Below are 144179 nucleotides of genomic sequence, written 5' to 3' on the forward strand. Positions count from 1 at the left end.
TTCAGATAATAGTCTGTTTCTCTGTTTTTACCACCAAAGTGGATAACCTCACATTTATCCACATTATACTTCATCTGCCATGCATTTCCCCACTCACCTAACCTATCCAAGTCACTCTGCAGCCTCATAGCATCCTCCTCGCAGCTCACACTGCCACCCAACTTAGTGTCATCCGCAAACTTGGAGATACTACATTTAATCCCCTCATCTAAATCATAGGGCTCCTTGATGCCACACTTGGTCAAATGCTGCCTTGATGTCAAGGGCAGTCACTCTCACCTTACCTCTGGAATTCAGCTCTTTTATCCATGTTTGGACCAACGTTGTAATGAGGTCTGGAGCTGAATGGTCATGTAAAATTGGATCCGCTGGAAATATTAGTATAGTCTGTGGACCCTCTGTGAGTGTTGGTACAGTCTCAGGACCCTCTGTGAGTGTTGGTACAGTCTCAGGACTCTCTGTGGTGATCCAAAACTCGTCAGCCCGTGTCCTAACTCGCACCAAGTCCCACTCATCCATCACCCCTAGTGCTCGCTGTCCTACATTGGCTCCGGCTTAAGCAACGCCTCATGTTTCAAATTCTGATCCTTGTTTTCAAATCACTCCATGACCTCGCCCCCTCCCTATCTCTGTAATCTCCTTCAGTCCCACAATCCCCCCAAGTTATCTGCACTCCTCTAATTCTGGCCACTGATTTCCATCGCTCCATCAAGGGGCTGAACTGTGGAATTCTCTCACTGAACCAATCCTCTTTCCTACCTCTCTCTCCTCCTTTCAGGCACTCCTTAAAACCAGCTCTATGACCAAGGTCATCTGTCTAAAACCTACCTTCATGACCTGCTGTCAAATTTTGTTTTATAACACACCTATGAAGCGCCTTGGAATTGAATTACTATGTTAATGGCGCTATATAAATACAAGTTGTCAATATTAGTACCTCTGGATCTCTGGATCCTATGTCGATACTAATAATGTCTGTGGATCCCCTGTAAACATACCTACATTTTCTTTATCCTCTGTTAATATGCATACAGTCTCTGGATCCACTTTAAATATTAGTACGGTCTCGAATTCACCTGTAAACATCCGTACTGCCTCTAGCTCCTCTGTTAATATTGATTCTGTCTCCATATCACCACGAAATGTTATTACCTTTTCTTAGAATCAGAGAATCATAGAAATTTACAGCACGGAAGGAGGCCATTTCGGCCCATTGCGTCCGTGCCGATCGATAAAGAGCTACCCAGCCTAATCCTACTTTCCAGCTCTTGGTCCGTAGCCTGTATGTTACGGCACTTCAAGTGCACATCCAAGTAACCTTTAAATGTGGTGAGGGTTTCTGCCTCTACCACCCTTTCAGGTAGTGAGTTCCAGACCCCCACCACCCTCTGGGTGAAGAAATTTCCCCTCAGATTGCCTCTAAACCTCCCCCCATTTACTTTAACCCTCTATCCTCTTCATTGTTGACCGCTCTGCTAAGGGAAATAGGTCCTTCCCATCCACTCTATCCAGGCCCCTCATAATTTTATACACCTCAATCAGGTCTCCCCTCAGCCTCATCTGTTCCAAAGAAAACAAACACAGCCTATCCAATCTTTCCACATAGCTAAAATTCTCCAGTCCAGGCAACATCCTTGTAAATCTCCTCTGTACCCTCTCTAGTGCAATCACATCTTTCCTGTAATGTGGTGACCAGAACTGCACACAGTACTCCATCTGTGGCCTAACTAGTGTTTTATACAGTTCAAGCATAACCTCCCTGCTCTTGTATTCTATGCCTTGGCTAATAAAGGCAAGTATTCCGTATGCCGTCTTAACCACCTTATCTACCTGGCCTGCTACCTTCAGGAATCTGTGGACATGTACTCCAAGGTCCCTTTGTTCCTCTACACTTCTGTGTCCTACCATTTAATGTGTATTCCCTTGCCTTGTTAGCTCTCCCCAAATGCATTACCTCATACTTCTCCAGATTGAATTCTATTTGCCACTGTTCTGCCCACCTGACCAGTTCATTGATATCTTCCTGCAGCCTACAGCTTTCTTCTTCATTATTAATCACACAGCCGATTTTAATATCATCTGCAAACTTCTTAATTACAACCCCTACATTCAAGTCTAAATCATTGATATATACCACAAAAAGCAAAGGACCCAGCACTGAGCCCTGCGGGACCCCACTGGAAACAGCCTTCCAGTCACAAAAACACCCATCAACCATTACCCTTTGCTTCCTGCCTCTGAGCCAATTTTGGATCCAACTTGCCACTTTGCCCTGGATCCCATGGGCTTTTACTTTCATGACCATGTGGGACCTTATCAAAGCTTTGCTAAAAACTATATACATTACATCAAATGCAATACCCTCATCGACCCTCCTGGTTACCTCCTTAAAAAATTCAATCAAGTTAGTCAGACACGACCTTCCCTTAACAAATCCATGCTGACTGTCCTTGATTAATCCGTGTCTTTCGAAATTAATATTTATCCTGTCCCCCAGAATTTTTTCCATTAATTTTCCCACCAGCGAGGTTCTACTGACTGGCCTGTAATTACTCGGTCTATCCCTTTCTCCCTTTTTAAACAACGGTACAATGTTAGCAATCCTCCAGTCCTCTGGCACCACATCTGTACCCAGTGAGGATTGGCAAATGATGGTCAGAGCCTCTGCTATTTCCTCTTTTGCTTCTTAACAGCCTGGGGTACATTTAATCCGGGCCTGGGAATTTATCCACTTTCAAAGCTGCTAAACCCCTTAATACTTTCTCCCTCAAAATGTTTATTTCATCTAATATTTCACACTCTTCCTCCCTGATAGTAATGTCTGCATCATCCCTCTCTTTTGTGAAAATAGATGCAAATTATTCATTAATAACCATACCCACGTCTTCCACCTCTACACACAGGTTATCTTTATGGTCTCTAATAGGTCCTACTCTTTCTTTAGTTATCCTCTTGCTCTTAATGCATTTATAAAATATCTTTGGGTTTTCCTTGATTTTACTTGCCTAAATTTTGTTATGCTCTCTCTTTGCTTTGTTAGTCCCACCCTTTTTCTTTAAGGGAACATACTTGCTCTGAACCCTCAGGATCTCCTCCTTGAATGCCTCCCACTGCTCTGACACTGATTTACCTTCAAGTAGCTGTTTCCAGTCCACCTTGGCTAAATGAAAACTTAGCTTAGCAAAACTGGCTTTTCCCCAATTGAGAACTTTTATTCCTGGTTTATCTTTGTCCTCGTCTGTAATGACCCTAAATTTAACTGAATTATGATCACTAGCACCTAAATGCTCTCCCACTGATACCCCTTCCACCTGTCTAACTCCATCCCCTAAAACTAATTCCAGAACCGCCTCCTCCCTTGTTGGGCTTGCTACATACTGGGCCTGAAATCTCGGTTTCTTCTTCCCGCGGGCGTTCGACTAAAAATAGGAGAAAAGATGCGATTTTATTCGAACGCTCACCAAAGATCCAGGACTCGAGGGTTCCTCTTCTTACGCAATGGAGCGCGTTCACGTTGGGACGACCGCAGGAGTCACATGGGCCTACACACCCAATCACAGTAAAGTATTTTCACATTCATAGTAATAGGGTTTCGTAAGTCCGAAACTCCTATTACTATGAATGAGAAACACCCCCAAATATCCAAACACTACATAAAACATTAAAAAACACCTCACATAAATACATTATAGAAATGAAAGTTGATAGAAATGTTTTTGAAAAAAAAAATACTTGCCAATTTTTTTAAAAGTTTTAATTATGGTTTAAAATAAAATTACCTGAGTGGGCAGGATTTTTAACATAAATATAACATAAGAACATAAGAAGTAGGAGCAGGAATAGGCCATAAGGCCCCTCGAGCCTGCTCCGCCATTCAATAAGATCATGTAGACTCAGCTCCACGTCCCCGCCCGCTCCCCATAACCCCTCATCTCCCCATCGCTCAAGTAACTGTCTATTTCGGTCTTAAATTTATTCAATGTCCCAGCTTCCAAAGCACTCTGAGGCAGCGAATTCCATAGATCCACAACCCTCAGAGAGAAGAAATTTCTCCTCATCTCAGTTTTAAATGGGCAGCCCCTTATTCTAAGATTATGCCCTCTAGTTCTAGTCTCCCCCATCAGTGGAAACATTCTCTCTGCATCCACCTTGTCAAGCCCCCTCATAATCTTATACATTTCGATAAGATCCCTCTCATTCTTCTGAATTCCAATGAGTAGAGGCCCAACATACTCAACCTTTCCTCATAAGTCAACCCCCTCCTCCCCGGGATCAACCAAGTGAACCTTCTCTGAACTGCCTCCAAAGCAAGTATATCCTTTTGTAAATATGGAAACCAAAACTGCACGCAGTATTCCAGGTGTGGCCTCACCAATACCCTCTACAGCTGTAACAAGACTTCCCTGCTTTTATACTCCATCCCCTTTGCAATAAAGGCCAGGATTCCATTGGCCTTCCTGATCACTTGCTGTAGCTGCATACTATCCTTTTGTGTTTCATGCACAAGTACCCCCAGATCCCGCTGTACCGCAGCACTTTGCAATCTATCTCCATTTAAATAATAACTTGCTCTTTGATTTTTTTCTGCCAAAGTGCATGATCTCACACTTTCTAGCATTATACTCCATCTGCCAAATTTTTGCCCATTCACATAAGTGTCTATGTCCTCCTGCAGACTCTTTATGTCCTCCTCACACATTGCCCCTCCTCCCATCTTTGTATCATCAGCAAACTTGGCTACATTACACTCAGTCCCTTCTTCCAAGTCGTTAATATAGATTGTAAATAGTTGTGGTCCCAGCACTGATCCCTGCGACACCCCACTCGTTACTGATTGTCAACCAGAGAATGAACCATTTATCCCAGCTCTCTGTTTTCTGTTTGTCAGCCAATCCTCTATCCATGCTAATATATTACCCCCAACCCCGTGAACTTTTATCTTGTGCAGTAAACTTGTCAAATGCCTTCTGGAAGTCCAAATACACCACAACCAATGGTTCCCCTGTATCCACCCTGTTCGTTACATCTTCAAAGAATTCCAGCAAATTTGTCAAACATGACCTCCCCTTCATAAATCCATGCTGACTCTGCCTGACCGAATTTTGCTTTTCCAAATGTCCTGCTACTGCTTCAGTATTTTGTATTTTGAAATTTTATTTTTAGATGTTTTTCATATGTTTTTAAGCAGTTACACTGGTAAAAGTAGGATATGCGCCCACTTTTACCAGGTGTAAGAGTTATAAGGACATTTAGAAACATAGAAAACAGGTGCAGGAGTCGGCCATTCGGCCCTTCGAGCCTGCACCACCATTCAATGTGGTCATGGCTGATCATGTAACTTCAGTACTCCAGTATTTGTGAACAAGAGATGGGCAAATAGCCCAATCTCTGCCGTGGGAATGTCCTTGTTAAGCCAGAAACTCGACAGATAGGAAACGGCGGCTAACGGCGCAACTGCTTGGCGTGTCGAAAACCGGATTTTGCGATGCCTTCTTGGGTCCGTACTGGTTGGGATTTCAGGGCCACTGGCTAAAAATGTTCTTCTGAATGCATTTTAGGAATTCCGCACCCTCTATTCCCTTCACACTAATTTTATCCTGGTTAATATTAGGGTAGTTGAAAATCTCTACTATTACAGCTCTTTAGTTTTTGCACCTCTCAGCAATTTGCCGACATATTTGCACTTCTCTCTCCCTCTGACTGTTTGGGAGTCTATAGTACACTCCCAGCAGTGTGATCGCCCCTTTTTGTTTTTCAATTCAACCCATATGGCCTCAGTTGATGACCCCTCTAACGTATCATCCCTCCTCACAGCTGTAATTGTTTCTTTAATCAATACTGCGACCCCCACCCTCCTTTTTTGACCCTCTCTATCCCGTCTGAAAACCCTGTAACCAGGAATGTTGAGCTGCCATACCTGCCCTTCTTTCAGCCATATCTCAGTAATAGCTATAATATCGTACTCCCAAGTGTCTATCTGTGCCCTCAGCTCATCTGCCTTATTCCCTGTACTCCTTGCATTGAAGTATATACCATTTAGCACTGCCAGACTTTCTTGTTGTCTATTTTCCAGCCCTTGTTTCCTCTGTCTTCCAAATTCACTTTCTACTTTGCTGCTTTCCAATTCAAGCTTTGCATCTCTCCCAACTGAATCTATTCTCCGGTTCCCATCCCCCTGCTAAGAAAGTTTAAACCCTCCCCAATGGTACTAGTAACCTCTCCTCCCCCTCACTCCACCACAATGATATTGGTCCCGGCTCCGTTGAGGTGAAACCCGTCCGGCTTGTACAGGTCCCATTTCCCCCAGAAACAGTCAAAATGCCTCAGAAATAAAAGCCCTCCCTCCTGCACCATCTCTCCAGCCACGCATTCATCTGCTCTATCCTCCTATTTCTGTATTCTACTAGCTTGTGGCACCGGGAGTAACGCGGAGATTACTACCTTTGAGGTCCTACTTTTTAATCACTCTCCTAGCTCCCTAAAATCTACCTGCAGGACCTCATCCCTCTTCCTGCCTATGTCATTGGTCCCGATATGGACCACGACATCTGGCTGTTCAACCTCTCTCCCCAGAATGGGCTACAGACGTTTCTTTTCCACTCCTTAAATGTTAGCACTGTCTCCTATTGCCCCGTCACTATAAGTACTGTAATTGTCTGTAATTATTATTACATTAATATTGTTACATTTTCTGTCCCCTGTAAATATCAGTACATTCTCTTGGACCCTGTAAATATCAGTACATTCTCTGTGTTCCCTGTAAATATCAGTACATTCTCTGTGTCCCCAATAAATATCAGTACATTTTCTGTGTCCCCTATAAATATCAGTACATTCTCTGTGTCCCCTGTAAATATCAGTACATTCTCTGTGTCCCCAGTAAATATCAGTACATTCTCTGTGTCCCCTATAAATATCAGTACATTCTCTGTGTCCCCTGTAAATATCAGTACATTCTCTGTGTCCCCTATAAATATCAGTACATTCTCCGTCCCCTGTAAATATCAGTACTTTCTCTGTGTCCCCTGTAAATATCAGTACATTTTCAGTGACCCTATAAATATCAGTACATTCTCTGGAACCCTGCCAATATTTGTACGCTCTCTGGTTCCGGTGTTTGAACCGCCTCTCGTCCCGTTTGAATATTTGCCTCTCTCTGGATCTCTGTTCAACAGTGACACACCCCAAGGACATTGCAAATACAGTCTCATTCCCAGGGACCCTTTGTGAATTAAATCTCACTCCAAAAGACCCAGTAAATACATGTTGCCTCCAGGATATCCCCCTCCAGAGTTTTAGCTCGATATAAAGACTTGCCAGAAAGAGCAACAGTGAATAACAGAAACAGTAATTATAGCCATTATAGAATTTATAGCTGGATATAGGGACTTACCGGTGACACCCACAGCAGCGAGGAGTGGATAATAAATTACTTGTATACCCACAAGCGGATAATATATCCAATCCCTTATTTGTAGTAAATCATAATATACATGGAGAATCTGAAAAGCCCAGAACGGACTGCTATAATCTACTGCTCTCAGATTGTGGCCCATTGTTGTAACGTTGCAATCTTTTGCTCTCAGATTCCTATTTGTTCCTTCGCTCCCTGTACAGCTGTTGATCGGTATCAGTGCCACACGCGATGCTCCCACTGACACCGCATGTTGAAAATAATTGCTTATTTAAAGCAGGGAAACGCTCTGGTGACACAATTAGTTCCCATGGAGACTGGCATTAATTACAGGCACTGAACAAACAGATTCAGTTAACTACTTCAAACCCAACAATCTTTACATCACAAATATTACACAGATGTGCAATATATTGGGGCAAATATTGGGGTCGGAGGCTTCCCGCGGGCAGATGCCTCCGATCGAAATGGTTTTGTAAAAGTACGTGGTGGTCTCAGAGGAACGAACACTTGCGGTCCGAGGCCGAGATGCGCACCCAGCGCAGAGGCCCACACATCCCGGGATCGTAAGCGCTGGGTTCACGTGGACCTGGAAATGTAGTATTCTCATTCATAGTAATGGGAGTTCTGAGCTATCAATGAGAATATCCCTAAAATCAAAGATACCCACACGTAAATTAAAAGAGCACTTCACTTTTTTTTTAAAGTAATAGAACTTAAATTAATTTCAAAGTTTTATAACATAATTTACTTTTTGATACATTGGATGCATTGGTTGTAATTTACCAAAATTCCCTGGATTCTGAGGAGTTCTCAGCAGACTGGAAAACTGCAAATGTAATGCCCCTATTTAAAAAAGGAGGCAGACGAAAAACAGGAAACTATAGACCAGTTAGCCTAACATCTGTGGTTGGGAAAATGTTGGAGTCCATTATTAAAGAAGCAGTAGCAGGACATTTGAAAAATGGCAGACCAATTGAACAAATACTTTGGTTCTGTCTTCACTAAGGAAGACACAAATAACCTTCCGGAAATACTAGGGGACCGAGGGTCTAACGAGAAGGAGGAGCTGAAGGAAATCCTTATTAGTCAGGAAATTGTGTTAGTTAAATTGATCGGATTGAAGGCTGATAAATCCCCAGGGCCTGATAGTCTGCATCCCAGAGTACTTAAGGAAGTGTCCCTAGAAATAGTGGATGCATTGGTGGTCATTTTCCAACATTCTATCAAATCTAGATCAGTTCCTGTGAATTGGAGGGTAGCTAATGTAACCCCAAAAAGAAGGGAGAGAGAAAACAGGGAATTATAGACCGGTTAGCCTGACATCAGTAGTGGGAAAAATGTTGGAATCAATTATTAAAGATGTCATAGCAGCGCATTTGGAAAGCAGTGACAGGATCGGTCCAAGTCAGCATCGATTTGTGAAAGGGAAATCATGCTTGACCAATCTAAAATTTTTTGAGGATGTAACTAGTAGAATGGACAAGAGAGAACCAGTGGATGTGGTGTATTTGGACTTTCAAAAGGCTTTTGACAAGGTCCCACACAAGAGATTAGTGTGCAAAATTAAAGCACGTGGTATTGGGGGTAATGTATTGATGTGGATAGAGAACTGGTTGGCAGACAGGAAGCAAAGAGTAGGAATAAACGGGTCATTTTCAGAATGCCAGGCAGTGACTAGTGGGGTACCGCAAGGTTCAGTGCTGGGACCCCAGCTATTTACAATATACATTAATGATTTAGACAAAGGAATTGAATGTAATATCTCCAAATTTGCAGATGACACTAAGCTGTGAGGAGAATGCTAAGTGGCTGCAGGGTGACTTGGACAGGTTAGGTGAGTGGGCAAATGCATGGCAGATGCAGTATAATGTAGATAAATGTGAGGTTATCCACTTTGGTGGCAAAAACAGGAAGGCAGAATATTATCTGCATGGTGACAGATTAGGAAAAGGTGAGGTGCAACGAGACCTGGGTGTCATGGTACATCAGTCATTGAAAGTTGGCATGCAGGTACAGCAGGCGGAGAAAAAGGCAAATGGTTTGTTAGCCTTCACAGCGAGAGGAATTGAGTATAGGAGCAGGGAGGTCTTACTGCAGTTGTACAGGGCCTTGGTGAGGCCACACCTTGAATATTGTGTACAGTTTTGATCTCCTAATCTGAGGAAGGACATTCTTGATGTTGAGGGAGTGCTGTTGAGGTTCACCAGACTGATTCCCGGGATGGCAGGACTGACATATGAAGAAAGACTGGATCAACTAGGCTTATATTCACTGGAATTTAGAAGAATGAGAGTTGATTGCATAGAAACATATAAAATTCTGACGGGACTGGACAGGTTAGATGCAGGAAGAATGTTCCCAATGTTGGGGAAGTCCAGAACCAGGGGTCACAGTCTAAGGATAAGGGGTAAGCCATTTAGGACCGAGATGAGGAGAAACTTCTTCACTCAGAGAATTGTGAACCTGTGGTATTCTCTAGCACAGAAAGGTGTTGAGTCCAGTTTGTTAGATATATTGAAAAGGGAGTTAGATATGGCCCTTTATGGCTAAAGGGATCAAGGGGTATGGAGAGAAAGCAGGAGTGGGGTACTGAAGTTGCATGTTCAGCCATGAACTCATTGAATGGCGGTGCAGGCTCGAAGGGCCAAATGGTCTATTCCTGCACCTATTTTCTATGTTTTTATGTTTATTGATGGTAATTTTACCGATGGTGATTTTACCGATGGTGATTGTACCGATGGTGATTTTACTGATGGTGATTTTACCGATGATGATTTTATTGATGGTGATTGTACTGATGGTGATTTTACTGATGGTGATTTTACTTGTGGTGATTTTATCAATGGTGATTTTACCGATGGTGATTTTACTGATGGTGATTTTATTGATGGTGATTTTACCGATGCTGATTTTACTGATGGTGATTTTACTGATGGTGATTGTACCGATGGTGATTTTACTGATGGTGATTTTACCGATGATGATTTTAGTGATGGTGCTTTTACTGATGGTGATTGTACCGATGATGATTTTACCAATGGTGATTTTACCAATGGTGATTGTACCAATGGTGATTTTACCGATGGCGATTTTACCGATGGTGATTGTACCGATGGTGATTTTACTTGTGGTGATTTTACTGATGGTGATTGTACCAATAGTGATTTTACTGATGGTGATTTTACCGATGGTGATTGTACCGATGGTGATTTTACTGATGTTGACTTTACCGATGATGATTTTACTGATGGTGCTTTTACTGATGGTGATTGTACCGATGATGATTTTACCAATGGTGATTTTACCGATGGTGATTGTACCAATGGTGATTTTACCGATGGTGATTGTACCGATGGTGATTTTACCAATGGTGATTTTACCAATGGTGATTGTACCGATGGTGATTTTACCGATGATTTTACTGATGGTGATTTTACCGATGGTGATTTTACCGATGGTGATTTTTACCGATGGTGATTTTACCGATGGTGATTTTTACCGATGATGATTTTACTGATGGTGATTTTTACTGATGATTTTACCAATGGTGATTTTACTGATGGTGATTTTACCAGTAGTGATTTTACTGATGGTGATTTTACCGATGGTGATTTTTACCAATGATGATTTTACTGATGGTGATTGTACTGATGGCGATTTTACTTATGGTGATTTTACCGATGGTGATTTTACCGATGGTGATTTTTACCAATGGTGATTTTTCCGATGGTGATTTTACCGATGATGATTTTACTGACGGTGATTTTTACCGATGATGATTTTACTGATGGTGATTGTACCGATGATTTTACCAATGGTGATTGTACCAATGGTGATTTTACTGATGGTGATTTTACAGGTAATGTCTAAAACTGCTCATCCATCATATCCCAAAATGTTATGTTCAGTAAGAAATCTATCTAATTGGCATTTGAGTAAAGCAGTACTAACATAGAAACATAGAATTTACAGCGCAGAAGGAGGCCATTTTGGCCCACTGTGTCCACGCCAGCCAACAAAGAGCCACATGGCCCTCAGTCAGAAACCCTGAAGGTTACATATAAACCTATGAACAATGAACCATGGTGGAAAGATAAAGAGCATGCGGCCCAACCAGTCCACCCCACACAACTGCAATATCCCATGTATCACAACAGTTTATACTCCACCCCAACCGGAGCCACGTGATATCCTGGGAGAGGCAAAAAACAGATAAAAACACACGCCAAGTGGAGGAAAAAATCTGGGAAAATTCCTCTCCAACCTATCCAGGTGATCGAAACTAGTCCAGAAGACCACTCTGGCCGTATTAGATTCCATGATGTACTGTCTGCGCCAGCCAACAAGATGTTATCCAGTCTAATCTCACTTACCAGCTCTAGGTCCGTAACCCTGCAGGTTATGGCACTTTTGCCTCTCCCAGGAGATCACATGGCTCCGGTTGGAGTGGAGTGTAGAATGTTTCAGTATAAGGGGTGTCGCAGTTGTGAGAGGAGGACTGGTTGGGCTCAGTGCTCTTTGCCGTTCCGTCATTATTCATAGGTTTATATGTAACCTTTAGGGCTGCTGATCAAGGGTTGTGCGGCTCTTTGTCAGCCGGCGCGGACACGATGGGCCGGAAAGGTCTCTTTCTGCACTGTACATTTCTATGTTTCTATGTTTCAAGTGTACATCCAAGCACCTTTTACATGTGGTAAGGGTTTCTGCATCCACCACCCTTCCAGGCAGTGAGTTCCAGACCGCCACAACCCTCTGCATGAAGAAGCTTCCCCTCAAATCCCTTTTAAACCTTCTACCAACCACCTTAAACCTATGCTCCCTCATAATTGACCCCTCCACCAAGGGAAATAGATCCTTGCTATCCACTATGTCCAGGCCCCTCATAATGTTATACACCTCAATGAGGTCTCCCCCTCAGCCTCCTTTGTTCCAAGGAGAACAAACCCAACCTATCCAATCTGTCCCCATAGCTAAGGTTCTCCATTCCAGGCAGCATCCTAGTAAATCTCCTCTGCAATCTCTCTAGTGCAATCATGCCCTTCCTATAATATGGCGACCAGAACTGCACACAGTATTCCAGCTGAGCTTAACCAGTGTATTATACAATTTAAGTATAACCTCCCTGCTCTTGTATTTTATGCCTTGGCCAATAAAGGCAAGCACTCCGTATGCCTTCTTAATGAACTTATCCATCTGGCCTGCTACTTTCAGGGATCTGTGGACCAGCATTCCAAGGTCCCTTTGTTCATCTACACTTCTAAGTGGCCTCCCGTTTAATGTGTAAAACCTTTCCTTATTAGGCCTCCCCAAATGCATTACCTCATACTTCTCTGAATTAAATTCCATTTGCCACTGCTCTGCCCACCTGACCAGTAGATCGATATCCTCCTGCAGTCCATGACTTTCCTCGTCATTAACCACAATTTTAGTGTCATCTGCAAACTTTTTAATCATACCCCTATATTCAAATCTAGATCATTGATGTATACCACAAAAAGCAAGGGACTCAGTACTGAATCCTGCGGAACCCCACTTGAAACATCCTTCCAATCACAAAAATATCCATTAACCACTACCCTTTGCTTCCTACCTCTGAGACAATTTTGGATCCAACTTGCCACTTTGCCCTGGATCCCATGGACTTTTACCTTCGTGACCAGTCTGCCATGTGGGACCTTATCAATAGCTTTGCTAAAATCCATATACACTGCATCGTACGCACTACCCTCATTGACCCTCCTGGTTACCTCCTCGAAAAGTTCTATCAGGTTAGTCAAGCACGATCTTTCCTTAACAAATCCGCGCTGACGATCCCTGATTAATCCTTGTCTTTTTAAATGTAGATTTATCCTGTCCTTCAGGATTTTTTCCAATAATTTTCCCACCACTGAGGTTAGGCTGACAGGCCTGTAATTACTCAGCCTATCCCTTTCCCCCTTCTTAAACAAGGGTGCATTAGCAGTCCTCCAGTCCTCTGGCACCATACCTGAATCCAAAGAGGACAGGACAATGATGGTCAAGGCTTCTGCTATTTCCTCTTTTGCTTCGCTCAACAGCCTGGAATGCATTTCATCCAGGTATGGGGACTTATCCACGTTCTAAGCTGCAAACCCCCCATACCTCTTCTCTCACTATGTTTATTTCATCCAGAATTTCACACTCCTCCTAGATAGCTGTATCTACATTGCCTCTTTCCTTTGTGAAAACAGATGCAAAATATTCATTGAGAAGCATACTCACATCTTCCACCTCCATGCACAGATTACCCTCATGGTCTCTAATGGATCCTACCCTTTCTTTAGTTATCCTCTTGCTCTCAATATATTTATAGAACATCTTTGGGTTTTCCTTGATTTTATTTGCAAATAGTTTTTCATGCTCTCTCTTAGCATTCCTAATATCCTTTTTAATTTCACCTCTGTACTTTCCATATGCCTCCAGAGATTCTATAGTATTTAGCCATCGGTATATGACATATGATTCACTTTTTTTCTTTATCTTTCCCTGTAAGTCCCAAGACATCCAGGGGGCTCTAGAATTGTTACTCCCAGCCTTCTTCTTTAAGGGCACATGTTTGGCCTGAGCCCTCTGGATCTCCTCCTTGAATGCCTCCCACTGTTCCGACACTGATTTACCCACAAGTAGCTGTTTCCAGTCCACTATGGTCATATCACTTCTCAACTTAGCACAGTCAGCTTTTCCCCAATTTGGAACTTTTATTCCTGTTCTATCCTTATCCTTATCCAAAACTACCTTGAATCTGACTGAATTATAGTCACTGGCACCCAAGTGCTCTCCCAGTAATAAAACTTCAACCTGCCCAGCTTCATTCCTCAAAACTAAATCCAGAACTGCCCCGTGTTGGGCTTGTTACATACTGACTAAAAAAGCTCTCTAAAATGTATTTTATAAATTCTGCACCCTCTATATCCTTCACACTATAATTGTCCCAATCAATATTAGGATAGTAGAAATCCCCTACTATTACTGCCCTATGGTCTTTTGACCTTAACAGAAATTTGCTTACATATTTGTTCTTCTATCTCCCTCCCACTATTTGGGGGTCTATAATACATGCTCAGCAGTGTGATCACCCCTTTTTTTATTTTTCAGTTCGGCCCATATGGCCTCATTTGATGATCCCTCGAAAATGTCATCCCTCCTCACAGCTGTAATAGTTTCTTTAATCAATACTGAGACCCCCACGCCTTTTACCCACCTCTCTGTCCGTCTAAAAATCCTGTAACCAGGAACATTGAGCTGCCAAACCTGACCCTCTTTCAGCCATGTCTCTATCATGGCTATAATGTGATACTCCCAAGTGTCTACCTGTGCTCTCAGCTCATCTGCCTTATTTGCAATACTCCTTGCATTGAAGTATATATCATTTAGCACTCCCGAGGGAGCCTGCTACACAGATTAACCACTCAGGCAATCAAATACTGTTGAGATAGATTAAGTAGAATGAACAGCACAGAAACAATCCATTCAGCCAAACTGGCAAATACGATATTTATGCTCTACTCAAGCCTTCTCCCATGCCTCTTCATCTAACCCTACCCACATAACTTTGCATCCCATTCTCTCTCATGCATTTATTTCACTTCCCCTGAATGTATTTATGCAATATAATCGAAATGTAGGTAATAAAATGGTGAATATTTTAAGGGGGTGCAGGAAGAGAGAGACCAGGGAATGCAAGTTGACAAATATTTGAAGGACGATGTGAGAAGGCCTATAAAAAGCATATGGGATTCTTAGATTTATCAATGGAGGCAGAGAGTACAAGAGCAAGGAAGTTCTGCTCACCCTTTGTAAAACACTAGGTAAGCCACAGCCGGGCTCGTGTGTCCAATTATGGACATCACAATTTATGAAGGATTTCGAGGTCTTGGGGAGTATGTAGGTCATTGTCTAGAGTGGTACTGAGGAGGTGGGACTTCAGTTATGTGGAGAGTGGTGAAGTTGGGGTTGTACTCCTCAGAGCAATGACGATTAAGAGGAGATTTGATAGATACATTCAAATTTAAGAATGGTTTTGACAGAATAAATAATAAGAGATTGTTTCCAGTGATGAGGGAGGAGGTTGGGAACCAGAGGAAACAGATTTAACGTGATTGGAAAAATAATCACAGGCATCAAGAGGAAAACAAATAGGCAGCATATTGTTATGATCAGGAACACCCTGCCAGTTAGGCTGGTGAAAACAGATCAACAGCAAACTTCAGAAGGGAATGGAATCAATAGTTGGAAGTGAAACAAATTCAGGGCTTTGGGAAAGAGCACTTTTGTGGAATTAATTTATAGCTTTTGCAAAGGCATGATAGCCCGAAGACTTCATTCTATGCAGTATCATTTCGCAAGTCTATGATTCTAAGTTTCATTGTGAAAGCAAGTTCCACATTCTAAATACACTCCAGGTAAAGATGTCGGTGTGGAAAGTACTGCAGGTGTGGACAGTATTGTAAGTGTGGAAAGTACTGTAAGGAAACAGTACTACAAGTGTTGACAGTATTGTAGCTGTGGACAGTACAGTCAGTGTGAACAGTACTGTAAGTGTGAACAGTACTGTAAGTGTGGACAGTACTATAAGTGTGGGCAGTACTGTCGGTGTGGACATTATTGTAAGTGTGGACAGTCCTGTAGGTGTGGACAGTACTGTAAGTGTGGACTATACAGTAAGTGTGAACAGTACAGTAAGTGTGGACAGTACTGTAGGTGTGGACAGTACTGTAAGTGTGGACAGTACAGTAAGTGTGAACAGTACTGTAAGTGTGGACAGTACTGTCAGTGTGGACAGTATTGTAGCTGTGGACAGTACAGTAAGTGTGAACAGTACTGTAAGTGTGGACAGTACAGTAAGTGTGAACAGTACAGTAAGTGTGGACAGTACTGTAGGTGTGGACAGTACAGTAAGTGTGGACCATATTGTAAGTGTGGACAGTACTGTAAGTGTGCACATCACAGTCAGTGTGGACAGTCCGATAAGTGTGGACATTACTCTAGGTGTGGACAGTATTGTAGTTGTGGACAGAGCAGTAAATGTGGACAGTACTGTAAGTGTGGACAGTATTGTAAGTGTGGTCAGTACTGTAAGTGTGGACAGTATTGTAAGTGTGGACAGTTCTGTAAGTGTGGACAGTACTGTAAGTGTGGACAGTATTGTAAGTGTGGTCAGTACTGTAAGTGTGGACAGTATTGTAAGTGTGGTCAGTACTGTAAGTGTGGACAGTATTGTAAGTGTGGATAGTACTCTAAGTGTGGACAGTATTGTAAGTGTGGACAGTACTGTAGTTGTGGATAGAACAGTAAATGTGGACAGTACTGTAAGTGTGGACAGCACTGTAAGTGTGGACAGCATGGACAGTACTGTAAGTGTGGACAGTACAGTAAGTGTGAACAGTACAGTAAGTGTGGACAGTACTGTAAGTGTGGACAGTACTGTCGGTGTGGACAGTATTGTAGCTGTGGACAGTACAGTAAGTGTGGACAGTACAGTAAGTGTGAACAGTACAGTAAGTGTGGACAGTACTGTAAGTGTGGACAGTACAGTAAGTGTGAACAGTACAGTAAGTGTGGACAGTACTGTAGGTATGGACAGTACAGTAAGTGTGGACGGTATTGTAAGTGTGGACAGTACTGTAAGTCTGGACAGTCCGATAAGTGTCGACAGTACTCTAGGTGTGGACAGTATTGTAGTTGTGGACAGAGCAGTAAATGTGGACAGTCCTGTAAGTGTGGACAGTATTGTAAGTGTGGTCAGTACTGTAAGTGTGGACAGTATTGTAAGTGTGGACAGTCCTGTAAGTGTGGACAGTATTGTAAGTGTGGTCAGTACTGTAAGTGTGGACAGCACTGTAAGTGTGGACAGCATGGACAGTACTGTAGGTGTGGACAATACTGTTGGTGTGGACAGTACTGCAAGTGTGGACAGTACAATAAGTGTGGACAGAACGTTAGGTGTTGACAGAACTGTAATTGTGGACAGTACTCTAGTTTTGGACATTACTGTAGGTTTGAAATGTAGTGTAAGTGTGGACAGTACAGTAAGTGTGGACAGTACTGTAAGTGTGGACAGTACTGTCGGTGTGGACAGTATCGTAGCTGTGGACAGTACAGTAAGTGTGGACAGTACAGTAAGTGTGAACAGTACAGTAAGTGTGGACAGTACTGTAGGTGTGGACAGTACAGTAAGTGTGGACGATATTGTAAGTGTGGACAGTACTGTAAGTGTGCACATCACAGTCAGTGTGGACAGTCCAATAAGTGTGGACAGTACTCTAGGTGTGGACAGTATTGTAGTTGTGGACAGAGCAGTAAATGTGGACAGTACTGTAAGTGTGGACAGTATTGTAAGTGTGGTCAGTACTGTAAGTGTGGACAGTATTGTAAGTGTGGACAGTACTGTAGGTGTGGACAGTATTGTAAGTGTGGTCAGTACTGTAAGTGTGGACAGTATTGTAAGTCTGGATAGTTCTCGAAATGTGGACAGTATTGTAAGTGTGGACAGTACTGTAGTTGTGGATAGAACAGTAAATGTGGACAGTACTGTAAGTGTGGACAGCACTGTAAGTGTGGACAGTACAGTAAGTGTGAACAGTACAGTAAGTGTGGACAGTACTGTAAGTGTGGACAGTACTGTCGGTGTGGACAGTATTGTAGCTGTGGACAGTACAGTAAGTGTGGACAGTACAGTAAGTGTGAACAGTACAGTAAGTGTGGACAGTACTGTAGGTGTGGACAGTACAGTAAGTGTGGACGGTATTGTAAGTGTGGACAGTACTGTAAGTGTGGACAGTCCGATAAGTGTGGACAGTACTCTAGGTGTGGACAGTATTGTAGTTGTGGACAGAGCAGTAAATGTGGACAGTACTGTAAGTGTGGACAGTATTGTAAGTGTGGTCAGTACTGTAAGTGTGGACAGCACTGTAAGTGTGGACAGCATGGACAGTACTGTAGGTGTGGACAATACTGTTGGTGTGGACAGTACTGCAAGTGTGGACAGTACAATAAGTGTGGACAGAACGTTAGGTGTGGACAGAACTGTAATTGTGGACAGTACTCTAGTTTTGGACATTACTGTAGGTTTGAAATGTAGTGTAAGTGTGGACAGTACTCTCTGTGTGACATTACTGTAAGTGTGGACAGTCCTGTAGGTGTGGCCAGTACTGTAAGTGTTGACAGTACTGTCAGTGTGGACAGTACTCTAGGTGTGGACAGTATTTTAAGTGTGGACATTACTGTTGGTGTGGAGAGTACTCTAGGTGTGGACAGTACTGTAGTTGTGGACAGTACAGTAAGTGTGAACAGTACTGTAAGTGTGGACAGTACTGTCGGTGTGGACAGTATTGTAGCTGTGGACAGTACAGTAAGTGTGAACAGTACTGTAAGTGTGGACAGTACAGTAAGTGTGAACAGTACAGTAAGTGTGGACAGTACTGTAGGTGTGGACAGTACAGTAAGTGTGGATGATATTGTAAGTGTGGACAGTACTGTAAGTGTGCACATCACAGTCAGTGTGGACAGTCCGATAAGTGTGGACATTACTCTAGGTGTGGACAGTATTGTAGTTGTGGACAGAGCAGTAAATGTGGACAGTACTGTAAGTGTGGACAGTATTGTAAGTGTGGTCAGTACTGTAAGTGTGGACAGTATTGTAAGTGTGGACAGTCCTGTAAGTGTGGACAGTATTGTAAGTGTGGACAGTACTGTAAGTGTGGACAGTATTGTAAGTGTGGACAGTACTGTAGGTGTGGACAGTATTGTAAGTGTGGTCAGTACTGTAAGTGTGGACAGTATTGTAAGTGTGGATAGTACTCTAAGTGTGGACAGTATTGTAAGTGTGGACAGTACTGTAGTTGTGGATAGAACAGTAAATGTGGACAGTACTGTAAGTGTGGACAGCACTGTAAGTGTGGACAGCATGGACAGTACTGTAAGTGTGGACAGTACAGTAAGTGTGAACAGTACAGTAAGTGTGGACAGTACTGTAAGTGTGGACAGTACTGTCGGTGTGGACAGTATTGTAGCTGTGGACAGTACAGTAAGTGTGGACAGTACTGTAAGTGTGGACAGTACAGTAAGTGTGAACAGTACAGTAAGTGTGGACAGTACTGTAGGTGTGGACAGTACAGTAAGTGTGAACGGTATTGTAAGTGTGGACAGTACTGTAAGTGTGGACAGTCCGATAAGTGTGAACAGTACTCTAGGTGTGGACAGTATTGTAGTTGTGGACAGAGCAGTAAATGTGGACAGTACTGTAAGTGTGGACAGTATTGTAAGTGTGGTCAGTACTGTAAGTGTGGACAGTATTGTAAGTGTGGACAGTCCTGTAAGTGTGGACAGTATTGTAAGTGTGGTCAGTACTGTAAGTGTGGACAGCACTGTAAGTTTGGACAGCATGGACAGTACTGTAGGTGTGGACAATACTGTTGGTGTGGACAGTACTGCAAGTGTGGACAGTACAATAAGTGTGGACAGAACGTTAGGTGTTGACAGAACTGTAATTGTGGACAGTACTCTAGTTTTGGACATTACTGTAGGTTTGAAATGTAGTGTAAGTGTGGACAGTACAGTAAGTGTGAACAGTACAGTAAATGTGGACAGTACTGTAGGTGTGGACAGTACAGTAAGTGTGGACGATATTGTAAGTGTGGACAGTACTGTAAGTGTGCACATCACAGTCAGTGTGGACAGTCCGATAAGTGTGGACAGTACTCTAGGTGTGGACAGTATTGTAGTTGTGGACAGAACAGTAAATGTGGACAGTACTGTAAGTGTGGACAGTATTGTAAGTGTGGTCAGTACTGTAAGTGTGGACAGTATTGTAAGTGTGGACAGTCCTGTAAGTGTGGACAGTATTGTAAGTGTGGTCAGTACTGTAAGTGTGGACAGTATTGTAAGTGTGGACAGTACTGTAGGTGTGGACAGTATTGTAAGTGTGGTCAGTACTGTAAGTGTGGACAGTATTGTAAGTCTGGATAGTACTCTAAGTGTGGACAGTATTGTAAGTGTGGACAGTACTGTAGTTGTGGATAGAACAGTAAATGTGGACAGTACTGTAAGTGTGGACAGTACAGTAAGTGTGAACAGTACAGTAAGTGTGGACAGTACTGTAAGTGTGGACAGTACTGTCGGTGTGGACAGTATTGTAGCTGTGGACAGTACAGTAAGTGTGGACAGTACAGTAAGTGTGAACAGTACAGTAAGTGTGGACAGTACTGTAGGTGTGGACAGTACAGTAAGTGTGGACGGTATTGTAAGTGTGGACAGTACTGTAAGTGTGGACAGTCCGATAAGTGTGGACAGTACTCTAGGTGTGGACAGTATTGTAGTTGTGGACAGAGCAGTAAATGTGGACAGTACTGTAAGTGTGGACAGTATTGTAAGTGTGGTCAGTACTGTCAGTGTGGACAGTATTGTAAGTGTGGACAGTCCTGTAAGTGTGGACAGTATTGTAAGTGTGGTCAGTACTGTAAGTGTGGACAGCACTGTAAGTGTGGACAGCATGGACAGTACTGTAGGTGTGGAGAGTATTGTAAGTGTGGGCAGTACTGCAAGTGTGGACAGTACAATAAGGGTGGACAGAACGTTAGGTGTGGACAGAACTGTAATTGTGGACAGTACTCTAGTTTTGGACATTACTGTAGGTTTGAAATGTAGTGTAAGTGTGGACAGTACAGTAAGTGTGGACAGTACTGTAAGTGTGGACAGTACTGTCGGTGTGGACAGTATTGTAGCTGTGGACAGTACAGTAAGTGTGGACAGTACAGTAAGTGTGAACAGTACAGTAAGTGTGGACAGTACTGTAGGTGTGGACAGTACAGTAAGTGTGGACGATATTGTAAGTGTGGACAGTACTGTAAGTGTGCACATCACAGTCAGTGTGGACAGTCCAATAAGTGTGGACAGTACTCTAGGTGTGGACAGTATTGTAGTTGTGGACAGAGCAGTAAATGTGGACAGTACTGTAAGTGTGGACAGTATTGTAAGTGTGGTCAGTACTGTAAGTGTGGACAGTATTGTAAGTGTGGACAGTACTGTAGGTGTGGACAGTATTGTAAGTGTGGTCAGTACTGTAAGTGTGGACAGTATTGTAAGTCTGGATAGTTCTCGAAATGTGGACAGTATTGTAAGTGTGGACAGTACTGTAGTTGTGGATAGAACAGTAAATGTGGACAGTACTGTAAGTGTGGACAGCACTGTAAGTTTGGACAGTACAGTAAGTGTGAACAGTACAGTAAGTGTGGACAGTACTGTAAGTGTGGACAGTACTGTCGGTGTGGACAGTATTGTAGCTGTGGACAGTACAGTAAGTGTGGACAGTACAGTAAGTGTGAACAGTACAGTAAGTGTGGACAGTACTGTAGGTGTGGACAGTACAGTAAGTGTGGACGGTATTGTAAGTGTGGACAGTACTGTAAGTGTGGACAGTCCGATAAGTGTGGACAGTACTCTAGGTGTGGACAGTATTGTAGTTGTGGACAGAGCAGTAAATGTGGACAGTACTGTAAGTGTGGACAGTATTGTAAGTGTGGTCAGTACTGTAAGTGTGGACAGCACTGTAAGTGTGGACAGCATGGACAGTACTGTAGGTGTGGACAATACTGTTGGTGTGGACAGTACTGCAAGTGTGGACAGTACAATAAGTGTGGACAGAACGTTAGGTGTGGACAGAACTGTAATTGTGGACAGTACTCTAGTTTTGGACATTACTGTAGGTTTGAAATGTAGTGTAAGTGTGGACAGTACTCTCTGTGTGACATTAGTGTAAGTGTGGACAGTCCTGTAGGTGTGGCCAGTACTGTAAGTGTTGACAGTACTGTCAGTGTGGACAGTACTCTAGGTGTGGACAGTATTTTAAGTGTGGACATTACTGTTGGTGTGGAGAGTACTCTAGGTGTGGACAGTACTGTAGTTGTGGACAGTACAGTAAGTGTGAACAGTACTGTAAGTGTGGACAGTACTGTCGGTGTGGACAGTATTGTAGCTGTGGACAGTACAGTAAGTGTGAACAGTACTGTAAGTGTGGACAGTACAGTAAGTGTGAACAGTACAGTAAGTGTGGACAGTACTGTAGGTGTGGACAGTACAGTAAGTGTGGATGATATTGTAAGTGTGGACAGTACTGTAAGTGTGCACATCACAGTCAGTGTGGACAGTCCGATAAGTGTGGACATTACTCTAGGTGTGGACAGTATTGTAGTTGTGGACAGAGCAGTAAATGTGGACAGTACTGTAAGTGTGGACAGTATTGTAAGTGTGGTCAGTACTGTAAGTGTGGACAGTATTGTAAGTGTGGACAGTCCTGTAAGTGTGGACAGTATTGTAAGTGTGGACAGTACTGTAAGTGTGGACAGTATTGTAAGTGTGGACAGTACTGTAGGTGTGGACAGTATTGTAAGTGTGGTCAGTACTGTAAGTGTGGACAGTATTGTAAGTGTGGATAGTACTCTAAGTGTGGACAGTATTGTAAGTGTGGACAGTACTGTAGTTGTGGATAGAACAGTAAATGTGGACAGTACTGTAAGTGTGGACAGCACTGTAAGTGTGGACAGCATGGACAGTACTGTAAGTGTGGACAGTACAGTAAGTGTGAACAGTACAGTAAGTGTGGACAGTACTGTAAGTGTGGACAGTACTGTCGGTGTGGACAGTATTGTAGCTGTGGACAGTACAGTAAGTGTGGACAGTACTGTAAGTGTGGACAGTACAGTAAGTGTGAACAGTACAGTAAGTGTGGACAGTACTGTAGGTGTGGACAGTACAGTAAGTGTGAACGGTATTGTAAGTGTGGACAGTACTGTAAGTGTGGACAGTCCGATAAGTGTGGACAGTACTCTAGGTGTGGACAGTATTGTAGTTGTGGACAGAGCAGTAAATGTGGACAGTACTGTAAGTGTGGACAGTATTGTAAGTGTGGTCAGTACTGTAAGTGTGGACAGTATTGTAAGTGTGGACAGTCCTGTAAGTGTGGACAGTATTGTAAGTGTGGTCAGTACTGTAAGTGTGGACAGCACTGTAAGTTTGGACAGCATGGACAGTACTGTAGGTGTGGACAATACTGTTGGTGTGGACAGTACTGCAAGTGTGGACAGTACAATAAGTGTGGACAGAACGTTAGGTGTTGACAGAACTGTAATTGTGGACAGTACTCTAGTTTTGGACATTACTGTAGGTTTGAAATGTAGTGTAAGTGTGGACAGTACAGTAAGTGTGGACAGTACTGTAAGTGTGGACAGTACTCTAGGTGTGGACAGTATTGTAGTTGTGGACAGAACAGTAAATGTGGACAGTACTGTAAGTGTGGACAGTATTGTAAGTGTGGTCAGTACTGTAAGTGTGGACAGTATTGTAAGTGTGGACAGTCCTGTAAGTGTGGACAGTATTGTAAGTGTGAACAGTACAGTAAATGTGGACAGTACTGTAGGTGTGGACAGTACAGTAAGTGTGGACGATATTGTAAGTGTGGACAGTACTGTAAGTGTGCACATCACAGTCAGTGTGGACAGTCCGATAAGTGTGGACAGTACTCTAGGTGTGGACAGTATTGTAGTTGTGGACAGAACAGTAAATGTGGACAGTACTGTAAGTGTGGACAGTATTGTAAGTGTGGTCAGTACTGTAAGTGTGGACAGTATTGTAAGTGTGGACAGTCCTGTAAGTGTGGACAGTATTGTAAGTGTGGTCAGTACTGTAAGTGTGGACAGTATTGTAAGTGTGGACAGTACTGTAGGTGTGGACAGTATTGTAAGTGTGGTCAGTACTGTAAGTGTGGACAGTATTGTAAGTCTGGATAGTACTCTAAGTGTGGACAGTATTGTAAGTGTGGACAGTACTGTAGTTGTGGATAGAACAGTAAATGTGGACAGTACTGTAAGTGTGGACAGTACAGTAAGTGTGAACAGTACAGTAAGTGTGGACAGTACTGTAAGTGTGGACAGTACTGTCGGTGTGGACAGTATTGTAGCTGTGGACAGTACAGTAAGTGTGGACAGTACAGTAAGTGTGAACAGTACAGTAAGTGTGGACAGTACTGTAGGTGTGGACAGTACAGTAAGTGTGGACGGTATTGTAAGTGTGGACAGTACTGTAAGTGTGGACAGTCCGATAAGTGTGGACAGTACTCTAGGTGTGGACAGTATTGTAGTTGTGGACAGAGCAGTAAATGTGGACAGTACTGTAAGTGTGGACAGTATTGTAAGTGTGGTCAGTACTGTAAGTGTGGACAGTATTGTAAGTGTGGACAGTCCTGTAAGTGTGGACAGTATTGTAAGTGTGGTCAGTACTGTAAGTGTGGACAGCACTGTAAGTGTGGACAGCATGGACAGTACTGTAGGTGTGGAGAGTATTGTAAGTGTGGGCAGTACTGCAAGTGTGGACAGTACAATAAGGGTGGACAGAACGTTAGGTGTGGACAGAACTGTAATTGTGGACAGTACTCTAGTTTTGGACATTACTGTAGGTTTGAAATGTAGTGTAAGTGTGGACAGTACTCTCTGTGTGACATTACTGTAAGTGTGGACAGTCCTGTAGGTGTGGCCAGTACTGTAAGTGTTGACAGTACTGTCAGTGTGGACAGTACTCTAGGTGTGGACAGTATTTTAAGTGTGGACATTACTTTTGGTCTGGAGAGTACTCTAGGTGTGGACAGTACTGTAGTTGTGGACAGAACAGTAAGTGTGGACAGTACTGTAAGTGTGGACAGCACTGTAAGTGTGGACAATACACTCGCTGTGAACAGTACTTTAAATGTGGTCAGTACTCTAGTTGTGGACAGTACTGTAAATGTGGACAGTACATTAGTTGTGGGCAGTACTGTAAGTGTGGACAGTACAGTAAGTGTGTACAGTACTGCAGGTGTGGACAGCACTGTAGGTGTGGACAGTACTGTAAGTGTGGACAGTACTGTAGGTGTGGACAGTACTGTAAGTGTGGACGGTATTGTAAGTGTGGACAGTGCTGTAAGTGTGGACAGTACTGTAAGTGTGGATGGTATTGTAACTGTGGACAGTACTGTAAGTGTGCACATCACAGTCAGTGTGGACAGTCTGATAAGTGTGTTCAGTAGTGTAAGTGTGGATGGTATTGTAAGTGTGGACAATACTGCAAGTGTGCACATCACAGTCAGTGTGGACAGTCCTATAAGTGTGGACAGTACTGTAAGTTGGACAGTACACTAGGTGTGAACAGTACTGTAAATGTGGATCGTACTCTAGTTGTGCATGTTACTGTAAGTGTGGACAATACTGTAAGTGTGGACAGTACTGTAGATGTGGACAGTACACTAGGCGTGAACAGTACTGTAAATCTGGATATTACTTCAGTTGTGGACAGTACTGTATGTGTGGACAGTACTGTAAGTGTGGACAGTACTGTAGGTGTGACACAGTGCTGTAAGTGTGGACAGTACAGTAAGTGTGGTCAGTACTGTAGGTGTGGGCAGTACAGTAAGTGTGGACAGTACTGTAGGTGTAGACAGTACTGTAAGTGTGAACAGTATTGTAAGTATGGTCAGTACTGTAAGTGTGGACAGCACTGTAAGTGTGGACAGCATGGACAGTACTGTAGGTGTGGACAATACTGTTGGTGTGGACAGTACTGCAAGTGTGGACAGTACAATAAGTGTGGACAGAACGTTAGGTGTGGACAGAACTGTAATTGTGGACAGTACTCTAGTTTTGGACATTACTGTAGGTTTGAAATGTAGTGTAAGTGTGGACAGTACTCTCTGTGTGACATTACTGTAAGTGTGGACAGTCCTGTAGGTGTGGCCAGTACTGTAAGTGTTGACAGTACTGTAAGTGTGGACAGTACTCTAGGTGTGGACAGTATTGTAAGTGTGGACATTACTGTTGGTGTGGAGAGTACTCTAGGTGTGGACAGTACTGTAGTTGTGGACAGAACAGTAAGTGTGGACAGTACTGTAAGTGTGGACAGCACTGTAAGTGTGGACAGTACTGTAAGTGTGGACAATACACTCGCTGTGAACAGTACTTTAAATGTGGTCAGTACTCTAGTTGTGGACAGTACTGTAAGTGTGGACAGTACATTAGGTGTGGGCAGTACTGTAAGTGTGGACAGTACAGTAAGTGTGTACAGTACTGCAGGTGTGGACAGCACTGTAAGTGTGGACGGTACTGTAAGTGTGGACAGTACTGTAAGTGTGGACGGTATTGTAACTGTGGACAGTACTGTAAGTGTGCACATCACAGTCAGTGTGGACAGTCTGATAAGTGTGTACAGTAGTGTAAGTGTGGACGGTATTGTAAGTGTGGACAATATTGCAAGTGTGCACATCACAGTCAGTGTGGACAGTCCTATAAGTGTGGACAGTACTGTAAGTTGGACAGTACACTAGGTGTGAACAGTACTATAAATGTGGATCGTACTCTAGTTGTGCATGTTACTGTAAGTGTGGACAATACTGTAAGTGTGGACAGTACTGTAGATGTGGTCAGTACACTAGGTGTGAACAGTACTGTAAATGTGGATATTACTTCAGTTGTGGACAGTACTGTATGTGTGGACAGTACTGTAAGTGTGGACAGTACTGTAGGTGTGCACAGTGCTGTAAGTGTGGACAGTACCGTAAGTGTGGTCAGTACTGTAGGTGTGGACAGTACAGTAAGTGTGGACAGTACTGTAGGTGTAGACAGTACTGTAAGTGTGAACAGTCATGTAGGTGTGGACAGTGCTACAAGTGTGAACAGTACAATAAGTGTGAACATTTATTTGTGGAAAGTACTATAAGTGTGGACAGTACTGTAGGTCTCGACAGTACTGTAAGTGTGGACAGTACAGTAAGTGTGGTCAGTACATTAGGTGTGGACAGTAATGTAAGTGTGGACAGTACAGTAAGTGGGGTCAGTACTGTAGGTGTGGACAGTGCTGTAAGTGTGGACAGTACACTAAGTGTGGACAGTACATTAGGTGTGGACAGTAATGTAAGTGTGGACAGTACAGTAAGTGTGGTCAGTACTGTAGTACTGGACAGTACTGTAAGAGTGCACAGTACACTAGGTGTGAACAGTACTCTAAATGTGGATAGTACTCTAGTTGTGGACAGTACTGTATGTGTGGACAGTACTGTAGGTGTGCACAGTGCTGTAAGTGTGGACAATACATTAGGTGTGGACAGTACTGTAAGTGTGGAAAGTACAGTAAGTGTGGTCAGTACTGTAGGTGTGGACAGTACTGTAAGTGTGGAAAGTACAGTAAGTGTGGTCACTACTGTAGGTGTTGTCAGTACTGTAAGAGTGCACAGTACACTAGGTGTGAACAGTACTCTAAATATGGGTAGTACTCTAGTTGTGGACAGTACTGTATGTGTGGACAGTACTGTAAGTGTGGACAGTGCTGTAAGTGTGGACAGCACTGTAGGTGTGCACAGTGCTGTAAGTGTGGACAGTTCAGTAAGTGTGGACAGTACATTAGGTGTGGAGAGTACTGTAAGTGTGGACAGTGCTGTAAGTGTGGACAGTACAATAAGTGTGGACAGTACTGTAGGTGTGGACAGTACTGTAAGTGTGGACGGTATTGTAACTGTGGACAGTTCTGTAAGTGCGCACATCACAGTCAGTGTGGACAGTCTGATAAGTGTGTACAGTAGTGTAAGTGTGGATGGTATTGTAAGTGTGGACAATACTGCAAGTGTGCACATCACAGTCAGTGTGGCAGTCCTATAAGTGTGGACAGTACTATAAGTTGGACAGTACACTAGGTTTGAACAGTACTGTAAATGTGGATCGTACTCTAATTGTGCATGTTACTGTAAGTGTGGACAATACTGTAAGTGTGGACAGTACTGTAGGCATAGCAGTACTGTAGTTGTGGATGGTACTGTAAGTGTGGTCAGTACTGTAGATGTGGACAGTACTGTAAATGTGCACAGTACACTAGGTGTGAACAGTACTCTAAATGTGGATATTACTTCAGTTGTGGACAGTACTGTATGTGTGGACATTACTGTAAGTGTGGACAGTACTGTAGTTGTGGACAGTACAGTAAGAGTGCACAGTACACACTAGGTGTGAACAGTACTCTAAATGTGGATCGTACTCTAGTTGTGGACAGTACTGTATGTGTGGACAGTACTGTAGGTGTGCACAGTGCTGTAAGTGTGGTCAGTACTGTAGGTGTGGACAGTACTGTAAGAGTGGACAGTACAGTAAGTGTGGTCAGTACTGTAGGTGTGCACAGTGCTGTAAGTGTGGACAGTACACTAAGTGTGGACAGTACAGTAAGTGTGGTCAGTACTGTAGGTGTGCACAGTGCTGTAAGTGTGGACAGTACATTAGGTGTGGACAGTACTGTAAGTGTGGAAAGTACAGTAAGTGTGGTCAGTACTGTAGGTGTGGACAGTACTGTAAGAGTGCACAGTACACTAGGTGTGAACAGTACTCTAAATATGGATAGTAATCTAGGTGTGCACAGTGCTGTAAGTGTGGACAGTACATTAGGTGTGGACAGTACTGTAAGTGTGGACAGTACATTAGGTGTGGGCAGTACTGTAAGTGTGGACAGTGCTGTAAGTGTGGACAGTACACTCAGTGTGGACAGTACTGTAGGTGTGCACAGTACTGTAGGTGTGCACAGTGCTGTAAGTGTGGTCAGTACCTGTAAATGTGGACCATACGTTAGGTGTGGACAGTACTGTAAGTGTGGACAATATTTTAAGTGTGGACAGTACAGTAAGTGTGATCAGTACATTAGGTGTGGACAGTATTGTAAGTGTGGACAGTACAGTAAGAGTGGGAACAATACTGCAAGTGTGGACCGTATGTTAGGTGTGGACAGTACTGTAAGTGTGGATGGTCCTGTAGGTGTGGATGGTCCTGTAGGTGTGGACAGTCCTGTAAGAGTCGACAGTACTACAAGTGTGGACAGTACTGTCGGTGTGGAATGTAGTGTAAGTGTGGACAGTATTCTCTGTGTGGACAGTACTGTAAGTGTGGACAGTACTCTAGGTGTGGACAGTACTGTAAGTGTAGACAGTACTCTCTGAGTGGACAGTACTGTAGTTGTGGACAGAACAGTAAATGTGGACAGTACTCTCGGTGTGGACAGTACTGTAAGTGTGGATGGTACTGTAAGTGGGAGCAATACTGTAAGTGTGTTCACTACTGTAGGTGAGCACAGTACTGTAAGTGTGGACAGTTCTGTAGGTGTGGGCAGTACTGTAAGTGTGGACGGTATTGTAAGTGTGGACAATACTGCAAGTGTGCACATCACAGTCAGTTTGGACAGTCCTATAAGTGTGTACAGTACTGTAAGTGTGGACGGTATTGTAAGTGTGGACAATACTGCAAGTGTGCACATCACAGTCAGTGTGGACAGTCCTATAAGTGTGGACAGTACATTAGGTGTCGACAGTACTGTAAGCATGGACAGTGCTGTAGGTGTGGACAGTACTGTAAGTGTGGTCAGTGCATTAGGTGTGGACAGTATTGTAAGTGTGGACAGTACAGTAAGAGTGGAGACAATACTGCAAGTGTGGACCGTACGTTAGGTGTGGACAGTACTATAAGTGTGGACAGTACTGTAGGTGTGGACTGTACTGTAAGTGTGGACATTACTATAAGTGTGGACAGAACCGTAGGTGTGGACAGCACTGTAGGTGTGGACAATGCTGCAAGTGTGGACAGCGTGGAAGGTACCGTAGATGTGGACAGTACTGTAAGTCTGGACGGTACTGTAAGTGTGGACAGTACATTAAGTGTGGACAGTACTGTAGGTGTGGACAGTATTCTAAGTGTGGACAGTACTGTAGGTGTGGACAGCATTGGAAGAGTCGACAGTGCTACAAGTGTGTACAGTACATTAGGTGTGGACAGTACTGTAAGTGTGGACAGTCCTGTAGGTGTGGACAGAACTGTAAGTGTGGACAGTATTAGAAACATAGAATCATAGAAAATAGGTGCAGGAGTAGGCCATTCGGCACTTCGAGCCTGCACCGCCATTCAATGAGTTCATGGCTGAACATGCAACTTCAGTACCCCATTCCTGCTTTCTCGCCATACCCCTTGATCCCCCTAGTAGTAAGGACGACATCTAACTCCTTTTTGAATATATTTAGTGAATTGGCCTCAACAACTTCATGTGGTAGAGAATTCCACAGGTTTACTACTCTCTGGGTGAAGAAGTTTCTCCTCATCTCGGTCCTAAATGGCTTACCCCTTATCCTTAGACTGTGACCCCTGGTTCTGGACTTCCCCAACAGTGGGAACATTCTTCCCGCATCTAACCTGTCTAAACCCGTCAGAATTTTAATTGTTTCTATGAGATCTCCTCTCATTCTTCTGAACTCCAATGAATACAAGCCCAGTTGATCCAGTCTTTCTTGATATGTCAGTCCTGCCATCCCGGTAATCAGTCTGGTGAACCTTTGCTGCACTCCCTCAATAGCAAGAATGTCCTTCCTCAAGTTAGGAGACCAAAACTGTACACAATACTCCAGGTGTGGCCTCACCAAGGCCCTGTACAACTGTAGTAACACCTCCCTGCCCCTGTATCAAATCCCCTCGCTATGAAGGCCAACATGCCATTTGCTTTCTTAACCGCCTGCTGTACCTGCATGCCAACCTTCAATGACTGATGTACCATGACACCCAGGTCTCGTTGCACCTCCCCTTTTCCTAATCTGCCACCATTCAGATAATAGTCTGTCTCTCTGTTTTTACCACCAAATTGGATAACCTCACATTTATCCACATTATACTTCATCTGCCATGCATTTGCCCACTCACCTAACCTATCCAAGTCACTCTGCAGCCTCCTAGCATCCTCCTCACAGCTCACACTGCCACCCAACTTAGTGTCATCTGCAAATTTGGAGATACTACATTTAATCCCCTCATCTGAATCATTAATGTACAATGTAAACAGCTGGGGCCCCAGCACAGAACCTTGCATTACCCCACGAGTCACTGCCTGCCATTCTGAAAAGTATCCATTTACTCCTACTCTTTGCTTCCTGTCTGACAACCAGTTCTCAATCCATGTCAGCACACTACCCCCAATCCCATGTGCTTTAACTTTGCACATTAATCTCTTGTGTGGGACCTTGTCGAAAGCCTTCTGAAAGTCCAAATACACCACATCAACTGGTTCTCCCTTGTCCACTCTACTGGAATCATCCTCAAAAAATTCCAGAAGATTTGTCAAGCATGATTTCCCTTTCACAAATCCATGCTGACTTGGACCTATCATGTCACCTCTTTCCAAATGCACTGCTATGACATCCTTAATAATCAATTCTGTCATTTTACCCACTACCGATGTCAGACTGACTGGTCGATAATTCCCTGTTTTCTCTCTCCCTCCTTTTTTAAAAAGTGGGGTTACATTGGCTACTCTCCACTCCATAGGAACTGATCCAGAGTCTATGGAATGTTGGAAAATGACTGTTAATGCATCCGCTATATCCAAGGTCACCTCCTTAAGTACTCTGGGATGCAGACCATCAGGCCCTGGGGATTTATCGGCCTTCAATCCCATCAATTTCCCCAACACAATTTCCCGATTAATAAGGATTTCCCTCAGTTCCTCCTTCTTACTGGACCCTCTGACCCCTTTTATATCCGGAAGGTTGTTTATGTCCTCCTTAGTGAATACCGAACCAAAGTACTTGTTCAATTGGTCTGCCATTTCTTTGTTCCCCATTATGACTTCCCCTGCAGGGGATCTACGTTTGTCTTTACTGACCTTTTTCTCTTTACATATCTATAGAAGCTTTTGCAGTCCGTCTTAATGTTCCCTGCAAGCTTCCTCTCGTGCCCTAATCAAACCCTTTGTCCTCCTCTGCTCAGGTCTAAATTTCTCCCAGTCCCCGGGTTCACTGCTATTTCTGGCCAATTTGTATGCCACTTCCTTGGCTTTAATACTATCCCTGAGTTCCCTTGATAGCCATGGTTGAGCCACCTTCCCTTTTTTATTTTTACGCCAGACAGGGATGTACAATTGTTGAAGTTCATCCATGCGGTCTCTAAATGTCTGCCATTGCCCATCCACTGACAACCCTTCATCAAGTATCATTCGCCAATCTATCCTAACCAATTCATGCCTCATACCTTCAAAGTTACCCTTCTTTAAGTTCTGGACCATGGTCTCTGAATTAACTGTTTCATTCTCCATCCTAATGTAGAATTCCATCATATTATGGTCACTCTTCCCCAAGGGGCCTCGCTCAACGTGATTGCTAATTAATCCTCTCTCATTACACAACACCCAGTCTAAGATGGCCTCCCCCCTAGTTGGTTCCTCGACATATTAGTCTAGAAAACCGTCCCTTATGCACTCCAGGAAATCCTCCTCCACCATATTGCTTCCAGTTTGGTTAGCCCAATCTATATGCATATTAAAGTCACCCATAATAACTGCTGCACCTTTATTGCATGCATCCCTAATTTCCTGTTTGATGCTCTCCCCAACATCACTACTACTGTTTGGAGGTCTGTGCACAACTCCCACTAACGTTTTTTGCCCTTTGGTGTTCTGCAGCTCTACCCATATAGATTCCACATCATCCAAGCTAATGTCCTTCCTAACTATTGCATTAATCTTCTCTTTAACCAGCAATGCTACCCCACCTCCTTTTCCTTTTATTCTATCCTTCCTGAATGTTGAATACCCTTGGATGTTGAGTTCCCAGCCCTGATCATCCTGGAGCCACGTCTCTGTAATCCCAATCACATCATATCTGTTCACATCTATTTGCAGTTAATTCATCCACCTTATTACGGATACTCCTTGCATTAAGACACAAAGCCTTCACGCTTGTTTTTTTAACACCCTTTGTCCTTTTAGAATTATGATGTAGTGTGGCCTTTTTTGTTTCTTGCCTTTGTTTACTCGGCCTTCCACGATTGCTTTTTACCTTTCTACCATCTGTGCAGCCCTGTCTCGCTGCATAGGTTCCCATCCCGCTGCCATATTAGTTTAAACACTCCCGAACTGCATTCGGAAATGTTACCCCCTGGACATCAGTTCCAGTCCTGCTCAAGTGCAAACCATACCTTTTGTACAGGTCCCACTTCTAGGTGTGCACAGTGCTGTAAGTGTGGACAGTACAGTAAGTGTGGACAGTCCTGTAGATGTGAACAGTACTGTAAGTGTGGACAGTACTATAAGTGTAGACAGTACTGCAGGTGTGGACTGTACTGTCAGTGTGGACAGTCCTGCAGGTGTGGACAGTACTGTAAGTGTGGACAGTACTGTAGGTGTGGACAGTACTGTAGGTGTGGACAGTACTGTAAGTGTGGACAGTACTGTCGGTGTGGACAGTACTGTAGGTGTGGACAGTACTGTAAGTGTGGACAGTACTGTAAATGTGGACAGTTCTGTAGTTGTGGACAGTCCTGTAACTGTGGACAGTACTGTAGGTGTGGACAGTACAATAAGTGTGGACAGTACTGTAGGTGTGGACAGTACAGTAAGTGTGGACAGTACAATAAGTGTGGACAGTACTGTAGGTGTGGACAGTACAGTAAGTGTGGACAGTAATGTAAGTGTGGACAGTACTGTAGGTGTGGACAGTACAGTAAGTGTGGACAGTACAGTAAGTGTGGACAGTACTGTAGTTGTGGCCTACCCAAGGTTATACTCAAGCTTAACAAAACTTCTCAGCTTTTCAATTTTATTCTTTTTGAAATTAATACCAGTGTTTCTTTTTTTAATTTATGTTTTTATTAACTTGTGTCGCTACATTTAGTGATTTTTTTATCTGTACCCTTTTATCCCTCTGCTCCTCGGCCCCATTTAGATTCTGATTATCCAAGTAATATATGGTCTCCTTATTCTTCCTACCAAAATGCACCATCTCATAATTAGCTACATTGACAGAAATTTGGTCTTTAAATGCCTATTCTTCTGGTTACGGCCTACCTCACCATTAACTATACCCCACAATTTGATGTCATGTGCAAATTTTGATATTGTACTTCCGATTCACGTGTTCAAATCATTTATCGAATTGGTGAACAACATTGGTTCCAGCACTGATCCCTGTGGAACACCACTTCCTAACGTTTGCCAGTTTGAGTACCCAACATTAATGCCAACTCTCTCTGTGTTCTGTTCTGTAGCCAGCTTATTGTCCATTCTGCTACCTGCCCCTGACTCCACAGGCTCTGAACTTAGTCATGAGACTACAATGCAGTGCATTATAGAAGGCCTTTTGAAAATCCAAATATATCTACTGCATTATCCTTCCCTACTCGTTTTGTTATTTCTTCAAAGAATTCAATCAAATTATTCAAGCATACGTTTTCCTTTTGACACTTGTGCTGACATCTCTTTATTGTATTTTTGGTTTCTATGACATCTTTGAGTACAGGTTCCATTATGTTTCCTACCACCGACATTAAACTAACTGGTCTATAGTTCCCTGAACTTGTGTCGCGCTTTATAAATCTAGGAATCGCATCAGCTGTCCACCAGTAATATTGTGTTTTGTATTGTGTACAGTTCTGGTCTCCTTACCTAAGGAAGGATAGACTTGCCATTGAGGGAGTGCAACAAAGCTTCACCAGACTGATTCCTGGGAAGGAGGGATTGTCCAATGAGATGAGATTGAGTAGGCTAGGCTTATATTCTCTAAAGTTTAGAAGAATGAGGTGATATCATTGAAACATACAAAATACTTACAGGGCTTGATAGGGTAGATGCAGGGAGGATGTTTCCACTGGCTGCAGAGTCCAGAACCAGGGGTCACAGTCTCAGAATAAGGGGTCAGCCATTTAAGACTGAGATGAGAAGAAACCTCTTCACTCAGAGAGCGGTGAACCTTTGGAATTCTCTACCGCAGAGGGCTGTGAAAGCTCAGTGTTTGTGCATATTCAAGACAGAGATCAATATAATTTTGGATATTAGGGGAATAAAGGGACATGGGGACAGTGCAGGGAAGTGGAGATGAGGTGGAAGATCAGCCATGATCTTATTGAATGACGGAGCAGTTTCAAGGGGCCGAATGGCCTACTCCTGCTCCTAATTCTTATGTTGTTATGTTCTTATTGCATTTGCCATCTCTTCCCTAACTTAATGTGTGCGGCTGCAATCCATCCAGACCAGAGGTTTTAAGCTCAGATTAGCCCCTTTCAACTGCAGGCCATGACCTATGGTTCTACTTTTCTAGACATCTGAAACTTCTGTCGTGATTTACATCATTTCGACCCTTTAGACTTCCGAAACAAAAATTCATATAACCTCACAACATTCTCTTGTCCAATGAGAGCAGTCATAATTACATAATCAGTCCTCATAATCCAATAGCGCCATCCTGTCAATCATTATGATTCCTTCAAGGATAGATACTTGGGAGAGCCCAGAGGGAAAGGTGTGGGCTATTCGCCAGCTCCCACTGCATAGATTACCAGCCGAGGGCAATCCCATTCAGCTTAAGAACAGAGGCAAGGCATGGGAGGAGAATGGTGCTGTCATTTCTGCAAACATTGGCCTTAATGGAGCTGAGATGGGCCATACCAGGAGGAACGACCATGGTGGGAGAGTAAGGCTCTTACAGGGGGCATGTGCATCAACGGTGGAGGCAAGTGTCTGATTGAGCAGATGCGTAGCTGCAAAACTATCAAGACAAATGGAGGGCAAAAGGTTTGACAGTTGAGCGTTTGAAAGCACCATTGTTCGTAACTTGCAGGGACATTTCACCAGGAGTGGACACAGCAGGAAATGATGATAGAAGGGCTAGGCAGTTGTTGATGGTAAAAGATACAAGGGACTAGTCAGAAATGCCTTACCCATGACTGAGACAATGGGAGGAGAGCAATGGCAAGAGCGAGCTGATGGCTGTGAATATGGGTAAGTAGTTTTATATAGAGCAAGAAATTAAGGCAGGACAGGAGGGCAGCGAAATTAGGAGAGAGCATGATGAGTTGTGATGGGGATTGAAATCACTGAGAATGAGACTTTGTTTAGTGCAGAGGCTGAGGGAGGAAAGAAGTCAAGGTATATTGGTAAGAATCTTGAAATGGAGCATGAATGGACGGTATTAATGAGCATTTTAAAGGAGAGGTGAGGAGGTTGGAATAATATGAGCTCCGAACAGGAGGAGAAGGTGCAGAGGAGTCCGGAGTAGAACAAGGTTAGATTTGCTGATCAGTGTAGGCGGGGCAAGTGTTCAAACATAAAGCCAGGTGTGGAGGTGTGAGTAAAGGGCAAGGTGTCGTCATTCATGAGGCAGGTTTCCGTCAAGGGCATGATGTCAATGCAATCATCCACAATAAGTTTAGGGATAGCAAGTGTACGGACATTCTGGAGGGAGATACTAAACTAATATGGCAGAGGAATGGGAATCTATGCAGGGAGACAGAGGGAAGTAAAATGGCGGCAGAAGCAAAAGGTAGAAAAAGATAAGGAAAAGTGGAGGGCAGAGAAATCAAAGGCAAAAATCAAAAAGGGCCACATTACAATATAATTCTAAAAGGACAAAGAGTGTTAAAAAAAAAACAAGCCTGAAGGCTCTGTGTCTCAATGCGAGGAGTATTCGTAATAAGCTGGATGAATTAACTGCACAGGCAGCTATTAACAAATATGATATAATTGGGATTATGGAGACATGGCTCCAGGGTGACCAAGGCTGGGAACTCAACATCCAGGGGTATTCAACATTCAGGAAGGATAGACAGAAAGGAAAAGGAGGTAGGGTAGTGTTGTTAGTTAAAGAAGAAATTAACGCAATAGTAAGGAAGGAGATTAGCTTGGATGATGTGGAATCTGTATGGGTAGAGCTGCGGAATATCAAAGGGCAGGAAATGCTAGTAGGAGTTGTGTACAGACCATCAAGCAGTAGTAGTGAGGTTGGGGACAGCATCAAACAGGAAATTAGGGATGCATGCAATAAAGGTACAGCAGTTATCATGGGTGACTTTAATCGACATATAGATTAGGCTAACCAAACTGGTAGCAATACGGTGGTGGAGGATTTCCTGGAGTGTGTAAGGGATGGTTTTCTAGACCAATATGTTAAGGAACCAACTAGAGAGCTGGCTGACCATCCTAGACTGGGTGTTGTGTAATGAGAGAGGATTAATTAGCAGTCTTGTGTGAGGCCCTTTGGGGAAGAGTGACCATAATATGGTAGACTTCTTCATTAAGATGGAGAGTGACACAGTTAATTCAGAGGGTCCTGAACTTAAAGAAAGATAACTTCAATGGTATGCGACATGAATTGGCTAGGATAGACTGGTGAATGATACTTAAAGCGTTGATGGTGGATAGGCAGACACTTAAAGAACTTCAACAATTTTACATCCATATCTGGCATAAAGATAAAACTGGGAAGTTGGCTCAACCATGGATAACAAGGGAAATTAGGGATATTATTAAATCCAAGGAAGAACCATTTAAATTGGCCAGAAAAAGCAGCAAAACTGAGGACTTGGAGGAATTTAGAATTCAGCAGAGGACGACAAAGGGTTTAATTAGGAGGGGGAAAGTAGAGTATGAGAGTAAGCTTGCAGGGAACATAAAAACTGACTGCAAAAGCTTCAATAGATATGTGAAGAGAAACAGATTAGTGAAGACAAATGTAGGTCCCTTGCAGTCAGAATCAGGTGAATTTATAATGGGGAAAAAAGAAATGGCAGACCAATTGAACAAATACTTTGGTACTGTCTTCACTAAGGAAAACACAAGTAACTTTCCGGAAATATTAGGGGACCGAGGGTCTAACGAGAAGGAAGAGCTGAAGGAAAACCTTATTAGTCAGGAAATTGTATAAGCGAAATTGATGGGATTGAAGGCTGATAAATCCCCAGGGCCTGATAGTCTGCATCTGAGAGTACTTAAGGAAGTGGCCCTAGAAATAGTGGATGCATTGGTAGTCATTTTCCAACATTCTATAGACTGTGGATCAGTTCCTATGAATTGGAGGGTAGCTATTGTAACCCCAATTTTTAAAAAAGCAGGGAGAGAGAAACCAGGGAATTATAGACCGGTTAGCCTGACATTGGTGGTGGGTAAAATGTTGGAATCAATTATTAAAGATGTAATAGCAGCGCATTTGGAAAACAGTGACAGGATCGGTCCAAGTTAGCATGGATTTATGAAAAGGTAATCATGCTTGACAAATCTTGTGGAATTTTTTTGAGGATGTAACTAGTAGAGTGGACCAGGGAGAACCAGTGGATGTGGTGTATTTGGACTTGCAAAAGGCTTTTGACAAGGTCCCACACAAGAGATTAGTGTGCAACATTAAAGCACATGGTATTGGGGTAATGAATTGACATGGATCGAGAACTGGTTGGCAGACAGGACACAAAGAGTAGGAATAAATGGGTCCTTTTCAGAATGGCAGGCAGTGACTAGTGGGGTACTGCAAGGTTCAGTGCTGGGACCCCAGCTATTTACAATATACATTAATGGTTTAGACAAAGGATTTGAATGTAATATCTCCAAGTTTGCAGATGACACTAAGCTGGGTGGCAGTGTGAGCTGTGAGGAGGATGCTAAGAGGCTGCAGGATGACTTGGACAGGTTAGGTGACTGGGCAAATGCATGGCAGATGCAGTATAATGTCGATACATGTGAGGTTATCCAAGTTGGTGGCAAAAACAGGAAGGCAGAATATTATCTGAATGGTGACAGATTACGTAAAGGGGAGGGGCAACGAGACCTGGGTGTCATGGTACATCAGTTATTGAAAGTTGGCATGCAAGTACAGCAGGCGGTGAAGAAGGCAAATAGCATGTTGGCGTTCATAGTGAGAGGATTTGAGTATAGGAGCAGGGAGGTCTTATTGCAGTTGTACAGGGCCTTGGTTAGGCCACACCTGGAATATTGTGTACAGTTTTGGTCTCCTAATCTGAGGAAGGACATTCTTGCCATTGAGGGAGTGCAGCGAAGGTTCACCAGACTGATTCCCGGGATGGCAGGACTGACATATGAAGAAAGATTGGGTTGAGTAAGCTTATATTCACTGGAATTTAGAAGAATGAAAGGGGATCTCATAGAAATATATAAAATTCTGACGGGACTGGACAGGTTAGATGCAGGAAGAATGTTCCCAATGTTGGAGAAGTCCAGAACCAGGGGTCACAGTTTAAGGATAAGGGGTAGGCCATTTAGGACTGAGATGAGGAGAAACGTCTTCACTCAGAGGATTGTGAACCTGTGGAATTCTCTACCACAGAAAGCTGTTGAGGCCAGTTCGTTAGATATATTCAAAAGGGAGATAGATATGGCCCTTACAGCTAAAGGGATCAAGGGGTATGGAGAGAAAGCAGGAATGGGGTACTGAAGTTGCATGATCAGCCATGATCATATTGAATGGCGGTGCAGCCTGGAAGGGCCGAATGGCCTACTCCTGCTCCTATGCTTCTATGTTTCTACGAGATGCAGAGAGGGGCGGTGATTGTTGGCCCCTGGCACAATTCAGGGGGTCACCGCTGGGACGGATGACTGGGACATGAAGGAGTTTAGAAAGGTCAGCCTACAGCAGGCATGTTGGGAGCGGGGGATGTTGGCGAGGGAGAAGGATGAGTCTGTTGGAATTGTTCCTTTTGTGGCTATATAATTATGAGGTTCAAATCCAGTGCGTCAGGGTCAGCAATGTTTTCTGAAGGAATTCTAAACCAATATTATAGGTTATTGTTTGGAACATCCCATAACACAGACTGTGTGACATAATAAAGCTTTGGGGAGAACAGTTGGTTAAATCAGTTTGTTTAACTGACTGTAACTAATATCTCTGATGGTCCCAGCGGCGGTTCCCCTTTGGTATAAGTATGAGCTCCTTTGACCGAATTTATACTTGTCATTAAGAGCCTGCTTGCCAGCGCTACATAGAACGCTCCCACACACAGAACATGAGCTATGCAGTCATCTTTGAGATAGAACGTATTTACTACCCTCTCCTTGCAGCCGTTGGCATCACGGGTAAGGAAATGGAACCAGTTCCTGTGTAAATGGGTCTAACTGCTGTTGCTGTTGTCCTTGTGCGATAATCGTCTATTTAATTGAATCAGTTCATTGTCTGGTATTTTTCCGTTTATTTAACAGCAATGTTTTATTGAAATTATAAACTGTGTTAAAATTTCGACCCAGGAAATCATGTCTCATTGTAGTTTTTTTTACCGTCTGCTGGAACGGACGTGTGCATTACATGGAGTATACATATTAGTCGGATTGTGACAAAGTGTAATGTTTAGAAATGTATGGAATTATGAACATGACCTTTGTATTACCAGTTACAGCTAGTAAGGGGTCAGCACTCAAGGTCAGGAAATGCTCAGCTCAGCTCCGCTCCGCTTGGTCATGAATTACCGCAAGTTGCCAGTTTCTGGATCAGACACAGTATCGCTCTGGGCTGTTGGATGGTGAATTCAACACATTGATTCACAGCCGCCTGTGCCATTGACAGCTGCGGTTCAGCAGAAGCACTGTCGCTTCTGAGTCAGAAGTTCGTGGGACAAGTCCCACTCCAATTAATTGAGCACAAAAACTATGCAGCACTCCAAGTTCAGTACACCGTCAGAAGTGCCGTCTTTGGATGGATAGGAAGGTTAGCAGGATACTATTCTGTGAAGATTGATGTAAAGTTCTGATTTAATACCTCAGGCATGCCCTCTGCATCCGCAAAATAATCGCCTTTTTGTTCATAATGGGTCCAGCCTTCCTCGAACTAGCGTTTTACTGCATATATTCTTAATGTTGACTGTGGGGTCCCTTTTATGTTGGCCGACTCCTTATCCTGAGACTATTCTATTTGCTCGTCTTATTACCGTTTGTAATGCTGCAGTAGTCTCTTTGGTCAATACTGCCAGCCACAGCCCTATCTTCTGTGAATATCTTGTAGCCAAGGCAATACGTGGACAACCTCCCCCTCCTTGAGCCAGGTCTCCGTTATTGCCGCTATATATGAATCACATGGAGAAAGTTGTGCCCGCAGCTCAGTCGCCCTGTTTACCAGGTTCGGTGCATTAATGTGGATATCTGGCCTCTGCACATAAGTCGGATCCGAAACACCTTGAAACGTGAACCAGGTCCATGGGCACATGCTGTTATTCTGCCCCGTGTCACCGAGAAACTGACCAGGATTGTTGTCACATAAGCACCTGTGACACGCCTTGGGACGTTTTACTACGTCACAGGCGCTATATAAACACAAGTTGTTGTTGTTGTTGATTTCCTTCAATGTGAGAAACTGCTGTTTATCCTCTTCCAATCATAATCACTAACCACCTCCCATCACTCGGAGCCGGGCTGTATCGGGTGGACACACTCAGTATTCAGCCCGTCTGTCGCTCAGCAATCGCCCGCTCACCAGGAAGTCGGCGGAAACAGCCGTGGGTTCCCCAGAACACCACCGTCCGTCTCAAGGAGCGGATTTGGGTCAAATGTGAAAGCCTTGTTCTACACTGCGACCCAACCGGGAAATCCCCCGAGTTGCAGGACTGGACGTTTGTGGGTGATGAACACCAAGGGGGAGGCGCAAACTCCGGGGTCTGTTGGATCTCAGCATCTCCGAGAGCAGGGAACTCAGACAAAGAGAGACAGGGAGCAGTGAACTCAAACAGAGAGAGACAGAAGTCGAGAGCAGGGAACTGAGACACAGAGACAGAGAGCAGGGAACTGAGACAGCGAGAGGCAGGGAGCAGGGAACTCAAACAGAGAGAGGCAGAAGACGAGAGCAGGGAACTGAGACACAGAGAGAGACAGAGAGCAGGGAACCGAGACAGCGAGAGGCAGAGGCCGAGGGTACCGGTAAGCTGAGTGGAGGAGCTTGAAGACGAATCAAAAAAGAGAATAAAATGCGGCTTGGAAACATTGTGAGAAAGTTACCTGATTGAACCTTTGTCCCGCTGTTTAATCGCCTCTTTAATTAAAATTCGGATTCTGCCTCAAACTGGAGTTATCGGCCCTCTGCTCCTCACCGCTTCCCCTCTCCTCACTTCCTCACCCCTTCCCCTCCTCTCTCCCCTCCATCACTCTCCCCTCCATCACTCTCTCATCCACCACTCTCCCCTCCTCTTCCTCATCCCGTCACCTCCAGATCCTCGTCCTTCTCTGCATTCCTCTACACCTCCCCTGCCCCTTCCATCGCGCTCCCTATCCCTCTCCATCCAATTCTTCTTCCCCTCATCCTCTCATACTTTACCCCCTCCCTTTATCTGGATTTGCATCCTGATCTACATTTACCCTCAGGCTCTCTGCTTTGCAAAGTGCTTCTGGGTAGACATCTATTTGCTGAATATTATTTTCTTTTTTACCCTCCGATATCCCGATTAATTCTGGATCTCGATAAGGTACCACATAAAAAGTTGTTGCATAGAAACATAGAAACATAGAGAATAGGTGCAGGGGTAGACCATTCGGCCCTTCCTGCACCACCATTCAATATGATCATTGCTGATCATGCAACGTCAGTACCCATTTCCCGCTTTCTCTCCATACCCCTTGATCCTTTTAGCCATAAGGGCCACATCTAACTCGCTTTTGAATATATCTAGCAAACTGGTTTCAACAACTTTCTGTGGTAGCGAATTCCACAGGTTCACAATTCTCTGAGTGAAGAAGTTTCTCCTCATCTCAGTCCTAAATGGCTTACCCCTTATCCTTAGACTGTAACCCCTGGTTCTGGACTTCCCCAACATCAGGAACATTCTTCCTGCATCTAACCAGTCCAATCCCGTCAGATATTTAAATGTTTCTATGAGATCTCATTCTTCTAAATTCCAGTCAATATAAACCTAGCCGACACAGCCTTTGTTCATCTGTCAGTCCTGCCATCCCGGGAATCAGTCTGGTGAACCTTCGCTGCGCTCCCTCAATAGCAAGAATATCCTTCCTCAGATTAGGAGACCAAAACTGCACACAATGTCCTCACCAAGGCCCTTTACAACTGCAGTAAGATCTCCCTGCTCCTATACTCAAATCCTCTCGCTATGAAGGCCAACATGCTATTTTCCTTCTTCACCGTCTGCTGTACCTGCATGCCGACCTTCAATGACTGATGAACCATGACACCCAGGTCTCGTTGCACCTCCCCTTTTCTTAATCTGTCACCATTCAGATAATATTCTGCCTTCCTGTTTTTGCCACTAACGTGGATAACCTCACATTTATCTACATTATACTGCATCTGTCATGCATTTGCCCACTCACCTAACCTGTCCAATTCACCCTGCAGCCTCTTAGCATCCTCCTCACAGCTCACACTGTCACCCAGTTTAGTGTCATCTGCAAACTTGGAGATATTACATTCAATTCCTTTGTCTAAACCATTAATGTATACTGTAAATAGCTGGGGTCTCAGCACTGAACCTTGCGGTACCCCACTAGTGACTGCCTGCCATTCTGAAAAGGACCCATTTATTCGTACTCTTTGCTTCCTGTCTGCCAACCAGTTCTGTATCCACGTCAGTAAATTACCCCCAAGACCACGTGCTTTAATTTTGCACACTAATCTCTTGTGTGGGACCTTGTCAAAAGCCTTTTGCAAGTCCAAATACACCACATCCACTGGTTCTCCCTTGACCACTCTACTAGTTACATCCTCAAAAAATTCCAAAAGATTTGTCAAGCATGATTTACCTTTCATAAATCCATGCTGACTTGGACTGATCCTGTCACTCCTTTCCAAATGTGCTGCTATTATATCTTTAATAATTGATTCCAACATTTTCCCCACTCCCGATGTCAGGCTAAACAGATTATAATTCCCTGTTTTCCCTATCCCTCCTTTTTAAAAAAGTGGGGTTAAATTAGCGACCTTCCATTCCATGGGAACTGATCCAGAGTTCATGGAATGTTGGAAAATGTTGCAGAACTCACTCATTCACTCACCCACCCACTCACTCACTCACCCACCCACTCACCCACCCACTCACCAACTCATTCACCCACCAACTCACACTCATTCACTCACTCATCCACCCACTCACTCACTCACCCACCCACTCACCCACCCACTCACCAACTCACTCACCCACCAACACACACTCATTCACTCACCCACCCACTCACGCACCCACTCACCAACTCACTCACCCACCAACTCACACTAATTCACTCACTCACCCACCCACTCACTCAAACTCACTCACTCACTCACCCACCCACTCACTCACTCACACACCCACTCACTCACTCACTCACTAACTCACTCACCCACCCACTCACACCCATTCACTCACTTATCCACCCACCCACTCACTCACTCACTCACCCACTCACCCTCCCACTCACACCCATTCACTCACTCACTCACCCATTCACTCAAACTCACTCACTCACTCACCCACCCACTCACACCCATTCACTCACTCACCTACCCACTCACTTAAACTCACTTACTCACTCACCCACTCACCCACACACTCACACTCATTCACTCACTCATCCACCCACCCACTCACTCACTCACTCACCCACTCACCAACTCACTCACCCACCCACATACTCATTCACCAACCCACTTACTCACTCACTCACCCACCCACTCACTCTCACTCATTCACTCACTCCCACTCACTCACCCACCCACCCACTCACTCGCACCCACTCACTCACTCACTCTCCCACTCACTCACTCACTCACTCACACCCACTCATTCATTCACTCACTCACCCACCCACTCAATCACCCACTCACTCATTCACTCACTCTCCCACTCATGCACACTCACTCCGATGTTGTGGAAGTCCAGAACACAGTCTAAGGATAAGGAGTAAGCCATTTAGGACTGAGATGAGGAGAAACTTCTTCACTCTGAGAGTTGTTGACCTGTGGAATTCCCTACTGCAGAGAGTTATTGATGCCAGTTCATTGGATATATTCAAGAGGGAGTTAGATATGGCTAAAGGGGTCAAGGGGTGTGGAGAGAAAGCAGGAAAGGGGTACTGAGGTGAATGATCAGCCATGATCTTATTGAATGGTGGTGCAGGCTCGAAGGGCCGAAGGGCCTACTCCTGCACCTATTTTCTATGTTTCTATATTTCTAAGATAAAGGCTCATGGAGTTGGGGGTAATATGTTAGCATGGATAGAGGCTAGGGGAAGGACAGAAAACAGAGAGTCGGGATCAATGGGTCATGTTCAGTTTGGCAAGCAGTAAGAAGTGTGTTTGCCGTGTTTTCTGAAGAAATTCTAAACCAATATTATAAGTTATTGTTTGGAACATCCCATAACACAGACTGTGTGACATAATAAAGCTTTGGGGAGAACAGTTGATTAAATCAGTTTGTTTAACTGACTGTAACTAATATCTCTGATGGTCCCAGCGGCGGTTCCCCTTTGGTATAAGTATGAGCTCCTTTGACCGAATTTATACTTGTCATTAAGAGCCTGGTTGCCAGCGCTACATAGAACACTCCCACACACAGAACATGAGCTACGCAGTCATCTTTCAGATAGAACGTATTTACTACCCTCTCCTTGCAGCAGTTGGCATCACGGGTAAGGAAATGGAACCAGTTCCTGTGTAAATGGGTCGAACGGCTGTTGATGTTGTCCTTGTGCGATAATCCTCTATTTAATTGTATCAGTCCAGTGTCTGGTATTTTTCCATTTATTTAACCGCAATGTTTTATTGAAATTATAAACTGTGTTAAAATTTCGACCCGAAATCATGTCTCATTGTTGTTTTTCCTGCTGGAACGGACGTGTGCATTACATGGAGTATACATATTAGTCGGATTGTGAAAAAGTGTAATGTTTAGAAATGTATAGAATTATGAACATGACCTTTGTATTACCAGTTACAGCTAGTAAGAGGTTAGCACTCAAGGTCAGGAAATGCTCAGCTCAGCTCCACTCCGCTTGGTCATGAATTACCGCAAGTTGCCAGTTTCTGGATCAGACACAGTATCGCTCTGGGCTGTTGGATGGTGAATTCAACACATTGATTCACAGCCGCCTGTGCCATTGACAGCTGCGGTTCAGCAGAAGCACTGTCGCTTCTGAGTCAGAAGTTCGTGGGACAAGTCCCACTCCAGTTAATTGAGCACTCCAAGTTCAGTACACCGTCAGAAGTGCCGTCATTGGATGGATAGGAAGGTTAGCAGCATACTATTCTGTGAAGATTGATGTAAAGTTCTGATTTAATACCTCAGGCATGCCCTCTGCATCCACAAAATAATCGCTTTTGGTCCATATTCGGTCCAGCCTTCCTCGAACTACTGTTTTACTATTTATATTCTTAATATTGATTGTGGGGTCCTTTTTATGTTGGCCAACACATCCTGAGACTATGCCCCCTATTCTATTTGCTTGTCTTACTACCTTTTTAAAGAACTTTCTATCATCAGTTTGGTTCTCTGGTGTATTATGGACCTTATATTTGATATAAGCCTCCTTTTCCAATCTGCTGTCCAATTTGAATCTCTATATGTATCTTTGGTTGTCTTTCCTTCCACCCTCATGGGAATGTGTCTATTCTTTATAGGAACATAAGAATTAGGAGCAGGAGTAGGTCATATGCCCTTCGAGCCTGCTCCGCCATTGACTAAGATCATGGCTGATCATTGACCTCAACTCCACTTTCCTGCCCGATCTCCATTTCCCTGGATTCCCCTCGGGCCCAAAAATCTATCGATCTCAGCATTGAATATGTTCAGAGTCTCAGCATCCACAGCATTTTGGGGCACAGAATACCAAACATTCACAACCCTCTGGGTGAAGACATTTCTCCTCATCTCAGTCTTAAATGGCCAACCCCTTACCCTGAGACGGTGCCCCCAAGCCCTAGACTCACCAGACATGGGGAAACAGACTCTTAGCCTCTACCCTGTCAATCTCCTTCAGAATCTTATATCGTTATCCGAACCATAAACTCTTTGAAGGCCTCCGTTGTTCAATTTCTGTTATTCCGACCATTTTTTTGATTCCAATCCATCTGTCCAAAACCCATTTTCAACTTACTGAAGTCTACCCTCCTCCAGTTAATTAATTTTACGTTTGATTGTTCCTTGTCCTTTTCCATAACTGTTCTGAATAATATTATGATCACTGTTCTCCAAATGTTCTCGCACTGAATCATGTTCCACTGCCCCACTCCACAGAATTAGATCAGCACTGCTTCCTTTCTCATTGGGCTGAAACACACTGATCAACAAAGTTCTCTTGTACACATTTCAGGAATTCCTCTCGCTCTTTACCCTTTGCACTGTTACTATCCCATCTACATCTGGATAACTGAGATCACCCATTATCACGACTCTGTAGTTCTTGCATGATTCTGCAATTTGCCTGAACATTTTCTCCTCTATCTCCTTCCCACTATCTGGTGGCCTATAGTACACACCAGTAGTGTAACAGCTTCTCTATTGTTACTTTATTCTAAATACATAGATTACGTTTTTGACCCCTCAATTACATCACCCCTCTCCAGTGCTACAGTAGTCTCTTTGGTCAATACTGCCAGCCACAGCCTTTCATTTTCTACCCTATCTTCCGTGAATATCTTGTAGCCAAGGCAATAAGTGGACAACCTCCCCCTCCTTGAGCCAGGTCTCCGTTATTGCCGCTATATATGAATCACATGGAGCAAGTTGTGCCCGCAGCTCAGTCGCCCTGTTTACCAGGTTCGGTGCATTAATGTGGATATCTGGCCTCTGCACATAAGTCGGATCCGAAACACCTTGAAACGTGAACCAGGTCCATGGGCACATGCTGTTATTCTGCCCCGTGTCACCGAGAAACTGACCAGGATTGTTGTCACATAAGCACCTGTGACGCGCCTTGGGACGTTTTACTACGTCACAGGCGCTATATAAACACAAGTTGTTGTTATTGATTTCCTTCAATGTGAGAAACTGCTGTTTATCCTCTTCCAATCATAATCACTAACCACCTCCCATCACTCGGAGCCGGGCTGTATCGGGTGGACACACTCAGTATTCAGCCCGTCTGTCGCTCAGCAATCGTCCGCTCACCAGGAAGTCGGCGGAAACAGCCGTGGGTTCCCCAGAACACCACCGTCCGTCTCAAGGAGCGGATTTAGGTCAAATATGAAAGCCTTGTTCTACACTGCGCTGGAACTGCGACCCAACCGGGAAATCCCCCGAGTTGCAGGACTGGACGTTTGTGGGTGATGAACACCAAGGGGGTGGCGCAAACTCCGGGGTCTGTTGGATCTCAGCATCTCCGAGAGCAGGGAACTCAGACAAAGAGAGACAGGGAGCAGGGAACTCAAACAGAGAGAGGCAGAAGACGAGAGCAGGGAACTGAGACACAGAGAAACAGGGAGCAGGGAACTCAGACAGAGAGAGGCAGAAGACGAGAGCAGGGAACTGAGACACAGAGACAGAGAGCAGGGAACTCAATCAGAGAGAGGCAGAAGACGAGAGTAGGGAACTGAGACACAGAGAGACAAGGAGCAGGGAACTCAAACAGAGAGAGGCAGGGAGCAAGAAACTGAGACAGCGAGAGGCAGGGAGCAGGGAACTCAAACAGAGAGAGGCAGAAGACGAGAGCAGGGAACTGAGACACAGAGAGACAGGGAGCAGGGAACTCAAACAGAGAGAGGCAGAAGACGAGAGCAGGGAACTGAGACACAGAGAGACAAGGAGCAGAGAACTCAAACAGCGAGAGGCAGGGAGCAAGAAACTGAGACAGCGAGAGGCAGAGAGCAGGGAACTCAAACAGCGAGAGGCAGTGACCGAGGGTACTGGTATGCTGAGTTGAGGAGTTTGAAGTCGAACCAAAAAAGAGAATAAAATGCAGCTTGGAACATTGTGAGAAAGTTACTGATTGAACCTTTGTCCGTTATGTATTGATGCTTGGGGTCACTAGACACCAGGGGGCGCCACTGTCGGAGGTCATTGGCCTGTACGCGCTTGTGCTCGGGACCTGGTATATAAGAGCAAGTACCATGTCATGTGTATGATTTGGGCGCGAATACAGTTGTACCAGGTTGACACCTGAGTGAGCAGTAACAAGTCTTTCGAGTTATTATATACGTAACATTTGTCGACGAGGTAACTTAAGAACCTTTGCATGCACAATGGGCACCATTGGAATTTTAGAGAGATTCATGGATGGTGAGGATTGGACGGATATTATCGACTGCCTGGATCAATGCTTTGTGGTCAGCAAAATGGAGGAAGCTCGTGACACAGTTAGGCGCAGGGCAGTTTTCCTCACTCTTTGTGGTCCAATAATTCATGGCCTTATAAAGAGTCTTTTCTCACCTCCACGTCCAACGGACAAAGACTACGAAGAGTTGTGCACTCTAGTGCGTAAACATCTCAAGCCAAAAGAGGGGATCATCATCTCACGCTATCGCTTCGACACACATGTTTGTGCTGAGGGCCAGGATGTGTCGGGATTTGTCGCCGACCTAAGATGTCTGGCTGAGCCGTGTATGTTTGGAAATGCATTGGAAGACATGCTTGGAGATTTCTTCATCACAGACATCAACCATGATGTGATCCTTCGACAATTATTGGCTGCAGAAACACTGGATTTGAGCCCAGGCATGCATGGCGACTGAAGATAATTTAAGGCAGATATCATCGAGATTCGGAGCTCCATGGCAAGCACTGTAAACAAGAATGTGTCGTCGCCTGGCAGAGCAGTTTGTGGCAGGGCCTACTTGACTGCTTATGTGAAACCTGTAGCTGCTCAAAGTCCACCAACTGGTACGAATCCGATTTCACCCTGTTGGCATTGTGGGGGCAATCATCGGCCTCATCAGTGTTGGTTTAAAAAGTACATCTGTAACAGCTGTTCGAAAGTGGGCCATCTTCAGCGAATGTGCCCACAACTGAGCAAGGATGCTGCTGGTCATCACATTGGTGACAAAGGCCTGTCTAGTGCTGGCCCGGATATGCAATCCGAAATATCCGAGGAGGAAGTGTATGGTCTGTATTCGTTCCTGACAAAGAGCCAACCAATAATGGCTAATGTAAAGCTAAATGGCGTGCCTGTATCAATGGAGCTGGACACGGGAGCGAGTCAATCGATAATGAGCCAAAGAACATTCAACAAGCTGTGGGACACTGAGGCTGTGAAGCATAAGCTGAGTCCAGTCAATGCCAAGTTGGGTATTTACATTAAGGAACTCATACTGCTGATTGGCAGTGCAGTAATCAAGGTGTCGTATGATGGTGTGGTTCATAATTTACCATTATTGATCATCCCAGGCAATGGTCCAACACTGTTCGGCAGGAATTGGCTCAAAAAATCAAATGGGACTGGAATGATATCAATACATTGTCTTAGGTGGATGGCACTTTGTGTGTTCAAGTGCTGAAGAAGTTTCCTTCTTTGCTTGAACTGGACTTTGGCAATTTTGCTGGTTTCACCTGGATTCTGATGCAAGACCGGTCTATCACAAAGCTCGGTCTCTTCCGTACATAATGAGGGAGAAGGTTGAAATTGAGCTTGACAGACTCCAATGTGAAGGGGTCATATCACCGACAGAATTTAATGAATGGGCCAGTCATTTGTTCCTGTGATAAAGAATGATGGCACTGTTAGGATCTGTGGAGACTATAAGGTTACGATCAACCAATTTTTGAAACAGGATCAGTATCCACTACTGAAGGTTGATGACCTGTTTGCAATGCTAGCTGGTGGAAAGTCGTTCTGGATCTGATGTCGGCCTATATGACACAGGAGCTTGTTGACACTTCGAAGAAACTCACTTGCATCAACACCCATAAAGGACTGTTTGTCTACAAGAGGTGTCCTTTTGGAATCCGTTTGGCTGCTGCCATATTTCAGAGGAACATGAAGAGTCTACTGATGTCCGTTCCTAGAACCGTCGTGTTTCAAGATGACATTCTGGTCAAAGGTGGCAACACTGCTGAACATCTGAACAATCTTGAAAAAGCCCTACATCGTTTGGACAAAGTGGGACTCAGGATGAAACGATCGAAGTGTGTCTTCATGGCAACTGAAGTTGAATTCCTGGGAAGGATGATTGCTGCTGATGGTATCAGGCCCACCGATTCGAAAACCAAGGCCATCAAAATTGCACCCAGAACTCAGTATGTGATGAAGCTGTGTTCATTCCTTGGGCTACCCAACTACTTCAATAATGTTTTACCCGGATTAAGCACCTTACTAGAGCCACTGCACATGCTGCTCAGACAACTGGGTCTGGGGTGTATCTCAAGATAGAACTTTTGAGAAAGCTAAGAATCTGCTCTGTTCAAACAAACTGCTTGTTCACTGTGATCTGTGTAAGCGTCTTGTATTGGCCTGTGGTACTTCATCATATGGGGTTGGCTGTGTACTCATTCCAACAAACAAATGAGTCGGGTAAGCTACAACCTGTTGCGTGTGTTTCGAGCAGTTTGTCAAAAACGGAAAGAGCTTACAGCATGGTAGAAAAAGAAGCTTTGGCCTGTGTATATGGGGTCAAAACGATGCATCAGTACCTGCTTGGTCTTCATTTTGAAATTGAAATGGATCACAAGCCACTCATTTCATTGTTTACGGAAAACAAAAGTATCAATACCAATGCATCGTCCCATATTCAGACGTTGTCTGCCTATGATTATGTCATTCGCCACAGACTGGACACTGAGAATTGTGCCGATGCACTGAGTCATCTGCCTTTGCCCACACCAGATATGGAGATGCCTCAACCTGCAGATCTACTGCTAAGAATGGATGCTTTTGAGAAAGAAGGTACCCCTGTCACTGCTCAACAAGTTAGGATCTGGACCAGCCATGACCTTATTTTATCGGTTGTGAAACGGTGTGTCCTCAGTGGTGATTGGTCTGCAATAACTATGGAGTTGTGTGATGAGATCAAAGCTTACAACCGTCGCAAAGATGAACTGTCCATTCAGTCAGATTGTCTACTGTGGGGCAATCGTGTTGTTATGCCTAAGAAAGGCAGAGAAAAATTTGTAGATGAACTAAGTAGCACTCATCCAGGCATTGTCATGATGAAAACCATTGCTAGGGCTCATTTTTGGTGGCCTGGAATTGACTCTGATCTGGAATCATGTGTGCATCATTGCAATGCCTGCATGCAGCTAAGTAAAGTACCAGCAGAATTTCCGCTGAGTCTTTGGTCGTGGCCATCTAAACCATGGTCGAGGATACACATCAATTTTGCAGGCCCTTTCCTAGGAAATATGTTTTTTGTTGTGGTGAATGCACATTCAAAGTGGGTAGAGTGTATTATTATGTCATCCAGTATGTCTGCAGCTACTATTGAGAGCCTTCGTGTCATGTTTGCTACTCATGGTTTGCCTGACATTGTTGTGAGCGATAACAGATCATGCTTCACAAGTCTGGAGTTTCAGGAGTTCAGGAAACTCAATGGTATCAGACATATAAGGTCTGCTCTATTCAAACCTGCTTCTAATGGTCAAGCAGAGCTAGCAGTTCAAACGATCAAGCAAAGCATGAAACACGTGACCCAGGGTTCATTGCAGACTCATTTGTCACGTATATTGCTTAGTTACAGGACAAGTCACCACACACTTACCGAGGTCTCCCCTGCTGAACTACTGATGAAGTGAAGTCTCAAGAACAAGCTTTCTCTTGTCCATCCTGATTTGAATGATCATGTTGAAAACAGACATCAAAATCAGCAATGATATCATGATCATGCTGCAATGTCATGTGACATCTTGGTCAACGATCCAGTTTATGTGCTGAATTATGGGCAAGGTCCAAAGTGGATCGCTGGTACTGTTACGGCCAAGGAGGGTAACAGAGTGTTTATTGTCGTGATCAACAATGGGCATATATGCAAGAAACATGTTGATCAGATAAAACTGCGGCACACAATGAATTGAAACCATTTGCGGAAAATGCAGTCAGTGACCAGCCAGCCAATGTTCCTTGATCAGAATACTCTGCTGTCACTACTGAATCTGGACTTTCAGTCTCTGACATGGTCATCACCACTCCCATCAGACCTCCAGTCATAACTGACTCAGAACGCTCGCCCAGAACTGAGACGATCAACTCAGGAGCAGAAAGCCCCAGACCATCTTAATTTGTAAAGATCTTGAAGGGGGATGTTGTTATGTATTGATGCTTGGGGTCACTAGACACCAGGGGGCGACACTGTCGGAGGTCATCGAGGTGTACGCGCATGTGCGCAGGCCCTGGTATATAAGAGTGAGTACCATGTCATGTGCACACTTTAGGCACGAATAAAGTTGAACCAGGTTTACACCTGAGTGAGTTTACAGCAACAGGTCTTTCGAGTTATTATATACATAATAGTCCTGCTGTTTAATCAACTCCAATTAAAATTTGGACTCTGCCGGAAACTGGAGTTATCGACCCGTGCTCCTCACCACTTCCCCTCTCCTCACTTCCTCCCCCCTCCCCCCTCATCACTCTCCCCTCCATCAGTTTTCCCTCCTTCACTCTCCCCTCTCCATCACTCTCCCCTCTCCATCACTCTCCCCTTCATCACTCCCCTCCATCAATCCCCCCTCCATCACTCTCCCCTCCATCTCTCTCCAGCTCCATCAATTTTCCCTCTATCACTCTCTTCTCCATCACTCTCCCCGCCATCACTCTCCCCTCCCCTTCCCCATCCCGTCACCTCCACATCCTTGTCCCTCACAGCATTCCTCTTCACCTCCCCTCCCCTCATCCTCCCTCTCCCTCTCCATCCAACTCTTCTTCCCCTCATCCTCTCATATTTCTCCCTCCCCCTGTATCTGCAATTGCATCCTGATCTACATTTCACCTTCAGGCTCCCTGCTTTGCAAAGTGCTTCTGGGTAGAAATCTATGTATGCTGAATTTTATTTTCCTTTTTTACCCTCCGATATCCTGATTAATTCTTGATCGCGGTAATGTACCACATGACAAATTGTTGCACAAGATAAAGGCTCATGGGTTTGGGGGTAATATGTTAGCATGGATAGAGTATAGAGGAAGGACAGAAAACAAAGAGTTGGGATCAATGGCTCATGTTCAGTTTGGCAGGCTGTAGGAAGTGTGTTTGGACCTCAACTAATTTACAATATGTATCAATTACATAGATGAAGGCACGGAGTGTAATGTATCCAGGTTTGCTGACGATACACAGCTAGGTGGGACAGTAACTCTGAGGTGGATACAGAGCCTGCAAATGCATATATTCAGGGTAAGCGAGTGGACATTAAGTGGCAGACAGAGTATAATGTGGGGAACAGTGAGGTTATTCACATTGGTAGGAAGAATAGAAAAACTGAATATGTTTTAAATGGTGAGAAATTATTCAAAACCGCTGTTCATAGAGATTAGGGTTTTAAATGGTTTATTGATCTGTTTGGAATGGATTGAACTGTCTGGTTGCATTATCCGTTCAGTGAACAATCTGATGCGTTATTCCAATTCCCTCAGTTTCTAATTTTCATATTTTAATGAGCTTTTTACCTGTATTGATTATTTAAACTAGCGGCGCAGGCTTGACTTTAAACAAGTTAATATTGTGGCAGGTGGGGAAGGGGCTTTTCTCACTTGGTATTTTGTTAAACTCAGACTTTTTGGAGAGTCTGGTTGTAACTTTCTGATTGTCCAATTTTTTACAGTTAACTTGGTGACGATTGTGATCCTGTCCCGAGGAAAGTGCGGCCTCTCCAAATGTATCGCTCGCTACCTGCTGGGAATGGCAGCGGCCGATCTGTCACTGGTTATCATTGATGTGATACTGAAGCGAATGAATAGTATTTATTTCCCAATGAATTTCTTGTACATCACTCCGATATGTTCCCTCATTCTTGTCCTGTACATCGCAGCACGGGACTGCTCGGTTTGGTTCACAGTCGCTTTCACCTTCGATCGCTTTGTAACAATTTGTTGTCACAGGTTCACAGCGAAATATTGCACCGAGAGGACAGCCGCTGTGGTTTTATCAGCCGTGTGGGCAGTGGCTTGTCTAAGGAGCCTTCCCTTTTACTTTTCATACCAGCCCTCCTTTATAACTGATGGTGTCGCGTGGTTCTGTGTCACAACTGATGACTATTACACTTCGACTTTTTGGAAGGCTTACGAGTATATCGATAGTATTATAACCCCTTTATTTCCCATCTTCCTCATTCTGTCCTTCAATGCTCTAACCATCAGGCATATTATAGCGGCAAATAGAGTCCGCAAGAGGATCCGGAACACTGAGAATCAGAGAGACCCAGAGATGGAGAACAGGAGGAAGTCCATGGTTTTGTTGTTTGCCCTCTCTGGCAATTTCATTCTCTTCTGGATGACGTATGTTGTACATTCCTTAATATGGGAATTGCAGAATTACGAATATACAGACAGACACTACAGTAATCCTGTCTACATCGCCCAACAAATGGGATTCATGCTTCAGCTCCTGAGCTGCTCCACAAACACGTGTATCTATGGCCTGAGTCTGACTAAGTTCAGAGAGGAGCTGAAGACAGGGCTGAAATATTTGGTTACACTCAATGGGAAATTATGTAACTTACCACCAGTTTTAAAACATTAAACTGGACGGAATTCGTTGACTGACAATTCCAGTTTATTTCCTATTCCACAAGTCTCTGTAGGCAGGCTGTCCTAGAATTGGGTCGTTCTTACTTACACGTTAATATGTAATCCTTGAAATAATAGGATTCAAAGTATTTATTGTTGATGTTCATAGGAACAAAGCATGTCATTATTATAGGCAATAATTAAGCATTCACATCACAGCAGCTCTTATGACAAAACCCTGCGAGTTCACCAGGGAATCCAAAACATGTTGCGGTTCCCAGATTGATTCGAATTCCAAACAATTTGGTCCAGCGCCCATTCTTTAGTTTGTTGTCTTCACCCTGGTATGTGGCAATTGACATGTTTCTACATGATGTAAGTCACGTTTATCATTCACTGACTTGCCGGTCCTGTCCCTGCAGCAAAGATCCGCGCCCGCTCCCTAACCTGACTCACACTCACTAATTTCACAGATCCAGGATATTTCTCAAGCAGCTGCTTCTTTAAGGCAGCAAGGACCAAAGCTAAAGATTATGTCGGTTCTGAGTCTGTGCAGTAACTCTACTTTAAATGTACTCACTCGCACCTGAAAAGGATGATGTATACACATGTTCCCAAATCAGAACGTGTTATCCACTATAGCTCTCTTGCTCGAATGTTTTCTAATTAGATTCACTCTCCAAACTGACCGTTGCCCTCGACTGCATTCTTCAGTAATAAAATAGTGTTTGCCTTATGATTACAGGAAACCTGTGTATAATCTGATCAGATCCTGTGTTAAGTTGGTTAGTCGGCAGTCCTGCCACATCCAGTCGTGAATGGTGGTGGACCATTAAATAACTAACAGGAGGAGGAGCCTCCATGAATATCCCCATCCTCAATGATGGCGGAGCCTAGCACGGGTTGGGGTGGAGTGTAGACTGTTGCGGTGCAGGGGATGTCGCAGTTGTGTGGGACGGACTAGTTGGGCCGGACGCTCTTTACCTTTCTGCCATTGTTCATTGTTCATAGGTTTATATGTAACCTTCAGGGCTGCTGACCGAGGGACGTGCGACTCTTTGTCGGCCGGCACAGATAAAATGGGCCGAAATGGCCTCTTTCTGCACTATAGATTCCTATGTTTCTTTCTGTGCTACCCTGGCCAATTTGCTTTGTCCAATTAGTATGAAGGTTAAAATCGCCTATGCTTATTGCCATGCATTTTTTACAAACCTCCATTATTTCTTGATTTATGCTCCGTCCAACAATATAGCTACTGTCCGGGGACCTATAAACTACGCCCATCAATGACTTTTCCCCCTTATTATTCCTTATCTCCAACCATACTGATTCAACATCTTGATCTTCTGAGCCAATATCGTTTCTCACTAATGCACTGATATCATCCATTATTAACAGAGCGACCCCACCTCATTTTCCTTTCTGTCTGTCCCTTTGAATTGTCAAATACCCCTGAATAATTAGTTCCCAGTCCTGGTCACCTTGCAACCACGTCTCTATAATGGCTATCAAATCGTATCTATTTGTGCCATCAGCTCATCTATTTTGTCACGAATGCTGCGTGCATTCAGATAAAGAGCTTTTAAATTTGTTTTTTTGCCATTTTTTCCTGCTTTGACCCCACTTTCTGATTCACCTCTATGTTTATACATTCTGTTCCTTTCTGTTATGCTCTGGTTTTCATTTCCCTCAGTGCTCCCCTGCACTATTGTCTTCTCCTTATTCTTTGAGTTTTTAAATTTGCGCTCACCTGAACGCCCCCCCACTAATTAGTTTAAAGCCCTCTCTGCAGCCCTTGTTATTCAATTCACCAGGGCCCTCGTCCCAGCACTGTCCAAGTGGAGTCCGTGACAATGGAACAGCTCCCTCTTACTCCACTACTGGCGCCAATTTCCCACAAACCAAAACCCATTTTTTCCGCTTCATCTTACTCCCTATCTCTGTCGTCATCCAGGGAGCTCGGGCTGTGGTTTCCCCCTTGTGGGAATGTACCTTGAGTGTACCCAAACCACAGAATCATAGAATCATAGACACTTACAGCACGGAAGGAGGCCATTTCTGCTTCCGCATTCAGCTGCTTTATTCTACTGTTTCTACACTGAAAGCAAAATGCAGAAAATAATCAGCAAGTCAGGCAGCATTGGTAGAGAGTGAAACAGAGGTAACGTTTCAGAAACGTTGTCAGAACTGAACAATATTACAGATGAAATAGTTTTGAAGCAATTGCAGTGGCGGGGATAGGGGCAGGGGAGGAAAGAAGAAAGGGAAGGTGTGTGATCGGGTTGAAGCAGGAGGGATGGAACGAGAAAAGGGATGATGGTGCGAGGCAAAAGGGGTGGTAATGGGACAAGCAAAGGAACAAATGATGGGTCAGGAGGAGCTGGTAATGGGAACAGCACAATCAGTGCCAGCGCCTGCCGTCCGAAAAGCCAAGTGATTTCTGCTCAAAGATCTTTGTGTCCTTCTGCGCGTGCGAGCGTTGGACCCCGGCCCTTTTCGCGCATGCGCAGTACGATATATGAGGCAGTCGAAAGCGAGGCGGAAGCAGGTTACCGAGCCTGAAGTTGCTGCTCGAGCCTGAGCCTGCGAGTAGGGCTTTTGGGTTATCTTTCTAAAATCAATGACTGCACTAAAGGAGCCCCCGGGACATCTGCCGAGAATATCGCTGCGATTTACTGCACCATTGGTGGACAAAATAGGCCATATCCTGCCAGCCAAGTCATTCTATCCGGCCCACTGGATGTGGCAGAAATAGAACGCGAGCCGGAGCTTGAGCTGCACATTGGTTTATCCACTTTCATCTCTCATGGGTCAGAGACAGACCCGAACTTCAGCCAATGTAAAACCGTTGTAATACTTCATTCAAATACATAATTCACAAAAGCGATTCTTTCTGGCCCGATTTTGAAAGGATCGTTCCTCGATTCTGGGCCCCAATGGTGTAGTCCGTACCCAGAATGCAATGTGGACTAGAATATGCCCTATTCATGTTAGAGTGAGTCATGGCTGCTCATCTCCACAAATATTTCACCAAATGAAGTGACTCGCGCTGCATCTGTCGTCTCCCGGTACCCAGAGTATGACAGCAGGGGAGTTCTCACCTGGCGCCAATTGGGACGGCATTAGTAATCTTTGCAGAGGGACATAAGAACATAAGGAATAGAAGCAGGAGTCCCTCGAGCCGGCTCCGCCATTTAATAAGATCATGGCTGATCTGATCATGGACTCAGCTCCACTTCCCCGCCCGCTCCCCATAAACCTTCGCTCCCTTATCGCTCCAAAATCTATCTCCACCTTAAATATATTCAATGACCCAGCCTCCACAGCTCTCTGGGGCAGAGAATTCCACAGATTTATAACACTCTGAGAGAAGAAATTTCTCCTCATCTCAGTTTTAAATGGGCGGCCCCTTATTTTAAGATTATGCCCTCTAGTTCTAGTCTCCCCCATCAGTGGAAACATCCTCTCTGCATCCACCTTGTCAAGCCCCCTCATAATCTTATATATTTCGTTAAGATCACCTCTCATTCTTCTGAATTCCAATGAGTAGAGGCCCAACCTTTCCTTATAAGTCAACCCCCTCATCTCCGGAATCAATCTAGTGAACCTTCTCTGAACTGCGTCCAAAGCAAGTATATCCTTTCGTAAATATGGAAACCAAAACTGCACGCAGTATTCCAGGTGTGGCCTCACCAATACTCTGTCTAACTGTAACAAGACTTCCCTGCTTTTATACTCCATCCCCGTTGCAATAATGGCCAAGATTCCATTGGCTTTCCTGATCACTTGCTGTACCTGCATACTAACTGTTATGTACATAAACCTGTAATTATCATGTCTAACCACCATAGGGCTTATCCCCTGGAGTCCCAAAGGATCCCATAATCCCTTGGGAGCACCTGTATATAAGGAGGCCTCACAGTCTGGAGAGGCCACCCTGAGATCTGTAATAAAGGACTACGGTCACACCCACTTTGAGCTTGCGGTATCCAGTCTAACTCTTTATCCAAGACATAACAACTGGCAATAAGATACAGATAAGGAACCCCAATGCAACATTGCAGAGAACTGTGGACATCCTGGAGAAATTTTAGGAGGGAGATTATTGCGAAACCTTCGTGGAGCGACTTGACCAATACTTCGTGGCCATTGAGCTGGAGGGAGAAGTGAACGCTGCCAAACGAAGGGCGATCCTCCTCACCGTTTGTGGGGCATCAACGTATGACCTCATGAAAAACCTGCTCGCTCCAGCAAAACCCACAGTCAAGTCAGCGTCGCAAATAGGACATCTGCCTTTGGTAGCGGGTATTGATTCTGCAGCGAGAAACGATTGATAGTTACTTTGTAATCACCACAGATTCTGATGGTGCCATCTTCCTTGAGGACTGGAACAATCGGATTGGCCCATATATTGGCACGGGACCGACATCAGCAAGCTTTCCATGTTCCTCTGGAATATCGCCGCGGCCAATGGAATCCCAAACGGGCATCTGTTGTAAACGAAAAGACCTTTGTGAATGTTGATGCAGGTGAGGCCTTTCAAGGATTCCTCCAGCTCCTGTGTCATATAGGCTGAGGTCAAGTTCAGCTTCGTGAATGTTTATCCTCCTGCCAGCGTCGCAAATAACACGTCTGCCTTTGGTAGCGGGTATTGATCCTGCAGCGAGAAACGATTGATAGTTACTTTGTAATCACCACAGATTCTGATGGTGCCATCTCCCTTGAGGACTGGAACAATCGGATTGGCCCACACATTGAATTCGATTGGTGAAATGGTGCCCGCTCGTTGCAGCCTGTCCAGCTCAATCTCCAACCTATCTCTCATCATGTACGGTACCGCTCTCACCTTGTGATGGATGGGTCGTGCTCCCAGAATCAAATAGATCTGCACTTTTGCTCCTTGGAACTTCCTGATGCCTGGTTCGAACAGCGAGGGGAACTTGCTTAGGCCCTGGGCACATGACGGACGAAAGCACCCGGACACTGTCCTAGCTCCAGTGTATCTTTCCCAGCCAGCTCCTGCCAAACAGCATGGGTCCTTCGCCCGGCACCACCCAGAGTGGTAACTCATGCACTGCTCCATCGTAGGAGACCTTTACGGTAGCACTGCCAATTACGGGAATCAGTTCCTTTGTATATGTTCTAAGTTTGGTACGAATGGGAGTCAGGACAGGCCTTGAAGTCTAGTTGCACCACAACTTACCGAAAGTCTTTTTGCTCATTATGGACTGGCTTTGCTCATTATGGACACCGGGAGTCAATTTAATTTAACCTTCAGCATTATCGGGGGACACTTTGTAGTAAATGTGTGCATCCCATATACCTCTCCCTCTTCAGTCTGAGGTTCTGGTTCTTCATGATCCACCGTGGATCTGTCCTCCTCTGCAACATAGAAACATAGGAAATAGGTGCAGGAGCAGGCCATTCAGCCCTTCGAGCCTGCATCACCGTTCAAAAGATCATGGCTGATCATTCACCTTAGTACCCCTTTCCTGCTTTCTCTCCATACCCCTTGATCACTTTAGCCATAAGGGCCATATCTAACTCCCTTTTGAATATATCCAATGAACTGGCATCAACAACTCTCTGCGGTAGGGAATTCCACAGGCTAACAACTCTCTGAGTGAAGAAGTTTCTCCTCATCTCAGTCCTAAATGGCTTACCCCTTATCCTTAGATTATGTCCTCTGGTTCTGGACTTCCCCAACATTGGGAACATTCCTCCTGCATCTAACCTGTCCAGTCCCATCTAAGCCAGTGTCCAATGGTCAGGCAGAACGAGCAGTTCAAACAATCAAGCAGAGCTTGAAAAGGGTAACTGAAGGCTCACTGAAGACTCGCTTATCCCGCGTCCTGCTTAGTCGCACAAGACCTCACTCGCTCACCGGGGTCCCTCGTGCTGAACTGCTCATGAAAAGGACACTTAAGACAAGGCTCTCTTTAGTCCACCTTGATCTACACGAACAGCTAGAGAGCAGGCGGCTTCAACAGACTACATATCATGATCGCGCAAATGTGTCACGTGAAATCGAAGTAAATGATCCTGTGTTGAACTATGGACAAGGTCCCAAGTGGATTGCTGGCACTGTTTAGGCCAAAGAGGGGAGTAGGGTGTTTGTGGTCAAACTCGCAAATAGACTTACCTGCAGAAAACAACTGGACCAAATCAAACTCAGATTTACGGACTATCCAGAACAACCCACAATAGACTCTACCTTTTTTGACCCTCTAACACACACATAAGTGGCAACTGACCCAGCGGTTGACCACAAAGCAGAACCCATCACCCGCAGCAGCCCAGCAAGGCTCACCACCCCCAGCAGTCCGGCAAGGCCAGCTGCACAGCAGCCCAGCGAAGGCCCAACAAACGATTCACCAATGCCAGCATTTTCTCCGAGATGATTAACCAGGGAAAGGAAGGCCCCAGATCGACTCACATTGTAAATAGTTACACTATTGACTTTGGGGCGGGAAACATAGAAAATAGGTGCAGGAGCACGCCATTCAGCCCTTCGAGCCTGCACCGCCATTCAATATGATCATGGCTGATCATGCAACTTCAGTACCCCGCTCCTGCCTTCTCTCCATACAGGGGGGAGTGTTATGTATGTAAACCTATAATTACCATGTATAACCACCAGAGGGCTTATCCCCTGGAGTCCCAAGGGATCCCACAATCTCTTGGGAGCACGTGTATATAAGAAGGCCTCATAGGCTGCAGAGGCACTCAGAGATCTTTAATAAAAGACTACTATCACACCTACTTTGAGCTTGCAGTATTTAGTCTAACTCTTTATCCAAGACATAACACTAACCTTTTATGTTTCATGCACAAGTATCCTCAGGTCCCACTGTACTTTGCAATTTTTCTCCATTTAAATAATAACTTGCTCTTTGATTTTTTTCTGCCAAAGTGCATGACCTCAACTTTTCAACATTATATTCCATCTGCCAAATTTTTGCCCACTCACTTAGCCTGTCTATGTCCTTTTGCAGATTTTTTGTGTCCTCCTCACACATTGCTTTTCCTCCCATCTTTGTATCATCAGCAAACTTGGCTACGTTACACTCAGTCCCTTCTTCCAAGTCGTTAATATAGATTGTAAATAGTTGGGGTCCCAGCACTGATCCCCATGGCACCCCACTAGTTTCTGATTGTCAACCAGAGAATGAACCATTTATCATGACTCTCTGTTTTCTGTTAGTTGGCTAATCCTCTATCCATGCTAATATATTACCCCCAACCCCGTGAACTTTTATCTTGTGCAGTAACCTTTTAGGTGGCACCTTGTCAAATGCCTTCTGGAAGTCCAAATACATCACATCCACTGGTTCCCCTTTATCCACCTTGTTCGTTACATCCTCAAATAATTCCAGAAAATTTGTCAAACGTGACTTCCCCTTCATAAATCCATGCTGACTCTGCCTGACCGAATTATGCTTTTCCCAATATCCTGCTACTGCTTCTTTAATAATGGACTCCAACATTTTCCAACCACGGATGTTAGGCTAACTGGTCTATAGTTTCCTGATTTTTGTCTGCCTCATTTTTTAAATAGGGGCATTACATTTGCAGTTTTCCAATCTACTGGGATCGCCCCAGAATCCAGGGAATTTTGGTAAATTACAACCAATGCATTCACTATCCCTGCCGCTACTTCTCTTAAGATCCTAAGATGCAAGCCACCAGGTCCAGGGGATTTATTTGCTTTCAGTCTCATTATCTTACTGAGTACCACCTCCTTAGTGATTGTGATTGTGTTAAGTTCCTCCCCCGCTACAGCACCTTGACTATTCACTTTTGGGATATTGTTATTGTCCTCTACCGTAAAGACTGATACAAAATATTTGTTCAGAGTTTCTGCCATCTCCATGTTCCCCGATCTTGTCCTCTAAGGGACCAACATTTACTTTAGCCACTCTTTTCCTTTTTATATACTTATAGAAACTCTTGCTATCTGCTTTTATATTTTGTGCTAGTTTACTTTCATAGTCTATCTTCCCTTTCTTAATCATTTTTTTAGTCATTGTTTGCTGGCTTTTAAAAGCTTCCCAGTCTTCTGTCCTCCCACTAGTTTTGGCCACTTTGTATGCCCTTGTTTTTAATTGGATGGCTATCTTTTCTCTTGCACCCTTTCCTCCTCACTGGAATATATTTTTCTTGAGAGTTGTGAAATATCTCCTAAAATGTACACCACTATCCATCAACCATCCTACACTTTAATCTATTTTTCCAGTCCACTTTAGCCAACTCTGCCCTCATATGTTCATAGTCTCCTTTATTTAAGCTCAGTATGCTGGTTTGAGATCCCACTTCCTCACTGTCCATCTGAATTTGAAATTCAGTTGTGCTATGATCACTCCTTCCATGGGAATCCTTTACTTGGAGATTGTTTATTAATCCTGTCTCATTGCACAGGACCAGATCTAAGATAGCCTGCCCCTGGTTGGTTCCGTTACATACTGCTCAAGGAACCCATCCCTTATGCACTTCCTCAAGGCTACCCTGATCAATTTGATTTGTCCAATCAATATGGAGTTTAAAATCACCCATGATTATTGCTGTCCCCTTCTTACAAGCCCCCACTATTTCCTGGTTTATACTCCGACCAACAGAATTGCTACTGTTAGGGGGCCTATAGACTATGCCCACCAGTGACTTTTTCCCTTTATTATTTCTTATCTCCACCCAAACTGTTTCAACATCCTGATCATTTGAGCCACTATCGTTTCTCGCTATTGCAGTGATTCCATCCTTTATCAATAGAGCTACCCCACCTCCTTTTCCTTTCTGTCTGTCCTTCCGGATTGTCAATTACCCCATAATATTTAATTCCCAGTCCTGGTCACCTTGCAACCACGCCCCTGTAATGGCTATCAGATCATACCCATTTGTCTCTATTTGTACCGTCAACTCATCTATTTTGTTACGAATGCTACATGCATTTAGACAAAGTGCCTTTAAATTTGTTTTTTTTACCCTTTTTTCCTGCTTGTTTCCTGCCTCCTTCAAACTCACTTTCATTATATTTAATTTCTAATTCCAGCTTTTCTCTCCTCCCTACTGAATCTATTTTCAGGTTCCCATCCCCCTGCTAAGCTAGTTTAAACCCTCCCCAACAGCACTAGCAACCCCTCGCCGCCCCCGTCAAGAATATTGGTCCCGGCTCTGTTGAGGCGCAACCCGTCCGGCTTGTACAGGTCCCACCTCCCCCAAAAGCCATCCCAATGCCTCAGGAAACTAAAGCCCTCCCTCCTGCACCATCTCTCCAGCCATGTATTCATCTGCTCTATCCTCCTATTTCTGTACTCACTTGCTCGTGGCACCGGGAGTAATCCTGAGATTACTACCTTTGAGGTCCTGCTTTTTAATCTCTCTCCTAGCTCCCTAAACTCTGCCTGGAGGACCTCGTCCCTCTTTCTACCTATGTCATTAGTCCTGATATGGACCATGACCTCTGGCTGTTCACCCTCTGCCCCCAGAATGTCCTGCAGCAGCTCGTGACATCCTTGACCCTGGCACCAGGGAGGTAACATACCATCCTGGAGTCACGTCTGCGGCCACAGAAACGCCTATCTGCTCCCCTGACTGTCGAATTCCCTACCACTATTGCTCTTCCATTCTTCTTCCGCCCCCCTGTGCAGCTGAGCCACCCGTGGTGCCGTGGATTTAGCTCTGACTGCACTCCCCAGAGACACCATCACCCTCACCGGTACTCAGAGCAGAATACCAGTTGGAGAGCGAGATGTACTCAGGGGACACCTGCCCTAGCTGCCTAGTCCTCCTCTTCTGTCCGGCGGTCACACAATCCCTATCTGCCTGCACACTCTTAAGCTGCGGGGTGACCACCTCTAGAAACGTGCTATCCACGTCTCTCTCAGTCTCACGGATGCACCACAGTGACTCCTGCCGCCGATCAAGCTCCAAAACACGGAGCTGGAGTTGGTGCAGCTGGAGACACCTCCTGCACACGTGGTCGTCCCAGCTGCGCCAAGCATCCAGGATTTCCCACACGCCACAGGATGTGCAATCCACGGGACTAAGCTGCCCTGCCATCCCTCTAGTTGCACTCGGAACTATCGAGTAGAACTAAACTCTAAACCTTAGCAAAACACACCCAGCCGCTACTCAGCAAACAGCTGATTTAATTAATTAGTTCTCCTTGGATAATAAAGATCACTGATCTATTCGATTGCAGTTCCTAACTTACACCAATGCCCAAGGTTTTTTAAAGAAAAGAAAAATAGTCACCAATCCACCAGCCAATCACTTACGTGCTTGGCTGTGACGTCAACTTCGATTTTGATTCTTTTTACTTTTTGTCCCTTACTCCTGTCGCTGCTGCAGTTCATTCCTCCTGATCTCCGGCTCCTGGTCCCGATTTCCTCCCGATCCCCAGCTCCTCCTGATATCCGGGTCCTCCTGATATCCGGCTCCTCCCGATCTCCGGCTCCTTCCTATCCCTGGCCCCTCCCGAACTATGCTGCCTTTTCAAACCCCCGCTCTGGTCTGGTCTTGCGATCCAATGTCATGTCCACCTGTTCCATCTTCCTGGTAAATACTGAAGCAAAATAATTATTTAATATTTCTACCATCTCTCTATCTTTACCTGTGTATCATCCTGTCTATCCCTTAATGGCCCTATTCCCATCCCAACCTTCCTTTTTTACTGATGTTCCTGTAAAATATTTTACTCTGTTTTATGTTCCTTGATAATTTAATTTCACAGTTCCTCAGCTTTTCTCCAATCTATTACCCTGGTTTTCGTCAGATTTATGTCCTTCTCAATTATCATCTTAAAGCATGTTATATTATGGACACTATTGCCTCGATGTTCTCCTACTTTTACTTCTCTTATCAGCTCTGGTTCATTCTACATTACTGGATTTAATAGTGACTCCTTCCTTGTTGGGCTTTTTATATATTGGGTTAGAAAGGAGTCCTGTACACATTGTATGAACTCTATTCCATTATCCCCTTTACCTACCTCTTCTGTCCAATTAATATCGGGGTAGTTGAAATTCACCAGGATTATTATTCTATGATTTTTACTCATTTCCCTAATTTGTCTACATATTTCTTCCTCCACTTCCCTTTCACTATTAGGTAGTCTGTAGACTACACCTATTAGTGTGATTGATCCTTTATTATCTTTTATCTCTATCCACATGGATTCCATTTCTGTCTTTCTGATAGCTGCGTCACTTTTTCTACTGCCATTATGTTATCCCTAATAAGTACTGCTCCTCCACCTCCCCTTTTTCCCGCTGTATCTTTTCTAAATATGTTGTACCCTGCAATGTTTAATTCCCAGTCCTGATTTTTCTGGAGCCATGTCTCAGAAGTCCCTACTATGTCTGCTTCCTCACAACGTATGATTGCCTTCAGCTCCCCTGTTTTATTATGGACACTGTGTGCAATGCTGTACAGGCAGTTTAACTCATTTTTAATAGGATTTCCTCTCACTTTATGTTTAACCATCTTTTTAGATTCCTGTTCTGTAACTCTATTAATTCCCTTGCCATCAATGTCCTCCCTTACTTTATTCTTTCCTGTGTTCTTTTTTCCTGTTTTATTTATAGTTAGGCTGGTTCCATTTCTTGTAGATCCCTCCCCACTTCTTACTAGTTTAAAGCTTTTGCCACCTCCCTATTTACCCTTTCCGCTTGGACATGGGTCCCATCCCGGTTAAAGTGGAGCCCTTACCATCGGTACAGCTCTATAAGAAAAAAATAAATAAGAGCAGGAGTAGGGCATTTGGCCCTTCGAGCCTGCTCCGCCATTCAATAAGATCATGGCTGATCTGATCCTGGCCTCAACCCCACTTTCCCAGCTCCTTCCTGTCCTAGAACTGGTGCTGGCGTCCCATGAAAAGGCAGCCCTCATTCCCACATCAGCCACAAATCATTTAAAGTTGCAACACAGGTTAACAAAACAATTTAAAAAATGCAAACAAAGCACTGGGGTTCATTTCCAGAGGAATAGAATTGAAAAGCAGAGGGGGGTTATATTAAACTTAAATCGAATCTTGGTGAGACCACACTGGGCAGGCACACTGTGACAGTTCTGGTCTCCATATTACAAAAAGAATGTTGAGGACTGGAGATGGCACAAAATATTTTTCAAGGATGAAAGTAGAACTGAGAGATTTTAACTACCAGGATAGACTGAACAGGCTGGGACCCTTTTCTCTAGAAAAGAGAAGGCTGAGCACTGACCTTATCAAGGTCTTTAATACTATGAAGGGGTCCGATCGGGTTGACAGAAAGATGATTTGCCCAATTGTGGAGGTCCAAGGGCTAGAAATTCTGTCGCGCCCCAATTTGGACGTTAACTTTTGCAAAGTAGTGTCAGGAAATTCAGCTTTGGTGCTCCGAGGGAACTGGAGCACGAAATCAGTTGCTATAAACTCCTCTTCGGGCGCTAAAGTCCAAGAGTGGGGTGGTGACGGCAGAGCGCTGAATAATTTGTAGCTCATTGCTAACGGTATCAGAGGTTGCTTCCCAAGCTTAAAGGGTAGAGCCTATGATGGTGCACAATCTACTTGTCGGGAATTCTATATTGCAAGGTAACCTGCGTGACAGCCATTACTGCCCCAAGTACTCCCACACAGTGGAGAGCTTGGACATTTTGCACCAGTGAAACAGCAAAAACTTTCAGCAGGCACCAGACTGGTGCAGATCATAAAGGTTGGCTGACCTGAAAGCCATTCCCTTTAATTAGCGCTCCCCAAGCAGCCAGCCATGTTGACATCACCTCCTCTTCCTGCCGTTGTTGATGCCCGGCGATACAGCAGCGGGCAGGAGGTAATCTCACATCCCGGGCGGTAACGGGGTGCTGAGCACTTTATGACGTCACGATCTGCGAGGCGCTGGAGGCCCAGGCGGTGAGAGTTCGTGCCAGTGCTAAACCGGCACTGAAGTCTGCCAGCATTGCTGAACTTGCTGCACCCGGTCACTGGTCTCTCAGCACCCTGCTGGCGACCCCACCAGGCACCAATGGGAGGCACGAAGGAGCCGAATTACTCCACCACACCAAAAGTGGAGAGCATCAGTATAAGACAGTCATTGGTCAATACAATAAGCAATTCACGATCAATTTCTTTACTCAGAGAGTGGTTAAAATGTGGAACTCGATATACCTGGAGTAATAGAGGCCAATCACATCGAAGCATTTAAGAGGAAACTAGGTACATGAGGGAGAAAGGAATAAAGGTATATGGTGATAGGGTTAGATGAAGAGTGCTGGAAGGAGGCTGATGTGGAGCACAAACATTGGCATTGACCAGTTGGGCTGATGGTCTGTAAATTCTATGGGGGAGAAATTTGAAAGTTGAGAAAATGAGCAGCAGGCACTAATGATTTTCAACTTTAAAGAAACTGTGTTTGTGCTCCAGGAAGGAAGTGGAACGTTAAATCAAACCCTCAACTTTCTTCCTAGAGCGCAACAGGACGCAGGCGGGGTGGTAGTGGTGCAGTGCAGCCCAATGGGCCGAACAACGCTGTCACCTTCACAGGCTCCTCCCTCCCTTAAAGGGAAAGGCCATCGCTGCTGGCTCTGCACTGGGACCGATGAGCTGGCTCCTGAGGGCAGCCCCGATCTGGCCCGATCCGGCCCAATCCATCCCGATCCTCCCGACCCTTCCCGATCCCTCCCGATCCGCCCCAATCCATCCCGATCCGGCCCGATCCAGCCCGATCCGCCCCGATCCAGCCCGATCCGCCCCGATCCATCCCGATCCATCCCGATCATGCCCGATCCCCCCGATCCGCCCCGATTTGTCCCGATCCATCCCGATCTGTCCCGATCCTGCCCGATCCGGCCCGCTCCAGTCTGATTCATCCAAATCCGCCCCGATCCGGCCCAATCCATCCCGATCCTGCCCGATCCGGCCCGTTCCAGTCCGACTCGTCCCAATCCAGTCGATCCACCCTGATCCATCCCAACCCGTCCCGATCCATCCCGATCCAGCCCAATCCATCCCGATCCTGCCCAATCCACCCTGATTCATCCTGATCCTCCTGATCCATCCCGATCCTCCCGATCCATCCCATCCAGCCTGAAGCCCGGGCTGATAGATCGCGGCCGAAGAGGAATCTGAAACAATGAGCAACACCACTGTTGAAATTTCCTTACTTACTTCGGCCGCCTCACCTTGATGTTTCGCCCCCAAAGCTCCTGATCTCCCAATCCACGCCTCCTGCAGCTGCCGATGTTTCTCGCCCGACGATGCTCAGGGGGCGGTACCCAAGTTTCGGTCCGGGATGTTGCCGGTGCAATGTGCATGGCAATGACATCACGATCTTCACTGCCGCAAACATCCCGCTGAAGTTACCGGGTGTCGTTCATCTCAGTAATGAAGAAGAAAGCTGTAGACTGCAGGAAGATATCAATGTACTGGTCAGATGGGCAGAACAGTGGCAAATTGTATTCAATCCGGATAAGTGTGTGAGGTAATGCATTTGGGGAGGTCTAATAAGGCAAGGGAATAAACGTTAAATGGTGGGACAGTGAAAAGTGTAGAGGGACAAAGGGAGCTTGGAGTGCAGGTCCACAGATAGTACTGTGTGTAGTTCTGGTCACCACATTACAGGAAACATGTGATTACATTGGAAAGGGTGCAGAGCAGATTTACAAGAATGTTGCCTGGACTGGAGAATTTTTGTTGTGAGGAAAGATTGGAGATGCTGGGTCTGTTTTCTTTGGAACAGAGGAGGCTGAGGGGAGACCTGATTGAGGTGTATACAATTATGAGGGGCCTGGATAGAGTGGATAAGAAGGACCTGATTCCCTTAGCAGAGGGGTCAACAACCAGGGCCCATATTTTTAAAGTAATTGGGGGGGAGGTATAGAGGGGATTTGAGGGGAAATGTCTTTACCCAGAGGGTGGTGAGGGTCTGGAACTCACTGCCTGAAAGGGTGGTAGAGGCAGAAACCCTCACCACATTTAAAAAGTACTTGGCGGTGCATTTGAATTGCCATTACCTACAGGGCTACGGACCAAGAACTGGAAAGTGGGATTAGGCTGGAAAGCTCTTAGTCGGCCGGCGCGGACACGATGGGCCGAAATGACCTCCTTCCGTGCTGTAAATTCAATGATTCTGTGCTTCTATGATTCCGTCTTGCCACACCCAGTCGGTAAGTGGTTAGATAGATGCAGTAACAGGAGGTGCTAACGAAGCCAATGTCTCGGCCTGTGTAATTCTCTGTAACGAACAATAATTAATCACAGTCATCAGGTCTTTCATAACATTGCAGATATTGAAGTAATTTATTTATCAAAGCATTATTCAGAGTTTATTAGTGTTGTTTACTCCCCCAGATTGATCTCTGTATTATAAAAATCCATGACGTAGGTTCTTTAGTTATACGTGTCTCTTGCAGGGACAAACCTCATTGAGCTAGGGGCAGAGATCGCTGCCGGTAACCTGTGTAGAGACTCAGAATGATAGATAAACTGGTCTGTCAAAATTAATCAGCTGCAGAAGTAGAATAATCAATAACCACAGCCCAATATCCATCCTGTCTAATAGACAGATCGTAAAATTCAGCACTAATGATGCACAGATTCTTAAGAGCATGTTGACAAAGTTGATTAATCAGCAGCAAAACAAATCTAGTGTTTAGAGTAACTATACTTAGAGTAAGAATAGGTTATTATACAAAGGATTCAAATACTGTAACATGCATTGAAATCATGCATTGCGAGGAACCAGACATAATAAGGATTACTGAGACATATCCATAAATATGTGACGAGAAAAAGATTAATGAAAACAAACGTAGGTCCCTCGCAGTCAGATTCAGGTGAATTTATAATGGGGAACAAAGAAATGGCGGACCAGTTAAACAAATACTTTGGTTCAAAAAGGAAGACACAAATAACCTTCCGGAAATACTAGGAGACCGAGGGTCAAGAGAGAATGAGGAATTGAAGGGAATCCTTATTAATAGTAAATTGTGTTCTGGAAATTGATGGGATTGAAGGCCGATAAATCCCCGGGGCCTGATGGCCTGCATCCCAGAGTATTTAAGGAAGTAGCCCTAGAAATAGTGGATGCATTGGTGATCATTTTCCAAGTTTATCGACTCTGGATCAGTTCCTATGGACTGGAGGATAGCTAATGTAATGCCACTTTTTAAGAAAGGAGGGAGAGAGAAAATGGGTAATTATAGACCGGTTAACGTGACATCGGTAGTGGGGAAAATGTTGGAATCAATTATTAAAGATGAAATAGCAGCACATTTGGAAAGGAGTGACGAGATCGGTCCAAGTCAGCATGGATTTATGAAAGGGAAATCCTGCTTGACAAATCTTCTAGAATTTTTTGAGGATGTAACTGGTAGAGTGGACAAGGGAAAACCAGTGGATGTGGTGTATTTGGACTTTCAAAAGGCTTTTGACAAGATCCCACACAAGAGATTGGTGTGCAAAATTAATGCACATGGTATTGTGGGTAGTGTACTAATGTGGATGGAGAACTGGTTGGTGGACAGGAAGCAGAGAGTCGGGATAAATGGGTCCTTTTCAGAATGGCAGGCAGTGACTAGTGGGGTGCCGTAGGGCTCAGTGCTGGGATCCCAACTATTTACAATATACATTAATGATTTGGATGGGAGAATTGAGTGTAATATCTCCAAGTTTGTAGATGACACTAAGCTGGGTGGTGGTGTGAGCTTTGAGGAGAATGCTAAAAGGCTGCAGGGTGACTTGCACAGGTTAGGTGAATGGGCAAACGCGTGGCAGATGCAGTATAATGTGGATAAATGTGAGGTTATCCATTTTGGTGACAAAAACACAAAGGCAGAATATTATCTGAATGGCGGCAGATTAGTAAAAGGGGAGGTGCAACGAGACCTGGGTGCCATGGTACATCAGTCATTGAAAGTTGGCATGCAGGTACAGCAGGCGGTGAAGAAGGCAAATGGCATGTTGGCCTTCATAACTAGGGGATTTGAGTATAGGAGCAGGGAGGTCTTACTGCAGTTGTGCAGGGGCTTAGTGAGGCCTCACCTGGAATATTGTGTTCAGTTTTGGTCTCCTAATCTGAGGATGGATGTTCTTGCTATTGAGGGAGTGCAGCGAAGGTTCACCAGACTGATTCCCGGGTAGATGGCAGGACTGACATATGAGGAGAGACTGGATCGACTGGGCCTGTATTCACTGGAGTTTAGAAGAATGAGAGGGGATCTCATAGAAAAATATAAAATACTGATGGGACTGGACAGGTTAGATGTCGGCAGAATGTTCCAGATTTTGGGGAAGTCCAGAATCAGGGGACATAATCTAAGGATAAGGGGTAAGCCATTTAGGACTGAGATGAGGAGAAACTTCTTCACTCTGAGAGTTGTTAACCTGTGGAATTCCTTACCGCAGAGAGTTGTTGATGCCAGTTCATTGGATATATTCAAGAGGGAGGTAGATATGGCCCTTATAGCTAAAGGGATCAAGGAGTATGGAGGGAAAGCAGGAAAGGGGTACTGATGTGAATGATCAGCCATGATCTTATTGAATGGTGGTGCAGGCTTGAAGGGCTGCATGGCCTACTCATGCACCTATTTTCTATGTTTCTATGTTTCAATGAGACATGGCAACAGAAAAATAAGGATTACACCTTGCAATATATAACATATTTAAAAAAGATAGAGAGGAGAATAGGGGGAGGTGTAGTAGCTGTACTTATTAGGGATAACATAATGGCATTCGAAAAAAGTGATTCATTTATCAGCAAGACAGAAATAGAATCCATGAGACACTAATGAGACACTGTGGAAAAATTGAGGGTAAGGAAAGAGACATACATTAAGCACATGGATAGCAGGGGAGAGCATGATAAAGGAGAATATGAAGAGATTAGGAGGAAGTAAAAAAAAACACAATTAGGAAGACAAAGAGGAACTATGAAACTAAATTAGCAAGGCACATTTAAAAAATAGTAAAATATTTTACAGGCACGTCAATAAAAAAAAGGAAGGTCAGGGTGGGAATAGGACCACTGAAGGATGGGGAGGATAATACCACAGGCAGCAATAGCGAGACGGCAGAAATATTAAATAATTACTTTGCTTCAGTATTTAGCAGGGAGACAGAAAAGGTGGACGGGACATCTGATAATGAGATTAGAAATGAGATTACTATATTTAAAATAATAAGAGGAGATTTATTAAATAAACTAATCAAACTCTGAAGTGGAGTATTTAAAATAAACACTCGATACCAGGTCAGTGTTCGAAGATTCAAGCAATCTTTATTCCCACCGGTGTGGGGTGACCGGCTTCAGGTCTAGCCAGGTCACCGTCCAACAATATGTAGTTTCAAACAACCTTTTATACACTTAAACATACATGCACAACCTTGTGCACGATCGTCTGGCACAATTTGATTAGCCTAAAGCCCACTTGCACAGTGGCTGATTAGTTACTTCCTTCCGCGTCACATAAAGTCACTCGCCTCTGTTTTATGCCGAGCTTGCGTAACATTAAGGTACCGCTTCCATTACCGGAAGAAGCACCTGACTGATGTGGCCACAATCTATTGTTGTTAGCCTGACCTTTGCTCAGGCCCGGTGGTATCCCGTTAACGGTTTACTTCTGCCCCATTGTTCTGCTTTACCACGCTCCTGGGCCTCTGTGGTTCCATTTCTAAGTCACGCAGCTTACCTCGGGTAGTTCTTGCAAAGTCAACATGTTATTCTCAGCACTGTCTCAACTGCCTATTAAGCGATCTAAACGCTGATCACTGCAAACAGCCCGTTAATTCATTTGAGTCCTGAGAGCCCTTCTTAACCTTTTAATTATAGCAGAGCTCAAAAGCCTCACTTCAAACTCAAAGCAGATAACACCTCTGGTCCGGATTGATTACATCCCTTTAATCTATTTTCCCAGTCCACTTTAGCCGACTCTGTCTTCATACCTTCATAATTGCCTTTCTTTAAGTTTAGGGGCTGAAATTGCCGCTCTCCTTCAGGCCTGTAACCCCCGAATATCGGCGGCCACGCTGCGGGGGAGTGGCTGCCGACTTTGGTGGAATGGCTGTGGCTTGCCCAATTGTCCTCCCGAGGTTTTCTGGCCACTCCCACCAGTGACTTCTTTCCCTTACTATTTCTTATCTCCACCTAAACTGATTCTACATCTTGATCTTCCGAGCCAATATCATTTCTCACTACTGCATTTCTCACTACTGATCTCATCCCTTACTAACAGAGCTAACCCACCTCCTTCTCCTTTCTGTCTGTCCTTACGAAATGTCAAATACCCCTGAATATTCAGTTCCCAGTCCTGGTCACCTTGCAACCACGTCTCTGTAATGGCTATCAGATCAAACCCATTTATTTCTATTTGTGCCATCAACTCATCTATCTTGTTACGAATGCTGCGTGCATTTAGATAAAGAGCTTTTAATTTTTTTCTTTTAACCATTTATCCCGACTACTTTCTGTTGCACTCTTATGTTTATCCGTTCTGTCCCTTCCTGTCGCCTTCTGGTCATCATTATCCCTATTGCTACCCTGCACTTTCCCTTTGACTTTTTACATTACCCCTCACCTGAACACCCCCCACGGCCCCGCCTCTCCCCCAACCCCGCCCCCCACTATTTAGTTTTAAACCCTCTCTACAGCCCGAGTTATTCAATTCAGCAGGACACTAGTCTCAGCCTGGTTCAAGTGAAGCCCATCCCAAAGGAACTGCTCCCTCTTATCCCAGTATTGGTGCCAGTGCCCCATGAATCAAAACCCATTTCTCCCTGACCAATCTTTGAGCCACGTGTTTAACTCTCTGATCTTATTTACCCGATGCAAATTTGCTCGTGGCTCAGGTAGTAATCCAGAGAGTATTACCTTTGTGGTTCTGCTTTTTAGTCCCTAGCTGCTCACACTCCCTCTTTCTTTGTCCTACCAATGTCGTTGGTACCCACGTAGACCACGACAACTGGATCTTCCCCCTCCGACTCCAACTTCCTCTCCAGCCCAGAGAAGATGCCCTTAACCCTGGCACTGGGCAGGCAACACAGCCTTCGGGACTCATGCTCTCGGCTGCAGAGAACTTTATCTATCCCCCACTACTACTACATTTCTTTTTACTCCCCCCACTTGAATGGCCCCTGTACCATGGTGCAGTGGTCAGTTTGCTCATCCTCCCTGCAGTCCCTGCTCTCGTCCACACAGGGAGCAAGAGCCTCGAACCTTATGGACAAGAGCAAGGGCTGAGGCTCCTCCATCACTACCTCCTGAGTCCCCATACCTGCCTCACTCGTAGTCACACCCTCCTGTCCCTGACCATGGATCAAATTTGAATGAATGAAAGAGCCGTGATTCCAGATTAAAAACTATACAAACATAATTTGATATTTCAAACTTGACAACCTAATTCATTAACTAAAATACACTCGAGATGGCGGGGTGGGTGATGTGTTGCAGATGCAGCGTGTGGGAGCTGGTGGACACCAGTGTGATCCACGGCGACCACATCTGCAGCAAGTGTTGGCAACTCGAGGAACTTTGGCTTCGTGTTGATGAGCTGGGGTCCGAGCTTCAGGCACTGCGACACATCAGGGAGGGGGAGAGTTACCTGGACACTGTGTTCCAGGAGGCAGTCTCACGCCTTAGGCATGGATAAGGACTTCAGCAGTGAATAAGCTGAGGCAGGGGACGGAGATGGGCGATGTTATGGTGGTGAAAAGCTGTGAGGGGAATGCTAAAAGGCTGCAGGGTGACTTGGACAGGTTAGGTGAGTGGGCAAATGCATGGCAGATGCAGTATAATGTGGATAAATGTGAGGTTATCCATTTTGGTGGCAAAAACGTGAAAGCAGAATATTATCTGAATGGCAGCAGATTAGGAAAAAGGGAGGTGCAATGAGACCTGGGTGTCATGGTACATCAGTCATTGAAGGTTGGCAATCAGGTGCAGCAGGCATTGAAGAAGGCAAATGGCATGTTGGTCTTCATAGCTAGGGGATTTGATTATAGGAGCAGGGAGATCTTACTGCAGCTGTACAGGGCCTTGGTGAGGCCTCATCTGGAATATTGTGTTCAATTTTGTTCTCCTAATCTGAGGAAGGAAGTTCTTGCTATTGAGGGAGTGCAGCGAAGGTTCACCAGACTGATGCCCAGGATGGCAGGACTGACGTATGGAGAGAGACTGGATCGACTGGGCCTGTATTCACTGGAGTTTAGAAGAATGAGAGGGTATTTCATCAAAAAATATAAAATTCTGATGGGACTGGACAGGTTAGATGCAGGAAGAATGTTCCCGATGTTGTGGGAGTCCAGAACCAGGGGTCACAGTCTAAGGATAAGGGGTAGGCCATTTAGGACTGAGATGAGGAGAAGCTTCTTCACTCAGAGAGTTGCTAACATGTGGAATTCTCTTCCGCAGAGAGTTGTTGATGCCAGTTCATTAGATATATTCAAGTGGGAGTTGGATATGGCCCTTATGGCTAAAGGAATCAAGTGATATGGAGAGAAGGCAGGAAAAGGGCACTGAGGTGACTGATCAGTCATGATCTTATTGAATGGTGTGCAGGCTTGAAGGGCTGAATGGCCTACTCCTGCACCTATTTTCTATGTTTCTATTTACAGCGTAGCAGAGAACGTACCGATATTTACAGAGGATGCTAAGAATGGACTGATATTTACAGGGGACACAGAGAATATACTGATATTTACAGGTTAGCAGAGAATGTACTGATATTTACAGGGGACATAGAGAATGTACTGATATTTACAGGGGACATAGAGAATGTACTGATATTTACAGGTTAGCAGAGAATGTACTTATATTTACAGGGGACATAGAGAATGTACTGATATTAACAGGGGACATAGAGAATGTGCTGATATTTACAGGGGACATAGAGAATATACTGATATTTACAGGTTAGCAGAGAATGTACTGATATTTACAGGGGACATAGAGAATGTACTGATATTTACAGGGGACATAGAGAATGTACTGATATTTACAGGGGACATAGAGAATGTACTGATATTTACAGGGGACATAGAGAATGTACTGATATTTACAGCGGACATAGAGAATGTACTGATATTTACAGGGGACAATGTACTGATATTTACAGGTTAGCAGAGAATATTGCCTCCTCAACCGTCTTCTCCCTGTGGCCGAGAAGCTCCTCCCGGTGTCACAGTGCTGATTTCGTCCCCTACGGGGCACAACGGACATGATTTTTACAGCACGGCAGCTGCAAGAAAAATGCAGGGAGCAGCGCCAGCCCTTAAACGTGGCTTTCTATGACTTACAAAGGCCTTTGACACTGTCAACCAAAAGGGTCAATAATGTGTCCTCCTCCGTTTCAGATGCTCCCAAAAGTTCATCACCATCCTCTGCCTGCTGCACGACGACATGCAGTCCGTGATCCTTACCAACGGATCTATTACAGACCCAATCCATGTCCGGACCCGGGTCAAATAGGGCTGCGTCCTCGCCCCAAACTTCTTCTCAATCTTCCTCGCTGCCATGCTCCACCTCACAGTCAACAAGCTCCCCGCTGGAGTGGAACTAAACTACAGAACCAGTGGGAAGCTGTTCAACCTTCGCCATCTCCAGGCCAGGTCCAAGACCACCCCAACCTCTGTCATCGAACTACAGTACACGGATGACACCTGCGTCTGCGCACATACAGATGCTGAAACTCCAAGTCATTGTCAACGTATTTATTGAGGCGTACGAAAGCATGGGCCTTACTCTAAACATCCGCAAGACAAAGATCCTCCACCAGCCTGTCCTCACCGCACAGCACTGTACCCCAGTCATCAAGATCCACGGCACGGCCCTGGACAACGTGGACCATTTTCCATACCTCGGGAGCCTCTTATCAACAAGAGTCGACATTGACAATGAGATTCAACACCGCTTCCAGTGTGCTAGTGCAGCCTTCGGCTGCCTGAGGAAAAGAGTGTTTGAAGACCAGGCCCTCAAAACTGCCACCAAGCTCATGGTCCACAGGGCTGTATTAATACACACCCTCCTGTATGGCTCAGAGGCATGGACCATATACAGTAGACACCTCAAGTCGCTGGAGAAATACCACCAACGATATCTCCGCAAGATCCTGCAAATACCCTGTGATGACAGATGCACCAACGTTACCGTCCTTGACCAGGCCAACATCCCCAGCATTGAAGCACTGAACACACTTGATCAGCTCCACTGGGCAGACCACATTGTCCGCACGCCAGACACGAGACTCCCACAGCAAGCGCTCTACTTGGAACTCCTTCACGGCAAACGAGCCAAAGGTGGGCAGAGGAAATGTTGCAAGGACACCCTCAAAGCCTCCCTGATGAAGTGCAACATCCCCACTGACATCTGGGAGTCCCTGGCCAAAGACCGCCCTCAGTGGAGGAAGTTCATTCAGGAGGGCACTGAGCACCTCGAGTCTCATCGCCGAGAGCATGCAGAAACCAAGCGCAGGCAGCGGAAAGAGCGTGCGGCAAACCAGTCCCACCCAACCCTTCCGTCAATGACTATCTGTCCCACCTGCGACAGAGACTGGTTCTCGTATTGGATTGTACAGCCACCTAAGAACTCATGTTAAGAGTGGAAGCATGTCTTCCTCGATTCTGAGGGACTGCCTATGATGATTATGATTTACGGGGGACACAAAGAATGTCCTGATATTTACAGGGGACAGAGAATGTACTGATATTTACAGGAGACACAGAGAATGCACTGATATTTCAGGGTAGCAGAGAATGTACTGATATTTACAGGGGACACAGAGAATATACTGATATTTACAGGGGACAGAGAATGTACTGATACTTACAGGGAACAGAAAATGTACTGATATTTACAGGGGACATAGAATGTACTGACATTTACAGGGGACATAGAGAATGTACTGATATTTACAGGGGACATAGAGATTGTACTGATATTTACAGGGGACACAGAGAAAGTACTGATATTTACAGGGGACAGAGAATGAACTGATATTTACAGGGGACACAGAGAATGTACTGATATTTCAGGGTAGCAGAGAATGTACTGATATTTACAGGGTACACAGAGAATATACTGATATTTACAGGGGACAGAGAATGTACTGATACTTACAGGGAACAGAGAATGTACTGATATTTACAGGGGACATAGAATGTACTGATATTTACAGGGGACATAGAGAATGTACTGATATTTACAGGGGACAGAGAATGTACTGATATTTACAGGAGACACAGAGAATGTACTGATATTTACAGGGGACAGAGAATGTACTGATATTTACAGGGGGCAGAGAATGTACTGATATTTACAGGGGACAGAGAATGTACTGATATTTACAGGGGACATAGAGAATGTACTGATATTTCCAGGGGGCAGAGAATGTACTGATATTTACAGGGGACAGAGAATGTACTGATATTTACAGGGGACACAGAGAATGTACTGATATTTACAGGGGACAGAGAATGTACTGAGATGCTGAGAGGTTGTTTCCCAAGGCTGGAGTGTCTAGAAGGAGAGGGCACAGTCTGAGGATAAAGGGTCGGCCATTTAAGCCAGAGATGAGGAGGAATTTCTTCACTCAGAGGGTTGTGAATCTTTAGTATTCTCTGCCCCAGAGGGCTGTGGATGCTGATTCTCTGAATATATTCAAGGCTGAGATCGGTAGATTTTTAGGGTCTCAGGGAATTGAGGGATATGGGGATTGGGCGGGAAAGTGGAGTTGAGGTCGATGATCAGCCGTGATCTTATTGAATGGCGGAGCAGGCTCAAGGGGCCGTATGGCCTACTCCTGCTCCTATTTCTGCTGTTGTTATGTTCTTACAGGGGAAGCTGATAATGTATTGATATTTACAGGGGAAGTAGAAAATGTAACAATAATAAACTAATAATGTGATAATTACAGACAATTACATTACTTGTAATTACAGGGGCAATAGGAGACAGTGCTAATATTTAAAGAGGGACCAAGGGTGTGACCGAACATCTGCAGTGCATTCTACGGTGAGAGGGAGAACAGTCAGAGGTCGGGGTCCATATCAGTGTCAATGACATAGGCAGAAAGAGGGATTAGGTCCTGCAGGCAGATTTTAGGGAGCTAGGAGTGTGAATTACTTCCGGTGCCACGAGCTAGTGAGGACAGAAACAGGAGGTTAGAGCAGCTGAATGCGTGGCTGGAGAGATGGTGCAGGAGGGAGGGCTTTAGATTCCTGAGGCATTGGGATCGTTTCCGGGGGAAGTGGGACCTGTACAGGCCGGATGGGTTGCACCTCAACAGAGCCGGGACCAATATCATCGTGCGGTGGGGGGGGAGGGGTTGCTAGTACCATTGGGGAGGGTTTAAACTATCTTGGCAGGGGGGTGGGAACCGGAGAGTAGATTTGAAGGGAGAGAAGCAAAACAGGAGTTGGAAAGCAGAAAAGTAGAAAGTGAATTTGGAAGACAGAGGAAACAAGGGCTGGAAAATAGACAACAAGGAAGTTTGGCAGTGCTAAATGGTATATACTTCAATGCAAGGAATACAGGGAATAAGGCAGATGAGCTGAGAGCACAGATAGACACTTGGGAGTACGATATTATAGCTATTACTGAGACATGGCTGAAAGAAGGGCAGGTATGGCAGCTCAACATTCCTGGTTACAGGGTTTTCAGACGGGATAGAGAGGGGGGTAAAAAAGGAGGGTGGGGTCGCAGTATTGATTAAAGAAACAATTATAGCTGTGAGGAGGGATGATATGTTAGAGGGGTCATCAACTGATGTTATATGGGTTGAATTGAAAAACAAAGAGGGGTGATCACACTACTGGGAGTGTACTATCGACCCCCAAACAGTCAGAGGGAGAGAGAAGTGCAAATATGTCGGCAAATTGCTGAGAGGTGCAAACACTTTTGGGCAGTAATAGTAGGGGATTACAGCTATCCTAATAGTAACTGGTATAAAATTAGTTTGAAGGGTATAGAGGAGGCGGAATTCCTAAAATGCATTCAGGAGAACTTTGTTAACCATTATATTACAAGACAAACAAAGGAGGGGGCGGTTCTGGAGTTAGTTTTAGGGAATGAAGCTGGGAGAGGTGGAAGGGGTATCTGTCGGAGAGCATTTTTTAGATATTGATGATAATTCAGTTAGATTTAGGGTAGTTATGGAAAAGGACAAAGATAGACCAGGAATAAAAGTTCTCAATTGAGGAAAAGCCAAATTTTGCTCAGCTAAGAAGGGATTTAGCCAAAATGGACTGGAAACAGCTACTGGGAGGTAAATCAGTGTCAGAGCAGTGGGAGGCATTCAAGGAGGAGATCCTTAGGGTTTAGAGCAAGTATGTTCCTTTAAAGAAAAAGTGTGGGACTAACATCTAGAGCCCCCTGGATGTCAAGGGATATACAGGGTATGATAAAGAAAAAAACAGAGGCTTATGACAGATACTGAGGGCTCAATACTGCAGAAACTCTAGAGGAGTACAGAAAGTGCAGGGTACAATTTGGCCTCCTTCCGTGCTGTCAATCTCTATGCTTGTATTACAATTGAGAGACAGTGGAGGGTCGAGAGAGGTGGAGGTGAGGTAGGGCTGGGTGTCGACAATGTGCATTTGGAAAGTGATGTTGTGTTTTTTCGATGATGTCACCAAGGGTCAGCATAATAGGAGAAGTAGGAGGGCTGGGACATCTTGCACCCATGAAACAATAAAAAACTTTGTGCAGGCACCAGATTAGTGCAAATAATAAAGATTGCACTGGCTGGAAACTATTCTCTTTAATTACCCAAGCAGCCAGCGACTTCACAACACATCCCCGTGTTGACGTTGTGACGCAAGGCGATACATTCAGGGGCAAAAGTCAATTTTACATCCTGGGCGGTAACGGGCACTGCGCACTTTATGATGTCACGATCTGCGAGGCACGAGAAGCCCAGGCACTAAGAGTTAGCACCAGGGCTAAACCGGCACTGAAGTTCGTGGCCGTTGCTGCATTCGCCACGCCTGGGCGCTAAACCCCTTCACGCTGTAAGGGGAGGTGGGAGGTGGGTGTTGTTTGTGGTCTCTATGAGGGGGTCAGGTTCCCTTCTGACCAACTTGAGCGGTTTCGAATCGCTCCCCCTCCCTTGGGTTCTGCACTCTGGATTTATTTGGGGGGTGTGACAAAAGTGCAGAGGACACTGGTTTGATGCAAAGAACTTTGGTTTTATTACAGTCAAAGTAATACAGGCTTATTACTCTCGTAAGAAAATACACGGCCAAACTTACAATCACTCTAATAAAGAACAAGACAAGGAAAGGTACAAGGTCAAACTTAGAATCACTGTAATAAAGTACCATACACTACACATTCAAAGGGGGTTGCAGTAAAATTATACCTCCCACCTCCCAATACCTAATTCTAGCTCGGTTAGACTCCAGGGCAGGGACTTATGTTTACCAATCCTTTTGATAGTTAATGGTAGATGGTGATGTTCTTCCTTCCTTCAGGACTTCGAGGCTGGAGAAGTTAGTTTTACAACTGTCACGTTGGTTTCTCTCCTTGTCTTGATGAGGTAGTAGCGACCACCTCTCTCCCCCACTCTCTCTCTTCGTCTTCTCGTCTCTCCAACCTCTGTTGAAAACAGTGGCCAGTTATACGATTTCAGTGTTCTAATCTTGCCGCCCAATCTGTTCACAATCCTTTGTATCATTTTGGCGGGCTTGGTTCTTCTTTGTAATATTTTGTCGGGCTCGTTAAAGTTGATATGTCTTGGGTGGGTTGATCTTCGAAAAACTGTTTCCTGATGGAAAAATTAGTTTGGTAATTGCAATGTCCTTTTGTGCTTAGTCTTTCGCATACAGGCTGGATTGGGCCTCTTCCTGATGTATATGCTGAAATGGTTTGTCCAGACCCATGTTGATGGGGAATTATCTCTGGGTGATACTATGATGGTAATGTCTCTTGTGGAGGAAGATTTCCAAATACTCATTCTTCCAGACAGGTTAACTCAGTTCTCACACCCAGACAGTTCCAATAATCAAATGGGCTTCTTTTGTTCCATAGGTCCGCCCACAGGCTTGAATTTGTCTTGTAAAAGTTCATAATTCTATTTAAGTTCGTAGTTTCTTCCATAAGCACTTTAGAGTTCCAAACTTTTCGGTAGATAGTCCCAAATTAAATTTCCTTTCGAATGAGCCCAAACACGGGGGGAGGGGGGGTTTCTGGTGAATTTTGCTCTCTGCAGTCCCCCCTGTTGACACTCTACACTCCTTGAGTGTCAATCAAGGTAAGCAAAATTCCTGCTCCAGAGAGTCAATCTTCCCTCCATTTATACTGGCGAAACATTACCCTGCATCTGCCGTTGAAATGCAATGCAATATCCAGGCGAATACAGTCGTTACAATTCGGTTATAGCATAGAGAGGGTATGATGTCCCTCTTTTACTGGGTTTCCACAGTAAAATAACAGGATACAGTCATACACAACTTCAAGTAAAGTAAAATCAAAAGACATAGTAACACATTTTCAAATAGTATAAAGGTCCATAGTCAAACACGTTTTAAGTTCAGTAAAATAAAGTTACATCGTCAAAACATTTAAATAACACTCTTACAACACTCGTGATGTTGCAGTTTACAGCAGATAAAATCAAACACAAATTAAACATGGTAGTATGGTGTCACCCCTCCCTGCGCGATTCCCAAGTTTGGTCAAGGAGCGTAGAGCATCCTTTGGTGCCTGACCTGACGGCCTCTGCATTTCACTCAGCAAGTGAGACACCATAAATAAAGTATAATCGCGAGTTGACAAATAACGAAAGTGTGGGAAGCGATTCGGATCCAGACTGGGACCTCAATATTTTTGAAAAGGTCCCACCAAGGCGGAATGGTGATCTCAAGAATCTTTTTCCCGATCTCAATGGTTTTCTGTTCTCGAGTATAGAAGTGTTTTTGTGAGATAATTAAGCCTTTCAGCAGAGCGGTAAGATGTTCGGGTAGAGGGGGAATTGCATAGCCAAAATGTACAACATAATCCTGCAGGTTTGTAATGTTTTCCTTCACAGTGCGGTGGACAGTGGAGGGTTCAGGAATGGGGACAATCCGTTCCTGGGCCACTTGAACTGATGCCTCAGGTTTGAAGCAAAAACCGCTGGCACTTTCCGGACACCAGAAGTGTCCATGTTGGTAGTGGGACCCATGGTGGTGACACAATATGTCCCAGCCCCTATGTATGCTACCTGTGGAGGGACCTGGGCTTGTGTCATTACCTCCATGGTGCAGTTAATAGGCTGTGCACCAGCAGCTTTAACCCCACACTGTGACTTTGAATGGGCACTGAAGTACCGGGGACACAGTATTACGTGTGCACCCCGGCTCCGACACCCGGAGAGGTCAGTACCCGTTACAGCGTGTTCCCACTTTATGACATAGGGTGGGACCGCTGTGAAATGAATATGTGCACCCCACTGAATAACTCCAATGTTCTCCACCCGGTATACCGGTGCGGGTCAGGCTGTCCCACCCATGACCAGCATCCTGAATACTATTCCCATAATAGTGTGGTTAGATTTCCCACAGTCTACTGGGACAGGGTAGGCTTCAGAGGCTAGGCGGAGCTGGCACGGGCTTAGTGAATTGCTGTACGGGTGGAGGGCTGCGAGTTGCTTGTTCCTGATCCAAGAGGAGACTACACCTCATTTTAAATCCTCCAGGTTGTTGTGGCCCTCGCCCAACAACCATACCCCATATAGCACGCACACCTCGTTCTGTGCAGCCTGGTCAGAAGCGTTTCTATCCTCCCGTATAAGTGCATTCACTGTCTGTGCATGTTTTTCCAGCTCAGCTACTATTTCTTTTAAATGGACAGTCATCGCCCAGTCCTCATGTAGTTCTGATCCTACTATGGTATTCTTCTTTCAGGATTTTTCTCAGTTGGGTCTTTAAACTGTTTATCTGTGTTTGCAGCTCTATGTCATCTGGGCTATTTATTACAGAGGATGCTGTATTGTAGGTCGTGAAAACGTCGTTTATGGTTCTCCTTCTAGGTTTCCCTGAGTCCATGGTGTCGCTAGCATTTAGGGTGTATAGGTCTCCTTTGTCTACATTTCCAAAGTCTAACTCATAACATTTCTTGAACATGTCTCCACGTAGGGCCTGGTATAGAAACATAGAAACATAGAAAATAGGTGCAGGAGCAGGCCATTCGGCCCTTCGAGCCTGCACCACCATTCAATGAGTTCATGGCTGAACATGCAACCTCAGTACCCCATTCCTGCTTTCTCGCCATACCCCTTGATCCCCCGAGTAGTAAGAACTACATCGAACTCCTTTTTGAATATATTTAGTGAATTGGCCTCAACAACTTTCTGTGGTAGAGAATTCCACAGGTTCACCACTCTCTGGGTGAAGAAGTTTCTCCTCATCTCGGTTCTAAATAGCTTACCCCTTATCCTTAGACTGTGACCCCTGGTTCTGGACTTCCCCAACATTGAGAACATTCTTGCTGCATCTAACCTGTCTGAACCCATCAGAATTTTAAACGTTTCTTTGAGATCCCCTCTCATTCTTCTGAACTCCAGTGAATACAAGCCCAGTTGATCCAGTCTTTCTTGATATGTCAGTCCCGCCATCCCGGGAATCAGTCTGGTGAACCTTCGCTGCACACCCTCAATAGCACGAATGTCCTTCCTCAAGTTAGGAGACCAAAACTGTACACAATACTCCAGGTGTGGCCTCACCAAGGCCCTGTACAATTGTAGTAACACCTCCCTGCCCCTGTACTCAAATCCCCTCGCTATGAAGGCCAACATGCCATTTGCTTTCTTAACCGCCTGCTGTACCTGCATGCCAACCTTCAATGACTGATGTACTATGACACCCAGGTCTCATTGCACCTCCCCTTTTCCTAATCTGTCACCATTCAGATAATAGTCTGTCTCTCTGTTTTTACCACCAAAGTGTATAACCTCACATTTATCCACATTATACTTCATCTGCCATGCATTTCCCCACTCACCTAACCTATCCAAGTCACTCTGCAGCCCCATAGCATCCTCCTCGCAGCTCACACTGCCACCCAACTTAGTGTCATCCGCAAATTTGGAGATACTACATTTAATCCCCTCGTCTAAATCATTAAAGTACAATGTAAACAGCTGGGGCCCCAGCACAGAACCTTGCAGTACCCCACAAGTCACTGCCTGCCATTCTGAAAAGTACCCATTTACTCCTACTCTTTGCTTCCTGTCTGCCAACCAGTTCTCAATCCACGTCAGCACACTACCCCCAATCCCATGTGCTTTAACTTTGCACATTAATCTCTTGTGTGGGATCTTGTCGAAAGCCTTCTGAAAGTCCAAATACACCACATCAACGGTTCTCCCTTGTCCACTCTACTGGAAATATCCTCAAAAAATTCCAGAAGATTTGTCAAGCCCTTTCACAAATCCATGCTGACTTGGACCTATCATGTCACCTCTTTCCAAATGCGCTGCTATGACATCCTTAATAATTGATTCCATCATTTTACCCACTACCGATGTCAGGCTGATAGGTCTATATTTCCCTGTTTTCTCTCTCCCTCCTTTTTTAAAAAGTGGGGTTACATTGGCTACCCTCCACTCGATAGGAACTGATCCAGAGTCAATGGAATGTTGGAAAATGACTGTCAACGCATCCGCTATTTCAAAGGCCACCTCCTTTAGTACTCTGGGATGCAGACCATTAGGCCCTGGGGATATATCGGCCTTCAATCCCATCAATTTCCCCAACATAATTTCCCGACTAATAAGGATTTCCCTCAGTTCCTCCTTCTTACTCGACCCTCTGACCCCTTTTATATCCGGAAGGTTGTTTGTGTCCTCCTTAGTGAATACCGAACCAAAGTACTTGTTCAATTGGTCTACCATTTCTTTGTTCCCCGTTATGACTTCCCTGATTCTGACGGCAGGGGACCTACATTTATCTTTACTAACCTTTTTCTCTTTTCATATCTATAGAAGCTTTTGCAGTCCGTTTTAATGTTCCCTGCAAGCTTCCTCTCGTACTCTATTTTCCCTGTCCTAATCAAACCCTTTGTCCTCCTCTGCTGAGTTCTAAATTTCTCCCAGTCCCCGGGTTCGCTGCTATTTCTGGCCAATTTGTATGCCACTTCCTTGGCTTTAATACTATCCCTGATTTCCCTTGATAGCCATGGTTGAGCCACTTCCCTTTTTTGTTTTTACGCCAGACAGGGATGTACAATTGTTGTAGTTCATCCATGCGGTCTCTAAATGTCTGCCATTGCCCATCCACTGTCAACCCTTTAAGTATCATTTGCCAATCTATCCTAGCCAATTCACGCCTCATACCTTCAAAGTTACCCTTCTTTAAGTTCTGGACCATGGTCTCTGAATTAACTGTTTCATTCTCCATCCTAATGTAGAATTCCACCATATTATGGTCACTCTTCCCCAAGGGGCCTCGCACAACGAGATTGCTAATTAATCCTCTCTCATTACACAACAGTATAGCGCTCTGTTTCCTTCGGGCACCATGCAGTCAGGTGTACCTCGGTAAGGTTTAATATTACTGTCGCTGCTGCATAATGTACCCCCTGATATAACACCTTTTTGGTCGGTACCAATACTAATCCGTTGCCAGGTCCCTTGGTGGTGGTAGGATACCTTTCTATTACTGTGCGTATTGGTGGGGTTGTGGGCAGGGGTTTCTTAATGTGTGCTCTTAGTTCGGTGGCGTTAATTGGGAGTGGGGATTGTGGGACCGCACATCCGTGTAGGCTAGAATCCCACCCCATCCCTTCCCCTTCATCATGCCATTGCCTGGCGAAGACGATCGATATGCCTGCGGGACAAATATTCTCTGATCCTCACATGCAAACATAAATTCCTTGTTCGGATTCTCACCGTTTGTCCCAACACAATTTGTCCCCGTGATGGTGCGGTACGTATCATTTCCGAGTCTTTCCCAGTCCGATTCCTGGTCCCATGCGTACTTGCTGAGTTTTCTGAGCCACCACCATCTTCCCAGGGGAATGTTTCCTTTGCAAGTCAAACAAACCTACACGTTTCCCCTCTGTAACACTGACTCGGGCAGCGATGATCCGCATCCGGGGACATGGAAGTGAGGCCTCCCCGTAGGTAAAACCTTCCTGGCTGGAGTAGCGGGTAGAATTAGATCCCAGCCACCCTGACCATCTTCCCTCATGGGCATAAACGGCGAGTTCTTCCACATCTCGGGGGCCACCTCCAGCGGTTACGATGGGTACTCTTCCTCCTGAACACCCGTAAATAAGGGATTCTTCCACGTCTCCTCAGTCGCCACAGCTCTTCCTTATCAGGGTGAGCAGGAACAGGAGCCTTCTCATGCTGCTCTCTTTCCTGTAGGGGCACATAAAACAGATTGTCTAGCCCTGAGAAAGTTCTCTGGCTGGACAAAGGTGAACGAGTTCCAAGTTGGGTTCATGGTCTTTAATTGACCGGCTGTCTTATTCAGTTCCTTGTGGACTGATTTCTGCTTTTATTTTTATCTCATAGCCGCTCTGCTTGTTATCTCACCGGTGCTTCCTTAATAGCCATACCGGTAGATTCTTCTTACTCCCGGGTGTTACCTGGCCTGTGCTTCTTTTAACAGCTGCACAGGTAGATTCTTTTCCTTACCCCGGTAACTAATACATATATATTTATCATTACACAGATAAATCTTACACTATTCTAAACTTATTCACTAAACATACTTAAATTCATATCGCTAAACATCCTTAAATTCACATCACTATATATGTACATCTCTCACCCGTCTCCGGGAGGCCAGGTTAATTCCTGCCTTCTCTCTTTCTTCTTCTCCCGCCGGGTGTCCAGCGAGGTAGGTGATAGGTCGGTCTGCAACGTCTAACCCTAAGTACCCTGACTGGACGTGGGTTTGAGTCCCACACTATCGGGGGAACGTCCCCTCCGGTGCTGCAGCACATCGCTCCTTTGGGGGTGGCTGCCTGGTTCATTTCTTCCCCCGGGGGTTCTGCCTGGCTGAGGGCTATGGACTGGGGACTCTCACTTGGTGGCTGGTCCACCACTATCCCTTCTGGGGGTCCCTTGTTGCCCGAGGCTACCGGCTGGGTGCCCCTGGGTTGTAAAGTTTACACTGATTTATGTGGAACCACTATGTTCGGCGGGGCAATTTTATGGCATAGACCATGGGGCTTGCCTTGTCGACAATGTGGTACGGTCCCATGTACAGTGCCTCAAAGACCCCTACTCTCGCGTAGTTCCGTACCATAACCTGGTCCCCTATTTCCCACTCATGGTGCTTGCGGGGTTCTAGCAGCAGTCGGTTGCTCCGATGCTGTTTTCCCATGTTGTTAGCAGCCTGCCAGTGAATCTGTTTAAGGTGTTCATACAGATTCCTGACAAAACTGTCCCAGCTCGCTTCCCTAAGCTGACCTTCCATGAGTACCGGGGCTAACACATGGGTGGGGGTTCGCATGGCTCTGCCAGTCATGAGCTCGTACGAGGAGTACCCCGTGCTCTTTGACTGGCTGGCCCAGATCCCCATGAGGACTAGTGGTAGGACCTCTACCCATCTCTTGGGTGAGTCCTTGTCTCTTTGCGCAGCCTTTCTTTGACGGTGCGATTTAAACGCTCCACAGGCCTGGATGGCTGCGGGTTGTGGGTGACATGCCATTTCCCTTTGATGCCGAGTACCTTAAGGGTCTCCTGCATCACCTGCCCGGTGAAGTGACTCCCTTGGTCGGACTCCACATATTGTGGTCATCCCCATCGAGGGAACACTTCTCTGACCAGGATCCTGGCTTTTCCCAGGGCAGTGGCTGTTCGGCATGGGAAGGCTTCCACCCATTTGGTGAATACGTCCACTAATACTAGGCAGTATTTGTAACCTCCCTGGGCAGTGGGTAGGGGCCCGATGTAATCAATCTGGATCGACTCCCAGGGTCCCTCTACTCTCCTGATATGTCCTGTAGACATCTTTCTTTTCTGGGGGTCAGGGTTGTTGGCCGCGCACACCAGACAGCTAGCGCAGAATTCGCGGACATCTTCCCTGAGTCCCGGCCACCACCCTGCCTGTTCTACTCGTTGCCAAGTGGTCTCAGGTCGGGGGTGTCCTGCTCCAGGACCCTCGTGGGCCAGCTGGAGGAATTCTCTCCAGTGTTCTTACGGTACTACCCATTGCCTTCTTTAATGGCAATTGCTGCGGTGCTGTACGGGCCGTCTACCCTCTCCCCTTTTGCTAGCGTCTTCAGGACAGTTTTGAGGACGGGGTCTTGGGTCTGAACCGTTTTTAGGTCCGGGGGCACAGCTATCCCTGCCTTCCCTGCCATCCCTATCCTGCCCCTGACTGCTGCTATGGGTCCTGAGTTGTGTGGATCCCAGAGCTTCCCTGTGCGGGCCCCTTGCTTGGCTAACATGTCAGCCTGCTGGTTTCCCTCGCTACGGGTTTCTGTGGTGGAATGTGCCTTCACCTTATTTATGTAGATATTCCCTTTGTTCCCTACGGCTTTCATAATCTTTTCCAGTAGGGGTTTAATTGCCAGGGGTCTCCCGTCTGCGGATGTGTATCCGCGGCGGGACCAGATAGCCAGGTACTCCATACACGAATTGCATGTGAACATACTGTCCGAGCAAATCGTGTATGGACTAGGGAATTCTTCGGGGTGTGTGACACCACCGCAGACAGTTCAGCGTGCTGGGCGCTCATAGTGCTGGGAGTTTAATCGCCAGGGCCGTGCCTGCCTTGGGGTCATAAACTCCGCAGCCTGTGAGTCGTTCACCCGCAGATACTGTGCTTGAACCGTCTACATTGATCTCTCGGCCTGTGGGGTGTAACCCAGCCCGAAAGCCTATGTCAATTTCCAATACCCCTTCTATGGATTACCGGTGGGCAGTCCCTGGATAAATCATGTTGGTCGCAGAGACCCTTTACCTTTAGGTCCATTTGAGAGAGGAGCAGGGTCCAGCGAGCAATGCGGGCACTGCTCACTGTCCCGTCCTTAATTCTCCCGTCCAGGAACATTTGGGTGGGCGTATGGTGGGTAAGGAGTGTGATAGGGGATACCCTGTGAAGATCAGTGATCTTTTCACAGCCCAGTGAGTGGCTAGGAGGTGCCGCTCACAGTTGGAGTATCCCTTCTCCACGTCTGTGAGTATCCTGGAGGAGTAGACCACTGGTCTCAGCCGGCCGTGCCGCTCTTGGAGCAGTACTGCACTCAGGCTGTCCGCACTGGCTGCTACCTCCAGGAAAAACTCTTTACCCCCATCTATGGCCCCTAGAGCTGGCGCGGTCTGCAGGTCTTTCTTGAGTTGGATAAATGCTGCCTCGTAACCTTTGTCCCATTCCCACTCCACTCCCTTGTGTAGGAGTCGGAGCAGAGGGGCTGCTGTGGCTGCATAATCCTCAATGAGATCTCTGCAGTACCCGGTTAGCCCTAGAAAAGATCTTACTCCTGTTACTGTGTTGGGGGCGGGTAACTTCTGCACTGCTTCCCTTCTAGCTTTGTCATTGGCCCTTTCTCCAGTGCACACAGCCAGGCCCAGGAATTTTACTTCCTTCAGGTCGATCTGTGCCTTCTTGGGGTTTACTTTAAATCCCTCTTCTTTCAGCAGCTCCAGCAGCTCAGCCAGCAGTGGGCCATGCTCCTCCCCCTCATCGGTGAACAGGAGCAGGTCATCTACATACTGTAATAATTGCTGGGGTCTGCTGAAACACTTTAAACAGTTGGCCATACATTGATGGAAAATACTGGGGCTGTTGTGGAAGCCCTTGAGGGAGACAGTTCCAAGTGTATTGCTGCCCTTTAAAGGTAAAAGCAAACTTGTACTGATCTTCCCTTCTTAAAGGTATGGACCAGAACCCGTTGGAAATATCCAGCACCGTGAAGGTGGTCGCGGAGGCTGGGATACTTCCAATGAGGTCGGCGACAGCAGCAACAGTGGGTGCACAGGCGGGGATGTTACGATTGAGTACTCGATAGTCCACCGTGGCTCTCCAGGAGTTTTCCGGTTTCTTAACCGGCCAAATTGGAGAGTTCACATGGGTAGCCATTGGTCTCAATACCCTCTGTTTAACCAGCAAACCCAAGGCTGTTTCCATGTCTGCCACCGCCTCCCTGGGGAAGTTGTACTGTTTCCGTGGTCGGGTCATGGGGTCCCCATCTTTGCTAACCTCGACCCCATTTATTCTCCCGCAGTCATGTTTGTGAGTGGCAAAAGCTGCAAGATTTTTCCTCACATACTCTTGATATTCTACAGGGGTGTTACTGACCAGTGATTCAAGGTCGTAACCCTCCTTTGGTTTCATGGTGCACACCGTCCCTTTTCGCTGTTTTCTTGGGATAACCATCACCTCACTCTCCTGTCCCATACAGACTGACCCCCAAAGACAGTGGTTTCTTAAATCCACCAGGATCCCGTGGCCTAGGATGAAGTCAGCCCCCAGGATCCCTCTCCCTTCCTGCTCCCACTTCATCAGGACACAAGTCCACTTAGTGTGGAGTGTACCAAAATGAATGGAGAGTGGAACGGAGAATGAACCAGTCTGTTCAGTGCCCGTGAAACCCACCAAGCTGTAGGGGACCCCGTTAGACAGAGGTGAGGCGGCGGGGTTAGTTGCAGAGACAAGGGTGCTTGAGGCACGGTGTCCAACAGGTAAGTCCCTTTCACCTTTTCCACTTCCATCTGTACGGTCGGTCTCCCCCATGCACCATACTCGAGGGCACACAGGTGGATGGGCTGTGCCTGTCCTAGTCATGGTTTTGGTTGGGAGGGGGCAGATGGGATCTCGGTAGCAGTGGCGGTGGCTACCTTTCCAGGGCCATCTAACATGGCTCGGAGTGCAGTTAAAAAGGTGTCGAATGAGTGGGGAGGGACTGGTTTATCTGTCTCGGTCTTTTGGGCAGGGGCTGGAGAACTCTTTCCTGCTCTATCCAAGGATTTTTACAATCCCTTCTCCAGTGCCCACTCTTTCCGCACCCAACACGGGGACGTTTTGTATCGGAGGAGTTGCCCCCCTCGTGATGCCATTCTCTCTTGTCTTGGTTAGGTCGGATTTCGTGAACCCTTCCCTTTTGTGGGTGCTCCTCTGTCCCTCTGCCGTTTCTGTAAGCTAGGGTCAGCTGCCCTGTTCTGTGACTTGGGAATCTCTGGGATCGAACCAAGCCTCAGCCTTGGGTCTTATTCTGGGTAAACCGTTAGCTACTAGGCTTCGGAGTCAGTGTGCTAATTTGTCCGGGTTTAAGTGATCTCTGTCTATGCCCCCACTACACGTGCTTTTGTACACCGGCCACAGTCGGTCTGCGAAAGCCTGTGGGGGTTCTCCTGTGAGCTGCACCGTTTTCTCTACTCTCGAGAAGGGACTCCCGTCATTGCAGCCCATAGCTTCTAAAATGTCTTTCTGGATGGCAGCAAGTGTTTTCTGTCCTCTTTTGCTCTCAGTAGAGAGGAACTGGTCCAGTTTGCTGTCTCGAGATAGGAGAAGCATCTTTGCCATTTCTGCATCATCGCACCCATTAATATTCCCGGCCTGTTCCACTTCCACAAAGTGAACCGAGGGGTCTCCCTTTGGAGTTAGCTTTCCCAGGTGGCTTATCATGGCCCTAAGCTGGTGGGGAGTGTGGGGGCCACAAACTGACTTTCCAGGGGCCCGAGACCCCCGTTAAGAGTGGGCGGGCCAAACTTCTGTTGCTGGACCGGGCACATTGGCCCTGGTTCTGGCTCTCCCTGTTCTGGCTCGCCTCCCTCTCTTCCCTGCGTCCAAGCCGAGCTGAAACTCAGTGCCACAGGTGGTGGTGGTTGACTATCCCTGTCCGGCCCGCAACTGATTTGCCCCCCCTGCTGCTGCACCGGTGTAGTCACTGGTGCCACAGGTGGTGGCCGGGTTGTTTCTTCCTTCTCTTCCAGGTTTACCTGGGGCGTACCCGGGCTTATTAGGCATACCATGCCTATTGCCTTGGACAGAGCAAGGTTTAAACTTTTAATTTGTTGCTGGCAGGGACCGTGGTCTCCTGATTCAAACCCATTAGTGCTAGCTATTTTATACGCTGCTTGCACATCTTTTAATCTTTCCTGGAGCTCTTTTACTTGTAGGGTGAAGCGAGTGCTTTCCTCCCTCAGTGACTTTTCATTACTTTTGGCCTCGGTAACCTGACATTAAAAATAGCCCTGACTGTTTTTAAACCTTTCCATTATTTGGGTCCTTTCCTGTTTTAGCTGACGGAGTTCTCCTGATAATCTTTCTTCTGACACAACCCTTTCCTGGTAGCTCTCTGCACATTCCCATAACCCTGCCTGCAATGTTTCATTCATTCTGTCTAGCAGTTAGACCTGTTGCTGTCGACAGACCAACCAAATTGCTTTCTCTACTGCTTCTTTGTGATCTTTACTTGCTGTCCACTGGGCTGCAGCGTCAGCTGGACGCTCAGCGCGCAATCGACTAAGCACCCATTCCTTAGTTACATTCACTTTCTTATACACATAGGAGGAAATCGTCTCTTCCATTTTGGTTCTTTGCCCCAAACCAGCAATCTCCACATCACACCCCGTGTAACAGAGTCCTGCCGCAGTCGTCATTTTGTAAGGGGAGGGGGGAGGGGGTGGTGTTTGTGGTCTCTGAGGGGTCAGGTTCCCTTCTGACCAACTTGAGCGGTTTCGAATCGCTCCCCCTCCCTTGGGTTCTGCACTCTGGATTTATTTGGGGGCGGGTGACAAAAGTGCAGAGGACACTGGTTTGATGCAAAGAACTTTGGTTTTATTACAGTGAATGTAATACAGGCTTATTACTCTAGTAAGAAAATACACGGCCAAACTTACAATCACTCTAATAAAGAACAAGACAAGGAAAGGTACAAGGTCAAACTTAGAATCACTGTAATAAAGTACCATACACTACACATTCAAAGGGGGTTGCAGTAAAATTATACCTCCCACCTCCCAATACCTAATTCTAGCTCGGTTAGACTCCAGGGCAGGGACTTATGTTTACCAATCCTTTTGATAGTTAATGGTAGATGGTGATGTTCTTCCTTCCTTCAGGACTTCAAGACTTCGAGGCTGGAGAAGTTAGTTTTACAACTGTCACGTTGGTTTCTCTCCTTGTCTTGATGAGGTAGTAGCGACCACCTCTCTCCCCCTCTCTCTCTCTTCGTCTTCTCGTCTCTCCAACCTCTGTTGAAAACAGTGGCCAGTTATACGATTTCAGTGTTCTAATCTTGCCGCCCAATCTGTTCACAATCCTTTCTATCATTTTGTCGGGCTTGGTTCTTCTTTGTAATATTTTGTCGGGTTCGTTAAAGTTGATATGTCTTGGGTGGGTTGATCTTCGAAAAACTGTTTCCTGATGGAAAAATTAGTTTGGTAATTGCAATGACCTTTTGTGCTTAGTCTTTCGCATACAGGCTGGATTGGGCCTCTTCCTGATGTATATGCTGAAATGGTTTGTCCAGACCCATGTTGATGGGGAGCTATCTCTGGGTGATACTATGATGGTAATGTCTCTTGTGGAGGAAGATTTCCAAATACTCATTCTTCCAGACAGGTTAGCTCAGTTCTCACACCCAGACAGTTCCAATAATCAAATGGGCTTCTTTTGTTCCATAGGTCTGTCCACAGGCTTGAATTTGTCTTGTAAAAGTTCATAACGCTATTAAAGTTCGTAGTTTCTTGCATAAGCACTTTAGAGTTCCAAACTTTTCGATAGATAGTCCCAAATTAAGTTTCCTTTCGAATGAGCCCAAACACAGGGGGGGTTCTGGTGAATTTTGCTCTCTGCAATGCCCATTCATGCTCCCATCTGGCGCTAACAGGAGCTGCTAATCTTTGAATTTCTAGCCCCTAGAAACTGAAAGTATAATAGAGCAGTCAGCACGGATTCCACAAGCGAATCCAGAGACTGTACCAATACTTACAGGGGGTCCTGAGACTGTACTAACACTTAAAGAGGGCACTGAGACTGTACCAACACTTACAGTGGGTCCACAGGCTGTACCAACACTTAGAGGGTCCAGAGACTGTACTAACACTGAGAGGGTCCAGAGACTGTACCAACACTTAGAGAGGCCAGAGACTGTACCAACACTTAGAGGGTCCAGAGACTGTACCAACACTTAGAGAGGCCAGAGACTGTACCAACACTTCGAGGGTCCAGAGACTGTACTAACACTTACAGAGGGTCCTGAGACTTTACCAACACTTACAGAGGGTCTAGAGACTCATTAGCCTCGGTCCAAACATGGACAAAAGAGCTGAAATGCAGAGGTGAGAGTGAGAGTGACTGCCCTCGACATCAAGTCAACATTTGACCAAGTGTGGCATCAAAGAGCCCCAGTAAAACTGGTCAATGGGAATCAGGGAAAACTCTCCACTGTTTGGAGTCATACCGAGCACAAAGGAAGATGGTTCTGGTTGTTGGATCATCACAGCCCCAAAACATTGTTGCAGGAGTTCCTCGGGGCAGTGTCCTTCATCAATAACCTTCCCTACATCAGAAATGGGGAAGTTCACTGATGACTGCACAGTGCTCAGTCCATTCACAGTCCGTACCCACATGCGGCAAGACCTGGAGAACATTCAGGCTTGGGCTGATAACTGGCAAGTTACATTTGCACCACACAAGTGCCAGGCAATGACTATCTCCAACAAGAGACAGTCTAACCACCTCCTCTTGGCATTCAACAGCTGAATCCCCCACCATCAACATCCTGGGGGTCATCATTGAGCAGAAATTTAACTGGACCAGCCACATAAATACTGTGGCTAAAAGAGCAGGTCAGAGGCTGGGTATTCTACACAGACTGTCTCACCTCCTGACTCCCCAAAGCCTTTCCACCATCTACAAGGCACAAGTCAGGAGTGTGCTGCAATATTTTCCACTGGCCTAAATGAGTAGAACTCAAACAACACTCAAGAAGTTTGACCATCCAGGACAAAGCAGCCGCTTGATCGGCCCCCCATCCACCACCTTAAACATTCACTCCCTCCACCACCGGTGCACCGTGGCTGCAGTGTGCACCATCTACAAGATGCACTGCAGCAACTCAACAAGGCTTTTTCAGCAGCACCTCCCAAACCCGCGACCTCCACCACCTAGAACGACAAGGGCAGCAGGCGCATGGGAAAACCATCACCTGCAGGTTCCCCTCCCAGTCACACACCATCCTGACTTGGAAATATATCGGCCGTTCCTTCATAGTCACTGGGTCACAATCCTGGAACTCCCTCCCTAACAGCACTGTGGGAGTACCTTCACCACATGGACTGCAGCGGTTCAAGTAGAAGACCCACCACAACCTTCCCAAGGGCAATTCGGGATGGGAATAAATGCTGGCCTTGCTGGCGATGCCCACATCCCATGAATGTATACATTAAAAGTTTAAAAATTATTAACAGAGGATCCAGTGACGGTACTAATATTTACTGAGACGTTATTATAATTTACAGGGGTCCAGAGGTGGTACTAATATTTACAAGAATTACATAAATTGCATTTATATTTAGTGGATCTAGAGACATATTTTCATGGAATCCTGAGTAGGTACTAGTATTAACAGAGAATCTAGAGATTGTACAGAGGAGCTGTTAATATTTACACAGGATCCAGAGAAAGTGGTAATATTTACAGAGGATTAAAAGATGGTACTAATTGTTGTATATGCAGACTATGGATGTACTCTCTGTGTAGTCACTGTGTGGTTACATAAGATGGAGACTTGGTTACCTGATGTATTATCAATAAGGTTTGCATTGTGTATTTCCATGCTGGCACCACTAAAAGGTGCAACTGGTGGAGACCAGGGGTTTCCTGCCCTGGTGGCAGCTCCCAGTATAAAAGGCCGCACACCATGTTTGTGCCGACTCTGGAGTTTGGAATAAAAGACCAAGGTCACTACAGTTTGAGTACAACACATTGCCTCGTGGAGTCATTCATAAGTACATTATAGACATAACACTAATATTTAGAGGGGATCTAGATAAAGAAATAATAGGTACAGGTTATGCAGAGACAGTGCTAATAATGACAGCAGGTCCAGAGAAGGTGCTGATGTTTACACAGGGTGCAGAGATAGTTTTATTATTTACAGGGGACCTGGAGACTGTGCAAATAGCAACAGAGGAACCAGAGACTGTGCTAATAGCAACAGAGACTCCAGACACGGTCCTAATGTTTACAGGTTTTCCAGAGATGGTACTAATATTTACACTGGGTCCCAGCATGATGTATAACATTCCTGTTATGTCCTTGCCTTACAGTTAACCTACTGACGATTGTGATCCTGACTCGGGGAAAGTGCGGTCTCTCCAAATGTTCACTCGTTACCTGGTGGCCATGGCAGCAGCGGATCTACAGGTCGTTATCCTCGACCTGATATTGAGGCAAATTCCAGTTCGTTTTTCGAGTCACTTCCATTTCGTGATGTCCATTCCTGTGTGTAATATCCACGCCGTCCTGCTGTATGCAGCCACAGACTGCTCTGTCTGGTTCACCGTCACTTTCACCTTCCATTGATTTGTGGCCATTTGTTGCCAGAAGCTGAAAACCAAATATTGCACCGAGAGAACAGCGGCTGTGGTTCTGGGAACAGTGACTGTGCTGAGCTGTTTAAAGGATATTTTCTGGTATTTTATGTTAACGGGTAAATATTACCTCGACAACGATCCCTGGTTTTGTTGTAGACGAGATGGTGTTGTTGGTTCAACAGTCTGGGCAATAATCGAACTCCTTCATTATATACTCACCCCTTTTGTCCCATTTGTTCTGATCCTGCTGCTCAATGCTCCCACCGTCAGATACATTTTAGTGGCCAGCAGAGCTCGCAGGAGACTCCGGGGTCCCAGCCATGGGGGTGGTCCCAGAGACCCTGAGATGGAGAGCCGCAGAAAATCTGTCATTTTCTGTTTGTTATCTCGGGGAATTTCATCCTGTTATGGTCAACGTATGTGGTGTATTCTATATGCAACCGACTGTGGTACATTGGATTTAATGCTGTATCTCTACCTCTCTGTGTACAAGAGCTGGGCTTCATGCTGCAACCCCTGAGTTGCTGCACCAACACTTGTATTTATGCTGTGACCCAGACTAAGTTCAGAGAGCAGTTAAAGAATGTGAGGAAATATCCCTTTAATGTAATTGTCAAATGCATTAAACAATAAGAGCTGAAGATTTTCCAGCATCAGAACTGAATCCTATCTTATATTTTCACCAACCAGCTCACCCTGTGATAGAGACACAGTGGGTCTGCTCTCCCCGGGGTCTGTGATACACAGTGGGCTCGGTCTGCTCTCCCCGGGGTCTGTGATACACAGTGGGGCGGGGGGGGGGTCTGCTCTCCCCCCGGGGTCTGTGATACACAGTGGGCCCGGTCTGCTCTCCCCCCAGGGTCTGTGATACACAGTGGGCCCAGTCTGCTCTCCCCCCAGGATCTGTGATACACAGTGGGCCCGGTCTGCTCTCCCCCCAGGGTCTGTAATACACAGTGGGCCCAGTCTGCTCTCCCCCCAGGGTCTGTGATACACAGTGGGCCCGGTCTGCTCTCCCCCCAGGGTCTGTGATACACAGTGGGCCCGGTCTGCTCTCCCCGGGGTGTGTGATATACAGTGGGCCCGGTCTGCTCTCCCCCAGGGTCTGTGATACACAGTGGGCCCAGTCTGCTCTCCCCCCGGGGTCTGTGATACACAGTGGGCCCGGTCTGCTCTCCCACCGGGGTCTGTGATACACAGTGGGCCCAGTCTGCTCTCCCCCCGGAGTCTATGATACACAGTGGGCCCGGTCTGCTCTCCCCCCGGGGTCTGTGATACACAGTGGGCCCAGTCTGCTCTCCCCCCGGGGTCTATGATACACAGTGGGCCCGGTCTGCTCTCCCCTTGGGGTCTATGATACACAGTGGGCCCGGTCTGCTCTCCCCACGGGGTCTGTGATACACAGTGGGCCCGGTCTGCTCTCCCCCCAGGGTCTGTGATACACAGTGGGGCAGGGCGGGGGGGGGGATCTGCTCTCCCCCGGGGTCTATGATAAAACAACAACTTGTATTTATATAGGGTCTTACGTGGTAAAATGTCCCAAGGTGCTTCATAGGGGCATTATCAAACAAAATTTGACACTGAGCCACGTAAGGCGATAGTAAGGCTGTAATATATACTTCCACCCAGTGAACTACTGCTCCACCGAGTAGATTACTGTGGTAATGCAGCCATTGCTGTTTATACAATAAAAGCATCAGGTGACTTGGTCACCTGACAACTTCCTGAGTTGAAGCCATCTTGTAAGTGTGTGTTTGTGATGTCATAGTGAAGATCCCATGTTGGCGACGTAGGATCAGATTTCCGGATACCGTAGCTGAAATTTTTGTTGGTGGATGATCCCAGCCAACAACAGAGAGACTAGCGAGGTCCTTTCTGTTGCAGCACAACTAAAAATCCCAGATAAATTACAAGCACATTTGGCTGAACTGAAGAGTCCAGATGGCCGTGCCTATGGGAATAATAGGACGCTTTGGTGAGTTCCATCGTGACCGAGAGATGTTTGGAGCATATGTGGCGGCTAGAAAAGTTTTTCATCGCAAATAGTATCATCGAACTCCCCGATAATGAAAACCGTAACCGGGAGGTGTAACAAAGGAACGGACTATTTTCCGACTGAAGCAGGCCCCGAGGTGTATGAAACCCTGAAAAATGTCCTTGTTCCCATCATGCCAAAGGACACATCACTTACGGAGATTCTAACCAATTTAGAACATCACTACCATCCTGAGCCCCTGGAGATTGCTGAAAGTTATTATCTTGGAATATGAGATCAATTAATTGCTGAATGTATCAATGAGCACATTTTAGCATTAAAAAGCTAACTATTCGCTGTCATTTCAGAAACTTTCAGGACTGAGCATCACATGTTTTTGGGCTGAAAACTGAAGCAATCAGAAGAAAGTTGCTGATACCCCTAACTTGACTTTTGATTTTGCTTGTCAGACAGCTATGTTAATGGATATAACGGACCAGTACTCCCCAGAATTTTGTACCATTTCCAGTCGTCAGACAACCGAGGTGAATCACCTGCAGGTTAAAAGAAAAAGGCAGTTGGGGGGCCCCAAGGCCTCAGCACCTGGCCAAGGTAACAGAGCATTGAAGTTGTGCAATTGGTGCCTGGAACAACACATAGCTCAAAGTTGTCCACATGTGAAGGCAAAGTGTTTATTCTGCAAGAAAACTGGGCATCTTGCTAAGGCATGCCAACTGAAGAGTAAATCAACTTTCAAGACTATAAGTAGAAATCCACAGAGATTACATTGCATAGAAGAAAAGCAACTGGTCAAAGAGATACATGTCATCAGAAGCACAAGAGTATCGAACAACGATTCGAAAAGTATCGTCATCCAATTAGATGTTACAGGAACCAAGATACTCATGGAAATTGACACTGATGCATTCATGAGCACAGTCCCGGAATTGCTATGTCTCGACAAGTTGAGTGATTTTCCACTGGAGAAGTCAAAGATAGAGCTGTGAGGCTACTCAGGAGAGCAAATCCCTGTGGTAGGATGTATCACCATACTGGTGAAAAACAAGGATCAGTTTCAGAGCTTGCCTCTCTTAGTAGTGGCAGGAGACAAGCCTGCATTACTAGGTAGAAATTGGTTGGGATCACTGAAGCTGGATTGGAATGAGATTTTTCAAGTTGAAACGCGATTTGCATCGAAAGATGATGTCCTGAAGAAGTATCCGAAGGAGTTCTGCAAACCAGGCAGTCCGATCCAAGGCTTCAAGATGAGTGTCAGAATACAGAAGGATGTTCGACCAGTTTTTTTCAAGCCATGTCCCGTACCATATGCACTCAAGGAGAAAGTTGAGCAAGAACTCAAAGGCCTAGAGACTGAGTACATTATCTCAGAGATAGATCAATTTAATTGGGCTACACCCATTGTTGTTGTACCTAAGACAGATGGTAAGGTAAGGTTGCGTGGTGATTATAAAGTAACTGTAAACCAGGCTCTTGAAGGTAATTGCCCCAATACATTGCCAAATGTAAAAGATTTGTTCATAACACTGACAGGTGGTCAGATGTTCTCAAAGTTGGATCTTACAAATGCCTACTTACAACAGGAGCGAGATGAGGAGTCCAAGTCATGCAGATGTTGTATTCAGGCCCCCTCCTACAGATGTTGAATTATGTCCCCTTTATATATTTGGAATTGATTCCCTCTCCTACAGATGTTGAATACTGACACACTCCTACAGATATTGAATTCAGGACCTCTCCTACAGATGTTGAATACTGACACACTCCTGCAGATATTGAATTCAGTACCTCTCCCACAGATGTTGAATTTGGAACGCATCCAACAGATGTTGAATCCAGGCTCCCTCTAGATATTCTCTGGATTCTGGGGCAGTCCCAGCATATTGGAAAACTGCAAATGTAACGCCCCTATTTAAAAAAGGAGGCAGACAAAAAGCAGGAAACTATAGACCAGTTAGCCTCACATCTGTGGTTGGGAAAATGTTAGAGTCCATTACTAAAGAAGCATGAGCAGGACATTTGTAAAAGCATCATTCAATCAGGCAGAGTCAGAATGGATTTATGAAGTGGAAGCCAAGTTTCACAAATTTCCTGGAATTCTTTGAGGATGTAACGAATGGGGCGGAAACATAGAAACATGGAAAATAGGTGCAGGAGTAGGCCATTCGGCCCTTCGAGCCTTCACCGCCATGCAATAAGATCATGGCTGATCATTCCCTCAGTAACCCTTTCTTGCTTTCTCGCCATACCCCTTGATCTCTTTAGTCGTAAGGGCCATATCTAGCTCCCTCTTGAATATATCCAATGAACTGGCATCAACAACTCTCTGTGGCAGGGAATTCCACAGGTTAACAACTCTCTGAGTGGAGAAGTTTCTCCTCATCTCGGTCCTAAATGGCCTACCCCTTATCCCAAGACTATGTCCCCTGGTTCTGGACTTCCCCAACATCGGGAACATTCTTCCCAAATTTAACGTGCCCAGTCCCGTCAGAATCTTATACGTTTCTATGAGATCCCCTCTCATCCTTCTAAACTCCAGTGAATACAGGCCCAGTTGATCCAGTCTCTCCTCAAATGTCAGTCCAGCCATCCCAGGAATCAGTCTGGTGAACCTTCGCTGCACTCCCTCAATAGCAAGAACGTCCTTCCTCAGATTAGGAGAACAAAACTGAACACAATATTCCAGGTGAGGTCTTACCAAGGCCCTGTACAACTGCAGTAAGACCTCCCTGCTCCTATACTCAAATCCCCTAGCTATGAAGGCCAACATACCATTTGCCTTCTTCACTGCCTGCTGTACCTGCATGCCAACTTTCAATGACTGATGAATCATGACATCAAGGTCTCGTTGCACCTCCCCTTTCCCTAATCTGCCGCCATTTAGATAATATTCTGCCTTCGTGTTTTTGCCCCCAAAATGGATAACCTCACATTTATCTACATTATACTGCATCTGCCATGCATTTGCTCACTCACCTAACCTCTCCAAGCCACCCTGCAGCCTCTTAGCATCCTCCTTACAGCTCACACCACCACCCAGTTTAGTGTCATCAGCAAACTTGGAGATATTGCACTCAATTCCTTCATCTAAATCGTTAATGCATATTGTAAAGAGCTGGGGTCCCAGCACTGAACCCTGCGGCACTCCAATAAAGAAGATTATGGTCACACTAAGTTTAGTTCACGGTACTCAGCCTCGTGGAGTTGTTCTATACACTATAATTGGCGACGAGTAACAGAATACGAACCTTCACGCAACCATGGCTGCTGTTGGAATATTAGAGAGATTCATAGAGCGTGATGATTGGGAAGCCTTTGTCGAGTGTCTCGACCAGTATTTCGTGGCCAATGAGCTGGAAGGAGACACTAACGTGGCCAAGTGCAGGGCGGTTCTCCTCACCGTCTGTGGGCCTAAAACATACGGCCTCATCAAGAATCTGCTTGCACCAACAAAGTCAACGACGAAGGAATATAGAGAGTTGTGCACGCTGGTTCGGGACCACCTCAAGCCGAAGGAGAGTATCCTCATGGCCAGAAATCGTTTTGACACGCACCATCGCTCCGGGGGCCAAGACGTGGTGGATTATGTCACCGACCTGAGATGCCTTGCGGGACCTTGCGATTTTGGAGCTGCGTTGGGGCAAATGCTGCCGGACTTTTTCATGCTAGGCATCAGCCACGAGGTCATTCTTCGAAAGCTGCTGGCTGCTGAAACCCTAGACCTGAGCAGGGCCATCGCGATCGCCCAGGCATGCATGGCCATGGACGATAACAACAAACAGATATCTTCTCAACATCGAAGCTCACCGGCAAGTACTGTGCATAAAATGACGTTGCTAGCAGGCCGAACTGCACATGGCAGGGCCTATACGTCTGCGGCTGCAAGACCTGTGATGACTCAGAGTCCTCCATCGGGGGTGAATGTGAATCCATTAGCACCGTGTTGGCACTGCGGGGGTAATCATCGGGCCCAGCAATGTCGATTCAAGCACTACATGTGCAAAGGCTGCGCAACGATGGGGCAGCTCCAGCGAATGTGCAAACGTGGCAGAGGATGATCGCTCCGGCGCGGATCACGCAGCACAGGCAACTCAACCCAGGAAGAAGTGTATGGGGTACATACCTTCCCCACCAAGAGCCCTTCTATAATGCTGAAAGTCAAATTAAATGGAGTTCCAGTATCCATGGAGTTGGACACGGGGGCGAGTCAGTCAATAATGAGCCAGAAGGCTTTCGATAAACTGTAGGGCAATAAAGCACAAAGGCCCAAACTGAGCCCAATTAATGCAAAGCTGCGTACCTACACCAAAGAGCTCATACCATTCATTGGAAGTGCGGCAGTGAAGGTATCGTATGATGGAGCTGTGCATGACCTATCATTGTGGATTGTTCCAGGCAATGGCCCAACGCTGTTCGGCAGAAGCTGGCTAGAAAGATTAGATGGAATTGGAACGACATCAAAGCACTATCTTCAGTGGATGACGCCTCGTGTGCTCAATTGCTGAGCAAGTTTTCCTCGCTATTCGAATAAGGCATCGGCAACTTCACAGGAGCCAAGGTACAGATCCATCTGGGCCCCGATGCACGGCCCGTCCATCACAAGTCTCAGGCGGTTCCGTACATGAGGTTGAACTGGACAGACTCCAACGCGAAGGAATCATATCGCCAGTCGAGTTCAACGAGTGAGCCAGTCCAATTGTTCCGGTGTTGAAAAGCAATGGCACGGTCAGAATCTGCAGAGACTACAAGGTCATCATCATCATCATCATCATCATAGGCAGTCCCTCGAAGCGATGATGATTTGCTTCAATGCCAAAAAGGAATGAGTTCATAGGTGTTTCAATGAAGGACCTAATATTCCAGATCCTGAACTACATCTTGGAGAGTGAAAGATGCCTGTGCGTGGATTTTTTTAACGTGTGGTGGCCGTTGTACACCAGCCACCACACGGGCTTGACAGAGCTAGGTCTTGGTCTAGTGGCAAGGGGATCCAAGGCGACTGGAGACCACCTCTGCTGCAAGGACCAAGTGCGCACACATATAGTCTTCGCACTCTATGCTGAAGGTAATGGTAGGTGCCAGTGAGATGGGTTTAAGGATACAGTTGCTAATGGAGACGAGGCAGAGGCTATCTTTGCTCTCCAGGATGATCTTGACATAGTTGGTGGTTTTGTCAGCGAAGACAGAGGCCAAATAGCTTGATGTGATGTGCCCCAGTTACACGCAAGTCTCCACCCCTTGGATTTGATGGAGTGAAGATGGCAGCCATACCAGGTGAATGGCCAGGATGGGACACAGTGAAGATTTTACTGGTGACAAGGACATCAAAGATGGAGGAGAGGGAAACACTGAACAGACTGAAAGCTACAAAAGTATCATGGTGAGTAGCTGAGCAGTTGGGAGTTTTAAAGTGCAATTGTAAGTGACCTTGTTAAAACCTAGGACATTTTTGTTCCATTGAACCATATTTCACTTTTGGTCCCAGTTCGGATGTCAAAGCATTAAAGGGATGTAACTGTTGCCATGAATCAAGGCTCCTTTAGTAGATTACTGCATTTACAGTCAGCTGTCCAGCTGTGGCTGGATCATCATTACTCTCTTGTATCTCACATCTCCTACCCTTTCTGTGTTTGCCCCTGAAAAAATCATTTTCCCTCAAGTCACTACAAGGTAACGATTAACTGAGTCTCACTACAGGACCAGTACCCGCTGCCCAAAGCAGATGACCTGTTCGCAATGTTAGCGGGGGGGAAGCCGTTCACCAAGTTGGACCTAACCTCCGTCTACGTGACACAGGAGCTGGCTGAATCAACACGCACAAAGGGCTGTTTATATACCACAGGTGCCCTTTTGGGATTCGCTCGGCAGCCATTTTCCAGAGAAACCATGGAGAGTTTGCTGAAATCTGTTGTGCACCGTTGTGTTTCAAGACGACATCCTGATCACCAGTCGTGGCACCATCAAACATCTACACAACCTGGAAGAGGTTTTAAGTCGACTAGACAGAGTGGGATTCAGGCTGAAATGCTCCAAGTGTGTTTTCCTGGCGCCAGAAGTAGAATTTTTGGGGAGGAAGATTTCCGCAGACGGCATCAGGCCCACGGACTCAAAGACAGAGGCCATCAAGAATGCACCCAGACCACAGAATGTGACGGAGTTCCTGGGACTCCTCAACTATTTCGGTAACTTTCTACCCGGGTTGAGCACGTTGTTAGAGCCTTTGCACATGTTGCTACGTAAGGGTGATGACTGGGTTTGGGACAAATCTCAAGACACAGCCTTTGAGAAGGCCAGGAACCTGCTATGTTCAAATAAGTTATTTGTACACTATGACCCATGTAAACATTTAGTGCTAGCTTGGGACGCCTCATCATACGGGGTCGGCTGTGTGTTACAGCAAGCCAATGTATCGGGCAACCTCCAACCGGTTGCATACGCATCTAGAAGTCTGCATAAGGCTGAGAGAGCCTACAGTATGGTCAAGAAAGAGGCGTTAGCATGTGTATATGGGGTTAAGAAAATGCACCAATACCTGTTTGGACTTTGGTTTGAGCTTGAAACTGACCACAAGCCACTCATTTCGCTGTTTTCAGAGAGCAAAGGTATAAATACCAATGTTTCATCCTGCATCCAAAGATGGGAACTAACATTATCCACTTATGACTATGTTATCTGCCACAGACCATGCACCGAAAACTGTTTCCATTCTTTCTTTTGCCGAACCCATCCTTTAACTTCGTGCACTCTGCTCCCTACTACCGCCCCTGCGTCTGACTGTGCCTTGGACTCCCTGAGCTCTGCCTCGAACTTACCAACCTGCTCATCTAGCAGTTGGACTTGTCTTTGCAGACAGATGAGCCATATCGCCTTTTCAATACTGCGCCTATGCTCCTTGCCCTCCGTCCATTCTGCCGCTGCGTCCGCTGGACACTCATCATGGAACAAGCCTAGCACCTATTTCTTAGTGATGTTCACCTTCTTAAATACATATGAAGAAATCCTTTCCTCCAGTTGGGATCTTTCACCAGAAGCACAGTCTATGACTGATTTACACTCCTTTTACCCGGGTCCTGCCGTGGTCACCATGAGATGTAAGCGGTTTTAATACTAGCCCAATTGCTAGACCGACGGTTCGAATCGCCCCCACCTTACGAAAATTCTAGACCCCGGGATTTTTATTCAGAGTGTAAATAGAATAAGTCACGGACAGGAATGTTTCAGAAAAATCGTATTTACTTTATTTGGTCTAACATACACTGGCCAAAACATGCATTACTAAACAAAATCACTGTCTCTGTGGAGAATAAAATCCAGGTTACAAACAACACACATACAATATAGGAATGAGACCTAGTAACATGCAGTAATTCCCTGGCGGATTCTAACTCCACCCCTACCAACGAATTACTCAGTCGAAGCTCACGCCCCAGAATAGCCCTGAAAAGCTTCACTTCTGAGAAAACCCTGAGCCCTTAGTCTCACCCAACTTGCCTGGGATATCTGGCTACTGGCTTGGGACACTAGCGACCATGCTCACCACCACACGCAGCCGGTTTCGATCGCTCTTCTGCGGAACTGCGGCTTCCTCTGTGGTGGAGTGAGAGTGAGAGGGAGAGAGAGCTCTCTCTAGATACAAGCTGCAAGCTGCCAGCTACAAGCTTCACTACAAGCTTCACTAAAAGCTCCAAGCTCCAAGCTAAAAATAAAGTGGAAAGACCCTGTTTTTATGGGAGTCTTGCTACCTACTATCTTTCCCGCCAATCTTTAAAACCCCTTTGTGCTTTTGCATATTAGAGTGGCTTTGTCAGTGGCCCCACTTCCTGGCCGACAGCTCTTTTGTCAATATTCATGTCTCCCTTCCTTTAGCTGGGACTGGTGGGCAAACCTGTACTGGATGACTGACAGTTCGTTTGTCACAGCTAACTGCCGTGAGGTCTCTGGAGTATTAAAACCCCCCAGCTTTCTCACGTATCACGCAGGCTGAGCCCATCACAGGGACAATACCCTCAGAAAAACCCATAAAGTCCACAAAATATTTTCAACTGAGTCCATTCTTTAAACAGAGATTTTGCGATCTCTTCAAGCCAGGGACCAGGGACCCAAGGAGCCAGGCAGCCAGGAACCCAAGGAGCCAGGGACCCAGGGAGCCAGGGACCCAGGGAGCCAGGGAGCCAGGGAGCCAGGGACCCAGGGAGCCAGGGAGCCACAGAGCCAGGGAGCCAGGGAGCCAGGGTGCCAGAAACTAAGGAGCCAGGGAGCCAGGGAGCCAGGGACCCAAGGAGCCAGGGAGCCAGGGAGTCAGGGACCCAAGGAGCCAGGGACCCAAGGAGCCAGGGAGCCAGGGAGGCAGGGAGCCAGGGACCAAGGAGCCAAGGAGCCAAGGAGCCAGGGAGCCAGGGAGCCAGGAACCGAAGGAGCCAGGGAGCCAGGGACCCAAGGAGCCAGGGAGCAAGGGAGCCAGGGAGCCAGGGACCAAGGAGCCAGGGAGCCAGGGAGCCAGGGAGCCAGGGAGCCAGGGAGCCAGGGAGCTAGGGACCCAGGGAGCCAGGGAGCCAGGGAGTCAGGGACCCAAGGAGCCAGGGACCCAAGGAGCCAGGGAGCCAGGGAGCCATGGACCAAGGAGCCAAGGAGCCAGGGAGCCAGGGAGTCAGGGAGCCAGGAACCGAAGGAGCCAGGGAGCCAGGGACCCAAGGAGCCAAGGAGCCAGGGAGCCAGGGAGTCAGGGACCCAAGGAGCCATGGACCCAAGGAGCCAGGGGGTCAGGGAGCCAGGGACCAAGGAGCCAAGGAGCCAGGGAGCCAGGGAGTCAGGGAGCCAGGAACCGAAGGAGCCAGGGAGCCAGGGACCCAAGGAGCCAAGGAGCCAGGGAGCCAGGAGCCAGGGACCCAAGGAACCAGGGAGACAGGGAGCCAGGGAGCCAGGAAGCCAGGGAGCCAGGGACCCAAGGAGCCAGGGAGCCAGGAAGCCAGGGAGCCAGGGAGCCAGGGAGCCAGGGAGTCAGGGACCAAGGAGCCAGGGAGCCAGGCACCAAGGAGCCAGGGACCCAAGGAGCCAGGGAGCCAGGAAGCCAGGGAGCCAGGAAGCCAGGAAGCCAGGAAGCCAGGAAGCCAGGAAGCCAGGAAGCCATGGTGCCAGGGAGCCAGGAAGCCAGGGAGCCAGGGAGCCAGGGACCCAAGGAGCCAAGGAGCCAGGGAGCCAGGGAGTCAGGGACCCAAGGAGCCAGGGACCCAAGGAGCCAGGGAGCCAGGGAGCCAGGGACCAAGGAGCCAAGGAGCCAGGGAGCCAGGGAGTCAGGGAGCCAGGAACCGAAGGAACCAGGGAGTCAGGGATCCAAGGAGCCAAGGAGCCAGGGAGCCAGGAGCCAGGGACCCAAGGAACCAGGGAGACAGGGAGCCAGGGAGCCAGGAAGCCAGGGAGCCAGGGACCCAAGGAGCCAGGGAGCCAGGAAGCCAGGGAGCCAGGGAGCCAGGGAGCCAGGGAGTCAGGGACCAAGGAGCCAGGGAGCCAGGCACAAAGGAGCCAGGGACCCAAGGAGCCAAAGAGCCAGGAAGCCAGGGAGCCAGGAAGCCAGGAAGCCAGGAAGCCAGGAAGCCATGGTGCCAGGGAGCCAGGAAGCCAGGGAGCCAGGGAGCCAGGGAGCCACGGAGCCAGGGAGCCAGGGAGCCAGGGAGCCAGGGACTAAGGAGCCAGGGAGCCAGGGAGCCAGGGACCCAAGGAGCCAGGGAGCCAGGGAGTCAGGGACCCAAGGAGCCATGGACCCAAGGAGCCAGGGAGCCAGGGAGCCAGGGACCAAGGAGCCAGGGAGCCAGGGAGCCAGGGACCAAGGAGCCAAGGAGCCAAGGAGCCAGGGAGCCAGGGAGCCAGGAACCGAAGGAGCCAGGGAGCCAGGGACCCAAGGAGCCAAGGAGCCAGGGAGCCAGGGACCCAAGGAACCAGGGAGCCAGGGAGCCAGGGAGCCAGGAAGCCAGAGAGCCAGGGACCCAAAGAGCCAGGGAGCCAGGAAGCCAGGGAGCCAGGGAGCCAGTGAGCCAGGGAGCAAGGGACCAAGGAGCCAGGGAGCCAGGCACCAAGGAGCCAGGGACCCAAGGAGCCAGGGAGCCAGGAAGCCAGGGAGCCAGGAAGCCAGGGACCCAAGGAGCCAGGGACCCAAGGAACCAGGGAGCCAGAGAGCCAGCGAATGTGATGGGATCCACTCACGCCTGCATTTAAATGGGACATGAACACTGCCATTTGTGACTGTGTCATGGGGCAGCAGACTGGCCTCACTGTGTCTGTATATCGATCTATCCTTGGCCCCCTCCTAGTTTTCATCGACATGTTGCCCCTTGGCGACATCATCTGAAAACACAGCCTTAGTTTCCACATGTACGCTGACCTCATTACCACTTCTCTCGACCCTTCCACTGTCTATAAATTGTCAGGTTGCTTGGTTGACTGAATGAGCAGAAATTTCCTCCAACTAAATATTGGGAAAACCGAAGGCATTGTCTTCGGTACCCGGCACAAACTCTGTTCCCTGGTCACCAACTCCATCTCCCTCCTTGGCAACTGTCTGAGGCTCAATCAGGCTGTTCGCAACCTTCTGAGCTAGTGTGATATTTCACTCCAAGCTGAGCTTTCGATCACATATCGGCACCAGCACTAAGACCGCCTATTTCCATCTCCATAACATCGCCTGACTTTGCCCCTGCCTCAGCTCATTTGCTGCTGAAGCCCTCATCCGTGCCTTTGTTACCTCCAAACTTGACTATTCCAACGCACTCCTGGCTGGCCTCCCACATTCTACCCTATGTAAACTAGAGGTGATCCAAAATTCTGCAGCCCATGTCCTAGCTCGCACCAAGTCCCGCTCACCTATCACCCCTGTGCTTGCTGACCAACATTGGCTCCAGGTTAAACAGCACCTTGATTTTAAAATTTTCATCCTTGTTTAAAAATCCCTCCCTGGCCTCGCCCCTCCCTATCTCTGTAATCTCCTCCAGCCCCACAACCCCCCGAGATATTTGCACTCCTCCAATGCTGACCGATTACGCATCCCCGATTTTAATCATATAATATGGAGCTCCTCCTAGTGGAACTACTGCTCCTCCTAGTGGACTACGGTGGTAATGCAACTGTGGTTCGGGTGGGAGGCAATGGGGGGGAGTGGGGCAGAGCTTGACAGACACATGCGGAGAAAAACGCAGTGCAAATAGTTACTCCCATATAATAAAAGGATCATGTGACAAGGTCACATGATGAGTTCCTGTAGAGCCATCATGTGCATGTGTATGCTTGTGATGTCATGAAGAATATATCACAAGTCACTCCACCATTGGTGACCATGCCTTCAGCTGACAAGACCCGAAGCTCTAGAATTCTCTTCCTAAACTTCTCCACCTCTCTACTTTTCTCTCCTCCGATAAGATGCTCTTAAAACCTACCTCTTTGACCAAGCTTTTAGTCATCTGCCTTAATATTTGCTTACATGGTTCGGTGTCAAAGTCTGTTTGATAACACTCCTACAAACCAACTTGGCACATTTTACTACATAAAGACCCACCCCACCCCCCCGCCCACTGTATATCACAGACCCTGGGGGAAGAGCAGACCGGGCCCACTGTGTATCACAGACCCCGGGGGGAGAGCAGACCGGGCCCACTGTGTATCACAGACCCCGGGGGGAGAGCAGACCGGGCCCACTGTGTATCACAGACCCTGGGGGGAGAGCAGACTGGGCCCACTGTGTATCACAGACCCCGGGGAGAGAGCAGACCGGGACCACTGTGTATCACAGACCCTGGGGGGAGAGCAGACTGGGCCCACTGTGTATCACAGACCCTGGAGGGAGAGCAGACTGGGCCCACTGTGTATCACAGACCCTGGGGGGAGAGCAGACTGGGCCCACTGTGTATCATAGACCCCGGGGGGAGAGCAGACTGGGCCCACTGTGTATCACAGACCCTTGGGGGAGAGCAGACCGGGCCCACTGTGTATCACAGACCCTGGGGGGAGAGCAGACTGGGCCCACTGTGTATCACAGACCCCGGGGAGAGCAGACCAGGCCCACTGTGTATCACAGACCCCGGGGAGAGCAGACCCACTGTGTCTATATCACAGGGTGAGCTGGTTGGTGAAAATATAAGATAGGATTCAGTTCTGATGCTGAAAAATCTTCAGTTCTTATTGTTTAATACATTTGACAATTCTATTAAAGGGATATTTCATCACATTCTTTAACTGCTCTCTGAACTTAGTCTGGGTCACAGCATAAATACAAGTGTTGGTGCAGCAACTCAGGAGTTGCAGCATGAAGCCCAGCTCTTGTACATAGAGAGGTAGAGATACAGCATAAAATCCAATGTACCACAGTCGGTTGCATATAGAATACACCATATACGTTGACCATAACAGGATGAAATTCCCCGAGATAACAAACAATAAAATGACAGATTTCCTGCGGCTCTCCATCTCAGGGTCTCTGGGACCCCCCCCATGGCTGGGACCCCGGAGTCTCCTGCGAGCTCTGCTGGCCACTAAAATGTGTCTGACGGTGAGAGCATTGAGCAGCAGGATCAGAACAAATGGGACAAAAGGGGTGAGAATATAATGAAGGAGTTCGATTATTGCCCAGACTCTTGAACCAACAACACCATCTCGTCCATAACAAAACCAGGGATCGTTGTAGAGGTAATATTTACCCGTTAACATAAAATACCAGAAAATATCCTTTAAACAGCTCAGCACAGTCACTGTTCCCAGAACCACAGCCGCTGTTCTCTCGGTGCAATATTTGGTTTTCAGCTTCTGGCAACAAATGGCCACAAATCGATCGAAGGTGAAAGTGACGGTGAACCAGACAGAGCAGTCTGTGGCTGCATACAGCAGGACGGCGTGGATATTACACACAGGAATGGGCATCACGAAATGGAAGTGACTCGAATAACGAACTGGAATTTGCCTCAATATCAGGTCGAGGATAACGACCTGTAGATCCGCTGCTGCCATGGCCACCAGGTAACGAGTGACACATTTGGAGAGACCGCACTTTCCCCGAGTCAGGATCACAATCGTCAGTAGGTTAACTGTAAGGCAAGGACATAACAGGAATGTTATACATCATGCTGGGACCCAGTGTAAATATTAGTACCATCTCTGGAAAACCTGTAAACATTAGGACATTCTCTAGATCATCTGTTAATAACTTCAAATGTATTCATTCATGGGATATGGGCATCTCTAGCAAGGCCAGTGTTTATTGCCCATCCTTACTCATCGTTGGGAAGGTTGTGGTGGGTCTTCTACTTGAACCGTTGCAGTCCATGTGCTGAAGGAACTCTCAGTGCTGTTCAGGAGGGAATTCCAAGATTTTGACCCAGGGACGATGAAAGGAAGGTGATATTGTGGTGTATCTGTAAAGCATGCACTCCCGTGTTCCGCCACCAGGGAGCTCATCCCCTGAAGTCCCAAGGGATCACAGCATCCCTTGGGAGCACTGTATATAAGCCAGCCCCGAAGGCCTGTTCCTCACTCTGGAGTGTCTTATTAAAGACTGAGGTTACTGTTACTTTAACCTCCCTGTGTGCAGCCTCAACTGTGTTAGGAACACAATAACTGGCGACGAGAATATGAATCCAATGCAAAGATGCAGCAAACTGTGGGCATCCTGGAGAAGATCTCGGAGGGTGAGGACTGGGAAGCCTATGTCGAATGGCTAGACCAATACTTTGTAGCCAACGAGCTGGACGGAGAAGGAAACGCTGCAAAAAGGAGAGCGGTCCTCCTCACAGTCTGCGGGGCACCGACCTACAGCCTTATGAAGAATCTTCTGGCTCCGGTGAAACCCACAGATAAGTCGTATGAGGAGCTGTGTACACTGGTTTGGAAGCATCTTAACCTGAGGGAGAGCATGCTGATGGTGAGGTATCGGCTCTACACGTGCCAGCGATCTGAAGGTCAGGAAGTGGCGAGCTACGTCGCCGAGCTAAGGCGACTTGCAGGACAATGTGAGTTTGATGGCTACCTGGAGCAAATGCTCAGAGACTTTTTTGTACTGGGCATTGGCCACGAGACCATCCTACGAAAACTTTTGACTGTCGAGACACCGACCCTCAGTAAGGCCATTGCGATAGCACAGGCGTTTATGTCCACCAGTGATAACACCAAATAAATCTCTCAGCACACAAGTGCTAGCAATGTTCATAAATTAACTGGAACTGTGTTTGCAAGCAGAAATGTATAGGGCAGAACCCACGAGTCTGCAACTGCCAGCAGGCCTCAGGTGCCAGGTGATTCGGAGTCCCCAACAAAGGATGAATGCAAGGCAATTCACACCTTGTTGGCGTTGTGGAGGCTTCCATTCAGCCTATTCATGCCACTTCAAAGTGTTTGTTTGCAAGAGCTGTGGAACAATGGGGCACCTCCAACGAGCTTGCAAATGAGCTGCAAGCTTGACAAAACCTACTAACCACCACGTGGCAGAGGAAGATCGGTCCATGGTGGATCAGAACAATTTCGAGCCTCAGAGAGAGGAGGCAGATGCTGAAGTACACAGGGTGCACACATTTTCGATGAAATGTCCACCTATAATGCTAAACATAAAATTGAATGGCTTACCCGTAGCCATGGAACTGGACACTGGCGCTAGCCAATCCATCATGAATAAAAAGACGTTTGAGAGATTGTGGTGCAACAAGACATTCAGACCAGCCCTGAGCCCCATCCACACGAAACTGAGAACATACACCAAAGAGCTTATCACTGTCCTGGGCAGCGCCATGGTCAAGGTCACCTACGAGGGCACGGTGCACGAACTGCCACTCTAGATTGTCCCGGGCGATGGCCCCACATTGCTTGGAAGGAGCTGGCTGGGCAAAATCCGCTGGAACTGGGATGACATCCGAGCGCTATCACATGTCGATGAGGCCTCATGTACCCAGGTTCTTGACAAATTTCCTTCCCTTTTTGAGCCAGGCATTGGAAACTTTTCTGGGACGAAGGTGTGGATCCACTTGGTCCCAGAGGCACGATCCATTCACCACAAGGCGCGAGCGGTACCTCACATGATGAGGGAGAGAGTGGAAATCGAGCTGGACAGGCTGCAACGCGAGGGCATCATATCCCCAGTGGAATTCAGCGAGTGGGCCAGCCCGATTGTTCCAGTACTCATAAGTGATGGCACGGTCAGGATTTGCGGCGATTATAAAGTAACTATTAATCGTTTCTCGCTACAGGACCAATACCCGCTACCTAAGTCAGACGACCTATTTGCGACGCTGGCAGGAGGCAAGATGTTCACCAAATTCGACCTGACTTCGGCCTACATGACGCAGGAGCTGGAGGAGTCTTCGAAGGGCCTCACCTGAATCAACACGCAAAAGGGACTGTTCATCTACAACAGATGCCCGTTTGGAATTCGGTCAGCTGCAGCGATCTTCCAGAGAAACATGGAGAGCCTACTTAAGTCGGTACCACACACGGTGGTCTTTCAGGACGACATATTGCTCATGGGTCGGGACACCGCTGAGCACCTACAAAACCTGGAGGAGGTCCTCCAGTGACTGGATCGTGTAGGGCTGCGGCTGAAGAGGTCGAAATGCGTCTTCAAGGCAACAGAAGTGGAGTTTTTGGGGAGAAAGATCACGGCGGATGGCATTCGGCCCACAGACGCCAAGACAGAGGCTATCAGGAATGCGCCCAGGCCACAGAATGCCACGGAGCTGCGGTCGTTCCTAGGACTCTTCAATTATTTTGGTAACTTCCTACAGGGGTTAAGCACCCTTTTAGAGCCCCTACATGTGTTATTGCGCAAGGGTGAGAACTGGGTATGGGGGAAAAAAATCCCCGTTGAAATGCAAGAGCTAATCAAGCTGTTCCAGCAGCGAAAGGACGAGCTGTCCATTCAGGCAGACTGCCTGCTGTGGGGTAGCCGCGTAGTGCTACCCAAAAAGGGCAGGGAGACGTTCATCTCGGATCTCCACAGCACACACCCGGGTATAGTAATGATGAAAGCGATAGCCAGATCCCACATGTGGTGGCCCGGTATCGACTCTGACTTAGAGTCCTGTGTACAGCAATGCAGAGTATGTGCTCAGTTGAGCAACGCACCGTGAGAGGCACCACTAAGTTTGTGGTCCTGGACCTTCAGACTATGGTCGAGGATCCATGTCGACTATGCGGGCCCGTTTTTCGGTAAAATGTTCCTGGTGGTGGTGGATGCTTATTCAAAATGGATTGCATGTGAAATAATGTCGGGAAGCACCGCCACCGCCACTATTGAAAGCCTGAGGGCCATGTTTGCCACCCACGGCCTGCCTGACATACTGGTCAGTGACAACGGGCCATGTTTCACCAGTGCTAAATTTAAAGAATTCATGACCCGGAATGGGATCAAACATGTCACCTCAGCCCCGTTTAAACCAGCCTCCAATGGGCAGTACAAACCATCAAACAGAGCCTTAAACAAGTCACAGAAGGCTCACTTCAAACCCACCTGTCCCGAGTACTGCTCAGCTACCGCACGAGACCCCACTCACTCACAAGGCTGCCCTCGGCTGAGCTACTCATGAAAAGGACATTTAAAACCAGACTCTCGCTGGTTCACCCTAACCTGCATGATCAGGTAGAGAGCAGGAGGCAGCAACAAAATGTAAACGATGGTCACACCACCGTGTGACGGGAAATTGATCTGAATGACCCTGTGTATGTGCTAAACTATGGACATGGTCCCAAGTAGACCGCGGGCACAGTGATAGCTAAAGAAGGGAATAGGGTGTTTGTAGTCAAACTAGACAATGGACAAATTTGCAGAAAGCACCTGGACCAAACGAGGCTGCGGTTCACAGACTGCCCTGAACAATTCACAGCAGACACCACGTTTATCGAGCCCACAACACACACTCAAAGGATCAACGACACCACGCCGGACCAGGAAATCGAACCCATCACGGCCCAGCAAGGCCAGGATCACCTAGCAGCCCTGCAGGGCCAACAACGCGCCAGCCCAGCGAGGGCACAACCAACACACCAGAACAGACATTTGTACCGAGGCGGTCCACCAGGGAAAGAAAGGCTTTCGACCGCCTCACCTTGTAAATAGTTTTCACTTTGACTTTGGCGGGGGGTGGGGAGTGATGTTGTGTATCTGTAAAGCATGCACTCCCATGTTCCACCACCAGGGAGCTCATCCGCTGAAGTCCCAAGGAATCCCAGCATTCCTTGGGAGCAATGCATTTCAGCCGGCCCCTAAGGCCTGTTCCTCACTCTGGAGTGTCGATTAAAGACTGAGGTCACTGATACTTTAACCTCCCTGTGTGCAGCCTCATCTGTGTTAGGAGCACAATAGATATATTTCAAAGTCAGGATGGGACTTGGAGGGGAACTTAGAGGTGGTGGTGTTCCATGCGCCTGCTCCCTTTTTCCTTCTAGGTGGTAGAGGTCGCGGGTTTGGGAGTTGCTGCAGTGCATCTTGTAGATGGTACACACTGCAGCCAAGGTGCGCCAGTGGTGGAGGGAGTGAATGTTTAAGGTGGTGGATGGGATGCCAATCAAGCGGGCTGCTTTGTCCTGGATAGTGTCGAGCTTCTTGAATATTATTGGAGCTGCACTCATCCAGGCAAGTGGAAAATATTGCATCACACTCCTGAGTTGTGCCTTGTAGATGGTGGAAAGGCCTTGGGGAGTCAGGAGGAAGTGGGTCACTCATTACAGAATACTCTGATCTGCTCTTGTAGCCACAGTATTTATGTGGCTGGTCCAGTTAATTTTCTGGTTAATGGTGACCCCCAGGAAGTTGATGGTGGGGGATTCAGCTGTTGAATGTCTTGTTGGAGATAGTCATTGCCTGGCACTTGTGTGGTGCGAATGTTACTTGCCACTTATTAACCAAAGCCTGAATGTTCTCCAGGTCTTGTCACATGTGGGCACGGACTGCTTCATTATCTGTGAATGGCACAGAACACTGTGCAATCATCAGCGAACATCCCCATTTCTGACCTGATGATGGAGGGAAGGTCATTGATGAAGCAGCTGAAGATGGTTGGACCTCGGGCATTGCCCTGAGGAACTCCTGTAGCGATGTCCAGACGTGATTGGCACCAACAAACTCAACCGTCTTCCTTTGTGCTTGGTATGACTCCAGCCAGTGGAGAGTTTTCCCCCTGATTCCCACTGACTTCAGTTTTAGAAACATAGAAACATAGAAAATATGTGCAGGAGTAGGCCATTCGGCCCTTCTAGCCTGCACCGCCATTCAATGAGTTCATGGCTGAACATGCAACCTCAGTAACCCATTCCTGCTTTCTCGCCATACCCCTTGATCCCCTTAGTAGTAAGGACTACATCTAATTCCTTTTTGAATATATTTAGTGAATTGGCCTCAACAACTCCCTGTGGTAGAGAATTCCACAGGTTCACCACTCTCTGGGTGAAGAAGTTTCTCCTCATCTCGGTCCTAAATGGCTTACCCCTTATCCTTAGACTGTGACCCCTGGCTCTGGACTTCCCCAACATTGGGAACATTCTTCCTGCAGCTAACCTGTCTAAACCAGTCAGAATTTTAAATGTTTCTCTGAGATCCCCTCTCATTCTTCTGAACTCCAGTGAACACAAGCCCAGTTGATTCAGTCTTTCTTGATATGTCAGTCCCGCCATCCCGGGAATCAGTCTGGTGAACCTTCGCTGCACTCCCTCAATAGCAAGAATGTCCTTCCTCAAGTTAGGAGACCAAAACTGTACACAGTACTCCAGGTGTGGCCTCACCAAGGCCCTGTACAACTGTAGTAACACCTCCCTGCCCCTGTACTCAAATCCCCTCGCTATGAAGGCCAACATGCCATTTGCTTTCTTAACCGCTGTACCTGCATGCCAACCTTCAATGACTGATGTACCATGACACCCAGGTTTCGTTGCACCTCCCCTTTTCTTAATCTGTCACCATTCAGATAATAGTCTGTTTCTCTGTTTTTACCACCAAAGTGGATAACCTCACATTTATCCACATTATACTTCATCTGCCATGCATTTCCCCACTCACCTAACCTATCCAAGTCACTCTGCAGCCTCATAGCATCCTCCTCGCAGCTCACACTGCCACCCAACTTAGTGTCATCCGCAAACTTGGAGATACTACATTTAATCCCCTCATCTAAATCATAGGGCTCCTTGATGCCACACTTGGTCAAATGCTGCCTTGATGTCAAGGGCAGTCACTCTCACCTTACCTCTGGAATTCAGCTCTTTTATCCATGTTTGGACCAACGTTGTAATGAGGTCTGGAGCTGAATGGTCATGTAAAATTGGATCCGCTGGAAATATTAGTATAGTCTGTGGACCCTCTGTGAGTGTTGGTACAGTCTCAGGACCCTCTGTGAGTGTTGGTACAGTCTCAGGACTCTCTGTGGTGATCCAAAACTCGTCAGCCCGTGTCCTAACTCGCACCAAGTCCCACTCATCCATCACCCCTAGTGCTCGCTGTCCTACATTGGCTCCGGCTTAAGCAACGCCTCATGTTTCAAATTCTGATCCTTGTTTTCAAATCACTCCATGACCTCGCCCCCTCCCTATCTCTGTAATCTCCTTCAGTCCCACAATCCCCCCAAGTTATCTGCACTCCTCTAATTCTGGCCACTGATTTCCATCGCTCCATCAAGGGGCTGAACTGTGGAATTCTCTCACTGAACCAATCCTCTTTCCTACCTCTCTCTCCTCCTTTCAGGCACTCCTTAAAACCAGCTCTATGACCAAGGTCATCTGTCTAAAACCTACCTTCATGACCTGCTGTCAAATTTTGTTTTATAACACACCTATGAAGCGCCTTGGAATTGAATTACTATGTTAATGGCGCTATATAAATACAAGTTGTCAATATTAGTACCTCTGGATCTCTGGATCCTATGTCGATACTAATAATGTCTGTGGATCCCCTGTAAACATACCTACATTTTCTTTATCCTCTGTTAATATGCATACAGTCTCTGGAACACTTTAAATAGTAGTACGGTCTCGAATTCACCTGTAAACATCCGTACTGCCTCTAGCTCCTCTGTTAATATTGATTCTGTCTCCATATCACCACAAAATATTATTACCTTTTCTTAGAATCAGAGAATCATAGAAATTTACAGCACGGAAGGAGGCCATTTCGGCCCATTGCGTCCGTGCCGATCGATAAAGAGCTACCCAGCCTAATCCTACTTTCCAGCTCTTGGTCCGTAGCCTGTATGTTACGGCACTTCAAGTGCACATCCAAGTAACCTTTAAATGTGGTGAGGGTTTCTGCCTCTACCACCCTTTCAGGTAGTGAGTTCCAGACCCCCACCACCCTCTGGGTGAAGAAATTTCCCCTCAGATTGCCTCTAAACCTCCCCCCATTTACTTTAACCCTCTATCCTCTTCATTGTTGACCGCTCTGCTAAGGGAAATAGGTCCTTCCCATCCACTCTATCCAGGCCCCTCATAATTTTATACACCTCAATCAGGTCTCCCCTCAGCCTCATCTGTTCCAAAGAAAACAAACACAGCCTATCCAATCTTTCCACATAGCTAAAATTCTCCAGTCCAGGCAACATCCTTGTAAATCTCCTCTGTACCCTCTCTAGTGCAATCACATCTTTCCTGTAATGTGGTGACCAGAACTGCACACAGTACTCCATCTGTGGCCGAACTAGTGTTTTATACAGTTCAAGCATAACCTCCCTGCTCTTGTATTCTATGCCTTGGCTAATAAAGGCAAGTATTCCGTATGCCGTCTTAACCACCTTATCTACCTGGCCTGCTACCTTCAGGAATCTGTGGACATGTACTCCAAGGTCCCTTTGTTCCTCTACACTTCTGTGTCCTACCATTTAATGTGTATTCCCTTGCCTTGTTAGCTCTCCCCAAATGCATTACCTCATACTTCTCCAGATTGAATTCTATTTGCCACTGTTCTGCCCACCTGACCAGTTCATTGATATCTTCCTGCAGCCTACAGCTTTCTTCTTCATTATTAATCACACAGCCGATTTTAATATCATCTGCAAACTTCTTAATTACAACCCCTACATTCAAGTCTAAATCATTGATATATACCACAAAAAGCAAAGGACCCAGCACTGAGCCCTGCGGGACCCCACTGGAAACAGCCTTCCAGTCACAAAAACACCCATCAACCATTACCCTTTGCTTCCTGCCTCTGAGCCAATTTTGGATCCAACTTGCCACTTTGCCCTGGATCCCATGGGCTTTTACTTTCATGACCATGTGGGACCTTATCAAAGCTTTGCTAAAAACTATATACATTACATCAAATGCAATACCCTCATCGACCCTCCTGGTTACCTCCTTAAAAAATTCAATCAAGTTAGTCAGACACGACCTTCCCTTAACAAATCCATGCTGACTGTCCTTGATTAATCCGTGTCTTTCGAAATTAATATTTATCCTGTCCCCCAGAATTTTTTCCATTAATTTTCCCACCAGCGAGGTTCTACTGACTGGCCTGTAATTACTCGGTCTATCCCTTTCTCCCTTTTTAAACAACGGTACAATGTTAGCAATCCCCCAGTCCTCTGGCACCACATCTGTACCCAGTGAGGATTGTCAAATGATGGTCAGAGCCTCTGCTATTTCCTCTTTTGCTTCTTAACAGCCTGGGGTACATTTAATCCGGGCCTGGGAATTTATCCACTTTCAAAGCTGCTAAACCCCTTAATACTTTCTCCCTCAAAATGTTTATTTCATCTAATATTTCACACTCTTCCTCCCTGATAGTAATGTCTGCATCATCCCTCTCTTTTGTGAAAATAGATGCAAATTATTCATTAATAACCATACCCACGTCTTCCACCTCTACACACAGGTTATCTTTATGGTCTCTAATAGGTCCTACTCTTTCTTTAGTTATCCTCTTGCTCTTAATGCATTTATAAAATATCTTTGGGTTTTCCTTGATTTTACTTGCCTAAATTTTGTTATGCTCTCTCTTTGCTTTGTTAGTCCCACCCTTTTTCTTTAAGGGAACATACTTGCTCTGAACCCTCAGGATCTCCTCCTTGAATGCCTCCCACTGCTCTGACACTGATTTACCTTCAAGTAGCTGTTTCCAGTCCACCTTGGCTAAATGAAAACTTAGCTTAGCAAAACTGGCTTTTCCCCAATTGAGAACTTTTATTCCTGGTTTATCTTTGTCCTCGTCTGTAATGACCCTAAATTTAACTGAATTATGATCACTAGCACCTAAATGCTCTCCCACTGATACCCCTTCCACCTGTCTAACTCCATCCCCTAAAACTAATTCCAGAACCGCCTCCTCCCTTGTTGGGCTTGCTACATACTGGGCCTGAAATCTCGGTTTCTTCTTCCCGCGGGCGTTCGACTAAAAATAGGAGAAAAGATGCGATTTTATTCGAACGCTCACCAAAGATCCAGGACTCGAGGGTTCCTCTTCTTGCGCAATGGAGCGCGTTCACGTTGGGACGACCGCAGGAGTCACATGGGCCTACACACCCAATCACAGTAAAGTATTTTCACATTCATAGTAATAGGGTTTCGTAAGTCCGAAACTCCTATTACTATGAATGAGAAACACCCCCAAATATCCAAACACTACATAAAACATTAAAAAACACCTCACATAAATACATTATAGAAATGAAAGTTGATAGAAATGTTTTTGAAAAAAAAAATACTTGCCAATTTTTAAAAAAGTTTTAATTATGGTTTAAAATAAAATTACCTGAGTGGGCAGGATTTTTAACATAAATATAACATAAGAACATAAGAAGTAGGAGCAGGAATAGGCCATAAGGCCCCTCGAGCCTGCTCCGCCATTCAATAAGATCATGTAGACTCAGCTCCACGTCCCCGCCCGCTCCCCATAACCCCTCATCTCCCCATCGCTCAAGTAACTGTCTATTTCGGTCTTAAATTTATTCAATGTCCCAGCTTCCAAAGCACTCTGAGGCAGCGAATTCCATAGATCCACAACCCTCAGAGAGAAGAAATTTCTCCTCATCTCAGTTTTAAATGGGCAGCCCCTTATTCTAAGATTATGCCCTCTAGTTCTAGTCTCCCCCATCAGTGGAAACATTCTCTCTGCATCCACCTTGTCAAGCCCCCTCATAATCTTATACATTTCGATAAGATCCCTCTCATTCTTCTGAATTCCAATGAGTAGAGGCCCAACATACTCAACCTTTCCTCATAAGTCAACCCCCTCCTCCCCGGGATCAACCAAGTGAACCTTCTCTGAACTGCCTCCAAAGCAAGTATATCCTTTTGTAAATATGGAAACCAAAACTGCACGCAGTATTCCAGGTGTGGCCTCACCAATACCCTCTACAGCTGTAACAAGACTTCCCTGCTTTTATACTCCATCCCCTTTGCAATAAAGGCCAGGATTCCATTGGCCTTCCTGATCACTTGCTGTAGCTGCATACTATCCTTTTGTGTTTCATGCACAAGTACCCCCAGATCCCGCTGTACCGCAGCACTTTGCAATCTATCTCCATTTAAATAATAACTTGCTCTTTGATTTTTTTCTGCCAAAGTGCATGATCTCACACTTTCTAGCATTATACTCCATCTGCCAAATTTTTGCCCATTCACATAAGTGTCTATGTCCTCCTGCAGACTCTTTATGTCCTCCTCACACATTGCCCCTCCTCCCATCTTTGTATCATCAGCAAACTTGGCTACATTACACTCAGTCCCTTCTTCCAAGTCGTTAATATAGATTGTAAATAGTTGTGGTCCCAGCACTGATCCCTGCGACACCCCACTCGTTACTGATTGTCAACCAGAGAATGAACCATTTATCCCAGCTCTCTGTTTTCTGTTTGTCAGCCAATCCTCTATCCATGCTAATATATTACCCCCAACCCCGTGAACTTTTATCTTGTGCAGTAAACTTGTCAAATGCCTTCTGGAAGTCCAAATACACCACAACCAATGGTTCCCCTGTATCCACCCTGTTCGTTACATCTTCAAAGAATTCCAGCAAATTTGTCAAACATGACCTCCCCTTCATAAATCCATGCTGACTCTGCCTGACCGAATTTTGCTTTTCCAAATGTCCTGCTACTGCTTCAGTATTTTGTATTTTGAAATTTTATTTTTAGATGTTTTTCATATGTTTTTAAGCAGTTACACTGGTAAAAGTAGGATATGCGCCCACTTTTACCAGGTGTAAGAGTTATAAGGACATTTAGAAACATAGAAAACAGGTGCAGGAGTCGGCCATTCGGCCCTTCGAGCCTGCACCACCATTCAATGTGGTCATGGCTGATCATGTAACTTCAGTACTCCAGTATTTGTGAACAAGAGATGGGCAAATAGCCCAATCTCTGCCGTGGGAATGTCCTTGTTAAGCCAGAAACTCGACAGATAGGAAACGGCGGCTAACGGCGCAACTGCTTGGCGTGTCGAAAACCGGATTTTGCGATGCCTTCTTGGGTCCGTACTGGTTGGGATTTCAGGGCCACTGGCTAAAAATGTTCTTCTGAATGCATTTTAGGAATTCCGCACCCTCTATTCCCTTCACACTAATTTTATCCTGGTTAATATTAGGGTAGTTGAAAATCTCTACTATTACAGCTCTTTAGTTTTTGCACCTCTCAGCAATTTGCCGACATATTTGCACTTCTCTCTCCCTCTGACTGTTTGGGAGTCTATAGTACACTCCCAGCAGTGTGATCGCCCCTTTTTGTTTTTCAATTCAACCCATATGGCCTCAGTTGATGACCCCTCTAACGTATCATCCCTCCTCACAGCTGTAATTGTTTCTTTAATCAATACTGCGACCCCCACCCTCCTTTTTTGACCCTCTCTATCCCGTCTGAAAACCCTGTAACCAGGAATGTTGAGCTGCCATACCTGCCCTTCTTTCAGCCATATCTCAGTAATAGCTATAATATCGTACTCCCAAGTGTCTATCTGTGCCCTCAGCTCATCTGCCTTATTCCCTGTACTCCTTGCATTGAAGTATATACCATTTAGCACTGCCAGACTTTCTTGTTGTCTATTTTCCAGCCCTTGTTTCCTCTGTCTTCCAAATTCACTTTCTACTTTGCTGCTTTCCAATTCAAGCTTTGCATCTCTCCCAACTGAATCTATTCTCCGGTTCCCATCCCCCTGCTAAGAAAGTTTAAACCCTCCCCAATGGTACTAGTAACCTCTCCTCCCCCTCACTCCACCACAATGATATTGGTCCCGGCTCCGTTGAGGTGAAACCCGTCCGGCTTGTACAGGTCCCATTTCCCCCAGAAACAGTCAAAATGCCTCAGAAATAAAAGCCCTCCCTCCTGCACCATCTCTCCAGCCACGCATTCATCTGCTCTATCCTCCTATTTCTGTATTCTACTAGCTTGTGGCACCGGGAGTAACGCGGAGATTACTACCTTTGAGGTCCTACTTTTTAATCACTCTCCTAGCTCCCTAAAATCTACCTGCAGGACCTCATCCCTCTTCCTGCCTATGTCATTGGTCCCGATATGGACCACAACATCTGGCTGTTCAACCTCTCTCCCCAGAATGGGCTACAGATGTTTCTTTTCCACTCCTTAAATGTTAGCACTGTCTCCTATTGCCCCGTCACTATAAGTACTGTAATTGTCTGTAATTATTATTACATTAATATTGTTACATTTTCTGTCCCCTGTAAATATCAGTACATTCTCTTGGACCCTGTAAATATCAGTACATTCTCTGTGTTCCCTGTAAATATCAGTACATTCTCTGTGTCCCCAATAAATATCAGTACATTTTCTGTGTCCCCTATAAATATCAGTACATTCTCTGTGTCCCCTGTAAATATCAGTACATTCTCTGTGTCCCCAGTAAATATCAGTACATTCTCTGTGTCCCCTATAAATATCAGTACATTCTCTGTGTCCCCTGTAAATATCAGTACATTCTCTGTGTCCCCTATAAATATCAGTACATTCTCCGTCCCCTGTAAATATCAGTACTTTCTCTGTGTCCCCTGTAAATATCAGTACATTTTCAGTGACCCTATAAATATCAGTACATTCTCTGGAACCCTGCCAATATTTGTACGCTCTCTGGTTCCGGTGTTTGAACCGCCTCTCGTCCCGTTTGAATATTTGCCTCTCTCTGGATCTCTGTTCAACAGTGACACACCCCAAGGACATTGCAAATACAGTCTCATTCCCAGGGACCCTTTGTGAATTAAATCTCACTCCAAAAGACCCAGTAAATACATGTTGCCTCCAGGATATCCCCCTCCAGAGTTTTAGCTCGATATAAAGACTTGCCAGAAAGAGCAACAGTGAATAACAGAAACAGTAATTATAGCCATTATAGAATTTATAGCTGGATATAGGGACTTACCGGTGACACCCACAGCAGCGAGGAGTGGATAATAAATTACTTGTATACCCACAAGCGGATAATATATCCAATCCCTTATTTGTAGTAAATCATAATATACATGGAGAATCTGAAAAGCCCAGAACGGACTGCTATAATCTACTGCTCTCAGATTGTGGCCCATTGTTGTAACGTTGCAATCTTTTGCTCTCAAATTCCTATTTGTTCCTTCGCTCCCTGTACAGCTGTTGATCGGTATCAGTGCCACACGCGATGCTCCCACTGACACCGCATGTTGAAAATAATTGCTTATTTAAAGCAGGGAAACGCTCTGGTGACACAATTAGTTCCCATGGAGACTGGCATTAATTACAGGCACTGAACAAACAGATTCAGTTAACTACTTCAAACCCAACAATCTTTACATCACAAATATTACACAGATGTGCAATATATTGGGGCAAATATTGGGGTCGGAGGCTTCCCGCGGGCAGATGCCTCCGATCGAAATGGTTTTGTAAAAGTACGTGGTGGTCTCAGAGGAACGAACACTTGCGGTCCGAGGCCGAGATGCGCACCCAGCGCAGAGGCCCACACATCCCGGGATCGTAAGCGCTGGGTTCACGTGGACCTGGAAATGTAGTATTCTCATTCATAGTAATGGGAGTTCTGAGCTATCAATGAGAATATCCCTAAAATCAAAGATACCCACACGTAAATTAAAAGAGCACTTCACTTTTTTTTTAAAGTAATAGAACTTAAATTAATTTCAAAGTTTTATAACATAATTTACTTTTTGATACATTGGATGCATTGGTTGTAATTTACCAAAATTCCCTGGATTCTGAGGAGTTCTCAGCAGACTGGAAAACTGCAAATGTAATGCCCCTATTTAAAAAAGGAGGCAGACGAAAAACAGGAAACTATAGACCAGTTAGCCTAACATCTGTGGTTGGGAAAATGTTGGAGTCCATTATTAAAGAAGCAGTAGCAGGACATTTGAAAAATGGCAGACCAATTGAACAAATACTTTGGTTCTGTCTTCACTAAGGAAGACACAAATAACCTTCCGGAAATACTAGGGGACCGAGGGTCTAACGAGAAGGAGGAACTGAAGGAAATCCTTATTAGTCAGGAAATTGTGTTAGTTAAATTGATCGGATTGAAGGCTGATAAATCCCCAGGGCCTGATAGTCTGCATCCCAGAGTACTTAAGGAAGTGTCCCTAGAAATAGTGGATGCATTGGTGGTCATTTTCCAACATTCTATCAAATCTAGATCAGTTCCTGTGAATTGGAGGGTAGCTAATGTAACCCCAAAAAGAAGGGAGAGAGAAAACAGGGAATTATAGACCGGTTAGCCTGACATCAGTAGTGGGAAAAATGTTGGAATCAATTATTAAAGATGTCATAGCAGCGCATTTGGAAAGCAGTGACAGGATCGGTCCAAGTCAGCATCGATTTGTGAAAGGGAAATCATGCTTGACCAATCTAAAATTTTTTGAGGATGTAACTAGTAGAATGGACAAGAGAGAACCAGTGGATGTGGTGTATTTGGACTTTCAAAAGGCTTTTGACAAGGTCCCACACAAGAGATTAGTGTGCAAAATTAAAGCACGTGGTATTGGGGGTAATGTATTGATGTGGATAGAGAACTGGTTGGCAGACAGGAAGCAAAGAGTAGGAATAAACGGGTCATTTTCAGAATGCCAGGCAGTGACTAGTGGGGTACCGCAAGGTTCAGTGCTGGGACCCCAGCTATTTACAATATACATTAATGATTTAGACAAAGGAATTGAATGTAATATCTCCAAATTTGCAGATGACACTAAGCTGTGAGGAGAATGCTAAGTGGCTGCAGGGTGACTTGGACAGGTTAGGTGAGTGGGCAAATGCATGGCAGATGCAGTATAATGTAGATAAATGTGAGGTTATCCACTTTGGTGGCAAAAACAGGAAGGCAGAATATTATCTGCATGGTGACAGATTAGGAAAAGGTGAGGTGCAACGAGACCTGGGTGTCATGGTACATCAGTCATTGAAAGTTGGCATGCAGGTACAGCAGGCGGAGAAAAAGGCAAATGGTTTGTTAGCCTTCACAGCGAGAGGAATTGAGTATAGGAGCAGGGAGGTCTTACTGCAGTTGTACAGGGCCTTGGTGAGGCCACACCTTGAATATTGTGTACAGTTTTGATCTCCTAATCTGAGGAAGGACATTCTTGATGTTGAGGGAGTGCTGTTGAGGTTCACCAGACTGATTCCCGGGATGGCAGGACTGACATATGAAGAAAGACTGGATCAACTAGGCTTATATTCACTGGAATTTAGAAGAATGAGAGTTGATTGCATAGAAACATATAAAATTCTGACGGGACTGGACAGGTTAGATGCAGGAAGAATGTTCCCAATGTTGGGGAAGTCCAGAACCAGGGGTCACAGTCTAAGGATAAGGGGTAAGCCATTTAGGACCGAGATGAGGAGAAACTTCTTCACTCAGAGAATTGTGAACCTGTGGTATTCTCTAGCACAGAAAGGTGTTGAGTCCAGTTTGTTAGATATATTGAAAAGGGAGTTAGATATGGCCCTTTATGGCTAAAGGGATCAAGGGGTATGGAGAGAAAGCAGGAGTGGGGTACTGAAGTTGCATGTTCAGCCATGAACTCATTGAATGGCGGTGCAGGCTCGAAGGGCCAAATGGTCTATTCCTGCACCTATTTTCTATGTTTTTATGTTTATTGATGGTAATTTTACCGATGGTGATTTTACCGATGGTGATTGTACCGATGGTGATTTTACTGATGGTGATTTTACCGATGATGATTTTATTGATGGTGATTGTACTGATGGTGATTTGACTGATGGTGATTTTACTTGTGGTGATTTTATCAATGGTGATTTTACCGATGGTGATTTTACTGATGGTGATTTTATTGATGGTGATTTTACCGATGCTGATTTTACTGATGGTGATTTTACTGATGGTGATTGTACCGATGGTGATTTTACTGATGGTGATTTTACCGATGATGATTTTAGTGATGGTGCTTTTACTGATGGTGATTGTACCGATGATGATTTTACCAATGGTGATTTTACCAATGGTGATTGTACCAATGGTGATTTTACCGATGGCGATTTTACCGATGGTGATTGTACCGATGGTGATTTTACTTGTGGTGATTTTACTGATGGTGATTGTACCAATAGTGATTTTACTGATGGTGATTTTACCGATGGTGATTGTACCGATGGTGATTTTACTGATGTTGACTTTACCGATGATGATTTTACTGATGGTGCTTTTACTGATGGTGATTGTACCGATGATGATTTTACCAATGGTGATTTTACCGATGGTGATTGTACCAATGGTGATTTTACCGATGGTGATTGTACCGATGGTGATTTTACCAATGGTGATTTTACCAATGGTGATTGTACCGATGGTGATTTTACCGATGATTTTACTGATGGTGATTTTACCGATGGTGATTTTACCGATGGTGATTTTTACCGATGGTGATTTTACCGATGGTGATTTTTACCGATGATGATTTTACTGATGGTGATTTTTACTGATGATTTTACCAATGGTGATTTTACTGATGGTGATTTTACCAGTAGTGATTTTACTGATGGTGATTTTACCGATGGTGATTTTTACCAATGATGATTTTACTGATGGTGATTGTACTGATGGCGATTTTACTTATGGTGATTTTACCGATGGTGATTTTACCGATGGTGATTTTTACCAATGGTGATTTTTCCGATGGTGATTTTACCGATGATGATTTTACTGACGGTGATTTTTACCGATGATGATTTTACTGATGGTGATTGTACCGATGATTTTACCAATGGTGATTGTACCAATGGTGATTTTACTGATGGTGATTTTACAGGTAATGTCTAAAACTGCTCATCCATCATATCCCAAAATGTTATGTTCAGTAAGAAATCTATCTAATTGGCATTTGAGTAAAGCAGTACTAACATAGAAACATAGAATTTACAGCGCAGAAGGAGGCCATTTTGGCCCACTGTGTCCACGCCAGCCAACAAAGAGCCACATGGCCCTCAGTCAGAAACCCTGAAGGTTACATATAAACCTATGAACAATGAACCATGGTGGAAAGATAAAGAGCATGCGGCCCAACCAGTCCACCCCACACAACTGCAATATCCCATGTATCACAACAGTTTATACTCCACCCCAACCGGAGCCACGTGATATCCTGGGAGAGGCAAAAAACAGATAAAAACACACGCCAAGTGGAGGAACAAATCTGGGAAAATTCCTCTCCAACCTATCCAGGTGATCGAAACTAGTCCAGAAGACCACTCTGGCCGTATTAGATTCCATGATGTACTGTCTGCGCCAGCCAACAAGATGTTATCCAGTCTAATCTCACTTACCAGCTCTAGGTCCGTAACCCTGCAGGTTATGGCACTTTTGCCTCTCCCAGGAGATCACATGGCTCCGGTTGGAGTGGAGTGTAGAATGTTTCAGTATAAGGGGTGTCGCAGTTGTGAGAGGAGGACTGGTTGGGCTCAGTGCTCTTTGCCGTTCCGTCATTATTCATAGGTTTATATGTAACCTTTAGGGCTGCTGATCAAGGGTTGTGCGGCTCTTTGTCAGCCGGCGCGGACACGATGGGCCGGAAAGGTCTCTTTCTGCACTGTACATTTCTATGTTTCTATGTTTCAAGTGTACATCCAAGCACCTTTTACATGTGGTAAGGGTTTCTGCATCCACCACCCTTCCAGGCAGTGAGTTCCAGACCGCCACAACCCTCTGCATGAAGAAGCTTCCCCTCAAATCCCTTTTAAACCTTCTACCAACCACCTTAAACCTATGCTCCCTCATAATTGACCCCTCCACCAAGGGAAATAGATCCTTGCTATCCACTATGTCCAGGCCCCTCATAATGTTATACACCTCAATGAGGTCTCCCCCTCAGCCTCCTTTGTTCCAAGGAGAACAAACCCAACCTATCCAATCTGTCCCCATAGCTAAGGTTCTCCATTCCAGGCAGCATCCTAGTAAATCTCCTCTGCAATCTCTCTAGTGCAATCATGCCCTTCCTATAATATGGCGACCAGAACTGCACACAGTATTCCAGCTGAGCTTAACCAGTGTATTATACAATTTAAGTATAACCTCCCTGCTCTTGTATTTTATGCCTTGGCCAATAAAGGCAAGCACTCCGTATGCCTTCTTAATGAACTTATCCATCTGGCCTGCTACTTTCAGGGATCTGTGGACCAGCATTCCAAGGTCCCTTTGTTCATCTACACTTCTAAGTGGCCTCCCGTTTAATGTGTAAAACCTTTCCTTATTAGGCCTCCCCAAATGCATTACCTCATACTTCTCTGAATTAAATTCCATTTGCCACTGCTCTGCCCACCTGACCAGTAGATCGATATCCTCCTGCAGTCCATGACTTTCCTCGTCATTAACCACAATTTTAGTGTCATCTGCAAACTTTTTAATCATACCCCTATATTCAAATCTAGATCATTGATGTATACCACAAAAAGCAAGGGACTCAGTACTGAATCCTGCGGAACCCCACTTGAAACATCCTTCCAATCACAAAAATATCCATTAACCACTACCCTTTGCTTCCTACCTCTGAGACAATTTTGGATCCAACTTGCCACTTTGCCCTGGATCCCATGGACTTTTACCTTCGTGACCAGTCTGCCATGTGGGACCTTATCAATAGCTTTGCTAAAATCCATATACACTGCATCGTACGCACTACCCTCATTGACCCTCCTGGTTACCTCCTCGAAAAGTTCTATCAGGTTAGTCAAGCACGATCTTTCCTTAACAAATCCGCGCTGACGATCCCTGATTAATCCTTGTCTTTTTAAATGTAGATTTATCCTGTCCTTCAGGATTTTTTCCAATAATTTTCCCACCACTGAGGTTAGGCTGACAGGCCTGTAATTACTCAGCCTATCCCTTTCCCCCTTCTTAAACAAGGGTGCATTAGCAGTCCTCCAGTCCTCTGGCACCATACCTGAATCCAAAGAGGACAGGACAATGATGGTCAAGGCTTCTGCTATTTCCTCTTTTGCTTCGCTCAACAGCCTGGAATGCATTTCATCCAGGTATGGGGACTTATCCACGTTCTAAGCTGCAAACCCCCCATACCTCTTCTCTCACTATGTTTATTTCATCCAGAATTTCACACTCCTCCTAGATAGCTGTATCTACATTGCCTCTTTCCTTTGTGAAAACAGATGCAAAATATTCATTGAGAAGCATACTCACATCTTCCACCTCCATGCACAGATTACCCTCATGGTCTCTAATGGATCCTACCCTTTCTTTAGTTATCCTCTTGCTCTCAATATATTTATAGAACATCTTTGGGTTTTCCTTGATTTTATTTGCAAATAGTTTTTCATGCTCTCTCTTAGCATTCCTAATATCCTTTTTAATTTCACCTCTGTACTTTCCATATGCCTCCAGAGATTCTATAGTATTTAGCCATCGGTATATGACATATGATTCACTTTTTTTCTTTATCTTTCCCTGTAAGTCCCTAGACATCCAGGGGGCTCTAGAATTGTTACTCCCAGCCTTCTTCTTTAAGGGCACATGTTTGGCCTGAGCCCTCTGGATCTCCTCCTTGAATGCCTCCCACTGTTCCGACACTGATTTACCCACAAGTAGCTGTTTCCAGTCCACTATGGTCATATCACTTCTCAACTTAGCACAGTCAGCTTTTCCCCAATTTGGAACTTTTATTCCTGTTCTATCCTTATCCTTATCCAAAACTACCTTGAATCTGACTGAATTATAGTCACTGGCACCCAAGTGCTCTCCCAGTAATAAAACTTCAACCTGCCCAGCTTCATTCCTCAAAACTAAATCCAGAACTGCCCCGTGTTGGGCTTGTTACATACTGACTAAAAAAGCTCTCTAAAATGTATTTTATAAATTCTGCACCCTCTATATCCTTCACACTATAATTGTCCCAATCAATATTAGGATAGTAGAAATCCCCTACTATTACTGCCCTATGGTCTTTTGACCTTAACAGAAATTTGCTTACATATTTGTTCTTCTATCTCCCTCCCACTATTTGGGGGTCTATAATACATGCTCAGCAGTGTGATCACCCCTTTTTTTATTTTTCAGTTCGGCCCATATGGCCTCATTTGATGATCCCTCGAAAATGTCATCCCTCCTCACAGCTGTAATAGTTTCTTTAATCAATACTGAGACCCCCACCCCTTTTACCCACCTCTCTGTCCGTCTAAAAATCCTGTAACCAGGAACATTGAGCTGCCAAACCTGACCCTCTTTCAGCCATGTCTCTATCATGGCTATAATGTGATACTCCCAAGTGTCTACCTGTGCTCTCAGCTCATCTGCCTTATTTGCAATACTCCTTGCATTGAAGTATATATCATTTAGCACTCCCGAGGGAGCCTGCTACACAGATTAACCACTCAGGCAATCAAATACTGTTGAGATAGATTAAGTAGAATGAACAGCACAGAAACAATCCATTCAGCCAAACTGGCAAATACGATATTTATGCTCTACTCAAGCCTTCTCCCATGCCTCTTCATCTAACCCTACCCACATAACTTTGCATCCCATTCTCTCTCATGCATTTATTTCACTTCCCCTGAATGTATTTATGCAATATAATCGAAATGTAGGTAATAAAATGGTGAATATTTTAAGGGGGTGCAGGAAGAGAGAGACCAGGGAATGCAAGTTGACAAATATTTGAAGGACGATGTGAGAAGGCCTATAAAAAGCATATGGGATTCTTAGATTTATCAATGGAGGCAGAGAGTACAAGAGCAAGGAAGTTCTGCTCACCCTTTGTAAAACACTAGGTAAGCCACAGCCGGGCTCGTGTGTCCAATTATGGACATCACAATTTATGAAGGATTTCGAGGTCTTGGGGAGTATGTAGGTCATTGTCTAGAGTGGTACTGAGGAGGTGGGACTTCAGTTATGTGGAGAGTGGTGAAGTTGGGGTTGTACTCCTCAGAGCAATGACGATTAAGAGGAGATTTGATAGATACATTCAAATTTAAGAATGGTTTTGACAGAATAAATAATAAGAGATTGTTTCCAGTGATGAGGGAGGAGGTTGGGAACCAGAGGAAACAGATTTAACGTGATTGGAAAAATAATCACAGGCATCAAGAGGAAAACAAATAGGCAGCATATTGTTATGATCAGGAACACCCTGCCAGTTAGGCTGGTGAAAACAGATCAACAGCAAACTTCAGAAGGGAATGGAATCAATAGTTGGAAGTGAAACAAATTCAGGGCTTTGGGAAAGAGCACTTTTGTGGAATTAATTTATAGCTTTTGCAAAGGCATGATAGCCCGAAGACTTCATTCTATGCAGTATCATTTCGCAAGTCTATGATTCTAAGTTTCATTGTGAAAGCAAGTTCCACATTCTAAATACACTCCAGGTAAAGATGTCGGTGTGGAAAGTACTGCAGGTGTGGACAGTATTGTAAGTGTGGAAAGTACTGTAAGGAAACAGTACTACAAGTGTTGACAGTATTGTAGCTGTGGACAGTACAGTCAGTGTGAACAGTACTGTAAGTGTGAACAGTACTGTAAGTGTGGACAGTACTATAAGTGTGGGCAGTACTGTCGGTGTGGACATTATTGTAAGTGTGGACAGTCCTGTAGGTGTGGACAGTACTGTAAGTGTGGACTATACAGTAAGTGTGAACAGTACAGTAAGTGTGGACAGTACTGTAGGTGTGGACAGTACTGTAAGTGTGGACAGTACAGTAAGTGTGAACAGTACTGTAAGTGTGGACAGTACTGTCAGTGTGGACAGTATTGTAGCTGTGGACAGTACAGTAAGTGTGAACAGTACTGTAAGTGTGGACAGTACAGTAAGTGTGAACAGTACAGTAAGTGTGGACAGTACTGTAGGTGTGGACAGTACAGTAAGTGTGGACCATATTGTAAGTGTGGACAGTACTGTAAGTGTGCACATCACAGTCAGTGTGGACAGTCCGATAAGTGTGGACATTACTCTAGGTGTGGACAGTATTGTAGTTGTGGACAGAGCAGTAAATGTGGACAGTACTGTAAGTGTGGACAGTATTGTAAGTGTGGAAAGTACTGTAAGGAAACAGTACTACAAGTGTTGACAGTATTGTAGCTGTGGACAGTACAGTCAGTGTGAACAGTACTGTAAGTGTGAACAGTACTGTAAGTGTGGACAGTACTATAAGTGTGGGCAGTACTGTCGGTGTGGACATTATTGTAAGTGTGGACAGTCCTGTAGGTGTGGACAGTACTGTAAGTGTGGACTATACAGTAAGTGTGAACAGTACAGTAAGTGTGGACAGTACTGTAGGTGTGGACAGTACTGTAAGTGTGGACAGTACAGTAAGTGTGAACAGTACTGTAAGTGTGGACAGTACTGTCAGTGTGGACAGTATTGTAGCTGTGGACAGTACAGTAAGTGTGAACAGTACTGTAAGTGTGGACAGTACAGTAAGTGTGAACAGTACAGTAAGTGTGGACAGTACTGTAGGTGTGGACAGTACAGTAAGTGTGGACCATATTGTAAGTGTGGACAGTACTGTAAGTGTGCACATCACAGTCAGTGTGGACAGTCCGATAAGTGTGGACATTACTCTAGGTGTGGACAGTATTGTAGTTGTGGACAGAGCAGTAAATGTGGACAGTACTGTAAGTGTGGACAGTATTGTAAGTGTGGTCAGTACTGTAAGTGTGGACAGTATTGTAAGTGTGGACAGTCCTGTAAGTGTGGACAGTACTGTAAGTGTGGACAGTATTGTAAGTGTGGACAGTACTGTAGGTGTGGACAGTATTGTAAGTGTGGTCAGTACTGTAAGTGTGGACAGTATTGTAAGTGTGGATAGTACTCTAAGTGTGGACAGTATTGTAAGTGTGGACAGTACTGTAGTTGTGGATAGAACAGTAAATGTGGACAGTACTGTAAGTGTGGACAGCACTGTAAGTGTGGACAGCATGGACAGTACTGTAAGTGTGGACAGTACAGTAAGTGTGAACAGTACAGTAAGTGTGGACAGTACTGTAAGTGTGGACAGTACTGTCGGTGTGGACAGTATTGTAGCTGTGGACAGTACAGTAAGTGTGGACAGTACAGTAAGTGTGAACAGTACAGTAAATGTGGACAGTACTGTAAGTGTGGACAGTACAGTAAGTGTGAACAGTACAGTAAGTGTGGACAGTACTGTAGGTATGGACAGTACAGTAAGTGTGGACGGTATTGTAAGTGTGGACAGTACTGTAAGTCTGGACAGTCCGATAAGTGTCGACAGTACTCTAGGTGTGGACAGTATTGTAGTTGTGGACAGAGCAGTAAATGTGGACAGTCCTGTAAGTGTGGACAGTATTGTAAGTGTGGTCAGTACTGTAAGTGTGGACAGTATTGTAAGTGTGGACAGTCCTGTAAGTGTGGACAGTATTGTAAGTGTGGTCAGTACTGTAAGTGTGGACAGCACTGTAAGTGTGGACAGCATGGACAGTACTGTAGGTGTGGACAATACTGTTGGTGTGGACAGTACTGCAAGTGTGGACAGTACAATAAGTGTGGACAGAACGTTAGGTGCTGACAGAACTGTAATTGTGGACAGTACTCTAGTTTTGGACATTACTGTAGGTTTGAAATGTAGTGTAAGTGTGGACAGTACAGTAAGTGTGGACAGTACTGTAAGTGTGGACAGTACTGTCGGTGTGGACAGTATTGTAGCTGTGGACAGTACAGTAAGTGTGGACAGTACAGTAAGTGTGAACAGTACAGTAAGTGTGGACAGTACTGTAGGTGTGGACAGTACAGTAAGTGTGGACGATATTGTAAGTGTGGACAGTACTGTAAGTGTGCACATCACAGTCAGTGTGGACAGTCCAATAAGTGTGGACAGTACTCTAGGTGTGGACAGTATTGTAGTTGTGGACAGAGCAGTAAATGTGGACAGTACTGTAAGTGTGGACAGTATTGTAAGTGTGGTCAGTACTGTAAGTGTGGACAGTATTGTAAGTGTGGACAGTCCTGTAAGTGTGGACAGTACTGTAAGTGTGGACAGTATTGTAAGTGTGGACAGTACTGTAGGTGTGGACAGTATTGTAAGTGTGGTCAGTACTGTAAGTGTGGACAGTATTGTAAGTGTGGATAGTACTCTAAGTGTGGACAGTATTGTAAGTGTGGACAGTACTGTAGTTGTGGATAGAACAGTAAATGTGGACAGTACTGTAAGTGTGGACAGCACTGTAAGTGTGGACAGCATGGACAGTACTGTAAGTGTGGACAGTACAGTAAGTGTGAACAGTACAGTAAGTGTGGACAGTACTGTAAGTGTGGACAGTACTGTCGGTGTGGACAGTATTGTAGCTGTGGACAGTACAGTAAGTGTGGACAGTACAGTAAGTGTGAACAGTACAGTAAATGTGGACAGTACTGTAAGTGTGGACAGTACAGTAAGTGTGAACAGTACAGTAAGTGTGGACAGTACTGTAGGTATGGACAGTACAGTAAGTGTGGACGGTATTGTAAGTGTGGACAGTACTGTAAGTCTGGACAGTCCGATAAGTGTCGACAGTACTCTAGGTGTGGATAGTATTGTAGTTGTGGACAGAGCAGTAAATGTGGACAGTCCTGTAAGTGTGGACAGTATTGTAAGTGTGGTCAGTACTGTAAGTGTGGACAGTATTGTAAGTGTGGACAGTCCTGTAAGTGTGGACAGTATTGTAAGTGTGGTCAGTACTGTAAGTGTGGACAGCACTGTAAGTGTGGACAGCATGGACAGTACTGTAGGTGTGGACAATACTGTTGGTGTGGACAGTACTGCAAGTGTGGACAGTACAATAAGTGTGGACAGAACGTTAGGTGCTGACAGAACTGTAATTGTGGACAGTACTCTAGTTTTGGACATTACTGTAGGTTTGAAATGTAGTGTAAGTGTGGACAGTACAGTAAGTGTGGACAGTACTGTAAGTGTGGACAGTACTGTCGGTGTGGACAGTATTGTAGCTGTGGACAGTACAGTAAGTGTGGACAGTACAGTAAGTGTGAACAGTACAGTAAGTGTGGACAGTACTGTAGGTGTGGACAGTACAGTAAGTGTGGACGATATTGTAAGTGTGGACAGTACTGTAAGTGTGCACATCACAGTCAGTGTGGACAGTCCAATAAGTGTGGACAGTACTCTAGGTGTGGACAGTATTGTAGTTGTGGACAGAGCAGTAAATGTGGACAGTACTGTAAGTGTGGACAGTATTGTAAGTGTGGTCAGTACTGTAAGTGTGGACAGTATTGTAAGTGTGGACAGTACTGTAGGTGTGGACAGTATTGTAAGTGTGGTCAGTACTGTAAGTGTGGACAGTATTGTAAGTCTGGATAGTTCTCGAAATGTGGACAGTATTGTAAGTGTGGACAGTACTGTAGTTGTGGATAGAACAGTAAATGTGGACAGTACTGTAAGTGTGGACAGCACTGTAAGTGTGGACAGTACAGTAAGTGTGAACAGTACAGTAAGTGTGGACAGTACTGTAAGTGTGGACAGTACTGTCGGTGTGGACAGTATTGTAGCTGTGGACAGTACAGTAAGTGTGGACAGTACAGTAAGTGTGAACAGTACAGTAAGTGTGGACAGTACTGTAGGTGTGGACAGTACAGTAAGTGTGGACGGTATTGTAAGTGTGGACAGTACTGTAAGTGTGGACAGTCCGATAAGTGTGGACAGTACTCTAGGTGTGGACAGTATTGTAGTTGTGGACAGAGCAGTAAATGTGGACAGTACTGTAAGTGTGGACAGTATTGTAAGTGTGGTCAGTACTGTAAGTGTGGACAGCACTGTAAGTGTGGACAGCATGGACAGTACTGTAGGTGTGGACAATACTGTTGGTGTGGACAGTACTGCAAGTGTGGACAGTACAATAAGTGTGGACAGAACGTTAGGTGTGGACAGAACTGTAATTGTGGACAGTACTCTAGTTTTGGACATTACTGTAGGTTTGAAATGTAGTGTAAGTGTGGACAGTACTCTCTGTGTGACATTACTGTAAGTGTGGACAGTCCTGTAGGTGTGGCCAGTACTGTAAGTGTTGACAGTACTGTCAGTGTGGACAGTACTCTAGGTGTGGACAGTATTTTAAGTGTGGACATTACTGTTGGTGTGGAGAGTACTCTAGGTGTGGACAGTACTGTAGTTGTGGACAGTACAGTAAGTGTGAACAGTACTGTAAGTGTGGACAGTACTGTCGGTGTGGACAGTATTGTAGCTGTGGACAGTACAGTAAGTGTGAACAGTACTGTAAGTGTGGACAGTACAGTAAGTGTGAACAGTACAGTAAGTGTGGACAGTACTGTAGGTGTGGACAGTACAGTAAGTGTGGATGATATTGTAAGTGTGGACAGTACTGTAAGTGTGCACATCACAGTCAGTGTGGACAGTCCGATAAGTGTGGACATTACTCTAGGTGTGGACAGTATTGTAGTTGTGGACAGAGCAGTAAATGTGGACAGTACTGTAAGTGTGGACAGTATTGTAAGTGTGGTCAGTACTGTAAGTGTGGACAGTATTGTAAGTGTGGACAGTCCTGTAAGTGTGGACAGTATTGTAAGTGTGGACAGTACTGTAAGTGTGGACAGTATTGTAAGTGTGGACAGTACTGTAGGTGTGGACAGTATTGTAAGTGTGGTCAGTACTGTAAGTGTGGACAGTATTGTAAGTGTGGATAGTACTCTAAGTGTGGACAGTATTGTAAGTGTGGACAGTACTGTAGTTGTGGATAGAACAGTAAATGTGGACAGTACTGTAAGTGTGGACAGCACTGTAAGTGTGGACAGCATGGACAGTACTGTAAGTGTGGACAGTACAGTAAGTGTGAACAGTACAGTAAGTGTGGACAGTACTGTAAGTGTGGACAGTACTGTCGGTGTGGACAGTATTGTAGCTGTGGACAGTACAGTAAGTGTGGACAGTACTGTAAGTGTGGACAGTACAGTAAGTGTGAACAGTACAGTAAGTGTGGACAGTACTGTAGGTGTGGACAGTACAGTAAGTGTGAACGGTATTGTAAGTGTGGACAGTACTGTAAGTGTGGACAGTCCGATAAGTGTGGACAGTACTCTAGGTGTGGACAGTATTGTAGTTGTGGACAGAGCAGTAAATGTGGACAGTACTGTAAGTGTGGACAGTATTGTAAGTGTGGTCAGTACTGTAAGTGTGGACAGTATTGTAAGTGTGGACAGTCCTGTAAGTGTGGACAGTATTGTAAGTGTGGTCAGTACTGTAAGTGTGGACAGCACTGTAAGTTTGGACAGCATGGACAGTACTGTAGGTGTGGACAATACTGTTGGTGTGGACAGTACTGCAAGTGTGGACAGTACAATAAGTGTGGACAGAACGTTAGGTGTTGACAGAACTGTAATTGTGGACAGTACTCTAGTTTTGGACATTACTGTAGGTTTGAAATGTAGTGTAAGTGTGGACAGTACAGTAAGTGTGAACAGTACAGTAAATGTGGACAGTACTGTAGGTGTGGACAGTACAGTAAGTGTGGACGATATTGTAAGTGTGGACAGTACTGTAAGTGTGCACATCACAGTCAGTGTGGACAGTTCGATAAGTGTGGACAGTACTCTAGGTGTGGAGAGTATTGTAGTTGTGGACAGAACAGTAAATGTGGACAGTACTGTAAGTGTGGACAGTATTGTAAGTGTGGTCAGTACTGTAAGTGTGGACAGTATTGTAAGTGTGGACAGTCCTGTAAGTGTGGACAGTATTGTAAGTGTGGTCAGTACTGTAAGTGTGGACAGTATTGTAAGTGTGGACAGTACTGTAGGTGTGGACAGTATTGTAAGTGTGGTCAGTACTGTAAGTGTGGACAGTATTGTAAGTCTGGATAGTACTCTAAGTGTGGACAGTATTGTAAGTGTGGACAGTACTGTAGTTGTGGATAGAACAGTAAATGTGGACAGTACTGTAAGTGTGGACAGTACAGTAAGTGTGAACAGTACAGTAAGTGTGGACAGTACTGTAAGTGTGGACAGTACTGTCGGTGTGGACAGTATTGTAGCTGTGGACAGTACAGTAAGTGTGGACAGTACAGTAAGTGTGAACAGTACAGTAAGTGTGGACAGTACTGTAGGTGTGGACAGTACAGTAAGTGTGGACGGTATTGTAAGTGTGGACAGTACTGTAAGTGTGGACAGTCCGATAAGTGTGGACAGTACTCTAGGTGTGGACAGTATTGTAGTTGTGGACAGTGCAGTAAATTTGGACAGTACTGTAAGTGTGGACAGTATTGTAAGTGTGGTCAGTACTGTCAGTGTGGACAGTATTGTAAGTGTGGACAGTCCTGTAAGTGTGGACAGTATTGTAAGTGTGGTCAGTACTGTAAGTGTGGACAGCACTGTAAGTGTGGACAGCATGGACAGTACTGTAGGTGTGGAGAGTATTGTAAGTGTGGGCAGTACTGCAAGTGTGGACAGTACAATAAGGGTGGACAGAACGTTAGGTGTGGACAGAACTGTAATTGTGGACAGTACTCTAGTTTTGGACATTACTGTAGGTTTGAAATGTAGTGTAAGTGTGGACAGTACAGTAAGTGTGGACAGTACTGTAAGTGTGGACAGTACTGTCGGTGTGGACAGTATTGTAGCTGTGGACAGTACAGTAAGTGTGGACAGTACAGTAAGTGTGAACAGTACAGTAAGTGTGGACAGTACTGTAGGTGTGGACAGTACAGTAAGTGTGGACGATATTGTAAGTGTGGACAGTACTGTAAGTGTGCACATCACAGTCAGTGTGGACAGTCCAATAAGTGTGGACAGTACTCTAGGTGTGGACAGTATTGTAGTTGTGGACAGAGCAGTAAATGTGGACAGTACTGTAAGTGTGGACAGTATTGTAAGTGTGGTCAGTACTGTAAGTGTGGACAGTATTGTAAGTGTGGACAGTACTGTAGGTGTGGACAGTATTGTAAGTGTGGTCAGTACTGTAAGTGTGGACAGTATTGTAAGTCTGGATAGTTCTCGAAATGTGGACAGTATTGTAAGTGTGGACAGTACTGTAGTTGTGGATAGAACAGTAAATGTGGACAGTACTGTAAGTGTGGACAGCACTGTAAGTGTGGACAGTACAGTAAGTGTGAACAGTACAGTAAGTGTGGACAGTACTGTAAGTGTGGACAGTACTGTCGGTGTGGACAGTATTGTAGCTGTGGACAGTACAGTAAGTGTGGACAGTACAGTAAGTGTGAACAGTACAGTAAGTGTGGACAGTACTGTAGGTGTGGACAGTACAGTAAGTGTGGACGGTATTGTAAGTGTGGACAGTACTGTAAGTGTGGACAGTCCGATAAGTGTGGACAGTACTCTAGGTGTGGACAGTATTGTAGTTGTGGACAGAGCAGTAAATGTGGACAGTACTGTAAGTGTGGACAGTATTGTAAGTGTGGTCAGTACTGTAAGTGTGGACAGCACTGTAAGTGTGGACAGCATGGACAGTACTGTAGGTGTGGACAATACTGTTGGTGTGGACAGTACTGCAAGTGTGGACAGTACAATAAGTGTGGACAGAACGTTAGGTGTGGACAGAACTGTAATTGTGGACAGTACTCTAGTTTTGGACATTACTGTAGGTTTGAAATGTAGTGTAAGTGTGGACAG

General features: G+C 45.7%; 2 protein-coding genes across 2 annotated transcripts; one reads left to right on the top strand and one right to left on the bottom strand.

Annotated features, from left to right (window-relative positions):
* The first annotated feature begins 45756 nt into the window (after window positions 1-45756).
* LOC139251248 (probable G-protein coupled receptor 139) lies at window positions 45757-109458 on the top strand. The gene is made up of 4 exons (XM_070873218.1): window positions 45757-45826; window positions 54873-55760; window positions 102395-102642; window positions 109276-109458. Exons 1-4 carry the CDS (start codon window positions 45757-45759, stop codon window positions 109456-109458), a joined length of 1389 nt encoding a protein of 462 aa, XP_070729319.1.
* Window positions 109459-113374: 3916 nt separating this feature from the next.
* On the bottom strand, window positions 113375-114271 carry LOC139251243 (probable G-protein coupled receptor 139). The gene has a single exon (XM_070873213.1). It carries the CDS (start codon window positions 114197-114199, stop codon window positions 113375-113377), a length of 825 nt encoding a protein of 274 aa, XP_070729314.1. The 5' UTR covers window positions 114200-114271.
* Window positions 114272-144179: the final 29908 nt, after the last annotated feature.

Source organism: Pristiophorus japonicus, unplaced genomic scaffold, assembly GCF_044704955.1.
Source record: "Pristiophorus japonicus isolate sPriJap1 unplaced genomic scaffold, sPriJap1.hap1 HAP1_SCAFFOLD_426, whole genome shotgun sequence".
NCBI classification, from domain to species: Eukaryota; Metazoa; Chordata; class Chondrichthyes; family Pristiophoridae; genus Pristiophorus; species Pristiophorus japonicus.

Coding starts and splice junctions, on each gene's coding strand:
- LOC139251248 (XM_070873218.1), top strand. CDS start 45,757: ATGAGCTACGCAGTCATCTTTCAGATAGAACGTATTTACTACCCTCTC. Junction 45,827..54,872: donor TGCAGCAGTTGGCATCACGG/GTAAGGAAATGG, acceptor AATTTTTTACAG/TTAACTTGGTGACGATTGTG. Junction 55,761..102,394: donor TACACTCAATGGGAAATTAT/GTAACTTACCAC, acceptor TTGCATCGAAAG/ATGATGTCCTGAAGAAGTAT.
- LOC139251243 (XM_070873213.1), bottom strand. CDS start 114,199: ATGGCAGCAGCGGATCTACAGGTCGTTATCCTCGACCTGATATTGAGG.